At 66.4% G+C, this 101,802-nt stretch overlaps 7 protein-coding genes and 1 long non-coding RNA gene across 8 annotated transcripts; 4 read left to right on the top strand and 4 right to left on the bottom strand.

The window, feature by feature from the left end:
- Positions 1 to 19,050: 19,050 nt before the first annotated feature.
- On the top strand, positions 19,051 to 27,860 carry SLC38A10 (solute carrier family 38 member 10). The gene is made up of 16 exons (XM_056115757.1): positions 19,051 to 19,279; positions 20,592 to 20,709; positions 21,280 to 21,325; positions 21,445 to 21,538; positions 21,614 to 21,757; positions 21,850 to 21,974; positions 23,047 to 23,149; positions 23,256 to 23,438; positions 23,735 to 23,846; positions 24,039 to 24,145; positions 24,704 to 24,857; positions 25,396 to 25,557; positions 25,664 to 26,014; positions 26,116 to 26,223; positions 26,770 to 26,925; positions 26,992 to 27,860. Exons 1-16 carry the CDS (start codon positions 19,181 to 19,183, stop codon positions 27,780 to 27,782), a joined length of 2,853 nt encoding a protein of 950 aa, XP_055971732.1. The 5' UTR covers positions 19,051 to 19,180; the 3' UTR covers positions 27,783 to 27,860.
- Positions 27,861 to 28,233: 373 nt separating this feature from the next.
- On the bottom strand, positions 28,234 to 28,934 carry NDUFAF8 (NADH:ubiquinone oxidoreductase complex assembly factor 8). The gene is made up of 3 exons (XM_056115808.1): positions 28,804 to 28,934; positions 28,566 to 28,676; positions 28,234 to 28,330 (listed from the first exon to the last, which is right to left on the bottom strand). The coding sequence occupies exons 1-3, from the start codon at positions 28,885 to 28,887 to the stop codon at positions 28,304 to 28,306; spliced, it is 222 nt and encodes a 73-aa protein (XP_055971783.1). The 5' UTR covers positions 28,888 to 28,934; the 3' UTR covers positions 28,234 to 28,303.
- A 262-nt stretch (positions 28,935 to 29,196) lies between these two features.
- Positions 29,197 to 33,271, top strand: TEPSIN (TEPSIN adaptor related protein complex 4 accessory protein). Its single transcript, XM_056115775.1, has 13 exons — positions 29,197 to 29,261; positions 29,386 to 29,458; positions 30,350 to 30,441; positions 30,525 to 30,618; positions 30,690 to 30,757; positions 30,828 to 30,906; positions 30,976 to 31,041; positions 31,221 to 31,406; positions 31,492 to 31,621; positions 31,801 to 31,914; positions 32,012 to 32,090; positions 32,251 to 32,385; positions 32,466 to 33,271. Exons 1-13 carry the CDS (start codon positions 29,214 to 29,216, stop codon positions 32,850 to 32,852), a joined length of 1,551 nt encoding a protein of 516 aa, XP_055971750.1. The 5' UTR covers positions 29,197 to 29,213; the 3' UTR covers positions 32,853 to 33,271.
- A 2,963-nt stretch (positions 33,272 to 36,234) lies between these two features.
- CEP131 (centrosomal protein 131) lies at positions 36,235 to 46,090 on the top strand. Its single transcript, XM_056115811.1, has 25 exons — positions 36,235 to 36,433; positions 36,811 to 36,920; positions 38,175 to 38,289; positions 38,495 to 38,625; positions 39,307 to 39,420; positions 39,833 to 39,991; positions 40,662 to 40,758; positions 40,977 to 41,090; positions 41,383 to 41,482; positions 41,646 to 41,740; positions 41,861 to 42,043; positions 42,368 to 42,544; positions 42,618 to 42,737; positions 42,816 to 42,941; positions 43,163 to 43,279; positions 43,636 to 43,738; positions 43,824 to 44,025; positions 44,139 to 44,246; positions 44,323 to 44,440; positions 44,520 to 44,594; positions 44,666 to 44,808; positions 44,893 to 45,070; positions 45,336 to 45,532; positions 45,857 to 45,917; positions 45,986 to 46,090. Exons 1-25 carry the CDS (start codon positions 36,248 to 36,250, stop codon positions 46,058 to 46,060), a joined length of 3,204 nt encoding a protein of 1,067 aa, XP_055971786.1. The 5' UTR covers positions 36,235 to 36,247; the 3' UTR covers positions 46,061 to 46,090.
- Positions 46,091 to 48,670: 2,580 nt separating this feature from the next.
- AATK (apoptosis associated tyrosine kinase) lies at positions 48,671 to 63,003 on the top strand. Its single transcript, XM_056115373.1, has 14 exons — positions 48,671 to 48,805; positions 54,723 to 54,856; positions 56,086 to 56,239; positions 57,095 to 57,174; positions 57,578 to 57,684; positions 57,987 to 58,074; positions 58,229 to 58,362; positions 59,214 to 59,298; positions 59,364 to 59,485; positions 59,908 to 60,057; positions 60,145 to 62,146; positions 62,189 to 62,291; positions 62,387 to 62,578; positions 62,948 to 63,003. The coding sequence occupies exons 1-14, from the start codon at positions 48,751 to 48,753 to the stop codon at positions 62,986 to 62,988; spliced, it is 3,447 nt and encodes a 1,148-aa protein (XP_055971348.1). The 5' UTR covers positions 48,671 to 48,750; the 3' UTR covers positions 62,989 to 63,003.
- Positions 63,004 to 64,198: 1,195 nt separating this feature from the next.
- On the bottom strand, positions 64,199 to 68,357 carry LOC130024968 (uncharacterized). The gene is made up of 3 exons (XR_008792619.1): positions 68,306 to 68,357; positions 67,115 to 67,158; positions 64,199 to 64,415 (listed from the first exon to the last, which is right to left on the bottom strand). It is a non-coding gene; the product is annotated as an uncharacterized LOC130024968 (long non-coding RNA).
- Positions 68,358 to 68,516: 159 nt separating this feature from the next.
- Positions 68,517 to 90,222, bottom strand: BAIAP2 (BAR/IMD domain containing adaptor protein 2). Its single transcript, XM_056115371.1, has 13 exons — positions 90,100 to 90,222; positions 83,081 to 83,156; positions 82,617 to 82,703; positions 74,628 to 74,689; positions 74,416 to 74,487; positions 74,189 to 74,326; positions 70,659 to 70,811; positions 70,351 to 70,575; positions 70,048 to 70,249; positions 69,248 to 69,449; positions 69,067 to 69,135; positions 68,654 to 68,817; positions 68,517 to 68,530 (listed from the first exon to the last, which is right to left on the bottom strand). Exons 1-13 carry the CDS (start codon positions 90,151 to 90,153, stop codon positions 68,517 to 68,519), a joined length of 1,518 nt encoding a protein of 505 aa, XP_055971346.1. The 5' UTR covers positions 90,154 to 90,222.
- A 5,453-nt stretch (positions 90,223 to 95,675) lies between these two features.
- Positions 95,676 to 99,207, bottom strand: CHMP6 (charged multivesicular body protein 6). Its single transcript, XM_056115799.1, has 8 exons — positions 99,073 to 99,207; positions 98,217 to 98,326; positions 98,054 to 98,141; positions 97,667 to 97,753; positions 97,283 to 97,348; positions 96,925 to 97,005; positions 96,498 to 96,552; positions 95,676 to 96,122 (listed from the first exon to the last, which is right to left on the bottom strand). Exons 1-8 carry the CDS (start codon positions 99,133 to 99,135, stop codon positions 96,067 to 96,069), a joined length of 606 nt encoding a protein of 201 aa, XP_055971774.1. The 5' UTR covers positions 99,136 to 99,207; the 3' UTR covers positions 95,676 to 96,066.
- Positions 99,208 to 101,802: the final 2,595 nt, after the last annotated feature.

The following is a 101,802-nucleotide window of genomic DNA, read 5'->3' as shown; positions in this document are numbered from 1 at the left end:
CAGGAATCACTCCTGGCGGTGCTCAGGGGACCATATGGGGTGCTGGGGATCGAACCTGGGTTGGCCGCGTGCGAGGCAAGCACCCTCCCTGCTGTGCTATCACTCCAGCCCCCTTGAGGTTTTTGGACTACAGCTGATAATGGTCAGGGGTTATTCTTGGCTCTGTGTTCAGGAGTGACTCCCCGGAAGTAATTGGTGTGTGGTCAGGATTGAACAAGGGCCACGGCACTGCAGCCACATGAAACGCAAGTAACTACCCCCCTCCGTCTCTCTGGCCCTGAACCTTTTTATCCCCCCCCCAGCTTCAACCCACCCCCACCCCCCAGCCCTTTCTCAGTGGTGAAGAGCTTGGCCCTAGGGGAGAGCCAGGGCTGAGCACACTGCACACAGGTGTGCCTATAGGTGTGGCCCTGAAACCAGAATTAGGAGAAACAGGCGCCTGGCCTGCCCACAGGCCCAGCGGACCCTCCCCAGACAGCCCTGCCTCCTCCTCTCTGCAGGGGCCTCTTGGGGTGTAGGCAGGGAACAGGGGACGGGGCGCAGAGACGCGCCTGCTCCAGTGCTGAGTAACGAAGCCCAGGGTCATGCGGCTCCTCCCCGGGAGGCTTGTGTGCCACAGAGCCCAGAGCCAGAGGGGTCATGGGCCCACCCAGGACAGCGCCCGAGCAGGTGGGCATAGGACCGGGGCCCAGACAGAGGAAGTGCCCATGGCCCTCATGGACGCACTCACACACTCATGCACAGAGACACAAGATGCACACATGGACATGTGCAAACACCCATGCATGCATGCATAGACACACACAGACACAGCATGGCAATGTGCACACACATGCACAGACACATGCATAGACACATGCATGGACACACACAGGGACACATGCACAGACACACGCATTGACACATGCACAGACACACGCATTGACACATGCATGGACACACACAGGAGCACATGCACGGACACACACGGACACATATGGACACACACGGACACGTGCATGAACACACATGGACACATGCACAGACACATGTACAGATGCATGCATGTACACACACATGGGCACATGCATGGGCACACACATGGACACATTCATGGATACATGGATGCATTCATAAACACACACACAGACATATGCATGGACACATGCATGGATGCATGCACCAACATTCACAGACACACATGTGGACAAACACGGACACATGCATGGACATATGCACAGACACAGGCTTGGACACAAACACGGACACATGCACAGATGCGTACATAGAACATACACACGGACACATGCACAGACACATGCACAAACACATGCACAGACACATGCTTGGACATGCATGGACACATGCATGGACACATGCACACATGGACAGATGTAAGACACATGCATAGACAGACGTATGGACACACACAGATGCAGCAGCATGGACAGACACACCCTCAAACACACATGATCGCACACAGACACGCATGCGCCGATCATTGCCCAGGTCTGCTCAGACCCCGATAGTGGACTCGTCTTCAGTGTGCAGCACCCAGTCTGCTTGCACAGAGCATGCCCTGCGGGTGAGTGCCCTCCCCTGCCTGTCACGAACGGCCTGTGGCTCTCCCACGTGCCCGCCTTCCTTTATGTCCGCTGCCCCCACATGGCAGAGGCCACTTCCCCATCGCATGCTGCGTGTTGAAGTAAACACACACTCCAGTGACTGTGCCCTTCGCCCCAGGCACACCTTCCACCTGCCCCACCTGCCCCTCGGTGGTCCTCTTGCACCTGGTTTGGGGTCTAAGTCCCTTCTCAATGAGCACCTCGAGGTCCAGAAAGTCCTCCAGCACCTGTAGCCTCAGGCAGCCCTCTCACGTGCCCTGGGGCTCCTGTGAGAAGCTTCGTGGACAACTGGGACTCAGCCTCCAAGTGGCACACCCTTCCCGAGTGACCAGCCTGCCAGAGCCCAGCTGCCAGCTGTGTCTGCACCTGCTTTCCCCAGTGCCCCATGGGGCCTGAGATGTGGGGGAGGTGCGGGGGCCCCAGTGCTTCCCTGCACTGCTCCGCATCCACTCTGGCTGTGGCGTTCGAGGTGCCGCCCGCATCCGTCTGGCTGTGGCATGCAGGGTGCTGCCCTGCACTGTCCAGGCCTGAGAGCGGCTTTCCCGGCTCCAGCCATTGTGTGGCGGTGCCTGGCGCACTACTTGGTGCTCCCACAGTGCTTCTGGCTGCTGGCTCGCCTGCAAGGTGGAGTGGGCAGAGGTCCTCACTGGTGCAGCATCTGGGGATGCGCACAGAATATCACGTGTGGCCTGGCATGGGGGAGGCCATGTGGGATCTCAGGCTTGCCGGCAGGAGCGTCTCTTTATGGTCAGCTTTATTTTGGGATCCCTGGTGGTGCTCATGGGTCACTCCTGGCACTTGCCCCACATCCAGAGCCCATGCATCACTGCACCAACCCTCGTCCATTTTCCTGTCTGTGCGGGCACACCCAGCAGTGCCCTGGATGTGCCTGGCTCTCACCCCAGCACCCAGCCGCACCCCGACCCCAACACCACTCCCTGCCTCACACATGTCTGAGCGGAGTTTGGGGTTTATCCTGGCTCTGCGCTCAGGAGTCAATCCTGGCGGTGCTTGAGGAACCACATGAATGGACGTATGGGATGCCCGGGATCAAATTTGGGCCAGCCAAATGCAATGGCCCTGCAATGCAAAGGCTATCACTTCAGTCCCTGAAATTCTTCTTTTTTAAGGTAATTTTTTTTCACAATGAACATGGCTTTATTTTATTCTGAATCTATACATTGACTATGTATATATATAATTTTTAATAAAAATTCATATAAAATGGACAGAGCAGCATCCTGAACTCTCGGAAAGGTTAGGGTTAGATGCCGCTCTGTCTAATACTTATTGATTTAAAGAAGGCCTTTGATTCTGTTGAGACTAAAGCGGTCATCGAAGCCCTAGCCAAACAGGGTGTTCAAACTCAATACATCAAGATCCTCAGTGAGCTATATTAAGGAATCACCACCAGGATCTCACCATTCTATAAGGAAATGATCATTGACCTTAAGAGAGGTTCAGCAGGGTGATACCATTTCACTGAAACTCTTCAAATGCCACCCTCGAGAACGTCATGCAACGACTGGAATGGGAAGGAATGGGAGTGAAGATAGACGGTAGGCAACTACACCACCTCCGCTTTGCTGATGACATCATTCTAATAACACCAAACATTAGCCAAGCGGCACAAATGCTGGCTGACTTCGACCGTGAGTGTGGAGAGGTCGGACTGCAGCTGAATCTCACGAAGACAATGTTCATGAGAAACGGACTAGTCCTTGATGTTCCATTTGCTCTCAATGAAACAAACATCTCCGAATGCAGCAATTATGTGTTCCTAGGTCGAGAACTCAACATGAGGAACGACTTGGCACCAGAACTGCACAGGAGGAAGAGAGTGGCGTGGAACACCATCAAGAGCATCAAAGAAGTTGTTAAGAGGACGAAGAACCTCTGGCTCCGGGCACATCTTTCGACTCCACTGTTCTTTCTGCACTAACATACGACTCAGAGACCTGGGCCCTAGGAAAACATGACGAGAATGCTATTATTCAGATCACCCAAAGAGAAATTGAAAGAGCTATGCTTGGAGTATCACGCTGCTTCACTCAAATGAGAGAAGGAATCCGGAGTTCCGAACTCCATCGACGATTATGAATCAGGGATGCTGTCTCGTTTGCCAAGGCGTTGAAAATCAGATGGGCCGGACATGCAATTCGGAGACGACCGCTGGACTAAAGCTGTTACCAACTGGATTCCAGGGGACATCAAAAGAACACCTGGCTGCCCACCTACGAGATGTCAGACTTCTTCGTCAAGACCCTGAACAAACGGTTTGAGGCTCTTCGTGTTCCTGGAGTGAGCAGATGCCACTGGGCTACACTAGCACGCGACAGGGATGAATGGAGACGTTACTGTCACCTGCTCGAGCAAATCTATGAGTAACAGGATGTCAAGTGATACAAGTGACATAAAATGGAAAGGAAGAGAGCAAAGATCATTTTGGGCCCCTCACCCTGTGGGCAGTTTGGAGGGGGCTCAGCCATTCTCGGGAGGCTGCAGTTTCCCAGGTTGAGCCCCCTGGCCCAGTAGCTGAGCTGACAAAGCAAATGAACCTCAAGGTGGCCTCAGGAAAATCAGTCCCTGGTTGGTCTCTTGCCCACTGGAGCTCAGTGCCCCCACCCCCAGGAAGCAGGAGTGCCCTGTTCCCTGGGCAGGCCCACCCCATGGTCAGTGCCCTGACCCCAGGCCCCCAGAGCAGAGGAGTGATAGCTCAGTTGGGGGATCGTGTGCACCCCTTGGCCAGAGGGTCCTGGGCCTAGCTGGCCACCATCTCCTGGGAGCAGACGGGCAGGAAAACAGGCACCTTCCGGTGGGTCCAGGGAGGACTGTGACCCCCGTCGCTGGTGGAGGGTGTCGGCCTCCCCTCTCCTTCGCCCCTAGCTTTTCTGCAGCAGTCCCCAAGCCGTTTTCAACAGAGGTTCCCGTTTTCCCGGCTCTCTGCCCGAGGACCCAGGAGTCCCTGCGCCTTCCAGACGTCCCCCAGGGGACTCTGCTGCCCAGTGCAGCCAGGGCAGAGCAGGGCTGGCCCACAGCACCCAGGGAAAATGGGCACGGCCCTCCCCACTGCCTCTGGTGCTTCTGGCCTCCATGGACCCGTGGGAGCAGCAGCCCAGGCACAAGACCTGGATGGCCCAGGGTTTTTCAGAGGGTTTGGTGGCCAGCGGCCTGCAGTGCCTCATGCAGGTCTTGGTTTGGGTTCTGACCGGGTTTCCAGCCCAAGGAAAGCTTGAGAGAAAGCAGTGGCCCTTCCTGGGAGGAATCTGACCGTCCTGTCCAGGAGGCTCAGGATCTCGGGCCACAAGTGTCTTGCTGGGTTTCCTGGGGTGAAATGACAAGGCTGAGCCCCTGGCCCCAGGGTGTTCTGGGCTCCAGGGCCCAGAAGTGGACATCATATCCTCCCTTGCCCTGGCGCTGCCCTGGCTGGCCGTAAGCTAGCTCAGGGTCAGGGGTCCGGACGGTTGCCCAGGCAGAGCTGCCCGGCCTGGCCGGAGGGCTCCGAGCCACGCACCGCCGCCCCCTGGGCCCCCGCCCAGCCGCTTGGGATGGAGCCGCGTGTCTGTGCACCTCGCTCGGGGGTCCCCGGGGTGCACGAAGGCCAGCCCAGGAGCGCAGCGCTCGCGGCGGCCACGCGCTCCCGGCGAGCTGGGCGCGGGGGAGGACACGTGGGGGGCCGGGCCGGGAGTCACCAGGGCTTCCGAGCCGCTGTGTGGGCCGCGGGCGGGAGCCGGCTGGGGGACCGCTGCACCGCCCCGCTCGGCCCGGCCCGGCCCGCCATTGGCTGAGACGCGCGCCGCCCGCGTCGCCGCGAAACCTCATTGGCCCGCGCCGGCGGCCCAGACAAAGGGAGCGGCGACGGCGAGCGCTGATTGGACGGGCGCGGGACGCGGGGCGGGGTGAGCGGGAGGGCGCGGCCGGCCGCACGTGGGCGGGGCCGGGCACCCCCGGAGGGAGGCGGCCGCGGGGTGCGGGGTCCGAGCGTCCGCCGCCCCCTGCCCGAGGCTCCGGCCCCGAACGTCCTCCCCAAGGCTCGGCGCCGTGTCCGCGGCGCGGCCGGACCGCGGAGGAGCTGCCCGCCCTGGGGAGCTGCGGCCGAGCGGCGGCCACGACACGCTGGCCGGCCGGGCGCGGCGAGCGGGCCGCTGGAGGACCCACGCGGCGCGGCGGGGAGCGTGGCCGGGGCGGGGGGACGGGCCGGGGCGCGCCGGGTGGCCCCTGGGGGTCCCGTCGCCAGCCCTCGGGGCGCCGCCAGGTACGTGCTTTCCCCGGTCCGCGCGCGCCCCGAGCACCCGGGCGGGCGCAGTAAAGAGCCCGGGGCGTGGACGGGCCTTTCATCGCACGCGTGTCTCCTTGCGGGGCGGCGGGAGTGTCCAGCTGGGAGACCTGGGCCGGGCTGTAGCCGAGCGCCGGCAGGCGGGAGCCGGCGGGCGGGAGCCGGCGGCCGACCGCCGGCGGCCGACCCGGGCGCTCAGCTCCTTCCCTCCCTCCTGGCGGGCCTGAGGCCTCCGCCCCGAGGTGCGGCTGGAAGCTGAAGCCCCCCGCGTGGAGGCTGGGGGGCTGCGACCGAAAGCGCCTGCTTTCCCCCGGTGCCGCCGTCCGCGTGGGGCCGTGTCTGCAGAAGCGGACTGGCAGGAGTCCCGTGCCCCCCTCCTCGGAGTCTGAGCGAAGGCGGAGCGGACGGGGGTTCCTCCCGCGGGCGCAGCCCCGGCCAGGGCGGGGGTCCTCCTCTGGGTGCGACAGGGCCGCCGCCGGGGTCGCTCGGGCGACCCGCGTGCAGCAAACCCGGCCGACCTCGCTTTTCGGAAATGGAGCAGCCGGGAAGGGTCCCGGGTCGGGTGAAAAAGGCGCGAAGCCTTCCGATCCCGCGTCCCTTCTCCCTCGCCGCCCCTCTTTTTACTGGACTTACTGACAGCGACAGCTGAAATCATTTCCCATTTCGGATTTTTTTTGGAAGCGCCAGGAAAGCGCCCAGTCGCCTCCTCCCGCGACGGGAGAAAGCTCCTCCGGTGCTCGCGTGGGGCGAAGCGGCCGGGGCGCGTCCCCACCTTCCCCGCGGCCCCGGCTCCGGCGCTCGCAGGGTCCCGGCGGGCGCTGGTCTGGGGTCGGCGCAGGAGTCCCGCCGCAGGGCCGCCGCTGGCGCCCCACCCCCACCTCCCTTTGTTCGCCTCTCCGGACCCAGGGAGAAAGAATCCGGCAGAATCGGAGCCTCATTCGTGCGCGGGGGCCCGGCCCGTCCAGCCGCTGCCTCCGCCCGGTTTCCGGGCTGTTTCGGAACCGATCCATCGCCTGCCCGCTGTCGCCCAGCACCCCGCTTACACCACGAGGGCCGAGACCCAGGGCGATCCCCACTTCTGGCCACGCGGGACGCCGTGGCCGGACCTGGAAGTCAATGGATCTGCAGAAACGGGCGTCGTGGCGGCCAGGGGCGAAGAGGTGACCGGGCGCGTGACCGAGCCTCCCGCACCAAAAGGGTAGCGGTGCCCCACCAGCCTCTGCCCCCGAATGAGCGGCACCGAGTGCGGCTGCCCCGCGCCCTGCGCCCGCGCGCTGCGCGGCCTTTTGTCTGCGCGCCCAGGCGGGGCCGGCGGAGCGGTCCGCGCGCCCGGGACTGCGCCCCGGAGCCCCTCGGGGTCTCCTGGACGCGGGCCGGCGGGTGTCCGGCAGGGCGAGCGTGGGCCGGCCGGCCGGCCCAGGGACAGGCCCTTCCCCACCTGCACGCTTTCGACGAAAGCGTCTCCTTTATGGACAGAACAGATTCGATTTCACAACTTAATTCCCGGGAATGGCTCCGTTTAAGGGCACTCGGGCTGATTTCATTACGCAGAGCCAAATTGGATGTTTGTGGTCTTAGCGAAAAACGATGGTGACATAAAATATATAATTTTTAAAGGAAAAGCCCAGCGGGCTCGACCCCGGCCCTTCCTCCCTCCTCGCTTCCTGCGCACCCCGCGCCGGGCGGCCAGGGGGTTCCTGCGGGGCGGGCAGACGGGACCCTCGGCCCGGGCCAGCGGCCACCGCGCCCAGACCGGCCGCCCCCGCCCCGCCGCCGGGCGACTCCGGGAAGCGGCGGCCTGGACCCCCGCGCCCCGAATTCGGTCTTCGCGGCGCCTGACCTTGTTTTTCCCAAGGCCCGTCGCGGCAGCTGCTTTTTCCAGAATTCCGGCGGCGGGGGGGAGGGGCGCCGTTATTATTATTTTTGGTATCGCACCTTCTGGGAAGCGCTCCCCGGCCGCCCGACGCGCAACAATGGCCCCGCGGGGCCCTGCAGGAAGCGCCCCCACCCCGCCGGCCTCTCCAGCGGCGCTTCTGTCCTCGCTGCAGCCCCGGCGCCATCCGGGCCTGCACTTTCATCCCCCATCCCCACCCGGGCGCAGGGGGAGGTGGGCAAAGGGAATAAGGGGCCGAGGTGGCGCCTCCTGCATCCCAGGTCACGCCGTCTGCGCTGGGGTACCCGCTGACCCTTTCCTAGCTTTGGGGAGGCCCTGTCTGGGGCAGGGGTCTCTGCACCCGGCTGCGCTCAGCTCCCTGGCTCCTCGAGTCGGGGGAGAGGAGCCGCCAGCGGCAAACAGGTCTGGGGTTCCCCTGCTGAGGGCCGGGGAAAGGGGCCTGCCTCGGCTGGAGGAAGCCCAGGACACACCCGGGGTGTGGCCGGCCTGGGACTCCGGATCCCTTTACATCTTCGCCTGGCTGCAGGAGGGGCTGCGGCCCCCTTTGTGGGGAAGGACAGTGCCGCAGACCAGCCACCTTGGCCAACCAAGTCCCGGGCCCTGGAGCCCCTGCGGTTGCGTTGACTGGCCTGTGAGATGCCAGGTGCACGTGTGATCCCACAGTCCCCAGGCCAGGAACCAGGGGCTTTTAGGCAGTAAACCTCACTGAATGGCCCCTTTTGCAATTTTAAAATGCTCTTTATTTTAATTTACCTCTACGACCTCTTCTGGGGCTTAGCAGGGCGGCTGGACCCCTAAGGGAAGGCGGCTGCCCTCCACCCCTCTAGAGGAATTGGCGCTGAGGAGCTGTGACCCTGGGCCCTGCTGGTGGCCGGGGGTGTCCTTGAGCCCCTTTCTTCGACTCCATCTGCACTCCAAGGCCTGGGGTATCCCCCGCAACCCTGATCTCAGGCTCAAAGACAGGAGCGGGAGGAGGAGGGAGGGCCAGGGCCGCCCAGAGAGCTCGCAGTGCCCCACACCAGAGATCCTGTCAGCCATGCGTATGCACGGGCATGCACACACAGGTGCACACTCTCCCTCACATGCGTGCATTCACACACAGTTCACATGTGCACACGCTCATGCACGCACATGCACAGCTTACACATGCACACCCTCACACGTGTGCACACGCTCACACGTGCACACTTACACATGCTCTCACGCGTGCACACAAGCACACCCTCACAATGCATATGCACACATGCAAACACATGCAGTGCAAAAATGCACACCTTCACGTACACACATGTGCACGCTCAGCCACTCACCGACCCAGGCACTCACACGTGCCCTGACACGCCGTTCCCAGTCTGTTGGCCCAGCAGAGGCCCCTGGATTCAGGGGGACGCCCAGGCCCGCCCCATCAGCCCCTGTCTTACTGGGGCTCCTTCAGTTAATCAGTTAATCGGCAAACTCCTTGAAGGGAAGGAAACTGCACTGGTGGAATCAATCACTGCCCTGCGCATCACAGAGGCCCTGAGAGGCCGCCCACAGGAGCACACTCCTCAGGGCAGGCCCTCACAGTCTAGGGGCCCGAGGCAGGCTGGAATCCTGGGGGATTAGCAGGGTCCCAGGAGACCCCCACAGGAGCAGAGGACAGCGGGGGGGGTGGGGTCTTGGAGCTGCCCCACCAACCCTGTTTGTGAAAAGCAGCTTGCTGCTGCCGTCTGCAGCCCCGTGCTTGGCCAGCACTGTCCCCTTAGGGTGGTGGACGCAGGTCAGGTCCCAGTTCCTGTCCCCTCACCCTGCTGGTTTCCTGGGACAGCCACAGCCCCCGTCCCCTGCCTTCACCCTCACCCCTGGGAAGGAAGTGACCCCTCCCCAGTGGCCTCTGCCCCAGGTACAGTGTGGCCTCAGAGATCAGTGAGCGGGGGCCATGTTGAGTACAGGCATGTGGATCATGGACCAAGGGACAGGGCAAGGATGATGGGGGAGGAGGAAGTGTGGGGAGGAGGAGGAGGGCAGGGTTCTGGCCCCTTTATGGGCCACGAAGCCTGTGGCGTAGAAACTGACCTTGCCCTGGGTGGGGATGCTGAGACAGCCTTTCTGCTGCGATGGCTGGCTGGGGGGACACAGCCCAGCCTGGGGGGCTCAGTGGACCAGGGGCACGGAGGCCATCCAAGTGGACCATGCCTGGGGAACAGAGCAGGGTTGAGTGAACTAGGTTGGGGTACTACCCCCATCTCCACACAGTGACGGGGCCCAGTGGCTGGAGGTGCAGGGTGGGTGGGGAGCAGGGGAGCCTGGGGCAGCCCAGACAGATGGACACTGAGAGGCAAGCCGTGCAACCCCTGAGGAGGCCCAGAGAGGCGGAGGAGAGAGCAGGTGGGCTGGGCGGCTACTGGGCTGTGGGCTCGCAGGGGTGGAGGGGTGGTGCAGGGGGCCCTCCCTGGCTCCCTGGGGTGGACTTTACCTCCGTCAGCAGGATGCAACCTTCCCCCATTCACTGCCCAGCCTTGTCCATCCAGACCCAGGGGCCCAGGGCCTGCCTGACATGTGCTGAGGCCGGACGGGGGAGGGGGCGGGCAGGAGGGCGCTCCCAGCACCCCAGCCAGGCTGTTCAAGGTGGTGCGGCAGGTTGTGGGGGCTGGGCCCGTCCAGGGCAGAGCCCCTAAGGCCCCTAAGGGCTGGGGGCCCTGCTGTGGGCTGACCTCCCCCGCCCAAGCAGCCTGCCGTGCCCCCTGCTGGGAAGAACCGCCATGCTGCCCAGCCCAGGCCTTTGTCTGGGGCCAGCTGCACCCTAGCAGGAGGACCCCCGGCTGCCCATCAGGCTGTGAGCCGTGTCCAGCCCCGGGGCCTCGAGGTTCTGGCAGCACAGAGGGGGTCGGGGAGGGGACCGAGCACACGGGCTCCGGACGTTCTTTTATCTACGGCCCTTAGAGAGAAGGGGACAGGTGTTGGCGGGGACCAAGAGTCAGGGCAGCCTGCCGGGCTTCTCTTCCCAGGAAGCAGGCTTCGAGGGTGCAGCCCCTGCCAGCACCGCCCCTGTCCCAGCCGACCTGGGGACAGAGGCCTCGGGATCCCCCTCGGCTGCGGCAGGAATGGCTCAGAATGGGAGGACGGCTCCCCCGACACATAGGAACTCAAGGTTCGGGGGTCTTGGGCTATGCTGAGGCCTCCTAGGCCCCACCTGCTGCACACAGTGCCCAGCCCCCTGGGTCTCCCCCACGTGCGGCCACACTGCTCTCAGACTGACTACAGACCCCCAAAGAGTCGCCCCAGCCTGTGCGGGAGGGTCTCCCGGACACTGAGCCGCGGGCCATGGGGGCAGGGCCCTCCCCAAGCACCCTGGCTGGGGATCCTGTTGCTCACTCAGGCGCAGATTGGAACCACATTGGCCTCAGCCACTGACCCGGCTGGGCCTGCCTGGTGACCCCCTCTGGGCCCCAAGGTGAGGGGCAGCCCTCACCGGCCTGTCCTCCTGCTGACCTCTGTCCTGTTCCAGAAACAGCTGTCCGAGGCAGCTGCAGGGGCCCTGGGGCCGGCACAGCTGGGGGCTGGATGGTCCCTTCCCCCCTACCCCCACTGCCCAGCCCAGCCCCGTCTGCCCAGCCCAGCCCTGCCTCTCAAAGCAGCAGCTGGCACCACTGTCCAGAGAGAGGGTCTGAACCCAGACCCCAGGCTGGGTGGGGAGAGGATGCCAAGGCCAGGCTGGCCCAGCTCTGTGGGTATCTACCCTGCCCCCACCCAGCAGCCAGGATACCACCTTCCTCTCACTGACTGCCCCAAAATGCAACAATATCAGGAGGGGTCCAGCTGTTAGAGGGAGCCCCTGGCAGGGGCAGAGCTGTGCCTAGGTCACTGGCGGGCCTCAAGGATGGGGTAGAATGGGGAGCTTTGCAGGAGGCCAGGGCGGAGGCCCCGCGTGCAGTGCCCTGACTGGGCGTGGAGCAGGGAGCCAGGTTGGGGTTCTCTCCCCTCCAGATCCCCATCAGGCCAGCCCCAGAGAGGAGATGAGACCTCTCCCATGGGTGCTCCTGAGAGCAGAGGCCCCTAGGGCCGGGGCCACGCCCTCTGGCCTGGTCTGCCCTCTGGTGATGTGGGCTGGCCACGACATGCCTGTCCCTGAGCTCTGTTCCTGGGGGTGGGAGCCCTGGCCCTGCCCAGGGCCCTCCCTGTAAGGTGGCCCCAGGCTGCCCATGGGGAAGCCACAGCTGGGCAGCGGCTGGCAAGGTCTCTAGGGGGAGCTGGGGGTGGGGCCAGGCAGGGAGGGGTCTCCTTGGACCAAGTCCTCCCTCTTCCCAGTGGACTGCCTCGCACCCAGGGCCCGGCACCCTGGAAACCCCCACTGTCCACCCGCCCGCCTCGGTGTCACCTCTGAATGTGCATGGGGACCTGCCTGTACCGGTCTCCGGCTCTGGACCCAAAGGGAATGGCGAGGAAACCCCCAGATTCTCTTCCCTGTGCTACTCAGTCAGCATGGGAGGTTGAGCCCAGGTGGGGGAGGCCCAAGTGGGAGCCCCCCGGCCGGACCCCTGCGTGCGTCATGTGGATACCGGAGGCGCTGAGGGGATATGTGCGAGCCACACATCACCTCCTCCCGGGTCCATGGGCCCTGAAAGCTGATGGAGAAACTCCCACAGGCCGTCACCCGCCAGCCGACAGAGGCCTGTGATTGACAGGGTGTGGCCCTCCTGGGGCTCGGGGCACTTCTGCTGCCAAGAACCCTGATCTTGGAGCGCCTCCTCCAGGAAGCCTCCACAGACAGCCCCGCGCGCCAGCAGCGCTGGCCTTTGCATGACATTTGTCAAGGGCGCAGAGCAGCCCCGGAGTCTGACAGCCAGCACCAGAGAAGGGACCAGCTGCCCACCCAGGCCCCCCAGCCCCAGGGACAGAGGCCGGCAGAGCAGGCGTGGGGACTGCCTGGCATGGTGGCACCGGGTTGTCCTATCAGGAGCTTCTCCAGGCTTCATGACTCGGAGGCAGCGGGGGACAGCCTGGGGGCTCGTGCACGGCTGCCACTGCCACTCGGGCCGGGGGCACCTCAGGGCCACAGTCAAGGCCACGCGGCTTGGACAGGGGCAGCATGCATGAATGCGGGAAGGGGCGACTGTTTCAGAAGTATACTTGGAAATAAACTTCTCATCACCCGTACGCGTTGGGTTTGATTTTGTGCTTTACCTCCCCAGGGCTGTGTGAAAAATTCGCAGCTAAGGGCTCACTAGTGGGGAGTTTCAGATCTAGAAGACCCTCCAAGGAGCCCTGAGGGTACTGTCTGGAGACCCATGGAGTCTGGGTCTCTGCCCACGGCCAGGCCACCACCAGGCCCACCAGGCAGGCTCTTAGGCAAATTGACCATTGGGCCGAGCCTGCCGAATTCTGCCTTAATGAGTGGGAAGAGAGGTTTTATTCATCACCAGGGCTGTAAAAATTGCAGCAAAGTGGCCCACTTTATAAAGGAAAAAAATCAATGGTGAAAAGAAAACAGGGCTATGTAAATGGACAGAGTGACAAAAAGCAAGCCAATTACCCCCAAAATGAGACACCGTTGCGGCTCCATTAACTCAATTATATTTTCAAAAGGATTTTTCTGAGGAGGCCCCAGAGCCCCCCACCCCAAACCCCCTCCTGGAATTTTAACATCAGCTTCAAGCCTAAGTTGCATTAAATTAGTTCGTGGGAAAAGGGTGAGTTTGGAAAGAGCTGAGCCCTGTGGGCCCACTTGGGGACCGCAGGCCAGGTGAAAAGGCGGGGTCCCCACCATGGGGCTGCCGGTTCAGTGCTGAGAAGACTCACTCCCTCTGGCTGCAGTTTCCTCCCTCAGTTCCCTTCAGCGGGTAGCCCTGCACTTTCCTTCACAGGACCCTCCTCTACCCCCTCAATGGGAGCTTCTGCAATTGCCAGACTTACAGGGGCTCTGAACCTCATGTGCGCGCGCGCACACACACACACACACACACACACACACACCACACACACACACACACGGGCCTCTAACCTCACACACATATACACACAGAGCTCTAACCTCACACACGCGGGTCTCTAACCTCACACACACGGATCTCTAACCTCACGCACACACAGGTTTCTAACTGCGCGCGCGCGCACACACACACGGGTCTTTAACCACACCTGGGTCTCTAACCTCGCACACATATATATACACACAGAGCTCTAACCTCACACACGCAGGTCTCTAACCTTACACACGGATCTCTAACCTCACAAACAGGTCTCTAACTGCACACACACACACACAGGTCTCTAACCACACACGCAGTTCTCTAATCTCACACACATGAATTTCTAACCACACACATGCATACACACACACACACACACGGGCCTCTAACCTCACACACACATACACACAGAGCTCTAACCTCAAACACGCAGGTCTCTAACCTCACACACACAGGTCGCTAATCACGTACGCGCGCATTTGCGCGCACGTGTGCACACACACACACATACACACACACGGGTCTCTAACCACACACAGTTCTCTAATCTCACACACATGAATCTCTAACCACACACACGCATATATATACATACATACACACACACACGGGCCTCTAACCTCACACGTCCACATATACACATATATACACATTGATTTCCAATCACACATATACACACACACACACACACACACGGGTCTCTATCCTCACACACATGGGTCTCTAACCACACACACCCCACGGGGCTCTAACCTCACACTCAGGTCTAACCTCATTCATGTGGGCCTCTGACCTGACATGTGATGCCCTCTCCTTACCCAGGAGGCCTTGACCTTCAGGTGGACTCCCAGTTTGGCAGGTGAGTCCCTAACCTCATAGACTTTGGAAGTTTTCTATCTCATTCGAGTTAGACAATTTTTGTTTTGAGAATGAAAAAACAAAGTTGTGTTTTGTAAAACATGAAACGTGCTCATGCATGCACAGAGCAGGGGGGAAGGGAGCAGAGTCCCCTCACCCTGCCCCCCCGCCCCACCCCCTCACCCTGTCCCCCACCCCGCCCTGCCTGCCCCGAGTACAGCCAGGTGGGCATGGGCTTCAGGGTGCTGTGTCCACCCTGAGCAGCCGCTGCCGCTCACTGGAATGCCTGTGGCCAGAGCCACCTGCAGACATGGGCCCTGGCTGGGCCTTGTGAGTAGCCAGACCCCAAGGCACACCCCTTGAGCTGTGCAGGGACAGTTGGAGGGTGCAGGCCGGGCTCAGGCCATGCCCTACAGTCATGGCTTCCTGTGTCCTAGACGCACCCCAGGCCACCCGCTGCAGAGAGCCGGGCCCGCTGGCCTGTGCCCACTGCCCCAGCCCCAGAGACCTGTGCTCGCCTGGCAAGTGACTCAGGACATGAGCACCGTAGGCAGAGCACCCCCCCGGAACCCGCTCGGTGCCTCTTTGTGTCTGCAATGGGGGAAGTCTCGGAAACAGCAGGTGTGTGAGCAATGCAGCACCCACAGGTGTGGCGGCTCCCTTTGGGCAGGGGCCCTGCCAGGACAGAGGGAGGGGCCGGGCAGCTGGCCCATGGCAGGGGCATCTGGGAGTTCCCTAAGGTGATACTGCAGCCCCGTGCTGGTCACCAGGCGCCCAAGTGCCACTGCAGGTCTGCTGGGCTCCTCTGACCACAGGGACACAGACACAAGGGCCCCAGAGCCCCCTGCACACAGAAATCAGAGCCCAGCCACACGCAGGAGTGCACACACACACACACACACGCAGCCACACACACACGCAGCCACACACACACGCAGGCACACACACATGCAGCCACACATACACGTGCAGCCACACACACGCAGACATACACACATGCAGCCACAAACATGCAGCCACACACACGCACATATGCAGCCACACACACGCACACGGCCACACACGCAGGCGCACACACATAGCCACACACACGCAAGCACACACACATGCAGCCACACGCACACATGAAGCCACACACACACGCGCAGCCACACATACACATGGAGACACAGACACGAAGACATACACACGTAGGCACACACACATGTGCAGCCACACACACATGCAGCCACACACACACACAGATAGACACACACGCAGGCACACACACATAGCCACACACACACAGCCACACATGTAGGTGCACACATACATGCAGCCACATGCACACACATGAATGCACATGCAAATCACACATGCATATGCATAATATTCACACATGTGCAAAAGCACACACAAATACATAGACGGCACATGCACACACAAGGCACACATACACACGTGTATACACATGCACACACCCACATGCATGCACGCAGGGAGATGAAGGCCCCTTGAGTAGGGCTGACCTTTCTTCGCTGGTGGCCGACAGTGCCTGAAGCCCAAGGCCTGCCAGGACATGGCGGACACAGGGATGCCCTGGACTGGGCCCCAGCACTGCCTGGACGTGTCACGGGTCCTGAGCTGGGAAGGACGCAGCCAGCTCCTCCTGGGGGGGGGAGGATCTGCCCCCCTGATACCCCCTGTGCCTCTCTGCAGGGGGCAGCTCGGGCCTCCCCCTGCGAAGAACCCCCCAGCTGTGTGGAGCAGCCCTGTGAGCCCCACAGGGTCCCTTTTAATACCCCCGTGGATGGCAGGGCCCCGGAAATCTGGGGGCCACCATGTGGTCTGCCCTGTGACCCCCCCAGGAGGCAGAGAGTCACTGCTGACAGGCTGGGCCCCCACACCGTGCTGAGCACGGAACATGTGTGGCAGGTGGGCAGGGAGGAGCCCTGGGCCACATGCCAGCCTGGAGCAGCGTCACCTGCACTCCAGACCCCTCCCTGCTGTGCTTGCCAGGGGCCGCGGGCAGGAGGCGGTGCCGTACCCCGCTGGCAGCTGGCCGGCCCCTGGCCAGGGCTGGTGGCGCGCAGCCAGAGCTCAGCGCCAGGGCCCACGTGCAGCCTTCCTGCCCCAGGACTGCCCCAGGACTGGCACCCTTGCTCCAGGCCTGTGCAGGTAGGGGCGGGGAGTGGCAGCAGGACTCAGGTCTGTCCTCTGGCCGGCCGAGGTGGCTGCGGGTGCCCCAGCAGCTGGGGAGGAGGGGACCGCCTCCGTGTCTGTGGACTCTGCTCTCTGGTGCCGAGATGCCAGCGGCATCACCTGTGGCTGCCCCCCTGCCTGCTGCCCGCCGAGACGGGGACAGCTCCCACCCAGGGCACAGCTGGCAGAGAGGGCAGGGCGGGTGGGGGGTCCTCACTGAGGGAGCATCGGGCACTCTGACTTCATTTGTCAAAAATTTAAGCTGGAGCGGGGGGTCCTTGGGCCAAACCTGCAGTGCTCAGGGCTGAGTCCTGGCTTTGCTTAGGGTCACTCCTGGTAGGGCTGGGGGACCTCAGGCCATGCCCGGGATCATCCCAGGTTGGCCACGGGCAAGGCCAGTACCTAACCCCTGTATCTTGGTTCTGTGCCCGGCCCAGCCTTCAAGGGGGAAACTGAGGCTCAGAGAGTGAGGTGGGGGTGGAGGAGACGAGCCTACGCCCCACCCATCTGTCACTGCGTTGGGCTGGCTGCTCGGGCGGGGCAGGAGCATGGGGTGCCCCTGCCGCGCAGGCCCCTGGAGCCCGTCAGTCTCAGGAGCCTGTCAGTCTCGTTACCGGCCCCTCTGTGGCCTCCATGCCTGGGACACTGGCGGGCACGCTGCGTTTGCAGGTCAGCCGGCAGGCGTGGGCCGAGGGGATGTGTCCAGGAGCCAGGATGTTGCCCAGCTGCCTCGGACACCAGCCCCCAGCATTTTCTTTATTGGGGAAGGCCCACCAGCTGGAGGCCAGCGCAGACTTGCCCACGTGCCCCTGCCAAGTGCTCCTGGAGTTCGGCTGGGCCATCTCTGGGGTCTAGGGGTCTAGCTCGGGCACCTCCAACACTATCCACCCCCCCAGCCCAGGTGTTATCCAGCCTGGGCACCCGAGTTCGACCTGGACTCACCTTTTCCTGCCCACCCCCACGTTCATTCAGTGACCCCATAGGAGGACCAGAAGCTTGAGACAGATCCCCTACACAGTGGGGCGACCTGTTTCCTGGGATGGTGCTCTGGGTGCCGGCAGTGGCTGGGACTGCTCAGTCCCCTCTGGGCAAGGGGTGGACGAGCCTGCGGGCTGCTGCCTCCCACGTTCCAGGACACACAAAGGCCGTGGGCACACTACCTGGGGCCCTTTGGGATGAGCAGCCGAGCAGGCCCAGGGCATGGTCCTTAGGGGCATCTAGCGTGGTGGCCAGAGATGCCTCGTGGGTGGGGGTGCATGCCATTCCCCAGGGCCACGGTGAAGTGGGGAGTCCTGTTGGGGGGTGCCTGGGTGAGCACGCGCCCACCCCTGCTGCCCCTCCTGCCTACAACTCTTAGAAAAGAGACAAGCCCAAAAAGTGGGTTTCTGGGACCCCACCCGCTGGCAGGCCCAGAGCAGCTGCCTGAGGCCTGGGGACTACCCCAGCTGCAGCCCGCTGGAGCGAGCTCCCCCTCCCTCTCCACCCAGAGTGGGAAGCTGGGTGAGGGGAGCGCAGAGGCGCGGTGACATCTCAGAGCGGCAGAGGGGTGCCTGGGTCTCTGTGTCCAGCAAGGGGCAGGTGAGAGGTAGGGTTCCCGGGCGGCGCGGCATTCTGAGAGAGGCGGCACAGTGCGTGCTGGGACCGGCTCGCTGGAAGGGGAGGAAGTGGCGGAGCGCAGGGCATGAGACCGGGGCGTGGGGGCGCGGGGGGCGCCGGGCGTGTGCCACGGCGGTAGCAGGTCTTCAGCCACGCAACGAGGCGTCTGTACACCAACGGGAAGTCCGGGTCGGGGCAGGAAGCCGGTGGGCCCGGTGGCCAGGGGAACGTCCAGGCAGGGGCCGGAGAAGCCAACCCTGCGTCCCGCGAGTGGGCAGCCGGAGCTGGACCGTCACTCGTGGCGGTGGGATCCGAGTGCACGGTGCCGGGAGGTTCCGAGCGTGCAGCGGGCCCACTGGCCTCCCAGGGCTAGCCCGGTCGCCCTCTGGGCCCAGCCGGCGTTCGGGGCCCGGCCGGCGCAGCGAATCCCCGGAGCCCGCGGGGCTGCAGAGTCCCGGTCCAGTCCGCAGTCCCGGAGCCCCAGCGTCCGCGATCCAGGCTGGGGTCCCCGCAGCGCGCGGCCACCGCGTCTCTCATTGGTCAGACACCGGCACACACCCCGCCCTACCCCCGGCCGGCCGCTCATTGGCTGGCGGGTGCGCCCGTTCGGCCCCCCGGTGGGCGGGCCCGACGAGCCGCAGGTCACTTCCGGCGTTGCGGTGGGCGGAAGCGTGTGTGGCGCGCAGGCGGGGCGTGGTGACCGTCGCCTGGCGGCGCTTCCGGGTGCGGCGGCGACTGCGAGCGGGGCGGGGGCGGTGGGGCGGCCGCGGGGCCTGCGGGGTCAGCGGCGCCGCCTCGTCCAGGCAGCCCTCCGGCGCGCGCCATGGCGGCGGCCGGCGCATCGCACTGGGGCCTGATCACCAACATCGTGAACAGCATCGTCGGGGTCAGCGTGCTGACCATGCCCTTCTGCTTCAAGCAGGTGCGCGGGGTCTCCGCAGGGTCGCGGCGAGGCTGCGGGGTCGGCCCGGGTGCAAGGCGCGGGAGGGGCCAGGGTGGCCCCTGGGGGCGGGTTGCGGGGCCTGCGACGGGGCAGTGCCGCTCCTGCCACAGCTGTCCGCGCCCCCCCGGAGGCACCGCCACGTCCCGCGCTGACGCATCCTGGGAGGTGCAGCCGCGGCTGGACACCCCGGGCAGCGCGGGACAGCCCGCGTCAGGCCCACCTGGCGCCGACCACGACCCTGCGGACCCCGCCAGGCCGGGCCAGGGACCTGGGCGGGAATGGGGTTCACGGGGTGCGGGCATTTGAAGGGGGGCATCCGCCTGGCACGCGGCTGACCCGGTTCCGTCCCCAGCATCCCATATGGCCCCCGGGCACCGCCAGCAGTAACCCCTGAGCACCACCCCGGGTGAGAGCCAAGAAGGAAGTTGTGGGGGGGCCGGAGTGGTCGCGCCGCCCGCAGTTGGCACGGTTCCCTCCCCGCATGGTGGGAAACTGCTGGTGCCCCATCCCACCAGGATTGCGTCCCGAGCACCGGCTCTGAGAACGCAAAGGAAAGTTCAATTGCTTTCTCTGGGTTATTGGTAAAAAGTGCTTGGCAAGGGCGTGCGAGGCCACCCCGGCTGCGTGGCGCAACCCCCCCCTTCCCCACCGGCCCCCAACACGGTGCTGGGTGCACACCCGGCACCTGCACACACGTGGCGTGGACTCAGGGGGGCAGGGTTGCTATCCCAGGGCAGACGATGCGTGTGCAGAGACAGAAGGATGAGCACAGAGCTGGAGCCTGGGACCACCTGCTCCCCCGTCAGTCGGGGAGCGCCAGCTCACATGCACACGTGTGCCTGTGGCTGTGCTCTCCTCCACTCGGCGGGTGTTTCCTGGCGGGAGCACAGCCTGGCCCCCTTCTCTGGGCAGACACGGTCCACTCTGGTCACTAGCAGTTTCCCACCGCTGTCCCCACGCCCTGTGCCTCCAGGTGGTACCTGCTCTGAGCAGTGTCCTGGGCGGAGTGCTCATCCTCAGCCTGGGGCCTGGCATCCGCTGGGGTCCCATAGGCACCAAGATGTGGCTGGGCGCCGGCCCAGCCAGCGGGACGCCCACCCCCCCCCGTCCTCCCATGTACCGGAGGGGTACACGCGCACACACGTACAATGACATAGATGTGTGCATGCACAACTACAGACTCCCAGATGTGTGCACGTGCACGTGCACACACATGGGCACACGTGGGCTTTCTGCCCCAGTGTGTGCAGTGCTGGGCGCGGTGTGACAGTGGCCGCTGTGTCCTCCTCAGTGCGGGATCGTCCTGGGCGCGCTGCTCCTGCTCCTGTGCTCCTGGATGACCCACCAGTCCTGCATGTTCCTGGCCAAAGCCGCCACCCTGAGCAAGCGCAGGACCTACGCCGGCCTGGGTGAGTGGGCGCACTGACCATTGACTCTCCTCTCCGGCCCTGTCCAGAGACTCAGCAGCCTCTTTCTCTGTTTTGAGGTTCACACACTGGATAGGACAGTGGGGAGGTCCCGCCCTGCACGTGGCCAACCCGGGTTCCATCCCCAGCACCCCATAGGCTCCCTGAGCCTCCCGCAGGCGTGATCCCTGAGCACAGAGCCAGGAGTCAGCCCGGACCACTGCTGGGTGTGGCCCAAACAAATACAGGTTCACACTGAGGCGTGTCCTGTGGTCAGGCCATTTGCGTGTCCCTGCGAGCTCGTGGTACTGTCCCCCTTCCCACCCCCAGCTCAGCGCCCAGCCTGTTCCCTCTCCCGGCTTCCCCTGTGTGCTCGGCTGTGGGACTCGGGAACGCTTGAGAGGGCCTCTGGAGGCGGGTGTCTTGGGCCAGCCCGGTGTGGGCAGGGACACAGACACACACGCCCGTGGGTGCAGGCCCTGTGGCTTGAGCGTACATGCGCAGCTCCATGGCCGTGACCCGCACATCTTCCCGCTGTCCTCCTGCGGTGCCCTGACCCCCTTCTCCCCGCAGCGCTGCACGCCTACGGCCGGGCTGGGAAGATGCTGGTGGAAACCAGGTAGGAGCAGCCGGCCCGGGCACGTCCCAGGCTCCGGGGGCGGGCAGCGGGACGTGGGGTGTGGTGCGGCTGCCACGGGTTCCAGTGCCCGTAGGCACGCCTGACAAGCCTCCCCGCAGCATGATCGGGCTCATGCTGGGCACCTGCATCGCCTTCTACGTGGTCATCGGCGACCTGGGCGGCAGCTTCCTGGCCCGGCTCTGTGGAATCCAGGTGAGGCGCTGCCCAAGTAGCAGAGACGGGCCTGGGGAGACCCACAGACCGCGGCATTGATGGGCATGTCCCCAGGTGACGGGCGGCGTGCGGGTGCTGCTGCTGTTCGCGGTGTCGCTGGGCGTGGTGCTCCCTCTGAGCCTGCAGCGGAACCTGCTGGGGTCCATCCAGTCCTTCAGTGCCATGGCGCTGGCCTTCTACACTGTCTTCATGCTGGTGGTGAGTGCGGGGCGGCCCTGCTCTCGGCTCAGCTGCTGCCCGTGCGGGTCAGGGCGCCCTGCCCGTGGCTCAGCTGCACCACGTCCCTGCAGATCGTGCTGTCCTCTCTCAAGCATGGCCTCTTCGGGGGACAGTGGCTGCGGCAGGTCGGCTACTTCCGCTGGGAGGGCGTCTTCCGCTGCGTGCCCATCTTCGGCATGTCCTTCGCCTGCCAGTCGTGAGTTCTGCCCCGGCGGCGGCCTGCGGGGATGGCGCCAGCTGGATGGTCTTATTCTCACCCTGGGTGGTCTCGAGTGGGAATGTTTTGGTTTGTTTTTGGACTGCTTTGATGGTGCTCGGGGCTTGCTCCTGGCCGTGCTCGGGACTTGCTCCTGGCTCCTGGCTCCTGACTGTGCTCAGGGCTTGCCCCTGCTCCAGGCCGTTCTTGGGGCTCACTTCTGACTCCTTGACGTGCTCGGGACTTGCTCCTGGCTCCTGGCTGTGCCTCAGGGACCATATGGGGCGCCAGGGATGAAATCTGGGTCGGCTGCCACATGTAGGCATGTATGTACTCTCTCCGGTCCCTCCCTCAAGATGCTTTGAGCAGGAGAAGGGGCTGTTCTGGGCTGCATGGCTGGCCCCCACTGCCCCAGGCGCCCTGAGAGTGGCCAGGGGACTCTTCCCCGCCAGGCCCTGGCCTGAGCCTGTCAGGCTGGAGCTGTTTTTGAGAAGGCTCAGCAGAGCCGGCAGCCACTGGCCTGCGCCCTGTGCATGGCTCTCGGGTGTGCACATGTGTATTCTTGGTGTGTGCATGTGCCCCTGCGTGTGGCCGTGAGCTCTGTGCACGTGTCTGGTCCCGCCCGCCCGGGTGGGCCTGTGCTGGGCACAGCCTCCCAGCAAGGTGGGTGCTCACCTTGCAGGCCCCCGAGCCTCCCCCGGAGTGATCCCTGAGCACAGAGCCAGGAGTCAGCCCAGAGCACCAGCAGGTGTGGGCCCAAAATTGAACCAAGACAAAAATAAGTAACGAGGGTGGCTGGGGTGCTCAGGGGGCATCTGGGTGCTGTGCCTGGGGCCCCGTCCAGCCCCACTATGCGTGGCCCTAAAATCCCAAACCAGAAGCCTCTCTGGACCCCCACCCACCTGCCCACGCCCTCGGCACTACCTGGAGGCTGCGGGGTGACTCGATGGGCTTCCCCCTCTGCACTGGGGGGTGGGCAGGTCCCCCACTCGCGGCTACTTGGAGGGGGCGGGTGCTGCCCATCCCAGACCCACTGCCCCACGCCAGCCCCCCTCAGCCGCTCCCCCTGCAGCCAGGTGCTGCCCACCTACGACAGCCTGGATGAGCCGTCGGTGAAGACGCTGAGCTCCATCTTCGCCTCCTCCCTCCATGTGGTCACTGCTTTCTATGTGACGGTAGGACTGAGTGCCCGCCAGGGGCACATCCACGCCCGTTTCCGTGCCGGCCCGAGGTGGGCCTTGCGGGTGGGTGCCCGCCCTCCCCACGGCCCTCCCTTCCCAGGTGGGCTTCTTCGGCTACGTGAGCTTCACAGAGGCCATCGCGGGCAATGTGCTCATGCACTTCCCGTCCAACCTGGTGACCGAGATGATCCGTGTGGGCTTCGCCATGTCTGTGGCCGTGGGCTTCCCCATGATGATCCTGCCCTGCCGCCAGGCCCTCAACACGCTGCTGTTCGAGCAGCAGGTATGCCTGAGTGGGGTTCGGGAAGGTTGCCAGCCCGCGTGCCCCAGAATGCAGAGGTTGAGGCCCTGGGGCCGCAGGGGCACTTGCCAAGTGCATCCCACCTAGCTTTGGTCCTGAGAGCGCATCTGTTTCCTGAATCCACCAGGAGTGACCTGGTCACCGCCCGTGACCCTAACCCCCAAGATGCAGAGTGGGGGAAGCAGAGGGCAAGCCCCTCGAAGCACGGGCCCAGATGGGGGTCGCCCATGCCGATGAGGGGCTGAGGCAGGTTCCTGCAGCCTTGTCTCTGCCCGCAGCAGAGAGACGGCACCTTCGCGGCTGGGGGCTACCTGCCGCCCCTGCGCTTCAAGGCGCTCACCCTGTCCATCGTCTTCGGCACCATGGTGGGCGGCATCCTCATCCCGAACGGTAAGGGCTTCAGCGCCAGAACCCGCCTACAGCTCCCGCCTCACACCCCTCACGTGGCTCCTGGCTGTGGCCACGTCCCATGGGGGCAGTGGGAGGCCTGAGCCGGCCCCATCACGCGGCTGACCTGGGGGGCTCCTCCCTGCGGGAGCAGGGGGGACATGGGCGAGGCCTAGCGCGTGGCTCTGTCTGCAGTGGAGACCATCCTGGGCCTGACGGGTGCCACCACCGGGAGCCTCATCTGCTTCATCTGCCCAGCCCTCATCTATCGGAAGGTGCACCGGGGCGCCCTGTCCTCCCAGGTGGGTGCTGGGAGGAACGGGACCAGCGTCCCCCATGGGGGCTCTGGCAGTCAGGACATGGGGGCGTGGGCAGGGGCCCTCAGGCCGCCAGTGTGGCGTGTAGCTGTGAGGTGCTGCGACTCCTTGCGTCCCCACGTGGCCTCCCGACAGTTTCCAGTCAAGCCTGTCAGCTTTGCCCCGGGTCCCCGCAGGGCTCCCCGGGGGGAAGCTGCCCTTCCTCTGTGCGGGCCGAACAGGGCAGGGTGTGCTCCGGACCGTGGGGTTGGGGTCGCTGCCCTTACCACGTGCCGCCGCACTTTGGCACTGGCAGCACCACCCAAGTCCACCACACTGTCCCCAGGGCCCGCCCAGGGCATGGGGTGTGGCCCTTGGCCACTTAGACTCGCCTGGGCACCCCGCCCATCACTGACTGCACTGGTGGCTGCCCGCGTGCCGGCACCATCCCTGGGCCCTCCCCTGCTGCTGTGGCTGCTCCTGCAGGCCAGGTGGCTGCCCAGGGGCGGTGGCTGGGCAAGGGGTGGGTCGGCCTACCTGCCTGCAGGGTCCTCTGTCCCACAGGTGGTACTGTGGGTCGGCCTGGGCATCTTGCTGGTCAGCACACACAGCACGCTGTTTGTGAGCGAGGACGCCACTGTGGACGCAGCCCTGGGCGGCCCGGGTGGTCAGCGTGCTGAGGTGGAGGCCGTGGCGGGGGAGGCTGCCCAGCTCTCAGGTACACTTGGGGCGCCCCGCGCTGCCCCTTTGATGGCCACCGGAGGCCGTGGGGGCAGACATGTTGGTTCTGTGGTCCGCACGCCCCTTGGCCCTGTGTCCCCAAGTGCGGGCAGTGCAGAGAGGGGTGCTGCTCTCCGAGGCTGCCTGCGTCCTCACTGCTCTCTGCTGAGGGGTCTGAGGCCACTGGCTCCCACTGACCAGCTGCTTGTTCTCCCGGCTGCTGTCGCCGCGGCCCTGCCCAAGCCCCTGCCCCTGCCCTGTCCGGCACTGAGGGGGTCGGGACCATGGCCGAGTGCCCTCACTTGTCCCTGAAGCTTCCTGCGTCTTCATGGGCTGGCTCGGGTGTTTGCTGCCCCCTGCTGGCCATGCCGCGGTGTTGTCCACCCTGTGGACGCCTTGTCACAGATGCGGTCCTGGGCCCTGTGGCTCTGGGGATGGCCAGGAGAGAAGTCCCTGCCCAGGCCATCTTGCCAGCTAGGAACGTGGCCCTGGATGGGTGCCTGTGCAGAAAGTGCTGGAAAGGCTGTGTGTTGCAGGCCCCAATGCCGTTGTGGACGGTGCCCAGGACGGCCGCGCCCGGCCAAAGCTGCCTGAGAAGCAGGAGCAGGAGCAGGCCCAGATCCGGGGTCCTGAGGATGTGCCCCCTGGAGAAGGCGCCAAGGAGAAGCAGGAGGCCCAGCTGGACCGTCCGGGCCAAGGTGGGGTGCATGGCCTGGGGTCCCGCTCTGCCCTGGGCTGACGGCAGGGGGGTGGGTGGGCCGGCCCGGCCACATTCCCCACCAAGTGTACACCCTCTCCCCACAGGTGTGGCGGCCCCTGTGGGTGAGGCCCACCGCCACGAGCCGCCTGTCCCGCATGACAAGGTGCTGGTAGACGAGGGCCGGGACCAAGAGGGGGCCAGGGAGGACAAAGGCCCCCCCAAGCAGGAGCAGAAGAGGCCGGACGCAGAGGCCCAGGGGGCCCCCCCGCTGCCCGATTCAGAGAGGGGGCCACCTGGGCCAGGCCAGGCCCTGGGGGCAGACCCCCCAAAGGCTCCTCAGGCCCACGGTCAGCCAGCCAGAGAGCCCCTGAAGGACAGGGCCCAGGCAGCACCTTCTGAGGGACACGCGGATGGGGGCGCCCTGCAGCCGGGCCCTGCGCCCAGGAGTGAACCTGGTGGGTGCGGTGAGGGGGGCGGGGATCGCTCGCCGTTTGGTGCCCGGCGGGTGCAGCTGCCCCTGCCTGCCCAGCTCAGGAGCTCATCCTTTTGTATGCAGGTGCCCAGGCACCTCTGGCTGGGGCCGCCCAGGAGAAGCCAGCCCCGGGAGCCCCGGGAGCACAGGCAGGGGCGCAGGGCGTGGAGCACACAGGCAGTCGGCTGGAAGGTGAGTCCCTGTGCCTCTGCGTGGGAATCTGGACTCCTCTGTGCCTCTGAGATCCTGGGCTGCGCTCTGGGAGCACTGTGGGATGGCCTGGTGCCACTGGGGCACTGTCCACAGTGACTCAGGTGTGAACCTGCGGCCTGCCTCCCCACCCCCCATCCTCCCGTCGCCTGTGAGTTTCTCGTGTCTGTGCTTTCTGAGCGGGGATTCTCACAGCTCCTCTCCTACCTCTCTCCTGTGCCTCTCACTGGGATAAGCAGCTGAAATCCAAAAAATAGTGGCAGGTAGGCATGGCGGGCAGCGTGGCCAGCGGCCGCACACGGCACCCCCTGTCATGGTCTCTGGTCCCCCAGCGGGGGGCTGGGGGCCACTCCGGCCAGCCTGCCCCTGCCCAACCTGCCTGTCTCGTCCCTGTGCCCCCTGCCGTCTTGTGGGTGGAGCAGGCGGGCCGTGTCACCCCGGCCTGAGGGCTCTGCGCTGTGCAGGCACCCAGGATCAGTGTGGGGCAGGCCCGGGACGGAGGGAGACGTGGTGGCTGTGTCCCTGCAGGCCGCGCGGAGCTGCTGGACCACGCAGTGCTGCTGCAGGTGATCCAGGAGCAGCAGGAGCAGCAGAAGCGGCTGCTGCAGCAACAGGAGAAGCTCCTGGCCGTCATCGAGGAGCAGCACAAGGAGATGCACCTGCAGCGGCAGGACGGCGAGGAGGGCAAGTGCCTGGGCATGGGTGCTGCCCCCCACCCACTGTGCCCGCCTGACCTGCCTCTCTCCGCAGGGGACGGCAAGGAGCAGGAGGCCGAGCCCCGGGAGCCCCCGGCACAGCCTCTGGACTTGGCACCTGGTGCTCCTGGACGGCTCCTTGCCCCACCCCAGGGGCATGACCCGCGCCCTGTGGAGGGGTCCGAAGTGGCCGCAGGGAGACCCCCGGCTGGCCCTCATGGTGCCAACGCAGGGGCTCAGGGAAGCCATGAGGACGCTGAGCCTGGTGAGGCTCCTGTACCAGATGCTACCCCAGCACCCAGAGGCGTGCAGCAGCGAGGTCCGGGGACACGCAACGTAGCTGGAGGCGCCCACGGGGACAAGAAGCCTCGGAAAGAAGTGGCAGCCTCGGTGGCTGCCCTGGAGGAGGCAGCGGGACCAAGGAAGGACATTGGGAGGGAGCCCCCTCCGGAGAGGATGCAGCCAGAGACGAGAACCCTGGCCCTGCCCGGCAAAGGGGGCGCCATGTCCAATGGGGTTCAGGGCGGGCACCCAGAGGGGAAGGAGGGGGCTGCTGACCGAGACCCCGAGCCAGGGCCCAGGCCTGGCGCCCAGAAGCCGGACAATGCCAAGCCCAACCGCGAGCTCAAGGTCCAGGCCGGCTCGGACCTGCGGCGCCGGCGGCGGGATGCAGGCCCTGTCCAGGAAGAAGGGGCGCTCCTGGGCCTCCACCCCCTGCCCCAGGCCCACCTCAGTGATCTGCGCGGTGCCCTGGAGACGCAGCTCCACCAAGCTGCAGGGGGCGCTCTGCGAGTGGTCCATGGGCGCCAGGTCAAACAGATGCCAACCGGTCTGGAGGAGGCCTGAGCCCCGACTGCCCACCTTCCAGAACTCTCGTCCCTCGGCCTTGCTCCTGGACGCGGGAATAAACTCAGTGCCTTCCCGCCCTCCTGAGCACATGTGTCATCTGGGGCTGGGCAGCAGCCCCAGGCCAGCAGGTGCCCTGGCTGGTCACTCAGTACGTTTGGCGAGGCCCAGGGCACTCTGGCCACGGGGGCCTCTCCCCTTGGGGTATATCAGAGGACATGGAAGGACACAGTGGCGACAGGCCCCTGCACACATCACTGGAGCCGAGGACAGGGACCACCCAGTCCCCCTCAGGCCCTGCCCCAGTTAGACTGTCCACCCACATCCCAGGAACTCTCTCTGGCCCTGCCACCTGTGGTTCCAGGTTGATTAGGCTGCTCCTGGTTGGGGTGGGCACCCTGCCCTGCCCAGTGTACATCGCAGTCCCTTCTAGAGCAGAGATGGCCAGCACCACGGCTCTAAATCTTTATTGTGCTCGCCCACAGCCAGGAGGACCCCAACCAGCGGTTCCTGGGGACGGTCTAGCGGCCCCCGACGGTCTTCTTGGCCTGGAAGAGCAGTATCTTGTCAAACGTGTTGTTTGGCACCTGGGGTCACAAGGTCTCGCGTGCGTGTTCCATACCTGCCCCCAACCCCTGGCGGCCTGGGTGGGGCCCAGGGAAGCCGAGGTCTGGGTGCAGGGAACAGGAGGCAACCCGGGCGGGGAAGGGCGGGGCGCGGGAAGTATCCTCAGCTGAAGGGCAGGTACCAGCTCCTGGCCTGCGCGGGCCCCGGAACACGTACCGCGGCGGCGAAGCAGCTCCGCAGGGCCTGGAACTCCCGCGCGCACAGGTCCCGGCTCAGGCGGCCGCCCGGGGCCGTGGCGGCCTGCACGCACCTGCCGTAGGCGGCGGCCTGGGGGCGGGAGGGCGGCGTGGTGGGCTAGGGGCAGCGGGCCCCGGGGCCCCCGAGCACTTCCTCCCGTGTCTGCCGCCCCGCGCCCCTGTGCCCGTCGCCACCCCGCGCGTCCCCCGCCCTTCACCTCTTCCTCGCAGGCCGCCAGGCGCTCGGGGAAGGCGCGAAAGCGGCTCCGCACGCGACTCCACACAGCTCCGTTAGCAGCCATGAGAGATCGCTCCGGACCCAGTGGGCGCCGGACTTTAGACCGGCCTCTTCCGGCGTTTACAGTCGGCGCTTCCGCCCCCTAGCCTCCTCCGCGCCTTGTCATTGGATGTAACTCAGCCCTGGGTTCCGCCTCCAGAATCGCGGACTCTGGCGATTGGCTGGTTACCGAGTCTATCTTTAACCGGGTCTTCAGATTGGTTTGGGTTCACACTGTTTACCAAAGTCGGAGTCAGGACCCGCCTCCACGGGCGATTGGCCGGCGGGGCTTAGTCCGCGCGGTGATTGGGCAAGCCCCGGAAATGGGCGGGACCGAGAGTGACGGGCGTCATGGCGGCCTCGGCGCAGCTGCGGGACCGACTCCTCTTCCTGCAGCGGGTGAGCTGGCGGCCGCGGAGATGCTGGTCGGCGGGTCGGTTCCTTGCCCGGCGGCGTCCAGGCCGGCGGGATCGCGCGGGGCCCGCGGGCGCCCCCAGCCCTGCTCACGGTCTCCTCTCCGCAGCTCCCCGTCCTGCTGAAGGGGACCGCGGACGACGAGGCCCCGTGTCCCGGCTACGTGTTCCAAGAGGTCGTCAGTATCCAACAGGACTCCCGGTGGGGCGGCCAGGGGGCGCCCACGTGGTCCGGGAACTCACCGGGTGGCTGGGCTTGTCCCAGGGGTCATTAGTGTGTCCACGTGTGTCTGCGTGTCCCAGGAGGTCGTCTGTGTGTTCACGTGTGTCTTGATGTCCCAGGAGGTCGTCTGTGTGTCCACGTGTGTCTGGGTGTCCCAGGAGGGCATCAGTATGTCCACGTGTGTCTGCGTGTCCCAGGAGGTCATCCGTGTGTTCACGTGTGTCTTGATGTCCCAGGAGGGCATCGGCGTGTCTGCATGTGTCCGCGTGTCCCAGGAGGTCGTCTGTGTATCCATGTGTGTCTGGGTGTCCCAGGAGGGCATCAGTGTGTCCATATGTATCTGGGTGTCCTAGGAGGTCATTGGCGTGTCTGTGTGTGTCCGCGTATCCCAGGATGTCATCAGCATTTCTGAGTGTGCCCTAGGGGGTCATTGGCGTGTCTGCTTGTGTCCGTGTGTCCCAGAAGGTCTATCTGAGTCCATGTGTATATGTGTGTCCCAGGAGGTCATCGGCATGTCTGTGTGTCTGATTGTCCCAAGAGCTCATTGGCGTATCCACGCATGTTTGCATATCCCAGGATGTCATCAGTCTGTTTGCATGTGTCTGGGTGTCCCAGGAGGTCATCCGTGTGTCCATGTGTGTCTGCATGTCCCAGGAGGTCATCAGTCTGTTTGCACATGTCTGTGTGTCCCTGGAGGTCTTCGGTGTCTGTGGGTGTGTCTGCATGTGCTGGGAGGTCATCAGTATGTCCACGTGTGTCTTCGTGTCCCGGGAGTCACCATGCATGTGTGTCTGCGTGTGCCGGTTGCTGAGGCATCTCTCTCCGGCGGAGCTTCCCTAACGCACCCCCAGAGATCTCGCACGAGTCCCCGGGAAGCAGCCTGTGCCTCCTTGAGTACCTCCTGGCCCGGCTGCACGGGGGCTCAGGCCGCGTGAAGCTCAAGGTGAGGAGCAGGTGCCCTTCCGGGTCCCTGCGGGATGGGCAGACAGTGCTGGCAGCTGACCCGCCACCCCCGCTGCCCCGCAGGTGCTGAAGCTGCTGCAGCATCTGAGCATGCGCGGCTCCCCTGCCTTCCTGCAACTGCTGCGCCGCTGCCCCTCCTGCATCCAGGAAGCTTCGGGTGCGTGGGGCCGGAGGCTGGGGGCTCTGCCCTGGGGGGTGGGTGCTGGCCGGCCCTGAACCCCCCCACAGTGTTTGCAGGCCCCCCGGACCCCCTCCACGGGAACAGCTTGTACCAGAAGGTGCGGGCGGCGGCGCAGGTGAGCCCCGGGAGGGCTGCGCGTGGGGAGGCTGCAGCCCCCTGCGTGCTGAGTGGTCCCTCTTGTCCAGGACCTGGGGAGCACCTTGTTCTCAGACCCCGAGTCTCCAGTGCCACCTTCGCAGCCCCCTCAGGCCTTGCCGCATGCAGGTAGGGGCCAGCCCTGTGGGAGCCCCCAGGCCATCCCTGGCTGCGACTGACTGCCACCCCTCCCCACAGGAATGGGCTCCCAGTCCCGGCCCCGGGGTGCGCTCCAGGGCTTCGGCTACAGTGAGGAGCGGCCAGGTGAGCGCTGCCCCCACCTGTCCCCTGGTGACCTCTGACCCGCTCCATCCCACCCCACCCCTCGCTGCCCCCTCCAGTTCTGGATCTTGGCGGGGCCTCTTGGACACCAGCACACAGGCCCTTGTGAGGGGCAGGGCGCGGGCTGGGGTGCCGAGCAGGGCCGTCTCACCTCGGCACAGGCTCCGCGGGGGAAGCGTTCCTGTCCAGCATGCAGAGGGCGGCCGAGGTGCTGGTCCACGCCATGCGCCCCACGCCCGCGGGCCCCGCCTGCCCGGCGCCCGGGCTTGCCGGCTCCTACCAGCCCGTGGTGACGCCCGCACCCCGCAGCCCCCGGCCCGGGGCTGTGCCAGGGGCTGGGGTCCGAGGTGAGGAGAGCGGAGGGGCAGGCTAGGGAGGCGCTGGGCACGGAGGGGTCCCCCATGGCCACCCCTGCGTCTCCGTTTCCTGCAGCAGCACAGCACCAGCCTGGACGGGCTGGTGGGGGCTGGGACGAGCTGGACAGCAGCGACCCGAGTGTGCAGGGTGACAGCGAACCCGGCAAGGCCTCCGAGGGCGGCTCTGACGGCGACCTGACTGACAGGTGCAGGGGAAGCCTCCCAGGAACCGGGCGCCCAGGCCCGCCCCCGCCCTCCAGCCACCCCCCTCCCGCCCCCGCCCTCCAACTGCACCGCCCCCCATCCCCCCCAGCCGCCCTTCGGACCCCCCCTGCGCGCCCCGCCCCCGCCCCCACGCCCCTTCAGCCGCCCTGTGCCCATGCAGGAACGAGGTGGAGACCCTGCAGGACTGCCAGCCGGAGCTGGGCCTGGTTTGCGCCGTGACCAGGGGACCCCGCGCCTTCCTGAACCGCGAGGAGACTCGTTGCTTCCTCAAAGAGTGAGTCGCACCCCTGCAGTTGGCACCGCCCCCTGCGTCCCCCCCGCAGCTGGCACTGTCCCCTGCCGCCCCCCACGGACTCCTTCCCTCCCCGCAGGTGTGGGCGGCTCAACTGTGAGGTGGTCCTGCAGCTGCTGCTCAGCCGCCTGGATGGGCCCGATGAGTGTGCACAGATGGTGAGGGCGGGGCCTGAGGGCGCGGGGAGCCCTGAGGGTCGGGGTGCGAGGGGACCGAGTGCAGGGGTGCCTCGGGGAACGACGTTGAGTCAGGGGGACACCCAGTAGGCTGGCCAGTCCCACAGGCTCCGAGGCCTGAGCGGCCGTTCTCATTTCCCAGCGGGTGCTGAGCGCAGTGGCCTCGCTGGGAGGCAGTGACCTCCTGTCTGCGGAGCACATCCTGCTGCTGGCCCAGCCACGGCTGCACGAACTGGGCACCAGCACCCAGGGGCCTGTGGCTACCAAGGCCACCAAGGTGAGCCTGCCCTCCCTGCGCTGCCAGCCTCACCTCCCCGCTTCCTACACGCCCAGTCCACCCTGGGTCTTGTTCCTTAGATCCTGAGGCACCTGGAGGCAGCCTGCAGGCAGCGGCCCCCCATGCCGGGGCCCCCGGGCCCACCCAGTCACGCCGTCACCCGAGGGGGTCCGTGCGACCTGTTGGCGGACACTGTGCCCTTCTCCCGGGATGCATCTCCGCCCTCGCCCCCTAGCCTGGTGCCCCCGACCCCACCCACCCCGACGGACACCAGGGAGCCTCCGAGCGAGCAGGACCCTGGGTCTGCGCCCAGCCCAGATGGCAGCCTCGGCTCCCTGTTCGCAGGCATGGAGCTGGTGTCTTGTGCCCGCCTGTCGGGGCCAGAGCGGACCCCAGTCTCCCAGAGGGGGTCAGCCCTGGAACCGCCCACCCACGAACCTTCTGTGTTTGCGTTTCTGAACGTGTGACTCACGGGTGCCCCAAGGGCCTGACTTGGTGACAGCAGCTCAGAGCAGGCGTCTGGCCGGACTCCAGACAGCCACACTGGGCCCCGGGCTGTGCCTGAGCATGCCTGGGGGCCTGACTGGGGGTGTCTGCTGTGCTGCCTCCATCACCCTAAGGCCACTCCCGAGGGGAAAGGAACCCCAGTTCCCAGGGGTGCCGCCAGCTAGGTCCCCCGACACTTCTGTGGGGAATGTGGCAGAGACTGCCCATCCCAGGATCTAGGGAGGGCCACTCTAGCCTCTGTCCTGTCGTGTTGGCACTTCACAGCAGAGGGCCACAGGCAGTGGGGCCTGGCGTGCTAGTCTTGGGTGAGGGGGCTGGGCCTGGTCCTTCCTGGCAGTCCCGGTGTGTAGCCCCTCCAGACACCAAGGGCTGGGACCAAGGGCTGGGACCCTGTCATGAATAAATGCCTCACCTGTTGCCTTGCCTGTATGTAACCCATTTCTGAGTATATGTGTGAGCCCATGTGTCAGTGCCTGCATGTATGAGTGTGCCTGTGTGTCAGCATGTGCATTGAGCGTGTGCCTGTGTCAGTGTGTGCATGTGTGTCAGTGCCTGCATGTTGTGTGTGCCCGCGTGTCAGCGCCTGCATGTATGTGTGCCCGTCTTAGTACCTGCATGTACATGTGTGCCCGTGTGTCAGCACATGTATGCATACCTGTGTCAGCACCTGTGTATGAGTGTGTGCCTGCGTGTCAGTGTGTGCTTAGGACTTCCCCAGAAGCAGGCTGGGCACTGAGAAGGGATTGCTGACATATCCCTGTTCCCGGCCGCGCTGAGGACTCAGCAGAAACCTGCAGTGCCAAGAGATGGTGTTTGGGACTGTGGAGGAGAGCCGAATGAAGCCCGTGGGGCTGGAGGAAATAGCTTGGCACCCTGACCACGCCAAGGCAGCAGTGCCGAGCACAGCGCTGCTGAGTAGGGCCCGGCAGCCTGCGGTCCCCATAGCCAGAAGTAGAATTTGGAAAACACCTTCTTTGAAGCTGAGTCCTAGTGCCTATGGGCCAGGAAGGGGGCAGTTGCTCTTGGCCTGTTCTGAGGGTCCGTCAGCCAGGGACCCAGCTCCCCCCTGCAGACTGCCTCCCCTGGCCCTGGGCTCCCTCCCCTGCTCTCAGGTCCTGCCCGCCTCCTGCAGGCCCTCATCTTGACCCAAGTGGGCCATTCTGAGGAGCTTTTATGATCAGTGAGGGGACTAACCTTGGAGGTGGGATGGGGTGGGTGCAAGGCCAGCTAGTGGGACTCCTCCCACCAGCTCCCACCTTCACATATGCAGCAAGAGATAAGAGCCAACACTTGCAGGCTGGGACCCACAAATCAGAAGGTGTGTGGCACCTGGGCTATGGCTCCTCTTCACCTACATTCTGGGCTAGTGGTGTGGCTGGGTGCTTCTGCGCGTGCCTTGCACACTGGCTCAATTCTCGGCACCCCCCCCCACACACACACACACGTGCAACACTCCTGATACCTTGCTGAGGAAACCTACAACATCCCAGGTGCAGCGAACCCGTCCCACCCACGGGCCCAGGTCGCGAGGCCGCTATCCCGACAACGTGGAAGCTCCCAGGGACCTGACCAGCCAGGCAGCTTACTGCAGAGCTGGGCACCTTCTCCCCAACTCCATCGAGGACTGACACTTTCGCCATCAAAATATCACCAGGGACACAGGAGACCCCCGGCGTCATAGCCGCGAAGTCCAGGCCCAGGCCACAGGGGCCCCAGACCACAAGGGCCCTGGGCACCTAGGTGCATCCCCCAGACGTGCAGGAACATACAGGAACGGTGGACCCGCGGGGCCGGCCGAAGGCGGGCCGGGGCAAGCAGGCGGGCAGTCCCCAGTAGGGCCTTAGGAAAGCGGAGGGGGCAACACGAGGGTCGTGGGAGAGCAGCATGGGAGCACCGACCACGCGGGGCGTCAGGGTTCCTGGCGGGCCTGGACCGCGGGCGCCCCCCCAGCCTCCCTGCTCGCCCCGCCCCCTCATGCCCCGCTCCCCATAGCGGCCAATTGGCAGCCGGCGGCCGCCGCGGCCCGGGCTCGTCGGGGTTCCTCCCACGCCCGCACGCCCCGAAGGACAGCCGAGTCATCCAATCGGCTCCCGGCACCGTCGGCGCGGCCCGGCCGGAGGGCCAATCCGGGAGAGGCGCGGACAGAGAGGGCGGGCCTCCGTGACGGACAGGGAGGAGGCGCCCGGCTGGTTGCTAGCTGCCGCCGTCGCCCGCCGCGCCGCTTGGCCGCTTCATTGTCGCCCCAGGCAGGGAGGCCGCGCGAGGTCGGGGCGCGAGGTCGCCGCCCGAAGGCTGAACCCCTCGCGTCCCACCCCGGCCTGCCTCCCGCAGCCCATGCCCGCAGCTCGGGGGTCCGAGCGGAGAGGGGGCCTCGCAGGTGCTGGACCTTCGCCAAGCGGGGGATCCCTCAAGCGGGGGTTCGCTCAGTCGGGGAGTCCCTTCCCTCCAGGTGAGGCTCCACGCGGGCAAGGGGCGCCCAGGCCCCCAGAGCGTGTGCACGGGCTGGCCGGGAGCGGGTGCAGACTCGGTGCCCCTCGCCCAGGATATGTCCAGCTGCAGGGCCCGGGGCCGGGTTTGTGGAGAGAGGGCAGGGGTGAGGAGGCCTGAGGTTGCAAGCACAGGGGTGCAGCGGTCATCGGAGGGGGGCTGGGGAACCTTCTGCCCGCAGACCGCCCAGGGGCCTCTGGGTCAGCTTGGGGGCATGGGTGTCAGGGGGGCGGAGGGTACTGGGGGGCGGACCTGGGTGGGGAGCCCCCTTTCCAGGAGCTCAGGAGGGCTCTAGGCGGGCACTGCAGCAGCCTCTGAGCGGGTGCGGGTGGCACCTTCCCGTTTGCTGTGCATGCTGGACTCACCGTGGTGCCCGGGACACACACCTTAGCTGCTCTGTCTCCCGGGAATCCCAAAAGCCAGTGAAATTGGGGTGCGCAGATGCCCCACTGCTGGCCACAACGCCCCTCCCCCACTTCTCGGATGCCTCCTTTGGGGGGAGATGGGTCACACCCGAGGTGCCCGGGGGCTGTCCTGCCTCTGTGCTCAGGAGCTTTCCCCTGGCAGTGCCCTGGGGATCCTGTGGGGCTGGGGTGGCATTGGGGTGGGTAGCTGTGTACAAGGCTCTGTGACCCATGTGCCAGACCCCCAGGTGCCCCTTTTTATGGGTGAAGAAACTGAGGCTGGCGCTGCCTGCCAGAGGGGGTCATCTCCTCCCCTCGCCCCTGTAGCTGGCTGTTCGCCATGTTCCTTATTTTCCTGACTGAGGCGCTACCCAGTGAGGTGAGGTGGGGGACCGTGGCAGGATTGGGGCAGGGTGGGCAGTGGCTGACCTGGACCCTCTGCTCCGCTTAGGGCTGCTGTCCCCATGAAAGGCGCCCAGCCCGTGGGCAGCCCCGCGGGGGCCCCTGGGAGCAGCCCAGAAGGTGTGGACCTGACACTGACCGGCTTCCCGCCACCCTTGTCCCACCGGCCCAGCAGCGCCGCGGCCACCAAGCCCCTGACCCGCTCTGTGTCTGCCGTGGTGGGCACTGGGCCGCGGAGGAGGGCGCAGGTGAGTGGCCGGGGTCCAGGGGAGCCCTCTGCACCCTTCACGCCTGAGTGTTCCCGTGCTGTGACCCCCTTCAGAGGTTCTCTGCCCCCCCCCACGCCATCTGGGGGCTCGTGGCCTTCTTTGACCCAGTGACCCTCCGAGGTGTGTTGGTGCTCAGGCTGTGTCCACTCTCAGAGCTCACGGGGACCCCCAGCAGAGCCCCACAGGGCAGGAAGGCCAGGTTGGGCCGGGCTGTGTCCAGTGCGAGATGCCACGGTGGGCAGCTCTGGGCCAGGCCAGTGTGTCCCTAGAGCTGCCTTCTCACCATCCATTCTGGCCCCGTCACCCTGCTCTGTGGTGATGCTAGGGTGCGGGCCGGTCACTGCTGCTCCCCATAGGACCCCACAGGGCCTGGAAGACCCCCAGCTGTGAACAACCTGCGCCGATCCAGCAGCGCCACCCAGGTGAACCCACCACCCGCAAGCCAGGCCTGGACCGACCCCCCCAGGTAACTCTGACCTCTCTGTGTGGCTGGGGCCCCGGCCTCAGGGTCCTGTTGCCCTGGGAACTCTAGGAGATGCCCGGGATGGAACCCAGGTCGGCCACACGTAGGGTCGGCACCTCCCTGCTCTACGGCAGGGCAGAGCAGACTTCAGAGCCAGCCTCTGTGGCGAGGGACACCCGTGGACTTGGGACTCGAACCCTGCCCTCCCCATTCAGGGACCCCTCCAGACTCGTGGCTGTTGCCCAGAGGCGCAACCTTCAACTCCCACACAAACCCAACGAATTATACCCAGCCCGCTGGCCTTTGGGAATGTGAACTCAGTGTACCTCTTGTGGGGGTGGCATTTGGGGGTGTGTCACATGGGCATGGTTGATGAGTTTTGGCCTGTGGATGTGGCTTTACAGGCATGTCTGTGGGCAGGGCCTTTAAAGATTGGTGGGCCGCCTTCGGGCACCTGTGGGCGGAGCCTTTCGGGATGTGGTTCGTGGGTGGGCCTTTAGAGGAGTGGCCGCAGGCCCTCTCCACCTGCACCCTGTGAGAGATCCCAGCAGGGTCCAGCTCCAGGTGTGCGGACTGGGTTCCATCTCCCCAGTGCCTTTCAGAACTGTTGCCGGTACATGGTCCTTTTCTGTTCCGCAGGAGTCTAGGATCTTAGCCCCGCTCTCCCAGACTGGGGAGAGCATGAGCAGGGCGTTGGTGGGACCTCCTTTGTGCACCAGTTAGACTGGGCACTGCTACTCCCATTCCTCCAGCTGCTGGGTGCTGCAAAGACCCATATGTGTCCCACAAGTGCACGGCTGACCCTGCCTGCGCAGGTGGCCACAAGGCTGGATCCTCCAGTTCTGCAGGGGGGGTTAGATTGATTCCCAAGGGCATGCCTTGGACTGGATCCCATGAGGGTCCCCAGGACAATGGTGAGGTGGGAAGGGCATATGTCCACAGGGCTGAGGACCACCGGAGGTGCTGGCCGTGCCAGGGGGCCCGAGTGACAGCACAGTGAGGAGGGCACTTGTCTTGCACATGGCCCACCTGGGCTCAACCCCTGGCATCTCAATGGTCCCCTTAGCACTGCCAGGAGTAATTCTTGAGTTGCAGAGCCAGAGTCAGCCCTGAGCATTGCTGGGTATGGCTCCTCCCAATAGCACTACTGCCACATTATCCCAGTCCTTATACTGCCATGGGCAACGGGCGGAGTCCCTGCTCCCTCTGTTCCCTCCTCACCCAGCAGTGGGCCTGCTCCCGGTCTCTCTGACACAGGCCGGTGGAGCCCCTGGATTTCCTGGCACTGTTTGAGAGCAGCCCTGATGGGCAAAAGCAGCCATGCAGTCTGGGAAAAGCTGCCAGTGATCAGAGAGCCACGTGGAACATTCTGGTAAGACTGAGAGAGCCTTGTCCACCTGGGTGTAGTCCCTGCAGCTGAGCGGTGGGGCCTGTGTCCGAGCTGTGCCCACTCTGTCTGGCCATGGCATCACAGAGTGTGGGGTGGACCAGGATCCCCAATGCCCTGGCCCTGCCCACTCTGGGGGAAGGGGGGCGTTTGTGTGGCAGGCCATGGGCTCAGTGGCACCTGCACACAGGACGAGCAGCCCAGGGCTTCCCCACTGCCTGTCGACACCCGGAGCCCGCCCAGTGCCCCTGAGGCGCGTGCTGGCCCGAGAAGGAGGGAGTGTGCTGTGACCCTGGCGCCTAGCTTCACGGCCAACAACAGGTAATGGGCCTTCCCCGCCGGGCTCCTGGTCCTCACGCCTCTGGAGGGATCAGGTGAGTGCATTCCTGGTGAAAGCACAGACGGTGCGTTGCACAGAGGAAGGATGTGTTGAACCGTGAATGAGGAATGAACAAGAAAGAAAGATGAGCTGAACAAGAAGGGGTGATGTGTGACTGGGTGAAGGGGTGCTGAGGAAGGATGGTGCAGAGTGGGTGACGTTGAATAAGAGCTTGTGAATGATGCGTGTATGAGGGGTTAGTTAGCAATGGGTGATGCATGAAAAGGAGCCGAGGAGAAATGAGTTGGATGAGAATGAATGGTGCAGAATGGCTAAACTGGTGAGGAATGAATGATGCTGACTAGATAAACTGATAAACGAATCATGCGTGAATGAATATGCTGATGAATGAATGATGCTTGAAGGATGATGAGTCGATGAGAATCAAAGATTCATGAATGATGAGTTAGGTGAGGCGTCTGATTGTGAAGGGTGAGCTGGGGAGCGAGGGCAGCGACACTCGTCACATGGGGTGAGGAGAGAGCGAGCAGAGAGTGTGGGGCAAATCGGCCTGTCTGCCCGGTGTTGTGCCCAGAGGCTGCGTCTGCCCCCCTCCCCATGTGCGGGTGGGCTACCCATGGCATCGTGACCCCGCCTTAGCCTGCACCCGCCTGTCTCCGCAGGAGCAGCAAAGGAGCGGTGGGCAACCGTGTGACAGCGATGGTGCATAACCGTCACAGCCCCGCAGAGAAGGCGCCACCCCCCAAGAGCTCCAACCACACAGCCCTTTCCCTCAAGTAAGGCCCCGCCTGACTGGCTCCCAGTGCTGCCTCTGCCTGGTCACACATGTAGGTGCATGCACATGCACATGTGTACACACATACATGTCACGTGTGTGCCTACATGCACATGTGCACACACCTGCACATAGATACACATATACAAACACGTGAAAACGAATGCACACACATGTACACAAATGAAAACACATGTACCCATATGCATCCTTGCACACACAGGGTGCTAGGAGAACATAGACCAGGGTGGCGCAGCAGCAGGCACCCCCCCCCCCCCGAGAAAGCAAGTGACCCCAGTGTCAGGCATGTCCTGAGCTGAGGGATCTGAATGTCTGCTCAGCCCCTGGTGTCCCGGGAGCACCCACACCCCGTGCCTGTGGCAGGGCCTGAGCCTTTCTGGCCTTCCTGGCAGCAACATCCTCAAGGCGGCCTCCCACGAGGTCCAGGAGAGCGGAAGCATCCAGAAACTGCAGAAGAATCTGGCCAGCAGCAACCAAGGGGCCCGGAACAACACTGGGGGGCCCCTTGGCCCCCTCAGGAGGAAGGAGGTGACGGAGGAAGAGGCTGAGAGGTGCGTGAGGTGGAAGAGGAGGGGGCGGGCTTGAATGTCCAGAAGTTTCCGTTCATACTTGCTGGACCTCTGGAGTCTGTGGAGACTCGTGTTCCTTGGTCCCGCGTGTGTGAGTGTCCAGCAGAGGCAGCACTGTGTCCATGGGCCAGGACCGTGTGGGGAGCTCTTTGGGGCTTGTTATCACTGAGCCTTTCCTGGACCTGGGGAGGTCACTGTCTAGCCACGGGACATGTGCCTGCCACGGAGCACAGCCAGGCCCCACTCCCCCGCCAGGCCTGGTACCCAGCAGTGGGGGCCAAGCTCAGGGCAGCCCCAAGGCCCTGCTGTCACCCCTTGGCCCGGTACTATCACTGTTCCAAGCTGCTCAAACAGACCACAGACATGGGAGCTGAGGCAACGCCCACAGGTGCTGTCAGGGCCCAGGGCTACTGTCAGCTGCTCTGTCCCTTCCAGGCTCCTGCCTGTGTCAGATAAAAGGCTTCTCTGGACACCTGTGGCCAGGGCCCCACCCTCATGTGCTGCTGGGTCCTTCACGGGACTGGCCCTGGGACCCTGCACATGGAAACCTGTGCCACAACCACTCGAGGACATGCTTCTGTGCCCGCACACTGGGCCTTTTGCTCCTGGGTCCTAGAGAGTGGCCCCCGTCCTGAAGCCCACTTCCCCCTAGGTTCATCAACCGGGTGAACAAGGCGGCTGTCACCATTCAGCGCTGGTACCGGCAGCAGGCCCAGCAGCGGACAGGAGAGGCCTCCAGGGAGCGAGAGGTCAGTGGGGCAGGGGCCTCGCCCTGGAGCCCAGGCCCAGCTCCCTTCTTGCAGGGCCAGCAGTTGGGGCAGGTTGAATTCAGGCGGCTCCCAGGGGCCCTGACCCCGGAGACAGGTCAGCCCTCTGTGCAGCCAGGAAATGTTAGGGTGCGCTACACAGAAGCTGGCCTTAATGGGGGACCCCTCCTCACCCCATCCTGCTTCGCTGGGTCCCACAGGGGAAGCAGCTCCCAGGAGATGGGAACATTCTGGACATGCACCGTCAGAAGGAGGCAGCCAGGAGGAAGGCCAGGGAGGAGAAGGCGCGGCAGGCCAGGCAGGCGGCCATGCAGGTGCGGGGTCACTCGCTGCCCGGGCTCAGCCATCCAGCTGCGGGGTCACTCACTGCCTGGGCTGAGCCGGTTAGGTCTGGGGTCACTCGCTGCCCGGGCTGAGCTGTCTAGCTGTGGGGTCACTGCTCAGGAATGCGGGGTCACTGCTCGGGACTGAGCCGTCCAGCTGCAGGGTCACTCCCGACCCAGGGCTGAGTCAGTCACTCAGGGGGCCTCCAACCTCCCCCCTCCACCAGCCACTGGAACGAGGCTCAGAGCATCTGGGCAGCTGACAACCCCCCTCCCCTCACAGGAACTGCAGCAGAAGCGAGCCCTGAGGCAGGGCACTCTGGAACTGGCCCCCAGGCGGGGACGCCCCCAACTCTCACCAGCCCACAAAGCCAACAACACAGGTGTGGGGGTCGCCCTGCTGCCATGTCTGCCCGCCCCTCCCGTCAGCCACCAGGGGGGCGCGCATGCCTGCCCTCAGCGGATCCTTCCCACATCCTCAGCATCTGGGATCCCACTGTACCCAGGCAGGATCCCCCCACCTTCTAACACACATTTTGTTTGCAGGGGCCGAACCCCACACTGCAGGCCAACAAGATGCTTGCCAGCCCCCCACGGAGGTGTCCCCACAGCCCCAGCCGTTTCCAGAGCCCACGAAGCAGGTCTGCTCCGGCCCTGGCCTGGGGTTGCTGTGCTAGGTGCCCTCCCTAACCTCTTCATGCCCAAGGTGCACGAGCTGCCCACTCACCCCACTGACGGCCCTGCGACTTCCCCTTCTGCAGGACCCCATCTCCCACGAGGCAGCCGGCAGGGACCGGGAGGCCCCAGAAGCTGCCAGGAGTAGGGCCAAGTCCAGAGTCATGCTGGACGAGCTGCTGGACACTCTGAAACTGCTGGAGGCAGAGCCTGAGCCTCTGCCCCCGCCCAGGACCTACCGACAGGACAGATACGCCTGGAGTGATGAGGTGACGTTGCTTGCACAGAGCCGGACCCCAACCATGTTAGGGCCCACAGATTGAGATGAGAGCCCTGGGTGGGGCAGCACCACAGGCTGAGACCCCCCCCACCCCCCAGCTCCAACCCCTTCCACCCGGCTCCGCCCTTCTGCTCGGCCCCGCCCCTCCATCCAGCCCCACTCCTCTGCCTGGCCCTGCCCCTTCACCCAGCCCCGCCCTCCGCCCGGCCCCGCCCCTTCTCAAGATCCCGCGTCTTCCCTCCAAGCCCCACCTCATCCCCAGGCCTGTCCCTTGTGCGCAGTGCCCTGCAGCCCGCATGCTCCCTCACTGCAGGAGGACAGGGCCAGCTCCCTGACTGCTGATAACCTGGAGAAGCTGGGGACGCTCAGTGCTGGCGCGGGGCCCCCTGAAACCGGGACGCTACTGTCGGAGGCCAAGCTGCAGAGCATACTGAGCTTTCTGGACGAGATGGAGAAGTCAGGGCAGGACCGGCCCAGCCCGGCCCCCCAGGTGTGCGAATCCCCGGGGAAGCGCTGCAGCCTGGCTTGGGGAGGGGCGCCCGCCTGACCCCTGTCGTCGTCAGGGGCCCCTGCTGGAGGACGGACCTGGGCGCCCCATGCCAGAAGCCAGCACTTCCCTGATGCGGCTGCAGCTAGAGGTGGAGGAGAAGAAGCGGGCCGCGGCGCTGCTGCAGAGGGCACTGGTGAGTGCCCAAATGCACGCCTCGACTCCCCACCCCCAAGCCGCTCTGCTCCCCAGGACACCTGTGTGCCCTCCACAGGCGCAGCAGCGGGACCTGGCGGAGCGGCGGGTCAAGGAGACAGAGCGGGAGCTGGGTCGGCAGCTGCGGCAGCAGCAGGAGCATTACGAGGCCACCATCCAGCGGCACCTGTGCTTCATCGACCAGGTGACCTGCGGGTCGGCCAGAACTGGCCTCCCCATGTGGGGGGGAGGGGGAATGCTAGGGGCTGCAGGGAGAAGCACTGGTCTGCACTGTGCCATCCCTCACTGGGGGCCTGCACTTGGCCTGGTGCCTCAAGCCCCCGGCGGGCCATGGTCCTGGAGACCGTGAGGGAGGGCCTCGGGACTGCCCCCCGCCCCAAGGGCCAGCCTCCTCTGCCCTCGCAGCTGATCGAAGACAAGAAGGTCCTGACTGAGAAGTGTGAGGCGGTGGTGACCGAGCTGAAGTCGGGCGAGCAGCGGCACCGTGAGCAGGCGGCCCGCACGCAGGAGCAGCACCGCCTGGTGAGGGGACCCCGGCCCTGCCACGGACACCTAGAGCAAGGCCTCTCGTCACTCAGTGGACCTGTTGGGAGCCTGACCCCGTGTCACCTGAGGGCAGAGGGTCTGCGCGTGCCCCCTACTGCGGGCCCCAGGGGGAGGCACTACCCCCAGTGACCAGCTCTCCCCCAAATCAGGCAGCACCTTGGGGTGGGGGCACTGGTGCTCCCTGTGCCTCCTCCTGCTGCCCACACCTTCTCAGTGCAGACTTCCTCCGGGACAGGAGGGGACACCGCGTGCCAATCTGGAGCGCCCTGAACCTGGAGTGGCCTGTGGGTGGGGGTTGGTATCCATTGCCTACTCCGTTCCCTTTCCGGCAGGAGGTAAAGAAACTGAAAGAAGTCATGAGCGCCACGGAGAAGGTGCGCAGAGAAAAGTGGATCAACGAGAAGACGCGCAAGATCAAGGAGATCACAGTCCGAGGTGGGGCCCCAGGCCGGGTCTGCGGGGCGGCTGGGCGGGCTGGAGGCGGCTCAGGCTCAGGCCCTGCAGCGCGGTGCCCCCGCAGGCCTGGAGCCCGAGATCCAGAAGCTGATCGCCAAGCACAAGCAGGAGGTGAAGCGGCTCAAGGGGCTGCACGAGGCGGAGCTGGCACAGGCGGCAGCGCGCGCGGCCGAGCTCTACGGGCGGCAGGCGGAGGAGCTGCGGGCCCGGCTGGAGCGCGAGAAGGAGGCGCTGGGCCAGCAGGAGCGCGAGCGCGCCCAGCAGCGGTGGGTGCCGGGGACCCCCGGGGCTCGCGCTCTCGGGGCGGCCGGGGCGGGGCGGCCTCACGGGGCCCGGGCTGGCCCCGCCTCGCAGCGGCTCCCCCCCACCTCCCCTGTAGCCTGGAGCAGCACCTGGAGCAGGAGCAGCGGGCCCTGCAGCAGCGGCGGCGGCAGCTCTACAGCGAGGTGGCCGAGGAGAAGGAGCGGCTGGGCCAGCAGGCGGCCAGGTGAGGGGGATGGGGCAAAGTCGCCGGGGGGCGGGCCGCGGGTCCCGACCGCCGCGCTCACGCCGGGGCCCTGCAGGCAGCGCGCCGAGCTGGAGGAGCTGCGGCGGCAGCTGGAGGCGAGCAGCGCGGCGGGCGGCCGGGCGCTGCGGGCCGAGTTCGACAAGGAGCGGGAGGCGCAGGAGCAGCGGCACCAGGTGGGCCCCGCAGCCCCCGGCCCGCGGCCCGGGCTCCCGCCGTCGCGCCCGGCGGGCACTCACGCCGCCCTGTGCCCAGGTGGAGCTGAAGGCCCTTCGGGACCAGCTGGAGCTGGAGAGACAAGTATGGGAAGCCAGCTGCGCCCGGAAGGAGGTAGGTGCCGTACCCGGGCGGGCCGGCGGGCCGGGCGCCCGCGCAGCCCCTCAATGCCCCGTGCCCCGCAGGAGGCCCGGCTGCTCAGCCGGGAGCGGGAGCTGAAGGAGGAGATCCGGCGAGGCCGCGACAAGGACATCGAGCTGGTCATCCACCGGCTGGAGGCTGACATGACGCAGGCCCGAGAAGAGGGCGAGCGGGCCACCGAGAGCCGGTGAGCGCCTCAAGCAGTCGCCCCGCCGACCTGCCCCTCTCCTGTGCGCCCCGCCCCCATTCAACGCCCCTCGCCCGCCCGCAGCATCCAGCGCATCCGGGACAAGTACCAGACGGAGCTGGCCGAGCTGGAGCGCTCGGAGCGGCAGCTGCAGGAGCGCTGCGCGCAGCTCCGGAGCCGCCTGGGGGAGGCCGAGGGCGAGGGCGTGCGCCTGCGGGGCCTGCTGCAGCAGAAGGAGCGGGAGCTGGCTGACACGCGGGAGGTGAGCGGCGGGGGCGGGGCCGCGGCGGTGTGGGCGGGGTCGCGGTTGGCGTGTGGGCGGGGTGACTGGGTAGAGCTGTGGCTGTGGTATGCACATCGCGGGGGCGGGGCCGTGTTTGTGGTGTGGGCGGGGCGATTGTCGGAGGCGGGCCCATGCTGTCGTGTGGGCGGGACGACGGGCAGGGCGGAGTCGTGAAGTGGGCGTGCTCCTTGGGGCGGGATCAGGTTCTGGGCAGGATGATGGCCTCACATTGACCTGTCCCCAGGTAAATGAGCAGCTGACCGCGGAGCGCCGAGACCTGGCCCAGGTGCTCCGCCAGGAGTTCGCCGATCGCCTGGCGGCCTCGGAGGAGGAGACTCGGCAGGTCAGGGCTGAGCTGGCCGCGCTGCGTGCCCAACAGCAGCTGGAGCTGGAGCAGCTGACGCGGAGCAAGCAGGCCGAGCTGGAGGCGGTGCACGGGAGGTGGGCGCGGTGGGCGTCAGAGCAGTGCCCCCCCAGTAAGGGGTGTGGGGGAGCCCGAGGCTGCCTGTGCCAGGCTCATCCTGCACCCTGAGCCCCCCAGAGGGTGGGACCTGGGGCACTGAGCAGCCCCAGCCGCCTGTGGGCAGTGCAGGGTGAGTGGGGGTGGACTGCAACCCCTGGACCCCACAGGGGTCCTACCACGGGATGCAGCTGACCTGCTCACATTGGCCTCCTGACCTCAGAGCCTGTGGGCTGGGCAGGACGGCTGCCCTCCTGCCCTTAGGCTGGGTGGGTGCTTAGCGGCTACCTGCTGTGCCCTCACAGGGTGAAGGTGGCGCTGGCCAAGAAGGAGGAGGCAGTGAGCAGCCTTCGGAGGCAGCATGAGGTGAGGCCGGCTGAGGGGCAGGGTGCTGGGGTGTGGCCCGGCTGCCCACTGACCCTGGCATGTTTCAGGCGGCAGTGAAACGAGCTGACCACCTGGAGGAGCTCCTGGAACTGCGGCGGCGGCCGGGCCCCAGTACCCAATGAGGCTGTGACCAGCCGTGTCCTGTGTGCCCGTGTGGCACACTGCCACAGTAAAGAATTGTTCCCTGTTCAAGTGTTCTGCGAGTGGACCTGTGCTGGGTGCTGCGTGGGGGCCGTGGGCAGGGAGGGGACCAGTGTTCCTCCAGTCCAGCCTGAGTCCCCCCTCCCCGACTCCAGGCTGCAGAGGCCCTTCCTCAGGATGGACACTGAAACCTTCCAGAAAGGGGCTGATCAGGCCGCTACTTGCCCTGGTGGCCAGGGAGGATGTCTGGCTCTGGGCTCTGTGTTCCCGAGACCTGGGGTGGGGGGGTGGCCTTGTTTGAGCCAGAGCCTCTGCAGTGGGCCTGAGCTAGGCTCACGATCCTGGCAGGAGCTGCTGCGCCCAGTCCTCGCGGACTTGGTTCCCCATGTGCACCCCCTCGGCATCCGGGGGCCTTGGAACACCCACTCGGGGTGGGGGACCTGGGTGAGGGGGTATCTGAGGCTGACCCCTCCCCTGAAGTTTTGACCAGAGTCACAGGGAACAGAAAGGCCACTGGGGGCAGGAGGGGACTGGGGAGGGTCGGTGGGCACCACCGCTGCAAACTCGAGCGTTAGCACTGTCGGCTACCCCTGCTCCACATCTGCAGAGGGCCAGTCAGCTCTTTGGGAGAAGGGTCCTCCCAGGCCTCCCACAAATCTGCACATTCCCCGATGAGCTCACCCTGTCCTTCCCTGAGGGCTGTGGCAGCAGGTGGGCCCCCATGTCCATAGCTTGAGGCTGCTGCTGCCCTGCCCTCAGGCCTGGCCCCAGCCCCACCTCCAGCCCCTGGAGGTCCTATGGAGTGCTGGCTGCCCAGTAGCTCACTCTGTGAGGCTGGGACCAGGTGCAGGTGGCAGCTGCCCCGCTGCTGGTCCCTCAGCCCGGCTAGACTCCTTGCCAGCTCCAGGACCTGTCGGGCCTCTCATACAGGCCCCAGCCTCGGTTTCTGCCATCCTGCTCAGCTGCCCCGGGCTGCGCCAAAGGGGCAGCGAGTCCCCTCACCCACGCCGTCCCTGCTCAGCCGCCAGGGGGCAGCAGACACCACAGCGCTGCGACCGTGGGGCACGGGGGCTGCGGCTCCCTGACGGGCAGCTGTGCCCTCCCTCCCGGCCTGTTCTTGAGGTCCTGCTGTGCCCGGGGTGCAGCGTCAGTGGGTGGCGGTGGACAGTGCAGGGGTGCAGCTCCCAGCACGCCCCAGGACACTGCGCGTACAGGCTGGACTGGGCGCCCAGAGCTGGGAGAGCAGGACCTGACCTCCCCAGGGCTTGGGCTGGGGCGACCCCAGGACCTTGGTCGTCCTGCTCAGAGCAGCCCTGGGGTTCTGGGGGTGGAGCCAGGGTCAGCCAGGGTCTGGCGGGGAGCCTGGTCCAGGTGGGCTCTGGAGATGTGGGAGGTCCCCGGCCACTCAGCGGGGGCTGGAGGCAGCCACGGCCCCACTCTGGGAGCTGAATCTAACCGTTCGCTACCCTCCCCCCCAGCGGCCCTGTCCAGTCACATCCCGGACTGGCAACCGAGCACCAGGTTGCCCTGGCCCCTGTCCCTGCATCCAGGGACACGGTGTGACTCTGTTTGTCTTCACCACTTTTTATTTTTACTGGTTCTTGGGCACAGGATGGTACCCAGGATCACTCCTGGAGGTGCTGTGGGGTGCCGGGTTGGCATCGTGCCTGGCAGTGCCCATCCTGGACTCTGGCTTCCGTGCGTGTGGCTGGAATAGCTGGGACTGGGGATCTGGCCTCCTTTCCCTGTGACAACCTCGCTCCACCTCCCACAGCGTCCGGGCCTGGTCTCTGTGGGGCCCCGACCTGAGGCTGAGGCTGAGCACACACCTCTCAGTGCCAGGAGCAGGTGGGTCTGGGGACAGGCCAGGGGCCGCCTGCCTCAGCCCCTGGGGGTCCAGCCCGCAGGGTCACCTTGGATGGCGCCCCCAGAAACCGGGCGGGCTCTCTCCCAGCCTGGTGCCCAGCCCATCCCGGACACTGCCAGGGCCGCGCATAGGCGGTCGCTGCGGGCGACCGAGGGGCCGGTTACATAAGGCTCCGGGCCGGGACACCCCGACCGTCCCCTGGCGCCAGGCCCCGCCCCGCGCTGGCCGCGCCCCGGGCAAGATGGCGCTGGGGGGGCCGGAGCCGGCCCGGGCGGGGGTCCCCCCGCAGGTGTCCCCGGGGACCCGCGCGGACGGCGGGAGCAGAAGGACCCCGCCCCGCCGCAGGGCGCGCCGCCCCCGGCCCGGGCTCCCGGCCCCGCGCGCGCAGCCGATGCCAGCCGGGCGCGCGCCCCCCGCCGAGCCCCGCGCCCCCCGCACTCCCCGCCGAGCCCCATACGCCCCCAGCCTGCGAGCCCCGCCGAGACAGCCCCGCGTCCCCCGCTGAGCCCCGCGCCCCGCGCCCCCCTCAGCCGAGACTGCCGCCGAGCCCCGCGCCCCGCGCCCGCCCCGCGGCGCCCGCCCGCGCCCCGTCCGCGCGTGTCCGTGCGCCCGGCGGGAGGGGCCCGCGCGCTCCCGCGTGTCTGCGGCCGCGCAGCCCGAGCCCCGCCGGCCGAGCCCGGCGCGCCGCCCCGCCCGCACCCCGGGCCGCGCTGCGGCTGGGCGCGGGGCGCGGGCGCGGGCGCGGGGCGCGGGCGCGGGCGAAGAGCGCCCGCCCGGGATGCCCGCCGCGCCGCGGGCCTGGCCATGTCGTCGTCCTTCTTCAACCCCAGCTTCGCCTTCAGCTCGCACTTCGACCCCGGTGAGTCCCCGCCGCCCGCTTAACCCTTCCCGCACCGCCGCCGCCGCCGCCGCCGGCCCGGCGCCCACCCGCTCCGGATCCCCCGGGGGGAGGGGCTGGGGCTCTGGCCAAGGCGCCCCGCGACGGGAAGCCGCCCGGCCCAGGTTCCTGGGCCCGGGGCCCCGCTGTTCAGGGGAGGACGCTGCCAGGACCCAGACCCGGAGCAGTGGCGAGTGCCCCCTCCGGGGTCCGGGCCAGCATGGCCGCTTGCCAGGCCCTGGGCTTAGCAGGAGTGGTCCTCGGGCTGAGACCTTGTGGGGTCTGCGTCGCGCGTTGGGAACAGTGGCGAGCCCCCGCACCGAGGCCAAGAGTGCGGCCCTCCCCGCAGGGCCCGCTGTCGTCACACCGGCGGGGAACCAGCTCTTCCCTGCCGCGATCCACGACAGGCTGCACCGCACACGCATGAAGCAGGATGCACTCAGGAGTAGGCATGCACACAGAACTGGGCACATGTATGAGCTGGGCACAGGCATGGAGTCGGGCATATGCGCAGCACTGGCACACACATGAACTGGGAAGATGAATATGGAGCCCAGCGGTCTGTCCCCGGGGAGCCTGGTAGGGGGCAGCCCGCAGGCCCTGAGCCCCAGGCTGGAGGTCCGGCTGAGGGCAGGGGCCCGGCGGGGGTCCTACCCCACCTGTCTTCTGCTTTAGGAGGGTCCAGACTTGCCCTGTGTGGGGTCATGGACCATGCCCACGCCCACCCACACAGACCCCCTCCTTGCTCCCCTGATCCCTGGCATGAGGCACTCATGTGCCCAGGTGCCGCGGCTGGCCCTGAGGAGGGGACCCTGCCTTCCTGTCCAGAGATGGGCCTGCAGGAGCTCAGCCCCTGAGACAGGCCACGCTGGGGTCTGCAGGAACCAGGGGGAGGGGCAGGGGGAGGGGCTTTTCCTCACCTGTGCCCCCACCTGGTGCTCAGGGCTCAGCATTGGGTCTGGGTGGGAGCCCACCTATGCCTGGGGGGGTCTGCACCAGCTGCCCTGATGCCCCTGCACTGCCCCTTTGGTGCCTCAGGGGAGCCTCGGCCTCAGGTCACCACACACACTCAGTGCACACGCGCACACGCGCACACACATATGCACTGAGTGACCACACATGAACTCAGCGCGCACACACATACTCAGTGCGCATGCACATACATGCACTCAGCACATATGCACACACACGCATGCACTCAGTGACCACATGCACTCAGCACACACGTGTACACACACACTCAGCACATATGCACACACACACGTACTCAGTGAGCACACGCACTCAGCACACATGTATGCACACACACTCAGCACACACATGCACACACATGCACTCAGTGAGCACACATGCACTCAGCGCACATGCACGCACACACACTCAGCACACATGCACGCACACGCATGCACTCAGTGACCACATGCACTCAGCACACACGTGTACACACACACTCAGCACATATGCACACACACGCATGTACTCAGTGAGCACATGCACTCAGCGCACATGTATGCACACACACTCAGCACACACATGCACACACATGTACTCAGCACACATACATGCACTCAGTGGGCACATGCACTCAGCACACATGCACGCACACACACTCAGCACACATGCACGCACACGCATGCACTCAGTGAGCACACACGCATACACTCAGTGCACATGACACACACACTCAGCGAGCACACACGCACACTCTGAGCACACACACTCAGCATACACGCACACATTTCATGAGCACACAGGTACACACAGTGTGAGAACACACATGCAAGTCTGTGAGACTACACATATGGGCACACAGAACATGGGGGAGCCCCTATGCACACGCACGCACACACGTACTCCCTACACGCTTACTCTCCATATATGCTCCTGTGTGTCATTGCGTGTGACTCCCGTGCAGGTCGCATGGCCATGGTTGGCCCAGGCATTGGCCCCGGGGCCCCACCCAGTGCCCTGTAGGCGAGTCCCCGGCCTCGGAGCGTCGTGGGGGTCGCTTCCCTGGGAGGCTTCTTGAGCCCTGCCTGAGGCTGTGGGACCCCAGCCCCCGCCTTCATCTCCTAGAGGCTGGCCTGGCCAGGCCCTTGGGCCCCCACACCTTGGTGGCCCGTGGGTACCCGCTTCATGAGGAAGGTCCCACCAAGCGCCCATGTCCCTCTCCTTGGCAGGGCCATCCTGGGGCGGCTCGTGGGGGAGACTCCGACTCAGCTGAGGCTCCCGCTTGTTTGGGGGGAGGTGGGCCAGAGGGTGGCCAGTCAGCTGTGCAGACACTGACCTCAGGCTGGGCTGGGCAGAAGCACGGCGAGGGGGCAAGAGTGGGCCTGGGGGCTGGGCAGGACCATGAGGGGCAGAGTGGGCCCCGCCCCGACCCACAGAGGAAACCGCAGAGGCAGAGAAGATGGAAATGGCTCCCGGGCTGGGGCTGGGTGTCCCACCTCCTTCCGCGGGTCTTGGGAGGTCCTGGGCCTGGGAGACAGTGGCCAGAGGCCCTGCGAGGACCCCCAGAGCTGGCATGAGGGAGGCACTCGTCCGGAGCTCGGGCTCTGCGGTCCCCCTGGGCGGGCCCCTGGACCCCGTGTGCTCAGGAGGGCCAAGCCCAGCTCGCCCTGCCCGCCTGGCCCCCCACCTTAATCTCCACTCCTGGATGCAGGCTCCCAAGCCCCCCTGCATTTGTGGGCACTGCTGGCCAGCTGGAGCCTGACTGGGGGGTGACCCGGGATAAGAAGCAGCCTGGGTGCCCCTTCCTGCCCGCAGCCAGAGTGGAAGGGCGGCTGTGTCCAGCGGGGGCGTGGAGACCCTGCTTTCTGGGGTCCCAGGTGGGCAGTGAAGGGGCTGAGGCGGAGCCGCTGTGCAGAGGGGACCTGCGGGGGGCAGGGCAGAGCAGGGAGAGGGACTCATGTGCATGGGGTCCTCACCTAGCCCGGCCCCTGCTGTGCTCAGGGCAGCGAGAGGCGCGGTTACGCCCAGTACCAGGCTTTGTCACGTGCAGGTGGTGGAACTTCCTTCCTGCTGAGGGCAGTGGCCACCTATGGGAAGGGCAGGCTGGGGGGAGGGCACTGTGTCTGCACGCATGTGAGTGAATATTCAGCAGCACAGTCACGTGGACACACGTGTCCGTGCAGACAGGAGTGTAGCACATATGTGGTGAATGTTTATTGTGCATGTGTGTGGCACATATGTGTGGATGTGATTGTAACATGGGTATAGTTGTTGTGTACAGGTATGTGCAGACATGTATGTGCAGGTGTAATGTGAAGGTAGTGTGTAGGCATGTTTACTGCACACGTGTGTGTGGGCGTGAGTGTGGCGTGCATGGCAGGTTTAGTGTGCACGTGTGTGTGGTCATGAAGATCGGGTGTGCTCCCCCCTGAGCTCTGCCTCAGTGAGTTTCGGCTGCAGGCCCTTCGTCTGGCAGGTGCAGCAGTGCCCTCGTGGGTGGTGGTGTCCTCAGCGGGACCTTGGTGCCTCCAGGGCAGTGGCGGGGTGAGGCTCGCCCAGCCTTGGTCTGGCTCACGGTCGGCAGAGAGGGTGGCCTCAGTTTCCCTGGCTGGCATGACCAGAGCAGAGGCAGGGGGCCGTCCTCTGCTGAGCCTGAGCAGGGACCGCATGACCATTCAGGCCCCTCCCTTGGACCCTTTTCCTACCAGGAAGCCCCTGAACGATGAGCTTGCTCCGATGGGGGCTGGCGGGGGTCAGGTGCATCTGTGGTGGGGTCTGGGCCCCTGGACACTGGCCTCTGGGCATACAGCAGTCCCCGCCTCCAGGTGCCTGCGTGCAACCTCAGGCTTAGGCCACACCCGGTTGCAGAAGCTCCTTCCTGTTTGTGCCACTGGTGGGGATTGAGTGTCCCCATCACTGGCCAAGAGGCTGAGAGAGTCACAGCATCTGCCTCGCACACGCCAACCTGGGGTTGGTCCTGGCCCCCCGTGTGGCCCCCGAGCTGCGCCGGGAGTGATCCCTGAGCACAGAGCCAGGAGTCAGCTCTGGCACCACCAGGTGTGGCCCCAATCCCAAAACCCAGCTGAGGTGCCCCAGCCTGCAGGGCATGCGCTCAGAGAGAGCTTCGGGGTGGGGGGTGGGCACTGGGGGGCCCAGCTCGGACCCTGGAACTGGGTACACTGGGCTGGGCAGGGGTTCACGGTGTTTCAGAGGGTTCAGGGAGCAGGAGGCCACAGAGATGGGCATCCTGGGGGGTCCCAGGCAGGGCTGGGGGACTCGGGAGGCTTGCCTCACAGCACCCTCCACTCCTGCCTAAGGGCTGCGTGCCACCCCTGTCTGCTTCCCGAATGTCCTCCCCATTGCGATGACCCCTCACCCCTCAGAGCACCCATGGTGGCACGCACATTTCCGGCCCTGGGCTAGACAGGAAGCGCCTCTGGGAACTTTTCATCTGCCCCTTGCCACCCCTGCTCCTGTTCTCAGGGGTCCAGTGCTCGATCCTCCTGGCTCTGCCGCTGACCCAGCTCTGGGGATAGGACAGACCCAGGAGTCTGCTCAGGGTTGGGGCCCTCCAGGACAGGTGAGGGCACACGGCCCAGCTCCTATGTGTGTGCAGATGCACACAGGTGTGCGTGCATATACTCTATGTACATATGTGTGCATATACTCTATACAACTGTGTGCGTGCATGTACTCTATGCACATAAATATACTCTGTCACTGTCACTGTAACTGTCCTCCCGTTCTTCATTGATTTGCTCGAGCGGGCCCAGTAACGTCTCCACTGGAGACTTTTGCAAATATGTGTGCATATACTCCTACACATGTGTGCATGTATATACTCTGTACAAATGTGTGCATGCATGTACTCTAGGCACATGCATACACTCTTATGTGCAAATGTGTGCATGCATATACTCTATGCACATGTATTTATTCTATGTGCAAATGTGTGCGCATATACTCTATGCACATATGTGTGCATGCATATACTCCACCTATGTGTGCATTAACTCTGTACAAATGTGTGCATGCATATACTCTATGTACAAGAATATATTCTATGTGCAGACATGTGCGTATATACTCCATTCACATATGTGTGTGCATGTACTCTGTGTCCCATGTGCATTCCATGTGCGTATGCACATTGACCTGTGTGCTATGTATGTCCTGGGTGTGTGCCACACTGCATGAATCCCACATATGCATGGTGTCCCATGTGAACACATGTGTGTGTCCAATGTACACATGTGTCCTGTGTCCAGTGTCTGTAGGGTGGGGAGTGTAAAAACACATGTATGTCCATGAGTATGTACACATATGCAGTGTACACAATCCCGGGTACAATGTATTCTGTGTGTGTGTCCCGTGTGCTGTGTCCCATAACACATGAATATGCATGTATGTCCCATGTATACCACCCATGTGCCTATGTACACATGCATGTGTCCCTTATGTATCCTATGCACATCCATATCCCACACACGTGTCTTTTTACGTCTCCATGTAATTGAGTGTATCTTACATGTATATGTACATCATGTATGTGTGATGAGTGTACACCTCGTGTGTGTACATGTGTGTATACCTTGTGTGTATGTTTACCCATGCATGTGTGTGCACCCCACGTGAGTATGAATGTGTGTGTGTGTGTGTGTGTGTGTGTGTGTGTGTATTGAGTCCCTCAGGCTTTGACAGTGGTGGTCAGTCACCCTTCCATAGTCCTGAGCCACCAAACCCGCGGGAGTCGGGTGTGTCCACACTGCGCTGAATCTTGGTCTGGGAGGGTGTGAGCCCCCCAAAGGACCTGGGTGCTGGGCCTTAGACCCCAGGGCTGTGCATGAGGCCACAGCGGCACCCAGTGGCAGGTTGAGGGACTACAGGTGCCTGCTTCTCTGGGGGGTGTGGGGTGAGCTGGGTAGGGTCTCACGATTCTCCCCCACAGACGGCGCCCCCCTTGGCGAGCTCTCCTGGTCATCGTCCCTGGCCGTGGTGACTGTTTCCTTCTCGGGGCTCCTCATGGTCGTTGCCCTCATGCTGGCCTGTCTGTGCTGTAAGAAGGGGGGCATCGGGTTCAAGGTGAGAGACCCCGACAACTGTGCTCATCCCCGGACACTGGGGTCCCGCAGCCCACAGGCACTAGACGCTGGGGTCCCCTGGACCCGGCCCACAGACGCTGGGGTCCCCCCGTCAACAGATGCTGGGGTACCCCCCGGCCCACAGACACTGGGGGTCCCCCAGCCCCTGACCCCCAGACGCTGGGGTCACCCGATCCCTGCCCTACAGATGCTGGGGTTCCTCAGCCCCCGCCCTACAGATGCTGGGGTCCCCGGCCCCTCCCCTATAGACGCTGGGGTCCCACATGCTGACCCAGGCCGCACAGTGGACTCACTGACTGGCCAGGGGGCTCCTGGGGGGCTCCAGGGGTCTGGAATTCCAAGTGGCTCACGCAGGCGCCCGGCTTCAGGCCCGGGGCACAGGGCTGAGCGACCGCGTCCTACACACATTCCGGGGTTGGAATGCAGCGGAGGTGTTGGCCACAGATGGGGGGTGGGGGGAACAGGACAAAATGGGGGGTTGGGCCCTGGCTGGCCTGTGGGAAGAGGTCCTGCTGACTCGGCTAGAGCCTGTCTGGAGGTCAGCGGCTGGGTTCTCCCTGTCAGTGTCCACCCTAATGACCACGCCCAGTGGTGGGACCCCACTTCAGAGGCTCAGCAACCCCCACAGTTCCCCTGAAGGTGGCCGAGGCGCCAGCACAGGGAGGCTGGTGACCCCCTTGACCCAATCAACCTTCCAGAACCCTCCAGGGGGCTGCCCCATGGCCCAGCCCTGGGTGCTGTCCACAGGAGCCCCAGGACTGGTGGGCGGCCAGGCCAGGGGAGGGACTGGCCACTGGCACCAGCCCTCAGAGCCAGGAGGCACAGCCACGGCCCGTCCCTGGGACATGGTGGCGAGCCCGCCATGCTCACGCTGGCCTACCTGGTATCCCGCTGTGTGGGCGGCGTCTGCCGGGCCGTAGGGCGGCAGCAGGTAACGGCTGGGGGCCCCTGTGCCCGGCTCCATCTAGCTGGGGAGGCCAAGGCCAGAGCCAGGACCCCCGGGACCGACTCCGTCCAGGGGACGGGCTTGGCAGCCGTTTCGAGCAGCCGCCCAGGTGTGGCCCTGGGAGCTGGGGAGAGGCGCGGGGTCAAGGTCCGGCCTGTGGCGGGTGGTGGCGGCCTCAGAGGATGCGGTGGGCCCCGTGCTCCGGGCCCGCAGGGCAGCAGCTGGTGAGGGCCGGGGGGCTCAGGCCGGGTGCTGCCCCGCAGGAGCTGCAGAATGCCGAGGGGGAGGAGGAGTACGCCCCTGATGCCGTGGGGCTCGGCTCCCCTGCACCCGCACCCGCGCCCGCGGGGCCGGACGTCTACGTGCTGCCCCTCAACCAGGTGACCCTGCAGGGGCCGGAGCAGCAGGGCCGCACAGGTGAGTAGGGGAGGGTCACCACACAGTGATGGACCTGGCCGCCTGGGGCGGGCTGAGCACCCCATCTGACCCTGGCACTCCAGCACCCAGACTCCCCGCCCCACTCAGTTTAGGGCCCCCAGCCCACTGGCCCCCAGAATCCTCAAGGGCAGCCCTGCCTCTGTGGGGAGGGCACGCAGGGACGGGGACGTGGGGGACATGGGGGTGTGGGGTCAGTGGCAGAGGCAGCCCCTCTGGTCTGGTTTCCCTGATGCCGCCACTGTCCTGGGGGCCCCTGGCCTGCTCAGGAGACGCCAATTAGAGCTTGCACCTCACAGGGACCCCCTAACTCTGCCCAGCACAGGCTGCTGGCCCCAGGAGAACCTCCTCCCATCTCAGCTTGGCCCGCGGCTCCCCTGCACTGAGCGTGGGAGCAGAATTCGGGGAATCCCTTGGGGCATGGCAGGGCAGGAGTGGGCTCAGTGGTCTGGCTGACCCCTCTCCGCTGACTTCATCCGGGGGCCCGCAGGAGAATGGCCCCAGTGTGCTCCGTGCAGGGCTGTGCAAAGCAGCCCCCCAAACAAAGGCAGCTTTGGCGTGCCTGGCGCAGGAATGGCAGCCAGGGCGGGGCAGGGCGGGGCCTCTGTGCCCTCCTGCCCCGGGGGTTGGCTGCAGCCACACAGCCGCTGGGCAGTGCCCGGGCAAGGCCCCTCGGGCAAGTCACTTTGGCTGGGGCGCAGGTCTGGACCCCGGGAAGATGCCTGGAGCAGCCTGCTGGCCTCCGGGCCCCTCGAGCCTCAGCAGCCCTGCCTCGGTGGGGCCCCTGGGAGCAGGGGAGCCTGAGTTGGGCTTCTCGCTCTTCCCTCCCCCTCACAGGACAGCTGCTCACTGCCTCGGACCTGGGCCGGCAGGATCTCCTGCAGCTGAAGGACATGGGGCACGGCTGGTTTGGGAGGGTGAGTATGGGCATGGCTGGTCGGGTGAGTATGGGCACGGCTGACCTGGGTGTGTGGGTACGGTTGGTCAGGGATGAGTGTGTCCCCCAGACAGACCTGGGGCAGGGATGGAGCCGGCTTCTCTGTGACGGGCACACTCAGGTATCTCAGGCCACCACCTGCGTGGACCTTCTTTGGGGTGCTCAGGGCAGAGGCAAGGCCTTTCTGTCCAGCTCTGATAGCTGGAGACTGGGGTGATTGAGAGTGGGGGCACCAAGGATGGCTGAAGTCCTGGCCCCCAGCCTTGACCAGGCACCAGTACCCTGCCCTGGGGTCCATCTGCGTGACCGGAGGCACATGACCAGAGAGATTTGGAAGGAGGCGCCCGCAGTGACGTGGGCCTTTGCAGGTCTACCTGGGTGAGGTGCCCGCCGGCAGCGCGCGGGGCTCGCAGGTGGTGGTGAAGGAGCTCCGCAGCGGCGCCAGCGTGCAGGAGCAGTTGCGCTTCTTGGAGGAGGCGCAGCCCTATAGGTGGGTGGCGCAGAAGCGCGGGGCGCGGGTACTGCCTAGACACAAAGGCCGCCAGGCCGAGCCGAGTCGCCCCGCCCCCTGGCCCCGCCCCAACGAGTGAGCCCGCCCCGCCCCACGAGCGAAATAGCCACGCCCGTCCCCTTAACCCCGCCCCAACGGGCGAAACAGCCACGCCCACCCATTTAGCCCCGCCCCAACGAGAGAGCCCGCCCCGTTAGCCCCGCCCCTACCTCGAGCCCCGTCCCATCCCGCGGACCCGCCCCGTCCGGTGGCGGCCCAGGGCCAGAGTGTCCCCTCCGCAGGGCCCTCCAGCATGAAAACCTGCTCCGGTGTCTGGGCCAGTGCGCCGAGGCCACGCCTTACCTGCTGCTCCTGGAGTTCTGCCCCGTGGTAGGTGACCGCCAGCCCCACCCTAGGGCCTCACGCCCTCTCCCCCAGGAAGGCCTGTTGGGGTGCGGCCCCGCACCCGCTGCCCGCGTCCCTCACGGCCCTCCAACCTCCCGGCGAGCCGCCCTGTCCTCGTGACAGCTGCCCTTTTCCGCAGGGGGACCTCAAGGGCTACCTGCGCAACTGCCGCGTGGCCGATTCCCTGGCGCCGGACCCCCTGACCCTGCAGCGCATGGCCTGCGAGGTGGCCTGCGGCGTCCTGCACCTGCACCGCCATAACTACGTGCACAGGTGAGCGCCCGCCCGCTGCCAGGCCCGCGACCCCCGGGGCTGTGCGGGAAGAAGTGGCCGCCAGCCTGGACGCCGTATGGCCGTCCTCCACAACAACATCCTGGTGCTGAGTGATGGCACTGCGACTCCAGCATCAGTGATTTTGTTGCAGAGGGCAGCTGCCAGCCTCCCGGCCCGCCGCCCGCCCGGCCTTGCCCCGCCCCGCCCCCTGCCCCGCCCCACCCCGCCCGGCTCCCAGCCCTGTCTCGCCCCGCCCCCTACCCACCCTGCCCCGCCCACCCAGCTCCCTGCCCCGCCCCGCCCCGCTCCCTGCCTCGCCCCGCCCGGCTCCTTGTCTCGCTCCATCCCACTCCCGGCCCCGGCCCGCGCCCCGGCCCGCACCGCCCCGCGCCCGCCTGCGCCCCCTGGTGGCAGTGCCGTGGCCCAGCATGCTGCACCATTAGCCGAGGGGCCCCGACGCCTAAGTGGCCACAGGCTGCTGGGGGAAGCCCAGGGCTCGTTGCGGGGTTGAAAATAGTTGAGGCGGGGTAGCCCGCACATCTGCAGGTATGCCAGGAGGGCAGCTCAGTCTAGGTGGTACAGGAATAGATCCCCAGTACACTGGGGACCCCTGTTCTTGTCTCCCCAGAGAGCAGGCCACAGCAGATGGCAACCCGTATTAAGGGTCCCTGGGCTAGAGCACCGTGGGGGTCAGCAACTGGCCAAGCAGGCTGGGGGTCTGGTCCCAGTGAGGCTGGCCATTGAACTGCCATCCTGGCTGGTGTTTGAGGCTGGCCCTCGGGAACTCTGTAAGTGCCCGGGGTGATGGGTGGCCCCCACCCTGCTGAGCTCCCTCTCCCACCCCTTCCCAGTGACCTGGCCCTGCGGAACTGCCTGCTCACGGCCCACCTGACAGTGAAGGTCGGGGACTACGGCCTGGCACACGGCAAATACCGAGTAAGTGGGCGGGGACGGGCCTGCCGGTGGGAGGGGGCGGTCCTGTGACACCCGCCTGCCCACAGGAGGACTACCTGGTCACCGCTGACCAACTGTGGGTGCCGCTGCGCTGGATCGCACCCGAGCTGGTGGACGAGGTGCACAGTAATCTGCTGGTGGTCAGCCAGACCAAGGCCAGCAACATATGGTGAGTGCTGGGGCCTGGGCCCGCAGTGCCTGGAGTGGCAGGTTCAGAACACCAGAGAGGGAAAGTCTGGGCACAGCCGCCACTGTCCCACCCACCTCCACGAGGTCTTGGGGGTCGCTGGGTCACAAGACTAGCCTGGAGCCTTCCTGGGCACCCCCTCCCTCAGACCCTGGCCACATTCCCCACATGCTGCACCTACACCTTGTGGAGGGGCGGGCACGGGCGAGTGAATGGTGGGTGGAGGCTGGTGCAGGTGGGCACAGGTGCCAGGCCCAGATGGAGGCGAGCCTGGCTTTAGGGAGAGGTTCAGGTGCCTGCTATCACCCAGGAGCTCCTCCTCCTCTACGATGGACGCTGGGCACCGCCACCCCCCCTCCACCCAGTGTCCGCGTGGCCGCCAGCGCCTCTCGCTGTCTCCGCAGGTCTTTGGGGGTGACGCTCTGGGAGCTCTTTGAGATGGGCGCCCAGCCATACCCGCACCACTCGGACGGGCAGGTGCTGGCCTATGCCGTCCGCGAACAGCAGCTCAAGCTGTCCCGACCGCAGCTGCCATTGAGCCTGTCAGAGCGCTGGTGAGCGGGCGCGGCGCGGCGCGGGGCTCGGGGCGCGGGGCGGCGGGGGCGGGGCGCGGGGACGCAGCTGAGCCCTGCCGCCCTCAGGTACGAGGTGATGCAGTACTGCTGGCTGCAGCCCGAGCAGCGGCCGTCGGCCGAGGAGGTCCACCAGCTGCTGACCTACCTGTGCGCCCAGGGCACGTCCGACGCGGCTGAGGAGGACTTCGAGCGGCGCTGGCGCTCGCTGAGGCCCAGCGGGGGCGGCGCGGCAGCGCTGGCCCACCCGTCGTCCTTCCCGCTGCTGGAGCGGTTCTCGGGGGGCAGCGACGACGTGCTGACCGTGACCGAGACCAGCCGCGGCCTGGACTTCGAGTACCAGTGGGAGGCGGGCCCCGAGGCCCCGGCCAGCGCGTCCGGCGCGGCCCCGGGGGTGCTGCCCGTGCTCAGCGCGCACAGCCCCTCGGTGGGCAGCGAGTACTTCATCCGGCTGGAGGAGCCAGCGCCCGCCTGCCACGACCCCAGTCCCCCGGCCTCCCCCGGCCCAGACCCGGAAGGTGGCGCTTTAGAACCAAGGCTCGGTCACCCGCTGCCCACTGAGGGACCCCGGGATGACCGTGACCAGAGTCCGCCCCACCCTCTGCAGCCGCCCTCTCCCGGGCTCACCACCCCGGTGGAGAGGGGCCCCCTGGACCCTGAGCCACGCCAAGCTGCCCGCTGCCCCGCCCCTTCTGAGGACTCCCTAGCCACGCCTCCCTCAGCCGTGCCCCGGGACTGCTGCCCACTGGGGGAGTCCAATGCGTCCGCTAACAACAACAGCGGCCACAGGGCCCCGTGGCCCCGGGCTGCCAACCACGGGGACGGCTGCAGGGACAGCTGCCCCAGCCCAGAGCATGGCCCGCAAGCCGTCCCCGAGATGGCCCACCCCCTGGCCCCAGAGGGCCCCCGAGAGCCTCTTCTGGGGCTCCAGGCCACCCCTTCTGGCCAGGAGCCATGCCGTGGCCTTAGCTGCCCCCGGCTGTGCCCTGCTGTGGGCCTGGCTCCTGCCACCTGCCACGTCACGTCCTCCTGGACAGAGGCGGCCAGATGTGGAGGCGATAGTCCCCAGGCAGAGCCCAGGCTGGCGGAGGAGGCTACGGGCGCCCAGCTCCCCCACCCCTCCATCCCATCCCCCGAGGATGCCCCTCTCCCCGCCGAGGCCGCCAGTGCCCCCAGCGGCCTGCCAGCTTCGCCCACGCCGGCCAGTGGCTGCCAGACAGCTGCCACGGAGCCTTGGACTCTGGACCCTGGCAGCTGCCCCTCCCAGCTGGACGCGCCAGGCAGCGAGGACGAGGACACGGAAGGGACCCCTCCTGCCGCCGGGACCGACTCTCCCAGGGGCAGCCCGGCAGCCGAGGGGCCGGGCACGGTGCCCACCTGCCACCACTCCCCGCCCAGTCAGGTGGGAACCCCCGGCTCCCTGCGCCTCCCGGCCTTGGCCAGCGAGGCCGGATGCCAGCGCTTCTGCCCAGTGGCTGCGGGGCAGCCCCGGGCGCCGGACAGTGGCTACGACACGGAGAACTACGGGTCCCCTGAGCTTGGGGCGTCTGGGGGGCTGCCCTCGGAGGGTGGCAGCCCCGGGCCGGAGTCTCAGTTGTCCACCCCGCTGGGCAGCCTGGGCGACAAGAGCCCCTACCGGGATTCCGCCTACTTCTCGGACCTGGAGTCCGAGGGGGAGCCGCCCACAGGCCCCGCGGAGAAGCCGGGTCCCGCCGCCCCCGGGTCGGGGCCTGGGCCGGGCTCCCCGCGCCCCAAGGTCTTCGTGCTGACGCCGGTGCCCCCCGAGGGCCGGCCTGAGCAGGAGGAGGACAGCGACGACAGCGAGTCGGACGAGGAGCTGCGCGGCGGCAGCGCGCGGGAGCTGAGCGAGGACAGCGAGGAGGACGTGGCGCCCGTGGTGGTGGTGGCCGCCAGCCCCGGCTGCCGCCTGCGCAGCCTGCTGCGGATGCCCGCGCGCAGCCGCCAGAAGAAGGCCGTGTCCTTCTTCGACGACGTCACCGTCTACCTCTTCGACCAGGTGCGCGGCGCCCTGCGCGCGCGCGGCCCGCGGGCCCGCGGGACGCCGAGTCACGTGCTGCTCTGACCCCACCCCCAGGAGAGTCCCGCCCGGGAGGCCGGGGACCCCCGCCCCGGCGCCAAGGACTCGCCCCCCGCCTCCCCCGGCGGCCGGCCGCGCCCAGCCCAGCGACCCCCGGAGGGCTCCGCGGCCAGAGAGGGTGAGCCGGGGCGGGCGGTGACGTCACGGGAGGGCCTCCGCGGGGGCGTCAGGGCGGCACTGCCCATGACGTCACGCGGCCGCACGTGCTCGCAGGCGCCGCCTTCGAGTGGGGAGACTTCCCGCCGCTGAGCCCCGGGCAGCCCGTGGCCGCCACCCCCGCCAGGACCCCCAAGCCCGCGGTGCCAGGACCCTCGTCCCGCTTCACCGTGTCGCCCACCACGGCCGTGTCCCGCTTCTCAATCACGCACGTCTCCGACGCCGACGCCGACGCCAGGTCTCCGCGAGGTGAGGCTGCGCGGGAGGCAGGGCCGCTGGCCTCCTGGACACCGCGGCCGCGGCTGACCCCGGGCCCCCTGGCTGCTCTCCTCCCACGGGCGCTGCGCCCGGCCCTCTGTACCCCTTCGCGCCCTGCGGTGCCCGCCCCGACGCCCGCCCCACCCCGCGCCCTCCCCAACGCCCACCCTGCTGCCCCACACCCGCCCCATTGCCCACCCCAATGTCTGCCCCGCGTCTGCCCTCCTGCCCACCTGCTGCCCGGTGCCGGCCCAGCACCCGCCCGGGCGCGCCTGTCTCCCCGTCCTGCGGGAGGCGCTGGCACGGCCGCCCTGAGGGGCAGGCCGGCCGGGGCGCTCACAGACTCCACCTGTTTTCCAGACCCCGCCGCGGATGTGGGGGGCTGCTGTGATGAGGCGTGAGCCCCGCAGCACCCCAGGCCCTGCTCCAGCTGCAGAAGGGATGGTCAAGTGTGGTGGCCGCCTCTCTGGCCCTGCTGTCCCCATGTGCAGGCTGGACTGCCCTTGGCGCTGGCTGGACGGTCACGGGGGCGGCCCACTGGCCTCTGTGCCCTTTGCTTCGGAGTGCCCGGTGAGGATGCCAGGCTCACGTGCTCCCCCTTACCTCAGAGTCTGTGCCGCCTGCCCTCACTGACCCACAGTGTCCTGTCCACACCCCGCCGGGCCAGCTCCCACCTGGTCCCCCAACTGGAGCCGGGGTGAACAGCTCCCACCCGACTCCAGGCTGGTTATGAGCAGCTGGGGCTGGCAGTTCCTCTACACGGAGCACTGCCCTGTCTAGCTGCCAGTGCACAATGGGGCCACACCCCACGCTTGGTGTGTGTCGGATGCCGGCTCAGAGATGGGGCATGGGGCAAAGGGCGCCGGGCAGGCACCGGGATATTTTTGTGATCGCTGAGCGAACGGAAGCGCCAGGCCCTGCCATTGTCGCCAAAGAGATGTGAGCTCACTGCTGCCGGGCACGCGGGGTTTGTACTGTTTCGCGCGAGGCTTCGGATGCTGGTGCAATGTTTTTCTGGTTTCTTTTTTGTTTTTTAAAGAGAAACAAGCTGAAAAAGAGCCTTGGACTGAGTGTTTTGCTTTCCTTGGGGAAAGGGGGTAACATCTTGGTAAGATGTTCGGGCCATGCCCGGTGGTGCTCAGGCTCCCTCCTGATGGACTCGGCAGCCTGTGTCAGGTGCCATGGATTGAACCTGGGTTGGCCGCGTGCAAGGCCAACCCCCTCCCCGCTGTCGCCAGCTCCACCCTGGCCTGGCGGTGGGGCAGGCTGCAGGCGGCCCCGGGGCTGGGTCCATCCAGAGCTGGTCCTGGGTGCAGTTGCCATGCTCGGGACCCCGTGGGCGCCGGCCAGCCATCCATGTCAAAGCTGAGAACAGTGAGACCTTTGTATCCTGACAAAGTAGGGGGCAGCCAGCAGGCGGGTGGGACAGGACCCCCGCATGACATGCTCGGGGACCCGGAGTTCAACACTGGCCTCTCATGACGAGGCCGCTGGGGCCGAGACATGGGTCTGTGCTGCTGGTCAAGGGTGGTTTTGGTCCTGCTCCCCTGGTGATAAACCACGCAAGAAGACACGGGCACAGACACGTTTATTGAGTGAACAGAAGCTCCATATGTGACCTTGCAGCCCGATTCTGGTCCATGGCGGGGCCACCAGCCCCTATGTTTGCCTTGTCCTGGAGGCCACCGCCTCAGTGACGCTGGCCACCACCTTCAGGCAGCAAGGCAGGGTTTGCTCACGGTGTGAGCAGCAGGACTGTCATCGGAGGAGGGGGGCAGACCTGTCATTGGTCACTGTCGGCCTTAGCTGGACATGAGCAAAGGGATTCCTGAGGAGAGAAGACAGTGGCTTTAGCTTGGGGCTCGCTGTTCCCCTCCGTCCCCACCCTTTGAGCGGGTGCAGGCGGTGGGAAGAGCTGGGAGGGCAGGTCCATGGGGCCGGCTCCCCCCAGCACCCCCCTTGCCAGCGCTGACCCTAGAGTGGCAGCGAGCCCCCAGAATGTGGACGCCCACAGGTCCACTGAACTGTGGCCTCAGAGGGGCCCATCTATGAACAACATGCCCCACACAAGCAAGCAGCACCGCAGCAGGCCAGCACATAGCCCTGGGGCCGGCCCCACAGGGATACCCTGCAGGGCGGTACACAAAGAGGCCCAGGCAGGGGCCACATAGACACGCCCAGGTGGGAGGGCCACAGACACGCCCCAGTGGGAGGGCCACAGAGACACGCCCAGGTAGGAGGGCCACAGAGACACGCCCCCAGTGGGAGGGGCCAGACACCCCCAAACAGAAGAGGCCAGACACTCCCCTAATGGGCGGGCTACAAAGACACGCCCAATGGGAGGGCCAAACACATATCCCTAAACGGGAGGGGCCAGACACACCCCCTAATGGGTGGGCCAGAGACATGCCCCAAAGGGGAGGGGCCACAGACATGCTCCCTGTGGGAGGAGCCACAGATACACGCCCCCAACAGGGAGGGTCACAGACACGCCCCCAGTGGGCGGGACAACAGAGACACGCCCCAGTGGGCAGGTCAAGTAAGACACGCCCCGGTGGGGGGGCCACCGAGACAGGGCCCAACAGAGAGGGCCACAGGCACTCCCACGGGCACTGACTGCTCAGACACACTCGGACGCGGCGGGCAAAGACACGCGCCTCCTTGGCTCACGCATGGGCGATCGCAGTACGGACGGACATATGGCCAGACAAGAGGGTGACGGAGCGGGGAGCCGGCGGTGCCCGGGAGCCCATGCACAGATGAAACGAGGGACACGAGGGCTGCGCGGGCAGGAGCGCCTGGCGAGGCTGGGCGCTGAGCGTTACCTGGGCAGGTGTCCCTCCGGCGCGGGTGGGCTGGGCGCTCTGCAGCTGCCCGTCTCTTTTCCTGAGAACTTTGTTGCTTTAAAAATTCAGACTCTTTGTATGGAGGGCTTAAGGCACGGGGCAGTGGGGGGGTCGGCATCCTGGTGCCACGCTCCGCGGGTCATACCCTGAGAAAGCACCGCCCAGAGCTTCTGCCGTGTGTGGACAGGCTTCGGGCTCATGCTGCTCTGGAGGCGGGGCAGTGCGACCCCCTTCCCGAGGGGCAGGTGACCATCCCTGCGGTAGCTGCGGCCACACCTGCAGCGGCTACACTGCAGGACATCCCTGCAGCCCCTCCTGCAGCCCGTTGCAGCCCGGGCCAGAGCAGGGCAACGCCCCTTGGCAGCACCAGGACCGGTGCAGTGCCCGCTGCCTCGTGTGGACTTTGTGAAGCCAGGGGAGGCGGCCTAGAGCCTGGCTGCGGGCAGGGCCGACACTGAGACCAGGAGCCCCATGTGCAGGGTCCCCGCAGAGCTCTCCTCTGCAGAGGTGCGGGGAGGCAGGCACTTCTTCAATGGGCAGCCACCAGTCAGGAGAAAGAACCCTGCAGTGCCTGGAGTCTCCTCCTGGCCACGCCCCATGGGAGGAGTCTTCTGGCCACGCCTCAAGGGATGCTCCACCTGGCCATGTCCCCAGGGGCCAGGCCCTTTTGGGCTCAAGGTCCCAAAGCAGGGACACTGGCAGGACCTGAGGCAGGATTCTGCTGGCAGCAGGCAAGCTGCACGAGGCAGGACCCAAAGGTCCTCCCAGCGCTTGCAGCCACGCACACGGCACAAGTCCAACGCTGCCCAGCCGCTTCCGGGGGCTCAAGGGCAGTGCGGGTGGCAGCAGTCAGAATGCTTTTGCGAGAACGTGCCCAGTCGGTCGGTTTGTCTGTCCGGAGCAATGCTTAGTGCTGGCTCAGAATCCGCTTTCCGAGGGCATTGCCCTGACCAACTTGCTGGGCGTCCACACCCCTGTCCTCTGCTAGGGACTGGGGCTCAGCTGCATGGTCCTCCAGCTAAGGGGTTTGGGTGGAGGCCGGCAGGCCGCAGAGGACGGGACCCGCGAGTGGCCTCTACCTTCCTCCACCTGCCGACCTCTGTCCTCCTGGGAGTCTTCCCGGGTGGGGCAGTGCCCCCTGAGGAGCCAGGCCCCAGGCTTTTCCAGCAGCATCTGCCTGCGGATCTTTCCAGAATTCGGCTGGCAACCTCCAACAGGACGTCAGGAAAGGGGACTCTGCCAGCATGGTCCAAAGTGACCATGGCGTTGGAGACCTCCCATGGGACACAGTGGCACCATCCTTCAGCAAAGGGGGCGAGAGCGAGTGCCCGACAACAGGCATGTGGGCTCTCGTTGGACGTTCAATCCCCGATACTGGCGCAGAGCCCAGAGCCCCACCGGGTAAGGACAGGCCCCTGCAGCCCTCCATCAGCAACCCTCCGCAAACAGTCCTGGGCCAGGCTGGCTGGGCTCAGGTCCCGGCAGAGAGGACAGAGCAAGAATGACCACCAGGTGCACCCTGCTTGCGGCCCAAGCACCCAGCAGAGGCGGCTGAGACCCAGACAGGCCCAGAGGCTGCTCCCAGCAGTGTGGGGGCCGCTTGGCCCCGCAAGCTTCCGGCGGGAGAGCCAGCGCCCAGGAGAGGCGGTGCAGACCCAGCCGGGCGGGAGCGGGCACTTACTGCTCTCGCCAGGGGCTCAGAACCGCGCTACTTCCACTTCTGGGCTGCAAGGAGAAAGGGGATGTTGGTGGGGGAGGGGGTGCGGGGCCGGGGGCCGGGGTTCTGCCTGGGGTTAGGAGTGGACAGCAGCAGAGCGGGAAGGAGGCTCCACACCCAACTCAATGCAATAAATAAAACTTTTATTCAAACAATGGCAGAACCGGGCACAATTCAGATTTAAAAAAAAATAAAAGGAGAGAGAGAAGTGAGGCGGGCAACTTGACGCCTTAGTCCGAGGGTGAGGGGGTCTACATTCATCCTCTGAGCAGGGCACCCCTGCGCTGGAGTCTGTGAGCAGAAACAGACTCGGGGTCGCTCGAGCTGGGTCACTCGTCAGTAGAAAACGGGGCGTGTGGTGGGCGTGGGCCCCAGAGTGGGCGGGCAGCGAGGCTGGGCCAGTAGGCAGAGCCTGCGCCTCCCTGCAGTCACCGAGACACGCGGATGGGGCGCGTGGCAGCCACCGGGGGCAGGAGCCGCTGTCCAGCCGCTGTCCGCTCATGCCCACGCGGGGCGGGAGGTCTTTGGAACGCCCGCAGGTGGCGGCGGGCTCCCTCACCGGAGGGGGCTTCCTCAGGAGGCCCGCGGGGGGCTGAGGGCCCCGGCGGCACCAGGCGGTCCATGCAGGGTGGGGCGGGCAGGAAAAAAGCTTTTTCCTGTTTTTTTTTTTTTTTTGGTAAGATTTTTTTCCCCCCCCAAACTCTAGGCCTGGCTCACGGTGAGCCAGGGCGAAGGGTCAGTGGTCCTGGCACACAGGTGGGGGGCAGAGGTGGGCCCCCGCCTGGCGGGACAGCGACTGGGGCCGGCCGGCGGGGGCGGGGGGGCAGCACCATGGACCCTGGTGGACCCCAGAGTCTGGGTCACCAACCAAAAGGCAGGGGCGGCCGTGGGGTATGGGAGATCAAAGCAGGGGCGGGGAGGCGGAGGGCGCAGGGGGCGCAGCTCTCCCGGGCCTCAGACCGTGGACACCAGCGTACCGCTGCCGCTGTGGACAGAGCACAGGACGCCGGGCCACTTGCACCCGCGCAGACACCCCAACCAGCCCCGCCCAGACCCCATGGCAGCCTGGCCTGCTGGCTGCCAGCAAGACCACGGGCTGCCCCTTGCTGTCCCCTGCCGAGGGCCGTCCACGCCCACGGAGCCGCTGCCTCTTACCTGCTCACGGCCCGTGCCCCGTAGTCATCCAGGCCCTGGAAGGAAGGGGACAGTCAGGGGCACACCTGCACGCCTCCGCTGGAGGGGGCGCTGCGGTGGGGCAGGGCGAGGCCGGACAGCCCCCCACACCACTGGGACTCAGGCCCTTCTTGTTGGCTTAGGGGCACACCCAGCAGTGCTCAGGGCTGACTCCTGGCCCTGTGCTCAGGAATCACTCCGGGTGGCCTGGGGGAGACCAACGGGGCCAAAGATTGAACCTGCGTCAGCTGTGTGCAAGGCCAGCGCCCTCCCTGCTGTCCAGTCCCTCCAGCCCCAGCCCAGAGGGCCTCCCTGCCACCTGCCCAGCACTTGCCTGTGAGAAGGCGGGCACCGCCACGCTGTAGGGCCTCTGCTTGAAGGGCGCCGAGCTCTGGGCTGGGAAGGCGCGTGCTGGGCCATAGTCAGGGGGCGGCAGTGCCAGGTCATCCTTGTCCAAGAGGTTCCCGGTGCTGCTGCTCTTGCCCTGCTGGAGGCTACAGGGACAGAACACAGATACCACCCGCTGCTCCTGGGGCAGTGCTCAGATGCCCCAGCTGCTCTCTGACACCCTCCAAGAGTGAGACCTGCTCTATTTCCAGGTCCTGCAGCCGCTCAGGCCCTGGGGCACGAGGGAGGCGGGGCCTCCCAGAGCACTGTCTGGACACAGGGTGACCGCTCACACCCCAGCAGATTGGCAAGGAGACCCCAAAGCTCTCTGGCTGCCTCCCGCAGGGGCTGCTTACCTCATGTGCAGCCGATCACTGCCGTCAGTGTCCAGGACCCGTGTGTAGGAAAAGGGGAACCAGCCCCGCCTGCAAGGGGACCCCGGGTAAGAGCTGGCTCAGCTGAGGCCTCAGGTCCCCCGCTGGGCAGGGGGCACTGAAGGGGCTGTGCGGGGTCTGCCTCGGGGGTGGGCGGGCTCACATTTTGGTCTTCTCGCTCTCGCCGTAATGCCAGCCGTCGCGGGCCTCCGGCACCAGCAGCGTGATGAGGTCGCCCTCCTTGAAGCTCAGCAGGGTGCCGTTGTCACCCGCCGCGTGCGAGAAGATGGCCTTCACCCGTGGCCGCCCATTCCGCTCCAGGCCGGCCGCCATGGAGCTGGAGCGCGGCAGTGTCTTGTTCTCGGCTGTGGGCAACAGGGCAGGTGAGGGGCCACAGGAGCCAGCCACGGTCCACCCACCTCCTGTGCCCTCCCCCGCGAGAGCCCGCCTGTCCTTCCATGGCTGGGAAGGAGCAAGAGACCCTGACCTGGCTCCAGCCCTCCTGCCCTCTACACACCTCAGCCTCAGGAGGGACGACAAAGCCCTCAGGCCCAGAAGACGCCCAACAGTCCCCAAGTGCTGAACACAGACACCACACACTCAGAGTATGGACACGTGTGCGCAGAGAAATGCACAGGCACGGACACGAGACCACATGTGCACACACACATGCATACACAGGCACACTAAGAACACACACCCATGAACATATGCACACACACAGGCATGTGCACGTATGCACAGAGGCACAAACTAAACACACACATGAATACGTGCACACATGAACATGTGCACACAGACAGGCACACACATACGCTGAACATACATGAACACAAAGGCACACATGCAAACACGGCACACACATGTGAATGTATGCACACATACACAGCACCCATGAAACGTGGATTCCCCAAGGCCCTCAGGGCGGGGTCACTTCCCTGAGCCGGGTGGGCGGGGCCTTACTGGTGGCGTAGCTGTTCTTGGGGGTCACACTCTTGCGTACGGGCAGCGTGTTGGAGTAGGAGTCGCTCAGCTTGCCCTGCGCCTGGGAGGCACCCGAGGACTTGGACTGGCCAGCCTTGCGCTCGGCCCAGGGGCTGTAGTCCTCGCCGTCGGGGCCCGAGACACCGTTCATGGTGGGCGCGTTCTCCTGTGCTGACAGCCGCTGCAGAGAGAGGGGCAGGGCTGTGGCCCGGGCGAGGCCAGCTGGGGACTCTGGGCCCCCGCGCCGAGGTGGGCCAGCGCCACCCGAGGCCCAGGACTCACCCCCACGAACGGGGCCAGCTCGGGGGGCACTGGGAGGGGCTTGGCCCCTGGGATGGGGTCGGAGATGAGCAGGTTGGACTTGGAGGCAGACAGGGCACTGGGCAGCACGGAGCCGTTGCTGCTGGCCAGGTGCTGCATGAGCTGGGCGGCGCGGTCCGGGATCTTGTTGGGGTCGGCGCAGGCCTGTTGCCACAGCGGCAGCTTCTGGGCCAGCAGCTCCTTGCCCTGTGGCCAGAGGAGGCGCAGAGGGGTCAGGCCGGCTAGGGCCAAGTCAGGCACCCGCCCCTCCCGGCCCCTGCGGGCGCCACCTTGGAGTGGTAGGCGGCCGAGTTCTTGGCCACGGCGCACTGCTTCTCCACCAGGAAGCAGAAGCGGCGCCGCTCCTCGGTCAGTGCTGTCTTGTAGCCATCCGACACGTAGCCCTCCAGCTCGCCCTGCTTGCTGCTGATGGCGTCGATGTACTGCGGGGACAGGAGGTGGTGAGCAGGCGGGCACCGAGAGGCCCGCTGGGGGAGCCGTGAGCGAGGGTGTGAGCGTGGCTCAGGCAGAGTCAGCGACGACTTGAGGCTGGGCGGGAGGGGCAGGGACACAGCCTGGGTGCGAGGGTCCCCACTGTGGGTGAGCACCCGGGCCAGAGAGGGCACACGGGACGCAGAGGGGCTGCCGGGAGTCCCGGGGTCACGTCTGGACCTGAGAAGACCAAGGTTTTGAGGCCTAAAGGGAGGCCACAGCACAGGGGCGCAAGTTTGGGGCCAGCGGGAAGCGGCTTCCTAGGGGTGCAGGGCCAGGCCAGCAGGGCTTGGCCACCACGGGGCCGCCCCTCCTCACAACCCGTGACAGGCCCCCAACTCTCGCTGGGTGCTGCGTGAGGGTCCTTGTGTTGGGCAGTGATGTTGGGCACCTGGAACCTTTTCTGGTGTTCAGATTGGAAACTTTCTGCAACAAAGCCCTCAAGAGGCTGGGCATCCCCGTGGGAGGAGGGGCGCCCCGTGGGGGGGTGGGTGGTCCTGCGGAGCCATCTCCCGCCGAGTCCGAGAATCCCAGGGCCCCCGCGCTAGGCCCTCCACCCCCACCCACCCGGCCTTGCAGGCGCTGGGCCACGAGGGGGCAGCCTCCCCCGCCGCTCTGACTCAGCGCAGTGGGCGGCCGCCAGCTCGAGCTGGAGCAGGCTGTTCCTGCCGCCTCCCGGCAGGCTGGAGGAGGGGCCCAGGTGAGCCTTGCGGGAAGGGACGCCGGGAGCCGCCTCAGCCACCTGCACACAGGCCAGCCCTGCCAGAGGCCCCAGCCACGAGGCAGACCCCTGGGCAGAGGCCAGGGAATACGGGCCTCCCCCCGCCAGCCCTGGACTGTCACCAGACAGACTCGCACCTGCTGTCCTCTGGTATAGGGACACCACACACGTAAACACATGGGCGCACACAAGCACGTACACGCACATGAGGCCCATGTGCACACACAGATGCACAAGAGCAACAGGCATACACACAACACGCACATGTGAGCCGTGGGCACTCGCAGCTTGGCACGAGACCTCCAGAAAGCTCTGGGAGAGGAAGAGTCAGCCGGGGGTGCCCGCAGGACCTGGTCTAGCACCAGAGCAGAGGCCCCAGTGGGACATGAGGGACGTCCAGGACGCCCCTATGCCCTGTGGGATGGACGCAGCGGCCCCGCGAGCGGGTCAGCCAGGGACAGCGAGTATCCGGGACATGGGCCCCCAGGGCCCCTCGCCAGGAGGGCGGCTCCTTGGCTGCCTGGCCTGCACGGTTTCTGGGTTTTTAGGCCGCAGCGCGGGCTCCCTGGAGCAGAGACCCTGCGAGGGGCGTGCGGGGGCTCTGCGCCTGGCCTCGTTAGCAGGGAGGGGCCTGCGAGGCAGGGCGGTGGGGGGATGTCGGCCTCCTCACTCCCCGGCACCACCTTGGGACCCTTGAGCACCGCTGGGTGTGGCCCCCGAACCAGGACCAAGTGTGCCCGCAGGGAGGCGGGGCTGGCTGGGCCGGGGGCGGCTCCTGCCCGGCTGCGCCTTCTTGCTGCGGTGCTATGGTGACGCTTCAGCGAGCCCAGCTGAAAGCATTCAAGCCCACTGAGTCACCGGGCTCAGAGCCTGTAATCCCAGAAGACAAAAGTCTGCAGTGGCTGCGCGTGACTCAGAGCGGTGGGGGTGCTCTGAAGCCCGGCCCGCAGCCCCCAGCCCCGCGGCTTGGGAACAAATGAGACCCAGGGCACATGGTCCAGCACCTGCAGCACCGCCCCTCCCTGGGGGTCCCGCAGGGGTCCGGCTGCATGGTGGAGAGGCCCTGACTACCCAGTGGGGCCTGCGGGCAGGCATCAGCCTCTTGGGCCCCGAGCTCTGGAAGGAGGGGCCACGTCCCCAGGCTGGGCAGGGGAGGGTGTGTGCCCTGCCCCCGGCAGCAGGAGATGAGAAGTTAGGGGGGCAGCTTCCTCCAACCCCAGGCCTCCCGGCGCGGACCCTGCGTGCTAGCCGCGGCTGGTGGAGCGGCCAGCCCAGCTCCCAGCTCTGCCCGGCTCCTCTGAGACCTAAATTACGGTGCTTTGGTTTGCTCTGACAAGCACAAGCCCTTTAAATAGAAAGAGTCGCCCCCTTTCCTCAGCCCAAACCCAGAGACGCTTCAGAGGGGGCCCCCAGCGGGGGGCAGCCGGGCCGCACGAGGTCACTCAGCACCGGTGGGGCGGCCGCCTGACCCGTCCACACTGCAGCTGCCTGTGGCCTGAGAGCTTCAGCCCCAGTGGGCACTGCGACCCGGCCAGGAGCATGGTAGGCCAAATCTGGGACAGAGTGGCCAGGGGTCGAGCAGCCTCGCTGGGGACAGTGGCCCACTGGGATGGGGTTCTCAGGGGCACTTGGCGGGGTCTGTGGCTGTGTCCAGGCCAAGGGGCCCTCCCAGGCCGGTCCACAGCCTGACCCCTGAGACTTGCTGGGTGCTGCCCTCCCCTTAGCACTCACCCTGACAGGCCGGGGGCCGTGCGCCAGGTCAGCAAGCTCCCCCCCACCAACGCTTCCATCCGCTCTTCCCAGACGCTGCCCGTCTCTGTTCCTGCGTCCGGAAAGGGGTGGACGCTGCCCCTGCCCAGACCTGCCTGGGACACCCCATCGGGAAGCTCTGGCGCGGGGGTGCGGGGAGGCAGTGTCCGCCCTGGCACAAGGCCCCCGTGCCGTCCAGCACGCTCCGGCCCATCCGCCCTGGCTCCCTGCAGTGCCAGCGTGGGCCGGGCCAGGCGAGCGGGGAGAGCCGGGAGGGACCACGAAGCCTCAGTAGCCCACTGCCCGGTCAGGGAGACACCGGCCGGGTACAGCCCCAGGGCACAGGGACACAGCCCAGCAGTGCTGGGAGACGAGGGACACAGTCGGGAGTGGGGACACGGGGGAACAAAACGGGGGAGGGATCGACAGAGCCCAGGGAAACGGCCTGAGGGACACGGCCCAGGGAATTGGCCTGGGGGACACGGCTTGGGGACAGGCACAGAGTGGGCCTCTATGCAGTCTCCTCCCCACCACGACCTACGGTCAGGCCAGGGTGTGTGCAGGGACCCTGGGCACACCCTTGAGGCCGGGCAGCAGCAGGAGAGCCGGGGTGACCCTCCCCGCTCTTGTCTGAGCCCGGGAATGGGCGCCCCGCACCCAGAGCCCGGCAGAGGACCCGTGTTCCCCACAGGCCGCTGCGGCCAGCCAGGGCCCCTCATCGAGCACACGCCACGGGCACAGGGAGAGCCGCCTTGGCCCCAGCTGCAGCCCCACCGCCGGCAGGAGACGGGTCGGGCTGGCGGGTGGGCAGCGCTGGGGGCAGCCCTGCCTGTGCCCCCCACCTGGGCCCGTGCCCACCTGCAGCTCCTTGTCCGAGTACTTCTGCGGGTTCTTGCTGCCCTGGCTCTTCTTGCGCAGCTTCTTCAGCTCGGCCTGGCACTTGTCTAGGGCGTCGCCCTTGCCCCTCTGCTCCGTCTGATACTTCTTCAGCGCAGCCTGGGGTTCGAGCACAGCCCACGAGGGACGTTAGTGCCGTCTCTGGGGGGAGCCGGTGGGGACAGCGGGAGGCCGCGGGGGGCACTTACGCTCAGGTATCTGGAGTCCAGCTCCACCTTCTGCTCCAGTTGTGTGAGCAGCTCGTTGTGGAACGATTTCAGCTAGACACGAAGAGAAAACGCGGGCGTGGGGCTCAGCAAACACCAAGACCATGGTCTGGCCGGACGCCCCCGCCCCCCACTGCCGGCCGTGCTGGCCTCCTGCCATGGCCTTCCTCCCTCCCTCACTGGCTGGCACTCACCATCTCTTCCAGCTGGTTCTGGATCTGCCGGTGGACCTCAGCCATCTGGAAGAGGACGTCCCCTGCGGGGGAGAGGACGGGTCAGAGGCCGGCACCAGGTGCCACGGGCCAGTTGGGGGCAAGGCCAGAGGCCCTCTGGCCCCCAGGAACAGACCAGGGCGGGGAAGCTCTGGAGCCGGGTGAGCTGCCAGATCTTGGCACGAGAGACAAGTCTGTGCCAGCGGTGAGGGTCCAAGCTGCAGTTGGCCACCGGCCCAGCTGGGGTCTTCCTGCACCCGGACACACAGGGGGAGCTGCTCGGGGCAAGCCTATGGCCCCAGGTGGGGTGGGAGGCCATCAGTGCCACCGCCTTCCTGGGGGAAGCAGAGCTCTGAGTATCACGGGACCCCAGACGTCGGCCAGGAACTTAAAAAGCCCACGTGCCCCCACAGGACAGCAGGGCACCACTCCATTTCGCACCTCCACACGGGCCATGGCACTCGCACATGGGCCACAGCACCCGCATGCGAACCACGACACCCGTCTGTGAACCATGACACCTCCTTGCGGGCCACGGCACCCACACGCGGGCCACAGCACCCGCATGCAGGCCATGGAACCTCAGCACAGGCCACGGCACCCCCATGCGGGCCACGGTACTTCCCTGCAAAAGCCTACATCATCAATCATGCAGGTCCATGTGACCCCCCCCCCCCCCACGCAGGGGCCCACATTTATGTGGTCACTTGCCTCAAAGCACAGCTGGGTCTGGCTACTCATGGCCATGAGCAGCTGTGGTCACAGCAGTGGGCTTGGGGACAGTTCCCACACCACAGGGTGTAAGTCCACTCACACTGCCCCACGCACATGTGTGCTGCGCCACACGCTCACATGTGCTCCACACACGCTGTGAGGCCCAAAGTAGGCGCTCAGCAGCTGTGACAGCCTACAGCCAACATGAAGTCTCAGCCAGGCCTCAGTTTCTGTTTCCCCAAAGCAGGCCCTGCAGTTTCTGGTAAACTCCCAGTTGAGTAATGTGCCGAAATAAGGAATTGGGCAGTTGGGTCTGGCTGGTCATGAGGGGTCACTGCACCCTCCTTAGAGGGTGTGTTAACTGTTGCTAACCATTGTCTAATTGCTGACCACTGTTGTAATAGGGCCGATGCTAGACATAGGCCAGTATATAAACCACCTCTTAACTCTGAACCCTACCCAAACCGCTTGGGATTTGGATTCGGGGTCCTTGACAAGACTCCACTGCGTTGGATGAGACTCGGACCCTAGCTTGGGCTAGCACTGGCTCGGGCTAGTGATAAAGTTCCTTTGCTTTTGCATTATGGTGTGTGGACCTGGTCTCTCCACAATTGGGGATCTGAAACTCGGGCACGACAATGCTCCCCCCACACACAGACATGCTGCTCCCCACCAAAGGGGAAGGGACGCACCATTCCTGCTGCCTGCTCAGGGCTCCCTGGGCGCCCGGGTGGACACTGCCACATTGCAAGGGGCCCCCCAGCTCCTGACACGCCGAGTGCGCCCCTGCCTGATCTGGCCATGTGCCCTCAATGCACACACAGCCCAGCACCAAGGACCGTTGCCCAGAAACTGCTCTGATGCCTCGAGGAAGGACCCCCAGGGCACTGCTGTGCCACAGGCCTAGGCACCCTACCCCTGCTGGCATCAGGTGAGCGGCTGCGGGCAGCCCCGGAAACAGCGCCAAGGAGGGCCCAGCTCACTCTGCCCCGCTAGTTTGGCACCACTCCAGCGGGTTCTGGGCCATGGCCTGGGGACGGGGCAGCTGCAGACACAGGGCCAGAGATTCTGTGCCAAGGACCCCCATGTGTGGGGGCGACAAGTGCCTGGGGCCTTGCTTTAGCTGGACCCCTAGTTGGGGCTTCAGCCCAGCCCCCAGGTTTCAAGGGAAGACCAGACCGAGCGCTGGCCTCCGGTGACACCACAGTCACAAGCTGAGCCTGGGGACTGCTCGGGACCACCCAAGGGGAGCTGCCACCACTGGCCAGGGGCCCGGATGGGGATCCAAGGGAAGCCCCCTGGTTGCCACGGCAGCGGCCAGCAGGCCTGACCCCAGCATGTGGGCGGCAGGGAATCCCAAGCGGTGAGTCACGGCACACCCAGGAGTACAGGGGCCGCTTTTCCTGGCCCTGCGCCAGGCCCCGGGGGAGGCGGATCCGGGCCGGTGGGGACACACATGCACACATGTGTGCACAGAGCATCTGGGCATGTGTGAAGCAAGCCCCCTGCCTGCCGTACTCACTCACTAGACCCCCTGGTGCTCAGGGGACTTGGCAATTTCAGGGTCCATGGGGCCTGGCGAGTGTGCTCAGCCCACGTGCTCCTTGGTTTGAGGGCTGAGCTCGGCAGCAGAGACCCAGCAGCCTCCCAGCCACTGTAGCTCGGAGCCAGGCTTGGGCCCGCCAGGGGCACTGTCAGGGACAGGCCCGCCAGCACGCTCTGTCGGCAGCTGTGTGCCTCAGGCCTGCAGAGCCGAACCCAGGGCACAGCACCTGCCCCTCACCTCCGGAGTCCGGCCCCCTCTCTCTGCCCCCGACAGCTCCTGGTTGAGGGAAGCGCGCAGTGCTCCGGTACTGGGGCCACCCCAGCCATTCCTGGGCACGGAATGCAGGCACCTGCACCCGGGGTAGTCGGGCCAAGGGCAGGTCAGGGTGGTCACTCCTGAGTGTGGGCTCTGTGGGGCTCTGTGAGGCGCCCGTGTGTGGGTGTCTGACCCAGGGGCGGGGCCAAGCGGAGGAGCTGCCTGCAGGAACAGCCCTGTCCCGTGGGGATGTGACACTGGGCAAAGGAGTGTCAGGAGCCAGGGCCAGGAGTGACCAGCAAGGCCATGAGAGCTGGGCCAGGCCCTGCCCTCACACCCCTTGGGGCATTCTGTGGGGAGTCAAGGCCCTACAGGGCTGGTGTGTGCACATGTCTGTGTGCATGCATGCTAGCGTCGACACGGTGTGTATGTGCCTGTACGAGCACACATGTGCACATGTGCTAGCATCGATACAGCCGTATGTGTCTGTGAGCACGTCAGCCTCTCTGTGGCTGTGTACGTGTCTGTGAGAGCACGCTTGTGCCTGTGAGAGCACCTGTGTGACTGTGCCTTGATGTGTGCTGTGCGTGCTTTGCATGCATGTGTGCGCATGCACTGGTGTGTACCACATATACGTTCACACACACACATGTGCCAGAGCACGCCTGTGCCTGTGCGGGCGCATGAGCGAGCCCAGGATGGAGGTGCTGGCGGGCAGATGGCTGGGTTTGCCGGTGGACTGCACCGGGTCTGTCTGGTCGCTCCCTCCCCCCGCGCCCTTGACTCAGCAGCCGAGACTTCTGCCCACTCTGGCAGGCAGAGCCAAGGTGGGGCGGCGTGCACTACCTTCTGGAACCTTCTGAAAGAAATACCCAGGCTGTTTGATCATTCTGGTGGCTTTCAGAGCGGAGAGGTGACTGGGAGGGCTTATATGCCAACCCCAGCGAGGCAGACCAGGCAGGCGCAGGGACCCTCGTCTCCTCCATAGCTGTGCTCCGCTGATAGGGGCACCTCCGAGACAGACGTGGGGCATGCAGTGAAGGGGTACCAGGCCAAGGCTGCCAAACGCTGACATGGTGAGCAGGCAGTGCCCTGCCAGGGGTGGGCACTATCAAAGCACACAGCAGCCACGAGGGGACAGAGCGAGAGGATGGGGGAGGACCCTGCCTTGCACGTGGCCGACCTGTCTCCTAAGCACTGCCAGGAGCAAGCCCTGAGCAACCTGTGGGCCCCCAGACATCGAATAAATAAAAACTAAAGTCTCCACGGGGTAACAACCCCCACCCACACAGCAGCTTCGTGTCCATGCAGGCTGGGCCCGGCTGGCTCCTCCAGGCCGCCCTTCCTGCCCGGCCTGCCCTGGGCCTCAGCTCGCAGTGCCTGCAGCACACCCAGCACAGCTCCGGGTCCAGGGCGCCACCTGGGATGCCCAGGGCAGTGACCTTCTCAGTCCCTCAGGGGCCCGAGTACGGCCCTAGAGCCAGGGCAGATGAGGTAGGTTGGGGTGGGGCCCTCGGGAACGGCAGGGGTGTCAAAGGGCCTGGACAGCTGCTAACCTGGGTCTGATTCCTGAAAGAGCCTGGACTGAGCCCTGAACACGGTCAGGTGTGGGCCAGAGGCGCAGAACAGTCTGAGCTGAGCCCTGCTGGGGACAAGCCACCCGTGGGGCCAGGCACTCGGTCGGGTGCCCACGGACCTGTTCAGAAGGTCCCAGCTGCTGGCACAGCCCGCCCGTGGCGCGCTGCGGAGACACTGCACTGAGCCCCATGAAGCCCCTCATCAGGGCTGGGGCCGGGGACCCTGCAAGACCCTCTCGAGCCCCACCAAGGCACCCCCACAAGGAGCTGAGCAGGACAAGGTCTAGCCTGGCAGCTCGGCCCCGAGACTGGGGTGTGGGCAGGCACTGCTCACATACCCGAACCCCTTTTCTTGTGCTGTGTGGGCTCCCAACCTCCCATGGGAACGAAGGGGCGAGGACGCAGCCAGGGCTCAGCCACATGACTGTCATGGGTGTGGAGGGGTCGGCCCACGGGGCACAGCTCTGAGGTCCTAGAGGGGCCCTCACTGGCTGCCCCCAGCCTGTGTGTTGCCGCGGCGGCCGGCTCAGTGTCAGGGGCAGTCCCCGGGCTGTCCCCGCACAAGCAGGCGGGAGTTCCGGCCACACCTGGATCTACTGACTCAGGGCCCAGAGCCAGCCTGGTGGCCCAGTTTCGGGGTGGGGGATGGGAAGCTCCTTCCGCCCCAGGCCCTGGCCCGACCGAGCCACAACAGGCGGCACGGTGTGGCAAGTGCGCACACGCCCGGGCGCAGCTGGGGACATGCAGGGCAGCCCCACAGGGGCCGTGCCCAGAGCACCGAGCGGCCTGATCTGGCCCCTGCAGGGGAGATCGTGACCCGCTGTCCACTGGACTGACCCGGGCCCCAGGCGATCCTGCAGGCTGCACGGTGGGGACGGGCGGGGGTGGGGGGGGCGAGGAGTAGCACAGCCCAGAGCGCGGGGTGGGGACGGGAAAGCAGAGCTCGGCACACACTGCAGGCGCTGCCTGCCCAGGAGAACGCGCGCTATGCACGACGCGGGGAGGCTGGGACGGGAGGACCGAGTCAGGGGGCGTAGACAAGGCGGGACACTCTGCATGGGTGGGGATGCCCTGGGCCTGCGACCCTCCTGGCAGAGTGGCCAGTTCCTGCCAGAGCTGGGCGGGAGGGGGCGGCAGGGCTGGATCAGAGGCAGGCGCGCAGTGTGTGGGAAGTGCCGGGCCAGCCCTCGCTCCCCGGGTATCAAAGCCGCCAGTGCCGGCGCAGAGTCCAGCTCTGCGGGCAGGGAACGTGGGGGTGGAGATGACAGCTCCCCCGCCCGCAGCCCACCTGCCGGCTCAGACCTTGGCTGTGCCGGCTCCATGCCAGGCCCAGGGCTGCCTCAGGAACCTTACAGGGAGGGTGGGTACTGCTGGGGGCGGGGCTCTCACAGGAGGGAGGGTGTGGGCAGGGGTCTCTGGGTAACATCAGAACCCACTCCTCCACAAGGCTCACAGCAGCAACAGGCACAGCCGACATCTGTCAACCCAGGGAGAGCTACTGGGGAGCCCGCGCCAATTTGAGGGGAGCATCAGGTCCAACACAGGAGGGGAAAGATGGGGAGAAAAGGTTGTCCCCCACCCTCCCCCCCTTCCTGGAGTTCCTTAACCCCAATGGAACCAGCAGGAAGTCCCGGGAAAGGGCGGAGGAAGCCACTGGCTTTGCAAACGGGAGATTAAGTCTGAAAACAATCTAGACCAGAGGCACTGGCGCAGGGCCGAGGCCAGGCACACACTCCCTGCTCCTGGGACAAAGGCTCAGGGCACCCTGTCCTAAGGGAGGCCTGAGGGTGTGCACACAGATACTGGCACACGGATACCGGCAGACCCCGGCACACACAGATAAAAGCGCAGATACAGGCGCACACACAAATGCACACAGGCACACACAGACGCAGACAGACACAGATACAGACACACACACACACACGCACGCAAAAGAAATGCATGCATAGATGCAGACGCACAAGCAGACACACATACTCACACTCTGTTCTCTGTGGGAGGGGAGGCCACTTCCGCTGGCTTCAGGAAGGGGCCTGGGAGGAGGTCAGGCTGGGCCCCGCCTGTACGCCCGCGCTTGAGTGACCCAGACTCGCTTGGTGAAGCCAGAGGAGGGGGCTGCCGGGTCATCCAGGGGGTCCCTCGCTGGGACCAGGGCTAAGGACTCCAGCAGAGCTGCCACGTCTCCCTGGCACTGCCCTGTGGCCCCAGCGCACAGGACTCCACCTCATGTGGCTGGGAGCAGGTGGACCTTGGGGCCCCCGCCCTGCCCGGCTGCACAGTGGCTGCTGTTCATGGGGGGGGGGCAGGGGCACGGGTACTGCCCACCAATGCCAGGCGCACAGAGTCCTGGCCGTGCCCGGCCCATCCTGGGCCCCAATGCTGCCGCGGGGCGGCTCTGAGCCAAAGACTTGGGGTCCTGGGGAGCGCTCAGTGGCTGGAGCACAGGCTCCAAGGCCGCCAAGCTCCCCGTGGGGTTACAAGAGCAACTGATCCCCGAAAAACATCGGGGCCAGGGAACCAGTGGGTGGGGAGGGCACCAGCTTGTATGCAGCTGAGCTGAGGGTGGTCCACGCACCCCATATGTCCCCGAGGCACAGCAGCCCTGAGCACCGGTGGGCGTGGCCCTGAACCAGGAGCAACAGGGGAGCTGCACTGGGGACCCTCGGCTCATGGCCACCTGGGGTCGACGCCCCTCAGCACACTGTTCCCAAGCCCTGCCCAGCACAGTGTGGTGACCCAGCCAGCAGGCACCACAGTGTTTTCGGGGTAGGAGAGCTGTGGGCGGAGAAGCTGGAGGCTGGGGGAGGCTGGGGGAAGCCGGGTGGGGGGTGCGGTAGGGGGGAGGCTGAGGAGAGGTAGGGGGGAGGCCGAAGGGAGACCGGGGGAGCCTGGGGGAGACCAGGAGGAGGGAGGTCGGGGAAATCTGTGGGAGGCCAAGGGGAAGTCGGGGGAGCCCCGGGTAGGCCAGGAGGATGCCGGGGTAAGCTCGGGGTGGCCGGGGACAGCCTCTCTCTGCGCAGAGAGGGTAGGGGCCAGGCCTCCTCTGAGTCAGGATGAGGAAGCTGAGCTGCATGTTTGTGTAGGCACATCAACAGGCTGGAAGCACATGAGACACATGGCAGGGCACACAGCAGGTACACGACAAGTACATGACAAGGCACACAGCAGACACACAGCAGGGCACCTGGCAGGGACACAACAGCAAGCACCTGATGGGGCACACGCAGGCACACACACGTACATGCACAGGTCAGCGCCCCAAGGCAGCGGCCTGACTACGCCGACCCCCTCCACCCACACCCACGTGGCAGCAGGAAGCTGGGGGCAGAGGCTGCTTCTTCGCCGGCCTCAGACACATGTGACCGTGTCCCGAGAACAGGGAACCCAGGGCAGAGTGGGCTGGAGGAGAGGAAGGACCCCACCTAGCCCCGCCCCTGCAGCCCCCACCTGGCAATGTGGGATGAGAAAGCCCCAGGGATGCAGCCCAGAGACTGGGAGAGGCCGCACCACTGCCCAGCCTCCACCCAACGCCGCCCGGCTCGGCTCACAGTGTCTTCCTGGGACTGGGAGCAGCGTGACCTTGAGGATCAGTGGAAGGCCAGCACAGGCGGGGCTATACCGTGCCAGCCTCTGGGAAGCCCCAAACGCACGAGTGTCGGGGAAAGGGGCTGCAGGGGACCCCCAGGCCGGGGCTCTGCGTCCTGCGAAAAGGGGGAGGCTGGGGCCACTGCAGGTGCTGGAGGGGGCGCGTGGGGCGTGAGGCCTGTCTGTTGGGCGTCCCCAGCTCAACCCATGGCGGGCGGCGGGCACTGCCCACTGCCCCTCCCTGCCCTCAGGCGGCAGCTGTGCCCCCTTCCTCCCCGAGGCGGCTCTTACCCAGCTCCTTGGAGCCTTGGCTCTCGCTGGCCAGCTCGCCCATCTTCACCAGGGCGTCGAAGTAGCCCTTGGCAGCGTAGGTCACACCTGTGAGAGAGGGACTGTCACCACGGCCTGGCTGGCCCGACCCCATCCGAGCTCCATGCCCGAGGGCTGCAGCCTTCATCAGGGCGCCACCTCACATGTGCAGAACCATGAACAAGCATGTGCCCACAGCCCACCTCTGCGGGGGCCCCCCGCACGTGGGTCCCAGGTCCCGCAGCCGGGCACCGAGGGCAGCCACGGGTGGGGTGGCGCTGGGCTCGTCCTGCTCGGGCCCGTGCTGCCCCTCAGGCGTGCCCCCAGCAGCCGCCTGGGAGTGCGTCACGGGCATTTCCGAGTCTGTCCAAGGAGTGTAGGGTGACAACGGACAAGGTATAGACTGATGCGTGTCGCCCACCCGGCCCGGCCCCCGCCGTGCTCACCTGCCAGGGCCTTCTCGTAGTTCTTGCCCATGGCGATGAAGTTCCGCAGGCTGGGGTTGAACTGCTCCATGATGGTCTGGGGGGACAGAGGGAAGGACACGAGTAAGTCACAGGCCCCTGGGACGTGTGGCCCGGTGGCTGCCTCAGTCTCCCCATCTGCAGGGTGGGCACAAGAGAAGGGCAGGGTGGGCGGGCGGAGTTGGGCATCTGCTAGTGCCAGCCCCAGCTTGGCACTGCCTTCTGCCAGCCACCCAGGGTCCCACGCACTCGGCCCGCAGAGCCCGCAGCACCAGGAGCCCTGGGCCCGTCCGTGGCCCACGCACACGGGTCACGGTGCCAACGCCCACAAGACAAGAGAAACCAGGTTCACTGAGAAGAAAGACATTGTGACAAGGTGTGCGAGCGACTGCCAAGTCCAGGGAGGGCCTGCTGGGTACGAGGCCCGCCAGACCTGCCCTTCAGCACCCCTGCACCCCGACCCCTGCAGTTTGATACAGGGGTGATACTGCCCGGGGGGCCCTGGAGCCTGAGCCCTGCCAGGAGGGGACTCCACAGCAACAGGAAAGGGAAGAGACAGCTGGAGAGCAACAGGCTGGGTGCTGACCCGCGTCAGTCCCCAGCACCCCACAATGTCTCTGAGCCCACCAGGAGTCCTGAGCATCACTGGGTGAGGCCCAAAATGAAACAAAAAACAAAAAGCGGAGCGGTGGGAGGAAAGACAGCCCCTTCCTCAGGGCAGCCCAGGCTCCCCGGCCCTTAGTGGCCAGCAACACCCACGGACCCACAGCTAGACGTCAAGAACACAGGTCAGCTGCTGGCCTGGAACAAATTCCAGGCTGTGTGTGTGCAGGTGTGGGAGCATGTGTGACCGTGTGTGACTATCTGTGGGAACACGTGTGACTGTGTCTACAGTAACGTGTGTTGACTGTGTGGGAGAATGTGTGACTGTGTGACGGGGTGTGCTGGGGCGTGTGTGAATGTGTGCGGGTGTGTTGGAGCATGTTTGTGGATGTGCTGGGCATATGTGAGCGTGTGTGGGTGTGCTGGGGCATGTGTGAGCATGTGTGAGTGTGCTGGGGCACGTATGAGCGTGTGTGGGTATGCTGGGGCACGTGTGAGTGTGTGTGGGTGTGCTGAGGCATGTGTGCATGTGTGCTGGGACGTATGCAGGTGTGCGGGGGCAAGTGTGAGCGTGCGTTTGTGCAGGGGAGTGAGCATGAGAGTGTGCGGGGGTGTGAGAGTGCAGGTGTGCACGTGGTGTAGATGTGGCGTGTCACCCTAGTGATGGACACTGGCTGGACGCTGAGTCCGAGGTGTGTGAATAGCGCCCACACCTGACCTGTGCTGTGGTACTGAGGGACCCAGGGGCGTTGGTGGCAGCCTTGAGCTCCGGGTAACAGGCGCGGCTCCCGGGGTGGCTGAGCTCACACACGAGGAATGTGGAGCCCAGTGGGCAGGGCAGGGTGGTGCTCAGGTGCCTGCCAGGTCACCCGGGCAGCTGGGACCTAGGTCTGGAGAGGGGCCAGGGGGGAGGCCGTGGGGCCGCCGCCCAAGGGGCTCCTCCTTCCTGCACCACTGGGCACTTCCTGCCCGCCTGGGGGCCCAGCCAGGGAGAGGCTTCTGACCGGGGCTGACCGGGAGTACCTCCAGGAAGAGGTTGCCGGGGAGCACCTCCAGGGAAAGGCTGATGGGGAGCACCTCCAGGGAGAGGCTGACAGGGAGCACCTCCAGGGAGATGGGGAGCACCTCCAGGGAGAGCCTGGGGAGCACTTCCAGGGAGAGGCTCCTGAACAGGGCTGACTGGGAGCACCTCAGGGCTCATGGCTCTGTGGGGCGGGACTGAGTGGTGGAGGAGGAGCCATGGGAGTGTTCTCTCCACCCCACATCCTGCCCCCTCTCAGTGGCCTCAGGTCACGGGTGAGGCCCTGTCTACCGTGAGGAGTTTCACCCTACGAGAGGGCTGGCCTGCTCACAGCGATTCTGCGCCCTCATACCAAGTTAGGAGAGTGGGCCTGGGCCCCCCGCGGCGCTCAGAGTCCACCCGGCGCCACTTGCTGGTTGGCTCTGGGGTCTGGCAGACCCCAGGTGGCAGACAGGGTGAGGAGGGCCCATGTCTGGGGTCCCTGCAGGATGTGATGGGGTCACCCCGACACCCACTTGTGTCTCTGTGGCCATGGCACAGTGGTCATGCTGGCATTGAGGACACCGGGCAGTGGGCACCGAGCCTGCCCTGAGACAGCAGTGACTAGCTCCAGCTGCTCTGCAAGGTCGTGCCTGCTTCCGGTCAGCGCGGGGCCCTGCTGTCCTTGCCTTGGCATCCCCACTTCCCAAGGGTAGACCAAGCCATGCGTGTGCACATGTGCTGTGTGTGCTGTGCACACGGCTGAGCCGGAGCACATGCAAGGGGTCCTGTGACCAGGCTGGCACCACCCCGGGCAGCGCAGCGGGGAGCTGGACCAAGCTGTGGGCACCGAATGGCGGTTCCTGTCCACCGCACTAACCGTCCCTCGCGCCAGGCCAGGGAGCAGAGGCGGGAAGGCTCCCCTGGGTAGCTGAGCTGTCCCACCCCCATCATGCCCTCCTGCCAGGGGCCGCGGGCACAGAGACCAGAGGGGGAGGAAGGAAGCGGACTTGGGAAACGTGCAAGTTTGGGCGTCTCCGCGGGGTGCACAGCCCCAGGTGCCCCGGGTGGGATGCCACGGCCCTCAGAGCATAGACACGACCCCTACCGTGTATCCCGGAGCACCCAGCAGCCAGCGGACCCTCCCACGCCCACAGGAAGCCCAGTCGGCTGCCTCCACCCACCCCCACAGGAACCGGGCACAGGGTCCAACGGGGCCCAGCCGGCCGCTTCCTTCCTGTCCGCGGAGCATCCTGCAGCCAGCAGCCACCCCTCCCCCACCCCACGCTGCCCACCTGCCCGGAGGGGGAAGCAGCGTCCCAGCCCCGGGGGCACCAGAACCGCACACCAGGACACTCCCTGCCAGGGCCTGGTGGCTCGGGCAGTCAGACCAAGTCAGCAAGTGGCCACTGCACTCAGGAAGAGGATGGACCACGGGTTCCTTCAGTGGCAGCTGGCCTCTACTGCCCTGTGTCAGAAGCTTCCAGAAGCTCCACAGCAGCCGAGCCCTGCCCCTTCTCTGCAGCAGGGGTGTGCAGGCCGCTGGGGGGCACCCAGATAAGCCGCAATGCCTCCCGTGCCACTCCCAGCACACACCTCTCGGGGCACATGGGCAGCAAAGCCCCCTGAACCACACGAGTGCCGGCGGGGGGGCCCAACACTGCACCCCAGTCAGGGGGTCCGGGGGAACCTGCCAGCCCACACGGTTCTGGAAAACACGGGGGAGGCGGAGCTCAGCCCCCCTGCTGCCCAGTGGTGGTCCTGCACCTGGGCGGGGCTCTCGTTCCCCCCTACCGGGGCCTGAATGGGCACAGAAGCGGGAGGGAAGGCGGGACGGAGGACGATGGCAGCCAGGGGAGCTCACTTCCTGGAGCGAGAGCTGGAACCCGCCCGCCCTAGTAACTGTCCCACCGCCCCCGTGGGGAGATCCAGCCGTGCTCCCACACTGGCTCCAGCCCCGGAGTATGGCCACACCCTGGGGCTGTGCCCCCCAGGAGGCCTCAAGGACGTGCAGGGCGGGTAGGCCAGCCAGGGGGTGCTGGCACCCAGAGTGGACCCAGCTGCAGACTGGTCCAGCATTCTGAGCCAGAAACAGAGCAAAGTGGACACAAGTTGGCGGGAGAAGCCCCCTGTGGCAGCAGTGCCCGGGCCCGAGAGCCCGAAGGCTGCTCTAGCAGCCTCACCCGCACTCCGGGTGCCCAACGCCCCCAACACAGCCCTGGAGTTGCTTCAAACTGGCTAGTGCCCCTCTCACCCTCCATCAGCCCTCAGAACCCCAGAATGCCCCACCAGCCCATCAGTGCTGGGCCAAGGCTACACACGAGCTCAAGCACTTGAGCTTCCCGGGCTCTGCTGGGGGGGTAGGGGGCTCAGGCTGAGGGTCCCGGCAGCCCCAGGGGGCCAGGGGTGCAGGGAAGAACAGAAAGTGGAGGAAGGGGTGACTCCAACTCAGCAGCCCTGACTGCACCTCCAGAGCAAAGCCACAGGCACACCGCCGTGCACGGGTGTGTGCACACACACCTGTGCACATGCATACCATGTTCCCCATGCACAAGCACCCATGCTCCATGCAGACCACGCCCTCCATGCACGTGCACTGTGCTCCACACAGATCACGCACAATGAACATACACCTGCCCTCCACACAAACCACACTCCCCAAGTATACCCGCCGAGTTCCACGCAGACCACATACCCCCTAGTACACATACCCATGCTCCACGGAAACCATACACCCCACCACCAAATACACACACCAGTGCTCCACACAAACTACACACCGCACCCATGTGTACACACACCTGTGCTCCACACAGACCACACACTCGGTGTACACACACCTGTGCTCCATGCAGGCCATGCACCCCCAAGTACACATCCGTGCTCCACGCAGAACACGCACCCCCTGAGTACACACACCTGTGCTCCATGCAAACTAAACACCCCACTCCCAAGTACACACACATATACTCCTCACAGGCCACGCACCCCCTTGTACACATCCCCGTGCTCCACGCAAACCACACATCCTCGAGTATATACCCCTGTGCTCCACTCAGACCACAACCCCGTGTAAACACACCCGCGTTCCACGCAGACCACATACCCGAGTACACACTCCCGTGCTTTACGCAGACCATGCACCCGTGTACACACCCCATGCTCCATACAGACCACACACCCCATGTACACACACCTATGCTCCACACAGACCACGCACCCCCAAGTACACACTCCCATACTCCATGCAGACCTCGCACCCGAGGTATACACATCCATGCTCTATGCAAACCACATCCCCTCTTGCACACATACCCATGGTCTATGCAAATCACATTCCCCCATGTACATGCACCCGCGCTCCATGCAGACAACATATCCCCACATACATGGACCTGTGCTCCAGAAAGACCAACATTCCCACATACATACGTCTGTGCTTCATGTAGACCATGTCCTCATGCACACATACCTGCGCTCCATGCAGACCATGAGTCCTTATACACATGCACCCGTGGTCCACATAGACCACACATCCCCCCCCACACACGTGTGCTCCATTCAGACCACACACGCTTGTGCTCTGTGCAGACCACACTCCCCATTCACATGCACTCATGCTCCATGCAGACCACGAATCCCCATGCACACACACCCATGCTCCACGCAGACCACGAATCCCTGTGCACACACACCTACGTTCCACACAGACCACACACATCCCTGTGTACACACACCCATGCTCCAGGCAGACCACACATCCCTGTGTACAAACACCCATGGTTCCATGCAGACCACACATCCCAGTGCACACACACCTGTGCTCCAGGCAGACCACGCATTCCAGTGCACACACACCCATGCTTCATGCAGACTGCGCATCCCTGTGCACGTACCCTCATGCTCCACAGGCTACGTATACCCATGGACATGCCCCCATGAGCCATAAAAGCACACCCCTGTGTACACCCACACTGCTCACACGTGCGTACCTGTGCACTCCCGCCAGGGCGGCCATGGTCATGCATGCGCACACGTGTCCCTGCAGCTCGCCCCTGCGCACACGCATACACTCCCGCCCACCTAGCGGAGCAGCCTTGTCTGTGGCTCCGCTGCCAAGGCCCCACGTCAGCATCCTCGTGACCCCTCCTGGTGGCTGGGGTGGGGGACCCAGCCACGGAGAAAGAGGGAATCCGAGGCAATGGGCAGGAGGAGACGGGCAACAGACAGGACAGTCAGAGAGGTGGCTGCCCGGCCGCAGGGAGTGCTCCCACTTCCGAGTGCAGACCCTACTTCCTGGGGTCTCGGCTCCTGGACAAGGGGCTGGTGCTGTCCGCAGGATGGGAGACTGCTCCTGGTGGCCACCAGGGAGCAGCCGGATGTGTCCTGGGCCGGGCTGGCCCCCTACCTCCCCAGGGCACCCGTCCTCATCCCCTGCCAGCCCCGGGGGACATGGGCATGGGGAAGTAGACCCACTCTGGGAAGATTTAAGACTGGGCGCTTCAGGCAGCAAAACCAAGGACCACGGCCCACACCAGGCGAACACCGACCACACCAGAGCAGGGCGGCCACATCCGGGCCGGGCTGCACGTCCCCAGCAGAACGCCAGACTGGACAGACCGGCCCAGGCGCGCACCGGGCCACTCCAGCCCCGGCATGGCCATGCCCCTGCGGACACTGGCTCTTCCCGGCCACTGTGCCAGAGCACCCACGTGCCTGGCCGGCCCACGACTCCAGAGGACCGAACACAAGTGGGCTCCGAGCTGTCCTGCAAGCGAGCCCGTGGACACGAGCCCAATGGACACTGCCCACACCAGCGGGTGTGGGCACAGGGACCGCAGTCTCCTCGCGGGCGGCGGTGGGTCCAGGAGAGCCCAGCGCGGGGAGGGGTCCCCCCGGAAAGTTCCCGCGCGGGGTCGGCGGAGGCAGGACGACGGGCGGGTGCGGGCACTTCCCCGCGGCCGCCCGCAGCAGCGCGGGTTGAGGGGCGAGTCCGCGCCGCCCCCTGCTGACCCGCCGTCCCGCGGCCTCCGCGCCCGCCGCAACTTCGGGCCCGGGCGCGACGGGTTCGGGCCGCGCTGGGGAACTGTTGCTCCCGCGGCCTCCGAGGCGGCCCCGGGCGACGAGCGCGCAGAGTGTACGCGAGGCCGGGCCGCGGGCCGCTCAGTGCGGTCAGCGCGCTGGCCCGCCGCGGCCCCTCTGCGTTACATAAGCCGGACGCCCCGTCCAGCGCCGCCGCCCGCGCCCCGCGCCCGCGCCCCCGCTCCCACCCCGGCCGAGGCCGCGGAGGCCCGTCGGACACTCGCGCCCGCGGCCCGCGTGGGGCGCGGGGCCGGACCCCCCCCCCCCGCCCCGGCCACCTGTGCGCGCCCGCCCGCCGCCCGTCGCCCGTGCGCACCTTGTACACATTCTCCGTGAGCCGGTGCATCTCCTCCGAGCGCGACAGCGACATGGTGCGGGTCCGGCGGGCGCGGGCGGGGGCGCGGGCGGGCGCGGCGGCGCGGCGGGCTCGGCGCGCGGGGTCCGGAGCAAGAGCGCGGGGCGCCGCCGGCCGCCGCCTTTATAGGCGCGCAGAGCCCCGCCCCCCTCAGGCCCCGCCCCCCGCCCCCGCCCCCACCGCGCCCGGATCGCCGCCCCCGGCCGCCCGCCCCCGCCCCGCGCCGCCGCTGCTAGGCAACCGGCAGGCCCCGCCCCCGCGCCGCCTTCCCATTGGCGGGTCCTGGAGCGGGGGGGGCTCGGGCGGGGGGCGGGGGCGGGGCCCGGGGCCCGGGACGCGCTCCCATTGGCCGGCGGCGCCGTCGGTCCGGCGGGAGGAGGCGGCGGCGCGGCGCGGGCCGGGGCCCTGGGAACAGCCTGAGGGGGCCGGGGCGACAGCCGGGCTGGGGGCGGGGAGCGGGGGTGGGGTGGCGCAGGAAGGAGGGAGCAGAAGGCGGGGGGCGCGGGGGGCGCCGGCGGCGCGCGGCGCGGTGGCGGCCGGGCCGAGCGCGCGGGGTAAGTCCCCTGGACGGCCCCTCGCGGGGAAGGGGGCCTCGGCGGGAGGGTCCGGGCCGGACCCCGGGAGGCGAGCCCGGAAGGGGGTCCCGGGGGTCCGGACTCGAGAACCCGGGCGGGGCTGCGGTGCGGGAAGGCGGGGTCCGGCCGGGAGGGGTCTGGCGGGACGGTTCCCTCCGGGAGTAGTCGCGGGGGTTCCCCGTGTCCAGCGCAGGGTATGATCGTCCCGCCCCAGCTGGTCGCTTCCGGCACGCAGACCCCCTGCCCCCGCCGTGACCTGAGAGCGGCCCGGTGTTGATTTGGGGGAGGGCGCTGGGGGTGGGTCAAACCCCACCCCACGTGCGGGGCCCCGCCACCTCCCCGCCCAGCCCCTGTTCCCAGCTTCCAGTCTGGCTTCAGGCAGTACCCAGGGGCGGGGGCCGATTCTCCAGCCACTGACCCACTGACCGTCTGGCCACGTGACAGGTCAGGTGCACGTCCCCTGGGGCCCGGCCAGCTGGACCCGCACACACTGCGTCCTGCAGGCCAGCGAAGCTCTGGCCCCGTGACCAGGCCCACGTGGGGCAGCTGGGGGTGGGGGAGGCAGCAAGCCCAGAGGAAGTTGTGCTGGAGGTGCTGGACCCGGTGACCAGCACAGGCTGGCAGGCAGGCTCAGCCTCCTCCCAATCGGGTCCGTCCCCCAGGCCCCACTCAGGACCGCGACTGCCCACTGTGGGGAGTGGCCGGAGGCCGGGGACACTCAGCCTGGCTTCCTGCCAGGTGCACTCAGAGTGGCCCCTGGGCTGATCCAGCGGGCAGCGGGTGGTACCATAGGTGAGAGCACAGGTGGGTGCAGTTGGTACAGGAGAGCCCAAGCCTCCCGCCCCTGAGGGTCCTCCATAACCCCAGCATGAAGCATGACGCGGCCCCCTCTAGGTAGGAGGGGCGACCCCACCCGTCCCTTCCCATGGCAACAGGGGTGGCTGGGGCGAGTGCCAGCCCCAAGAGGTCGTGCTGACGCTGAAGGTCACCAGCGGGCACCGGGCAGGGCTTGGGAGCAGGAGACGGGACCTAGCAACACCTTTTATTCCCGGGGTGCCAGACCCCACACCCGCCTGCCCCGGGCCTTCTCCCTGGGCTCAGCTGGGCACCATGCCCAGTCTGGGGTCCTGGCATCACTCTGAAGGCCTTCGGGGAGGACCTCCACCACCTTCCTTCCACCTGCTGGCCCTGACCGGAAGCAGGCCGGGCCCCTGGCTGTGTCTCCAAGCCCTGCTGCGGCCCTGCCCGCGAGAGCGGGCCGGGAAGCGCCACACACCCCTCGGCACGGCTTATTTTTAGGCCCGTTATGTAAGTGGCTCCGTCCCCACGTCACGTAGGGGGGGGTCTCGGATTTAATTACAGGATGACAGCCTCGCTCCTCCGGCAAGCTGCTTGCGGCAGGCAAGCGCGGGCCCCAGGCGTCTCTCCTCCCCGGGAGGGGCCACCCAGGGCTGTGCTCCCCGGCCCTGGGGAAATCTCCCTGCCCAGCGGGCCTGTCCTCCGCGCCCCCTCCTCCCTGCGGACCCCCGTCCCAGCACCCTGCCTTTGTCTGGGAGGGGAGCCCTTGGCAGCAGAGCCAGTGATCTCCAGAGCGGCAAGGTGTACACTCGGGCCTTCCTTGTCCGCCTCCCGTGTCTGCGAGTGAGTACTGGGAGCTGCTGTCCACACCCGCTTCGCCTCCGTGTGTGGGGTGGCCTCCAGGCTGAGCCTCGGCCCCCGGTGTGGCCTGTGCCACCGAGGCACAGGACAATGGGCATGCAGCAGCGCCCAGACTGGCGGTGGGCAGCAGGGCGCCATGGGACTGCCCCCTGGTCCCGCCATACACCACGTGGTCACGAGGAAACGATGGATGTGTGCCACGCGTGCCCCCCTGCCCAGTCCATGGTTCTGCCACGGCAGCTGAGGGTACACTGAGCCGCGTGCAGCTCCTTCTCGGGAGGGCCGTACCTGGACACCCCCGCCTGGCCTGGCCCTGGCCTGGAGTGGGGCCATCCCCTCCGAGCGTCCCCTGCTGGCCGCTTGCCCGCCACCCTGGCTGAGTGGGCTGAGTTCTCACACAGCACCGTGTTGACAGCGGGCAGGAGGTGACCATGAAGGCTGGAGCGGGAGCCTGGCGTGAGCCCCGTCACTGGACAGTGACCTGAGCACTAAGCTGGGAGTAGCCCTAAAACAACAGTTGGTCTGGACCGCTTCCCGTGAGAGGAAACCGGGAACTTGTCTGGCATAGGAGATGCTGGCTTGTGGGGAGAAGGGACCTGTGTCCACGGCTGTCGGGCCACTTTGGGGAGGGGGTGGCCACGGCCTCCTGCAGGCCAGTCCCTGGCGGATGGGGCGGCAGCAGGCCGGGAGGTGTCACCCGTCACCCAGCAACCGGCCCCTTACATAATCCTGGCGGGCGGCGTGACTGCGGGCGTGGGAGGCGCGTGCGGGCGGCACGGGGCACGGAGCGAACCTCGAGTGCTGCTCCCCCCGCTCGGCGTCATCCTGCGATGCCAGCGCGGTCACCCACTTGCTGCAGAAGGCTGAGTGACAGCGCAGACGCCATGCCTGCAGGTGAGGGCTGTGCCGGGACCCACCGCCGCGGAGTGAGGAGCAGCCCGGGGCGGCCACCGGACAGAGGGCCGAGGGACAGGCCCTGCCCGGGCCCTGCATGGCCGCGGGAAGCCCCCGCGCAGGTGCAGCGGCGGCTGCTTCTAATTCCAGCTGCAGCAGTGCCACGCGTCTCTATTCTGTGTTTATTTAAAGCCAGATTCTCAAATGTCGCCTCAGCCCTCACGTCTGACTGCCTCCTTGCCGCGGAGCTGAGCTGCGTGTAGGCGTCTGCCGGGCTTCCGAGGTGGGGGAGCTCCGGGGGAGGCCCGGCTGTCTGTGGGCATCAGCCCCCCGCGCCGCGCCCAGGAAAACACGGCAGAAGGGTCGCAGCGGAACCCCAGGGCAGGCTGGGGTGGCCGTGGACCCTGGCACTCTGTCCCGCGGGCCTGCTCCGAGGGGGCGCGGCTTTGAGAAAGTCAGTGACCAGCCTCCACCGTCAGTACAGGAGCCGCTGCCTGGGTTCCGGGACTGGCCGCATGAGGGCACTGTTGTGTGCTGGCCGGTGGCCGCCGGAGGACCCTGTGACCTTGCCTCTGACCAGCAGAGTGGGAGCCTGTGGCCCGCTCCCCTAACGGTGCCGCTCCTGGGTGGGCGGGTCAGCCCGCGGCTGGACACTTGGACTGCCCGGCAGGCTCAGCTGCTTTACAGGGCCTCGGCTGCCACCTGGTGGCAAGCTCAGGGAGCTGCACTGAGCAAGGCCTGGTGTGGGGACAGAAGTGGGCTGGGGGCCACATGCTGGTCCTGAGTCTACGCTATTAGCGGGGGCCGCAGCCAGGCTGGTCTCTGGGATGGTGGGCGCCTCTGAGCGTGCAGAAGTGGGGGGCAGCCGGCGGAGCTCTGTGCCTGCAGGTTACAGCGGGGGGCGGCAGCGCCTGCCAGGTCCCTTGGGGTGAGGAGGGTCTCTGGGGTTGGGCCAAGGCACCCAGCCTGGGTTCCTGACGCTGCCCCCAAGCAGAAGCCTGCCCCATTCTCACCAGCCACCTGGGGTCTGAGCCCCCACTCTTCTGTGGGGGCAGGAAGTCACCTCATAGCAGGGAGGGCTGCCCACGCAGGTGGGGTGGGGCAGGTCTTAGGGGGCTGGAGTGGCCGTGGGTGGCACCCAGCTCCAGCAGAAGCAATGGAGAAATGGTGGGTCTGGGCCCCCATCAGGACCCCCTGGGCAGGGCATGGAGTGCCCAGCAGGGGGCTCAGCCTGCATCTGGGAGCTGCCCCGGGATCTCCACTGCCCCACCGGTTCCCATACAGGTCTGCATGGTGGGGGCTGAGAACTTGGAGCCCATCAGGACCCTTTGCCTCCTGTGGCTGTGTGGGAAAGCGCCTTGCTCACTGAGACCCCATGGGCCCCCGAGTTGCCATAGGAACAGGAGCTGTTCCAGGGGTGCCCCACCGTTACCTTGTTCCCATCTGAGCAGGCAGAGGCCCTGAAGGGTCAGCAGGAGAGCTGGGGGCACGAGGCCATGGCCCCACCCAGTCATCTATCTGTGGTCAGCCCCATCACCTGTCCATCTGTGGGTGAACCCCAGGGCCCCGCACCTGTCTGTGGGTGTCCCCTAGGGCCTTGTGGCCTGTCTGAAGTAGGTGCCTATGACACATGGTGTTGGAGCCTGGTCGGGTACATTTGTGGCCTTAGTTAATGACCACGCGATTGTCCACTGAGACCCTTGGCTGTGCGTCTGCCTCCCGCTGGTCACCCCTGGGCAGGGTGGGTGTGCTCAGGCAGGCTGCCCGGCCCTTGACCATACTCTGGTCCTGGGCCGGACAGGATGAAGCACCGGCCTTCCCCCAGCTCACGTGGCCCGAGCGGTCTCTGAGACCCCTTTCGGGTTGGGGAGTTGGTGCTGGCTTGCACGCGAGCACAGAGATAGGAATCATCCCTGAGCACCACTGGGCGTGGCCCAAAGTTCCATTCGCCGTGTGAGCACTTTTGTCGTGTGCGGTGCTGGCGCGTCAGTACTCCTGCAACCCAGAGGTTCCATGGTGTTTTCTTATTTCTGTGACACTTGGGGTGTTCGGGGTGTCCAGGTAAAGGCCCTTTCCAGGTATTGCTGCACTAGGGGGCTGCGCTGCTTCGCCCGTGCCTCGGGCTGAGGGTCTTAACCTGTGTCCAGCCCTCCCCGTGCCGGCCTCTGCCTGCTGCTGGCTCCCCTCTCCTCGAGTGGGGCAGCTCTGCCAGGCGCCTCGCATCCTGGTTGTTCCGATGTAAACGGAAACTGCAGTTGGCCTGCAATGGGCCTGCTGACCTGGCCACCGCCCCGCTGGACACTTCGCCCTCACCCCTGCCTGCCCAACCACCAGGCGCAGGCCATGGGCACCAGCTTTAATGTGGGCCAAGGAGTTGCCAGCTGCGCCCTGCCCGTCCCTCATGGGCCAGTGGCCAAGGGCCCAGATGCAGGACGCACGGTGTCCAGGCGACCCTGGGCTTGGCAGAAGCCCCGGGCGCACCCACAGCTGTCCCGAGTCCCTGCTCCGTGTCACCGAGCTCGGCTGAGGCCAGTCCTGCAGCTGGGGAGCGGGCGGGAGCCCCCTCGCCTGCCTGGGGCGGGTTCCCGAGTCCTGATGTGGACAGTGGCGCTCCAGGGTGGCCCGCGGCAGCCTCCGGGCCCCGTGCCAGCACCAGCGTCTGGGGCCAGGAAGTCACGTCCGGCTGGAGCTGAACAGTCATCTGATCAGAAATGCAGGTGGACAGCAGCACCGGCTGCCTGCAAGCCCTGACAGCCACGCACACTCCTGGCCTGGGGGTCCTCGGTGCCCTGGGCGGCTGCTAGGAGGCTGCGACCAGCTCTGCCCGTCGGGGCGGGGTCTTGATGGAGACTTTCTCTGAGGGAAAAGGACACGGTGGTCAGAGGGGGCTCCAAGGGGCCGCTCCCATGGGATGAGGCCAGGAGGGGGACACGGGCAGGCCTGGGGGACAGACAGGAGGGACAGCGGGCGCTGGGACAGTGGGCCAGATAGTGGACACGGGGACAATGGGCTGCAGGCTGAGTGCACAAGGCCCCCCGAGGATGCCTGCTGGCTGGTACTATCTGACCAGCTGTCCAGCATGGGTGGAATGTGGCCCACTGGCAGGGCAGAGGTTAACTGGGGTCCGTACCAGTCCCCCGAGCCCCACCCACAGCCACAGTAGTCACCAGCATGGTCCCTGCGGGCTCTAGGAGCCACCGGCCTGGGCGCAGGGACAGGGCTGGGCAGTACCTGGGTGCGTCTCGGGAAGGGGCTCTGAAGGCACGTCGGGCAGCTCCAGGTGTTCCTGCAGGGGCAGAGGACAGGTGAGGTGAGCATGCGTGGGCAGAGGAAGGGGAAGCGGGCACGTGTGGAGTCCTGCTGGGCAGCAGACCTGCAAGTGACCGTCCAGCAACACTTGCGGGGGTGAGTCCCCACCTGGAGCTGGTCACAGACTGTCTACGGGGGTCCCCTCACCCCACTGGCCTGCGACAGGCCACTCCAGTGGTGGCCACACTCCTGGGGGACCCCCAAACCCTCCTTCCGGGGTTCTCCCTATTGCCCAGCAAGGGGTCATGATGACAGAGCCTGTGAGCTGGGCCGCAGCACCCGCCCCTGTGCACTCAGCCCTCCTTGGGGACCCTCAGCATCTGGACCCCAACACTGGCTGTGCTCCTGCCTGAGTGATGGCGCGAAGCTCCTCCAGGACGGCGTCCTCGTCCTCCTGGGTCAGGCTGCCGGCCAGCAGCTCATCGATTTGCTGTGCAGGGAGGAGCCAAGGTGAGGGTGGGCGGGGGCTGCAGGAAGGGGCAGCTGGGCCAAGGCCCCCACTGCATGACGGATGGCCTGGGGCCCACACCCCGCTGAGCGGCCCCTGCCATGGACAGCCCCGGCCCACACCCTGCTGGGTCCCCACCCCGCTGGGCCCCCTCGCCATGGACAGCCCTGGCCCACACCCCGCTGGGCCCCCTCTGCCATGGACAGCCCGGGCCCACACCCTGCTGGGCCCCTCCAGACGGCCAGGGACCCTCACATACTCGCTGGTACTCCACGGCCTCCTGGGTCTCATCCAGAATTCGCTCCACTTCCTCCATGGACATAACCTGGTGGGGGCGGGGCACGGCTGGGCTCACAGAGCCATCTCCACAGGGGCTCCTGCCTCCAGACCAGGCCCTGGGCTGCCCCACCCGCACCCGCCTCCAGAGCAGGGTGCCAACCTCTCCGGGTAGGGGTGTGCTCGAGGGGCCTGGGCGCCTGCATCCCCACACGCACCCGGGATGTGACTCCTCCCAGAGGGGCAGCCGCGTGTGTGCACTGCTTTCTGTTCGTGTCCTGCTCTTGGTCCAGTGGCCAGGGGCTCGCCCAATCCCTGTACCTATCACTGGGCCCTCCCCTGCTCCCCAAGACCTCCGAGGGCGCACCTGGTGCATCTTCTTCAGACACTCATTTCCGAACTGCAGCCCCTGCAGCACCTTCATCTCGATCTGGGTGAACTCGATGCTCTGCACCTGGGTGGCGCAGACAGACCTGAGGCCTGGCCCACTGTGCGCCCCGCCCACCCGCGAGACCCCGCCTCTCGTCTAGCCCCGCCCACCTGTGAGGTCACAGCCCTCCAAGAACCCCGTCTGCAGCGTGCCCCACCCCTGCGGGCCACGGCCACCCGTGGGATCACGCCCCCCCACGAGCCCGCCCCCTAGGGGCCCCGCCCACCAGTGGGGTCACGCCCCTCCACGAACCTCACCCACGAGACCCCGCCCCACCTATCTAAGGCCACGCCCCCAGCCCCGCCCCCGCGGCCTGGTCTCTACCATGGTCTCCAGGCTGGCGATCTGCTGCTCCGTCTTGTCCAGCAGCTGCTCTTGGTAGCGCTTCTTCTTGAGAAGCAGCTTGGCCCGCCTGGGGGCGGGGCAGACAGTGAGCTCGGGAGTGGCCGTGGGCCCTGCCGCCGCGTCCCCCCAGCCCCGCACTCACTCCTTCCTGCCGTCGCGCAGCAGCTGCCGGGCCACCTCGCGCTCCCGCTCCAGCTGCTGCGACACGCGCTTCTGGTACTGCCGCAGCTTGTCGCGCTGCTGCTTCAGTTGCTGCGGAGACACGAGTGTCCAGCGGCTGCGCCCAGCGCCGGGGACGCACCGGCTGCGTCTCGCACAGCGCTGGGCGGCCGCGTCCCCCGCCCCCCGCGCCCCGGGTTCGGCGTGGGCTCCGGGACTCCGTGTTGGCCTCCTCGTGTGGCCGTGACCTCCACGGCAGGTGCGAGCCCCAGCTCCCACGAGAAAGGCCCTGGGAAGGTACCCCCAGGTGAGTCCTGCGGGATGCGCGGGGCTTCCTGCGCTGGCTGAGGGCAGGCACGGACGGGGCATGGACACCTGTGCGGGCACACACGGGCGGGCACACCTGCCTGCATGGGGCACTGTGTCAGGGACGCGTGTGTGGGCACCGAGCGGGCACACCTGGGCAAGGTCCACCTGTGGGGAAGCGCCGGTGGCGCGGCCGCTGCGGGAACCCGAGCGAGGGCCTTGCTGGGCCCCGGGGTCCGTCGCGCTCGGGGTCCCGGCGAGGCCGAGCGGAGGGTCGAGCCGCCCGCGCTCAAACCGGCGCCAACAGGCGCGCGGCGCAGCACCTGGGAGCCGGGTCGGGGTCTCCCGCCCCGGACAGCGCCCACCTCCCGGGAGCCGGGGCCCCCGGCGGCCGCGCCCGTGCCCCCGGGTCCACGGGCGGCAGGCGGCCAGCGCCGACCCACGGCCCGAGCCGGACACGGTAGCGCGAGGGCAGCGCAGGCGCGGGCGCCCCTCGGCCCGGTCCCGCCCCCCGCCGATCCCGCTCTCCTCACCAGGATGGCCTTGTCCTGCTCGGTGACCCGGCTCTGCTTCTTGCGGCCGAACAGGTTGCCCATGGCGGAGCCGGCCCCGCGCCCCGGCCCGCCGAGCCCAGTCTCCGCCGCCCTTCGCGGCCGCCGTAGCCCCGCCCCCGCAGCCCGGCCCGTCGCGGCCGCCGTAGCCTGGCCCCGCCCCTTCCCCGTAAGTCCCGCCCCCTTCGACGGCGGCCGCAGCAAGCCAAGCTCTGTTGAGCGCGAATCGTCGCTCGTCCCGCGTCCCGCGTCCCGCGTCCCGCTCCGGGTCGCTGAGCAGCCGGGGAGCGGGTGGGGTCCGAGCGTCCGGCGAGTGTTTCTCGCTCGTCTCCGGAGGCCGCCGAGTCCCGCCTCTCTCGGGCCAGCCTGGCCCGCTGACCACCCAGGCACCGGTCACCCGCACGGCGCTGCCTTTGCCTGCCCGCCGAGGACGCCCCCCGCCCGCAGGCCTCCGCCGCTGCCCCTGGGCCAGGCGGGATGAGCCGGCGACCCCCAGCGGCCCCGGGTTCGGCAGGCCCACAGGACACGCCGCGGTGAGGGGGGAGGGACTGGCGGGAGGTGGCGTCCAGTGCGGGGACCCCGAGGTGACGGCACACCACCGGCCACCCCACTCGTCCCCGCCACCCGTGTCCCCCCGTGTGTCCACCTCTACCTGTGTCATATACCATCTATATAGGGCCACCTCCGCCTTACCCATCCCCACCTGTGTCCACCCCACCCGTGACCCGCCCCCCTCTTCCGTCCGCATCATCCCTCATCTATGCCCGGGGGACAGAAGCAGGATTGGCCCAGCGTGGGGTGGGTCCTCGCCTCCTTTGCTGCCCTGTCCAGGGGAGGCCCCGAGCGAGCCTTTCCCCCGAGCTCTGCCCTGTCCTGCTCAGGCCCGTGTCCTGGCTGGGCTCTGGCAGGGAGACCCCAGCGGGGCCAGGCTGGGGCTCAGGCGCTGTTTCGACAGGGTCAGCGGGCGTGTTGGGGTGACGGGAGTAGCAGGGGGCAGCTGAGCTCACGGAACGTTCTGGAATGAAGCTACAATATTCAGGGGCCTCCCCTGGGGTGGATGTGAGTCCAGAACCTGGAGTGGAAGGTCAGGGGGAGCCCACAGGTGCCTGGAGGTCGGGCACAGGGGGCCGCTCGGAGAGGGCTGGGCGGGCAATGGTGGGCGTCGGGAAAGGCTACGCAGGGGGCCGGGTGGGCGCTGGCGGACCGGATGGTCCCGCCTGCAGGGCGCCGTACCGGCGGGGAGGTGGCGCTGCGGGACGACGGGTGCGGGAGCCTCCGCCCCGCCCCCTCCCGTGCCCAGAGCCCGGAAGCCCACAGGGCGGGTCACTCTGGGCCGGAGGGACCACTTTGGGGTAAGGGGCAGGAGATCCCCGGGGCCTGGGTCTGGTGATGACTTGGTTGGGGGCCACATTGGCAGTGCCGGGCACCTGCGGCGCCGTCCTTTGAGCTTGGGGGGGCCCAGGTGGTGCTGGGGATGTCCCTGCGCTGGCCACAGAAGGGCCGAGGGAGCACCAGCCCATGCCCGGGGCAGCCTTTGAGAGCCGCCTTGTGCCGCTCTGTGGGGAGGCATGAGGGGAGGCTATAAGCTGGGGGTACAGAACTCCCCCTCTCCGCTCTAGCCTGCGCTTGTTAGGGGACACATGTGGCTGCCCTCTGTCCCTGTGCCTCCTCCCGGGCATCTCTCAGCCTGAGCTTTGTTCTGGGGGGGCTCAGGCCACCCCCGCAGTGCTCCCAAGTCACTGAGGGCTCTGTGCTGGCGTTACTCCGCCCCCTGGGCGCGGACATGGTGTGGGAAGGGGCCCTGCTTGCATGGGGACTACCCTGCAGCGTTCTGGGAGCCGAGTCTGTTCTCTGCTGCCAGGACAGCTGGTTCTGAGACAAGGGAAGGTGCATCCCCACTGCCTGGCATTTTGGCAAGTGTCGGTGCGACCTTGGACTGGGGCCCCAGAGGCAGCTTCCTGCACTCACAGCTGGGGGCAAGCGGGCTGGGGTCATGTTGTCCTTGTGGGTCCCACTAGGCTTCTGCTTCAGGGACGCGGGGGCAGCCTGCTCAGGGGACCAGGAGCCGGAGGGAAGGTGGAGACATGGAGACGCATTGGGGTCTCGACAGAAGATCCCACGGGCTCTGGGCCAGACACTTGCCGACCATGGGCCGGAACATTCTCCACTTCCCACTGCAGACAGGAGACAAGGCTGCAGGAAACAGGATGGATCTGACAGTCACGCTCAGTTTCCACGGTGACAGCCCCGGCCCTGGTCCCTACAGAGACCCCTCTTGGCCCAGGACCTCTGGGCAATTATGGGCTGGGGGGGGCCTTGTGCGTTGGCTGTGGGCGGAGGGGCAGAACTAGGCCCCCAAGCAGCTGTTGGGTGGGGCCCCCCTGGGTAAGTGTGGTGGGGGCTGCCAGGGGGCCCAGAGGCTGCAGCTCCTAGATGCTGGGCTCGGGGCCTCCCACAGCTGGGCTGTTCTAGTGCAGCTTTGCTTGCGGTGAGGCCCCATTTCTCCCACCTGCAGGGCCCCTCGGGCAGCCTGCACAGCCGGGGGGCCGCTCCTGATGACCGAGGCACGGCCCTGGCACGTCACTGCCCTGTCCCCACTGCAGGCCATGCCCAGAGTACGGGCCGGGCCCTGCCCTGCACACTCCCCTGGACACACGTTCCTCTCCCCCCCTCCCCGGACCCCAAGGGTAGCAAAGGTTCTGTCTTGGGGTT

This window comes from Sorex fumeus, unplaced genomic scaffold (genome assembly GCF_029834395.1).
Source record: "Sorex fumeus unplaced genomic scaffold, SorFum_2.1 ptg000029l, whole genome shotgun sequence".
Classification (NCBI taxonomy): Eukaryota; Metazoa; Chordata; class Mammalia; order Eulipotyphla; family Soricidae; genus Sorex; species Sorex fumeus.
Note: the sequence above shows the minus strand (reverse complement) of the source record. Positions and strands in the feature narration are given on the sequence as shown.

Coding starts and splice junctions, on each gene's coding strand:
- SLC38A10 (XM_056115757.1), top strand. CDS start 19,181: ATGGCGGCGGCCGGCGCATCGCACTGGGGCCTGATCACCAACATCGTG. Junction 21,539..21,613: donor CCCGGCTCTGTGGAATCCAG/GTGAGGCGCTGC, acceptor GCATGTCCCCAG/GTGACGGGCGGCGTGCGGGT. Junction 26,224..26,769: donor CACAGGCAGTCGGCTGGAAG/GTGAGTCCCTGT, acceptor GTGTCCCTGCAG/GCCGCGCGGAGCTGCTGGAC.
- NDUFAF8 (XM_056115808.1), bottom strand. CDS start 28,887: ATGGCTGCTAACGGAGCTGTGTGGAGTCGCGTGCGGAGCCGCTTTCGC. Junction 28,677..28,803: donor TGGCGGCCTGCGAGGAAGAG/GTGAAGGGCGGG, acceptor TCCCGCCCCCAG/GCCGCCGCCTACGGCAGGTG. Junction 28,331..28,565: donor GGAGCTGCTTCGCCGCCGCG/GTACGTGTTCCG, acceptor CTGCTCTTCCAG/GCCAAGAAGACCGTCGGGGG.
- TEPSIN (XM_056115775.1), top strand. CDS start 29,214: ATGGCGGCCTCGGCGCAGCTGCGGGACCGACTCCTCTTCCTGCAGCGG. Junction 30,758..30,827: donor AGGTGCGGGCGGCGGCGCAG/GTGAGCCCCGGG, acceptor CCTCTTGTCCAG/GACCTGGGGAGCACCTTGTT. Junction 30,907..30,975: donor TCAGGCCTTGCCGCATGCAG/GTAGGGGCCAGC, acceptor CCCTCCCCACAG/GAATGGGCTCCCAGTCCCGG.
- CEP131 (XM_056115811.1), top strand. CDS start 36,248: ATGAAAGGCGCCCAGCCCGTGGGCAGCCCCGCGGGGGCCCCTGGGAGC. Junction 44,026..44,138: donor CGCGAGCGCGCCCAGCAGCG/GTGGGTGCCGGG, acceptor CCTCCCCTGTAG/CCTGGAGCAGCACCTGGAGC. Junction 44,441..44,519: donor CGCAGGAGCAGCGGCACCAG/GTGGGCCCCGCA, acceptor CCCTGTGCCCAG/GTGGAGCTGAAGGCCCTTCG.
- AATK (XM_056115373.1), top strand. CDS start 48,751: ATGTCGTCGTCCTTCTTCAACCCCAGCTTCGCCTTCAGCTCGCACTTC. Junction 57,175..57,577: donor GGCACGGCTGGTTTGGGAGG/GTGAGTATGGGC, acceptor TACCTGGGTGAG/GTGCCCGCCGGCAGCGCGCG. Junction 58,075..58,228: donor TCCTGGAGTTCTGCCCCGTG/GTAGGTGACCGC, acceptor CCTTTTCCGCAG/GGGGACCTCAAGGGCTACCT.
- BAIAP2 (XM_056115371.1), bottom strand. CDS start 90,153: ATGTCGCTGTCGCGCTCGGAGGAGATGCACCGGCTCACGGAGAATGTG. Junction 83,157..90,099: donor TCACGGAGAATGTGTACAAG/GTGCGCACGGGC, acceptor CTGTCCCCCCAG/ACCATCATGGAGCAGTTCAA. Junction 70,576..70,658: donor CGGCCGCCTACCACTCCAAG/GTGGCGCCCGCA, acceptor CTCTGGCCACAG/GGCAAGGAGCTGCTGGCCCA.
- CHMP6 (XM_056115799.1), bottom strand. CDS start 99,135: ATGGGCAACCTGTTCGGCCGCAAGAAGCAGAGCCGGGTCACCGAGCAG. Junction 96,553..96,924: donor AGCTTCGCGCCATCACTCAG/GCAGGAGCACAG, acceptor CTGCCCCTGCAG/GAACACCTGGAGCTGCCCGA. Junction 96,123..96,497: donor CCTTCCCGAGACGCACCCAG/GTACTGCCCAGC, acceptor CTTTTCCCTCAG/AGAAAGTCTCCATCAAGACC.